Raw genomic sequence first — 109,680 nt, 5'->3', positions numbered from 1 at the left:
CTCTATGCCACAAATTGGCCACACTTCACTTTGTCATTATTGGAAGGTCTTGACTACAAATATATAGAAACAACTAAGGGAAAATGTTTCCCAACTGGGATTCGAAGCCCAGTCTCCCACACGACAGTCAGGTGAGTTAACCTCTACGCCACAAATTGGCCACACTTCATTTTGTCATTATTGGAAGGTCTTGACTACAAATATATAGAAACAACTAAGGGAAAATGTTTCCCAACTGGGATTCGAACCCAAGCCTCCCACACAGCAGGCAGGTGAGTTAACCTCTATGCCACGAATCGGCCACACTTAACTTTGTCATTATTGGAAGGACTTGACTACAAATATATAGAAACAACTAAGGGACAATGTTTTCCAACTGGGATTCGAACCCCAGTCTCCCAAACGACAGTCAGGTGAGTTAACCTCTACGCCACAAATTGGCCACACTTCAGTTTGTCATTATTGGAAGGTCTTGACTACAAATATATAGAAACAACTAAGGGAAAATGCTTCCCAACTGGGATTCGAACCCAGCCCCAGCCTCCCACACGGCAGTCAGGTGAGTTAACCTCTACGCCACGAATAGGCCACACTTAACTTTGTCATTATTGGAAGGTTTTGACTACAAATATATAGAAACAACTAAGGGAAAATGTTTCCCAACTGGGATTCGAACCCCTGTCTCCCCCACGACAGTCAGGTGAGTTAACCTCTACGCCACAAATTGGCCACACTTCAGTTTGTCATTATTGGAAGGTCTTGACTACAAATATATAGAAACAACTAAGGGAAAATGTTTCCCAACTGGGATTTGAACCCCAGCCTCCCACACGGCAGTCAGGTGAGTTAACCTCTACACCACAAATAGGCCACACTTAACTTTGTCATTATTGGAAGGTCTTGACTACAAATATATAGAAACAACTAAGGGAAAATGTTTCCCAACTGGGATTTGAACCCCAGTCTCCCACACGACAGTCAGGTGAGTTAACCTCTACGCCACAAATTGGCCACACTTCAGTTTGTCATTATTGGAAGGTCTTGACTACAAATATATAGAAACAACTAAGGGAAAATGTTTCCCAACTGGGATTCTAAGCCCAGCCTCCCACATGGGAGTCAGGTGAGTGAACCTCTACGCCACGAAATGGCCACACTTCACTTTGTCATTATTGGAAGGTCTTGACTACAAATATATAGAAACAACCAAGGGAAAATGTTTCCCAACTGGGATTCGAACCCCAGCCTCCCACATGACAGTCATGTGAGTTAACCTCTACACCACAAATGGGCCACAATTCAGTTTGTCATTATTGGAAGGTCTTGACCACAAATATATAGAAACAACTAAGGGAAAATGTTTCCCAACTGGGATTTGAACCCCAGCCTCCCACATGGGAGTCAGGTGAGTGAACCTCTACACCACAAATTGGCCACACTTCACTTTGTCATTATTGGAAGGTCTTGACTTCAAATATATAGAAACAACTAAGGGAAAATGTTTCCCAACTGGGATTCGAACCCCACCTGCCCACATGGCAATGAGGTGAACAAACCTCTATGCCATGAAGTGGCAACATTTTACTTTGTCATTATTGGAAAGTCTTGACTACACACGGTTGTTTTTATTTAAGGGAAAAATGATTACCAACTGGGATTTGAACTGTCTGCCTACATGGCAGGCAGGTGAGCGAACCTCTACAGTCTACACCATGAAGTAGACATACTTAACTTTGTCATTATTGGAAAGTCTTGACTACAAATATATATACGCCTGCAAGAAGGCAATGACGTATCCTTACGCCTGCGAGAAGGCCTTGGTGTCACCAAATCGAATTCTGATTGGTTAAAGCAACAGTCTTATCGACGCTTGTTTAATGCAGCAGAGCCTGCAGTACTGATTGTGAAGGCCTTGAGGCAGATTTCTGACCCTGGCAACAAATAATGGCTGAAATGTGATTGGTTAAATGCTTCAATATGAAAACACACATCTGGAAGCAGTGCAACCAGCGGGAAAGCAATGAAAGGAAGCTAACAGACCCTTTGGAATTATTTCATAAGTATTGATGGACAAAATATAATACATGATTCAGATATTTCTCAGGCCAGCAGAGAAGTCCTTGAAGGCCCTGACGGCACACCACTGGAATCTGACTCAGATTCTTCCAGACGGGCCAACAGGGGAAGCGTGGTTGCCGTCACCGTCTCTTAATTCAACTTGGTATTACAACGTTTTAGGGAGCCTGCTTGGCCTAAACAGGCTCTAGCGATACCCCTCTTGCCTAATGGCTTCATGTGGGTGGAATCCATATGAGTGAGAGCTCTCAATTCACGTGAAGCTCCTTTCATTGTTTCATCTGTAGATTTCCTGAATGAGTCATTAAGAGTCCTGCATTTTCCAGATTATAAGTAGTAATTTTATATCATCTTTTGACTGGGCCTGCGACTTATAGTAAGTATTAAAGAGCGACGTGTGTGTGCGTGTGCGTGTGTTTTTACACTTCCAGAGTTAGCAGAGTACAATTGTTCATCCTTGTTGTAATTTTCTGTTTTCATAAGTATATCTCCATTTATAATCTAATTCAATGTTAATTAAAAACTACATTTAAGAAATACAGACTGGTTACCATTCCTAGTAACAGCCTGTAACAATTCTGAAATCTCCTGACGTCTACATGACTACCTTAAAGAAAAACAGGTTCTAAGAGAACATCATAATAAAGATATCTCATTTTGCCATTTAATCACCATTAGAAAAATATGGAATGTTGAATGAGAAAAAAAACAAGCATGCTGAAACTGTTATCTAACACCTCTGATCAGGCTGGATTGTCGGTTAAATTTACCACCAGAGACGCGGGGCAAGGGTGAGATAGACGCATGACAGTGTGCTGGAGAGGGGAGGATTAAGCCGTGTCCCCCCGCCAGTGTACATATTGTGTCTTCATCAGGGAGCTGTAGTTAAGAACTGCAATCCAGATTTAGCCTATTCTCATCTCTCAGTGTGTGTATATGTGTGTGTGTGTGCGTGCATGTGTTGTGCTGATCAGAGCAGCTTGAACAAGTAAAGCAGATTTGGACCATGTGCTTGTTATTTCTGCAAAACATCTGGATGGTTCCAGCATGAAAGAGGAGGGAGTAGTTAACACAATAGTTCAGTGGGTATAAGTCTACACATCCTTGGTTTAAATGACAGGTTTATGGTTGTAAATAGTATTATATTAATATTTTCTGGGCTTTTTTACACCATTACTGTTGCCTTAAAACTAAGATAATGTGGTTGCATGGTTGCAAAACCATGCAAAGCCAGTTAAAACAACAGATAATAGATCATAAATTACCATTATAGATGGTGTATTTTCCAAAGATTTAAGGCATGTGGGGAAATTAATCGGATCAGATTTGAACAAAAGAGAAAACAATATTTTTTAAGAATTTTAATGTCGATAAATGGCATACAGTAACGCATTCTTTGGAATGAAACACTAGTGTATCTCCCACCAGCAGCAGTGGTCAAAGACGCCTAAGGAAGTGATGTGGAAGAGAAAATAGAAGTCATTTGCCTTGTGAAATTATTGAAATACCTGACATTACTGTAAAGAAAGAAACTTATTTGAATCCAGCACCACATGGGCCGACCTAGTAGGGGAAGCAGGTTAAATGTCATTGTTTCAAATAAAGGTGAACCAGAGGAAATCCAACTAACCTCAAGTGCTTATAGGAGATAGAAAACAAACACAAAAGACAACTCTCTTGGTTGCCACAGTCTCTCTCTCTGGGAAAGTGAGGGATGCTGGGACATTAAAGGTGATTAGACTGGGACAAGGGGGTCTTGTCGATCAAGGCATGGAGTCCCTAGCCTTTAGGAGCCGTGTACTGGCGCAGGAGGGAAGAAATGGCGCGGGAGTCTGTGACTTCCTCGGGGAGCGAGCCCTCCAGGTCTTTGATGGACGGGTCGGCACCGGCGCTCAGTAGGAGCTCCACGATGTCGCCGAACTCACACGCCGATGCTACACAAAGGAGAAAATGTTTCTTTATTATGAGTAAAAAAAATGAATACAATTAAAAATGAACATGAATTTAAAAAAAGTGAATATTTACAGGTTTTCCCTTTTTAAAATTAGAAATGAAGGATAATTGACAAAAATAAATGACAAGTTATAAATAGATTAAAAATGCATCTTGCCAACCATGAACTTATTCAATCGTGGTGCTGGAATGTGTTTTTTGAAGATATTTTTTCCTACACTTCCTACCAAAGTTTGTATGAATCATTGGCTGCCATTGACCACGTCACACGTCCAAATCAATTTTGACGTCCATTGCTAATCACAGGGTTTTTTTTCGGTATACATTTTACTGAGCAACAAAACATACATAATATACATATACTTGGGCTGGCAGTGAACGAGTTAAGGTAGTTAGCGGCTCACTAGCCACCTCTCTAGTTAACTCTTGAAGCCCCCCACCCACCTTCCCTCTAGCTATGGGAGTGCTCCTCCCTGTCGGTGTCCATCACTTTCTGCTTTTAAACAGCGGACTACGTGCCCGTCAACGATCGCTGATGTCAGCAGCGGCGGTGATTGACAGCCGAGCCTCTTAACCTCAAAGAGGGTATGCGAGATGTGATGATACATCGGAAAAAGCGTCTGTGTCCGTGCGCGTGTGCAAGCCAGCCAAGATGATTGTATCTTATTTTTTTGACGCGAGCTCTGCACCTGATGGGTGTTTTATTTAGGTGCGCATGGCATGCGGTGGACGGCGCACCCGCCCGGCCGGGCCTTGCGCTGGGAAAAAATAGAAAAAAGAAAAACTAGCTAGTGCTCTGGGGAGCCGTAGAGAAGGAGAACAATTTATGGTGAGCAGTAAACCCTCAATTAATCACTTGCCAGCCGTCATGGCGCTGTGCAAAGAGAGGTGGAAATGAATTTTCATTCTCTGCTATTTGTCTCGGAGTTCATTGCTTATGTTTATTTGTTGTCTTTTGACGTGCCACCCTTCCCCTTCACTGGACGCGGGTGCCAGCGGGTAACCCGACATGGCCGGAGCGGAAAAGGTAGGAAGGACAGATGGTGCGGTGGCGTACACTGGCTCAGAAGGACAAGAGAACCGCCCCTCAGGGACATGTGTGTTGGGGCACGAGAGGGTCAGGGGGAGTCTGAGGACCGCTACTGATTTCCTCAGGGAGGCCATGGCGATTACTACACACACACACACATTTGCACACATAGACAGAACAAAATCAGACTGGAATAGCCACACATGGGTCATGTCAGAGTTGGAGGACATTTGGGCCTTAAAACTATGGAAAAAAGAACTTTTAAGTTTTGATTTAGTGCCACATATTCAACAATTATAGCTTAATAAATGACTAAAGGCTTGACTAGCTCATCTCACAGAAAAACGGTGAGATTTAGATTTGATTTCAAATGATATATTTAGCAGATTTGTACCAATGTCAGTATTTTCTCAGGAGTAGAAGATAGCTGTTATACCTAACCAAGAGTGATTGATGTGAATCAGTAAAGAAAAAGTAGAAAAATAACTATTTTGCATCACTTTTTTTCTCCATTGTGGGTATCCTCTGCAAAGCTCCCTACATACATTCATATTTTTTTAAGTCATTCAGTCTGTTCATTAACCACTCCCAGTCAAAATGGATTGAACGTCTGTGCAATTAATGGCAACCAATGAGTTAACAAGGAAGTGACCCGAAAATAATCCAAAATTAATAGATTAATAGTAAGTTACCAAAACGATAAGGGAAGAAATTCACAAAGCAGGTTACATTTTCCAAGTTTCTTTTTAGATTTGGTCTCAGGATATGCAAATTTACTCAGATACTGGATACAAGCAGGGGGGCCCGGCTTCGCCAGTCCCACCTGCTTGTTTAGAACCAAAAGACAATTGTTGCGCTATTAAAAATGGGTGTTTAACAAATTAAAAAAAAATAGTTTACACAGAGAAGAAATGCAATCACTCGTCTATTGGGATCAGACAGCCATTTTTGGCCACCATGAAAAAAATTCAACTCTCTACGTTGCACGGTTTGGACAAACGTATCGAGAGAATCTTAACATACACACACTAACACATGCCTAAATATCGCTTTATACGGATTATAGATAAGTGTTTTGTATATGTATTTAAAATTTGAATGGTGTGGCGTAAAATGTCGCCCAATTCTGGAATAGATCACAAACGTTGACACAAATATACCAAAGGACAGGCACACAAGTAAGAGGATGGCTTCATTAAGATGGAGAAGGAGAACAAGAAGTGGCCAAAGACACATTTCAATTGTATTACAAAGTGAACACACACCCGCACGCAGCCGCCTTCTTACCATAATGTAGCGCCGTCTGTCCTTCATTATCCTGTGAAAGGCAAAGACAATGTTCAACTTGTGACAAGTGAAGAATAAATCACTGCAGAGTTATGATAATAGAAAAGAATTTGGAGCCACAACTGATGAGTGCAGATCCAAATGCAAGAGATTCACCTGTTAGCATACCAATCATTGACTACTTGTTGGTTTCATGTGTATTGCTTTAGCCGGATTTGTTTTTATTGGTCTTTGGGGGGATTATGAGCAGATGAGGTATTGATTTGGGAATCGCGTGATTTCAATCATTTGTTTGTCTTTGTGTGCATTCGTTATCTTGTAAAATAAGTGAATGCCAAGACTTTAAAATATGGGGAATTGCCATAAATGTGCCAATGATGTCAACACACTATACTTCACAAGAATCAGAGTATGTTTGTCCAAACTTTTTCAAAGATTAACTACCAGAATAAGAACGAGTTTGTATTTTGGCTCAAAAAAGGGCTTCAAAATCAGTTAAGATATCATATAAATATAAAAATTCTGGAATGCTGAAGAGGAATTTAATTGTTTTTTTTGTCACTGCACTAGGCAGAGTTAAATAGTTTTCCTACCTGGTGGGTATTCCTGACCTATGTTTTGCAAATATCTATATTTTCTCTTTTTAAGACATTTGGTCTTAGGACATGTAAATTGACCCAGATATATTGAGTGGGTATTTTAATGACTCAAAGGATTCTAATGTTGAAAAATATTGTCTAGTTATGGCAGGTTTTGATGTGGAGCTAGTATATTAACTGCAGTTTATTTTAATTATATACATTGAAGTTGAAAGTCACTACTGTAGTATATGGCCCTGACATACATCAGTCCAGGGACAACAGCGAGACGTGTATAAAGCATCTGTGTTGGTCTGTGTGTGTGTGTGTGTGTGTGTGTGTGTGTGTGTGAGCGGTACAAATGGTAGTTCAGGTTAAAAGGTCAATGATAGGGACATAATTCTTGTAGGAAATGTGGCTTGGGGACAGGGCTAGAGGTGTGTGTATAGGTATAATAAGAACCAATCTATGACAGGCATCATCAACAGAAGATTCAGTTCTTAATCACTGCTCCAGCCTGCCTTTGCGCCTCGTAATGATGATGAATGGCCAAAGTGCTGCCGGCGCCCTCAGAACAAAAGTCCAATGGGTTCACATGATTGGAGGCAGATTAAAAGGCTTGGTGACATTTCCTTCTCTACAGCGAACACACGTCCAAAAGATTAAAAGTAAGATGATGAAAGCCTGCATTAGTCTTTTCCAACTTTGGTATTTTAAAACGCAACCCTTCTTCCTACCTTGCTTAATTTTTTTTCTTTTTCCGTGCCCCTCTCTGCTGTCGTTACCACATCCACCTTTTTCTTCTTTCCCATTCACTCACCTCCTCTCTCTTAATCCTTCTCCTTTCATTCCCCCTGTTTCCTTACTTTCCCTCTTCTTCCATCCTTGCCATCTTCAGTGCACGGTGGTGCTATTGTTATCATCTATTTTTCCCCCCTACGCTCGCTTTCTCTCGCTGTTTCTGTCTTAGGGGCAGCACTTTGGGGACCTTCTTATTGGATTAGTGCTTTCTATTCCCTCTGGGGGGATCGCAAACACAGATGCAAATGTCTGCTAAACTAACACTTCACATACCATATTTTCCGGACTATAAATCGCACTTTTTTCATAGTTTGGCTTGCTGGGCCTACGATTAATACTAAAATATGACTTGTGATTTTTTCCTCTCTAACAACCGTAAGCCTTTTTTGTTGTTACTTTTAAGGCTATAGTTATCTGTAAACTTATGTTATCTTTTTCGCCTGTTGTTCTCCATTTTACTATTGAAACTTTAAGATATGTTTGTTCTTGGTTTCTGATAAAATAAAATAAATTCCTCCCTCAAAAAATGTGACTGGAAGTACAGTGCAACTTATATATTTTTCCTCTTCATTGTGTATTTTTTGGCTGCCACGACTTATACTCGGGTGCGACTTATACTCAGGTGCGACTTATACTCAGGTGCGACTTATAGTGCGAAAAAACACAAATTTGAAAAATTGGTTTCTGATAAAATTCAAATTGCCCTCCCCAAAAATGTGACTCAGAAGCAACTGCAACTTAAATATGTATTTTTCCTCTTCGTCGTGTATTTTTTGGCTACTGCGACTTATTCTCAGATGCGAATTAGTCCCAAAAAACACGAATTTGAAAATTTCTGACTAAATGTTAAATGCTAAAGTTGTGACTTGACAGTCAGAGAATGTCTCGTTGGCACTATATTTTGACAAAAAGTATTAAAGGTGACCACCATAGTTTCCCTCCGAGAACATCATGACTGATAACCCATATAAATATCGCCTTACATTACAAAGAAGAAAAAAAGAATGATAAGCGGTTGTGAAAATTGGAAGCCAGTGAAAACTTGGTTCAACATTTAAGGATTTTAAAAGAAATGTTAACAAAAATGCTTGCACCACCTCCGTGTGACTTATAAAATAACTTCCAGAAAGAAGCTGAATTATCCAAAATTCCAACCGCCAAAAAAGTAAGCAGATGTATAGTGCAGTGAACATAGATGGTGCAGCTGTGCGTGTGTATATACATGGGAGGGGGGTCAGTGCCCTGTCCTCTCAGCGTTCCCTAATGTCCCCGGATTCCGGGCCGAGGCTTGATGGAATCACGGGAAATTGGATTGTCTTCCATTTGCTTTGGAAGTAGCTTGGAAGAGACACCAGCCCCTTACTCCCACCAACCCCCCGCCACTGCTCGGGTGCACCCCTGTCCCGATCCCATTACAGAGGCATGTTGCACCAAACCTCCGCTTTCGCATGTCATCCAAAGTTTCCCCTTGCGGTGCAGAAACGTCAGGAGAGTGTTCAATAAAGCAGTTGCTTGCACAAAAGCCGTAGCACCGGCGCCGAGTAGTGGATCAACCTAATGGGCCGGGCCAATATGCTTAGGTGGAGCATGAATAGGGATTGACCTATTAGTATAATGGCAGTATTACTGGATCGCACCAATCTATCATTTTGACCAAACAAGCCAAGTAAAGTAAAAAAGTGACGCTTGAGAACAGTCAAAGTTTGATATTTGGTATTACAGGACATTTCCACTTAAAAACTCTTGAAAAATAAGCCTTTAGCCTTCTGATTGTCTCACAAAATCATCGATAATAGGTCTTATTTTTGTCAAAGGCTTGATTATCTCATCTTACATATCAATGGTAAAAAATGCTACATTTTACATGTCATGTTGTACTTGGTCACAGTAACAGAGCTCCAAGATACACATAGATATATAAAGATATAGCTAAAGAGTAGTCAATGGAGAGTACTTGTATATCGTTTTTACCCTGCCTAAACCGCTTAACATTAGCACCCATTCAGTTACCCATTTACACACAACCAATGCCTTTTAGTAATTTTTTTTTGTATGTGGGTTATTTAAAATCTAAAGAGTGCGATGCAAAATGTCCTCTAAATCTGGAATAACCTTACAGGACTGCAGCTGCAACAAAGTACTGGAGATAAATACACTATAATACATTCAACTATAAAATTCAACTAAACAATAAATGTGCGTAAACATAAAAAAGCGGAACATCCGTCATCTGCCTGATGAGAGTGGAGGAATGTCAGATGAATCCCTTACACGGGAAGTCATAAAACCCTCAGGTGTACTTGAACTTATTCAATACACAAACACAGAGAGACTGTCACAAATATCATTCATGGTAAGTGACAGAACCAGTTTTATGCATAGATCCACTCCCTCAAAGCTCTTGCAGTTCAGACAAGAATAGTTCAAATGTAGAGCTTAAACTGTTTACAGCATTAAGTGGCAGCTTCAAGGGCATAAAACATAACTGGGTTTGGGGATACAAATAGAGCGCAGATGTCCCTGGAGCCTACGATTCAGTCTAGCAGCGTTTCATTCTGATTGTGTGTCTGAACCTTGGATGAGATTTGTTCAGGTTGATGTTCAAACTTGTCCTGTCAAATCTAGCTGAGGATTTTGTACAAAAAGGTTTTCAGTTTTGTTTTCTCCACCTCTGCTCTTCTTTTTGATGCGTACATTGAAATATAAACTCATGAGCCACAGCTTTATGAACACAAGTTTTGCAAAAATTGGCACTTATGCAAATATTAATGCTCCGTTTTAAGCAACTCATTCAAATAAACAATTTCCCGAATGACTCTAGATTTTACAGAGTTGTGTGATGTTGTTTTGGCTGAGTGTGTCTTTAAACAATCAATTGCTGCGTATAATTTGAGACATAAGAGTGATTAGCTTTGACGCATGTAGCCAACATAATCAGAACCCTCCCAGACTGGACTTTGAGTGAAATATATACGTGTATAATTGTGTTTTTAAGGAAAACAGTTTGTATCTGTATTCAATACACAGTGATTTATACAGGTTCATACTACGTACACTCTTGGTCATTAAAAAAGTAGCACATGACAGCAAAAGTGAGACCACCTCTGAAGTTGAGCAATTACGAACTCTTTTTAAATTTTTGTTCCCTATTACTTATTTTAATTTGCCCTGGCATTTCCTGTATCCCCACTACCCCAGACAGAAACATTAAACACGTGGTAAAAAAAATGGAAAAGCAATTATGATTTATGATCAATGCATGCAGCATCTTCTGACTTTTATAATGACAGCGGCTGGGAGGGAGTGCGTGCTTGTGTTGGACGAATCGATCGACTGGAATCATTGGCATGCAGATTCCAACAGATCGCATTATGAAGAGCAGGTGCCATTAATCAAAAAGCGGCGAGATGGAGATGAAGATGCTGCTCACTTCACTGAGCCTCCCCCCCCATCTACAACCAGAACAGCTACTGTGGCCCCAAAAACCTGAAGCCCTTTTAAAGATTTTATGATGAATGGCCGCAAAGCGCAAGACATACCAAGAGAGTTTTTGTGAGTGGAATGGATTGCAAGGACCAGTGAGACACACAAGTAGGTACAAGTAATAAGCAATGACAGATCACTTGCACTTTTGTGTGATTAATGACTAAGCGGACCACATACACTACATCAGTATGTGTTTTAAACATCTTTTTTTGTCATGAAAACCTGTTGGAATGACCTAATACACCTCAGGCTTTGACAATGTAACTACAGAGTTTAAATTGCATCATTGAAAATAAATAAAGGCACAACATATGTTCAGTGATGAACCCGAGTACAGTTTATGGTCAGTATATGTATATACGATGTATGTCAGGATATGGCATCCCTCAGCAACCCTGTTTAGTGGTTTGGTCAAGTTAGTGAAGCCCTCTGGTGGTTGTCAAATTATTCTTCATTTATGTCTCTGTCTGTATCAAACGAACCCCAGGGGGGGGATCAGGAGCAGTACAATGTCAAATGAATTGAAGCAAAAAATGTGGCAAAGAATTGCTTTAAATTTAATTTTGTCATTACTGATGTCCTAATTTTCTTATTAAAAGCCTTTCTGAGCTTGATCGAAATACCCTTGAGCAAGGGACTAGAAATTCTCCATAAAATTGAGATATTTCTGAGTGTGTGCGACCTAGAACTAAAAGTGACATAGCAGATGTGTGTGTTTGCTGGGAATGCCCCAGTGTTAAAAGGATCTGCTTGTGGGGAGGGGGGGGTTCATACTTAATTGAATCTTTGTCTCTTCTGAGCGGCAAGTGGTAACCTTGCCACTCAGCGTGTGAGGACCGCCACCAGTGGCCAAATTAGCGTGAAGCCTAACTCGCTGCCCTTCACACTGCCTGGAGTGTCCTTCAGGTGCCCCCCACACCTTTCTCTATGCTTAATGTTAAAATCATAAACCAGATAAGATGGAACAGATTGTATTTTTGTTTGTTATGTTGAAAAATGTATTAAAAAGAGTTCAATTTAGCTGGTTGGAAAACAAAATAAGCTTTCCTTGTTCGTAAAAGCATAGTCTTCTACCCCCGTCCCCTTTTCGCGTCCCCATGCCTGTTTGTTCCCATGGGATGCTTTAACCTCCATTATGGCCATCAGAGAGGAGGATAGAGTTGAAGCCCAGGATTAACGTGCCTGGGCCCCCCCCACGGCTGTCCTCCTGCAGCTCATCGATGATGTTTAAAAAGAAATATATGAAATAAATAAATGCATAAAAGAGTGTAATATAAAAATCAATCGCGAGGCGAGCGGGGGCTGTGGCGGAGACAGCGGGAATGGGGGTACTGGTGGGTGGGGGCTCATAAAGCTGAGTACTGCGGGAGACTGATGGAAGGCAAAACACTTACTACTTTGTTTATTCTCTCTCCTTGCACACCCCCTTTCCCTCCACCACTGTTTCCAGCTCTTACCTCCCCTCTCTTCCCCCTTCTCTGTCTGAAGCGGTTGAGGACAGCTTTAATGCTCCTGACAATTTATGTGGATGGTTAAGAACGATGGAAATCAAATAGTAGGATGTAGGCGAGGCCCAGTGAGTGGCCAATAAGAAAGAAACAAGAGCTGATGAAGGCAAAGACGACTGCTACCTGCTGCAAGGCCACTTTAGACGGCGGCATTACTGTCAAGTCACAAGCTCGCCTTTGAGTGGACACATTATACATTCATAAGTGTGTGAGTGTCTGACTGGCTCTTTTGACACTGCGACAGCTCTCACATCATTAAGTCAAGTGGCATTGCAACGACTCCATATAAAGCACACCAACTTATGAATGCATTCATACACTATGAATGCAGTGAATGTGTGATGTATGCAATTAGATTTTCAAATTCATCAAATTACAATATACTAAAAAAAAAATGTTGCTGCACTTCCTTCTTTGAGTTCATAGTCAAATTCTCTAAAATGCTCTGCAAGTTAAAAGATACATGAGAATGGCTTTAATTGTAAATGATGTTGCTCATTTCTAGGGAAATTAAAGTGTAAAAATAACTATAAACTGTAGCATACATTAGTGGTGAAAAGATGACTTTAAAGGTCCTGTCAACTCTATCTGTCACAGTTTGACGTCACTGTCATAAATCTTGAGAGTAAAGCCCCTCTGTTGGATCCATAAACTACTAAAACAGCCCAATCCAGCACTGGTAGCATCATGTCGACTTTGTTGTTTTGTGTTCCTCAGCCAATTGCGGGTCATCCCTGCAGTCAGATATTTATGACTATTGATCTAGCTGGTCCCGGCTGAAGACTTTTGTTCTGTCGGCTCCCGGCTCTGACCTCAATTAAGTTATGAATTTCTATCTGATAGACTGGGAGCACTCGGGTCCTGCTGCGGCCGTGCTACCGCGCTGGATTAATTTGAATTAGCGGTGCTGGAAGTCGCCCTCCCTGCCTCATGGATCATGTTGTTTTAATACAAAGTGGTGGCGGAGAGAGCGAGACAGTGGAGAGCGAGCATGTGACACCTGCTCGGCCTCGTCTTCCGCTCACTTCCTCTCGGTGTGGCGTGAACAATGCGGCCTTCCTGGCATTGTGTTTGCTTGGTGTTAACCTGCACTTTGTCGGGTTAATCCCAACTTTCCCTTCACTCATTCGCACTAATCACGTTCCGGGTACCACATTGTGTAAATACACTTTGGGCTGTTGTCTACCTTTGTGGCTGTCTGCAGTGCTTCCAAAATATTTGACTAAAGTTATCATGAATAACTGCACATTTCCATGGCAACTCTCTGGTGGAGGTTCATCTGGATGGCTTGGATTTATTTACAAAGAAAAACTTGAAGACACTGTAATTTGCATACTGTTCCAGTGCAATGTGTACATATAAGATCCCTTGCCTAATCAAGAAATGAATTACATACCTGTCAACCTCGAACAATTGCTCCCCTTATTGAGCGATAATAAACCGTACAAATGAAACGAGGCACATATTTACTCACACAGGGCGGACTTTCTAAAATTTGCCCCAAAGTGGACGTAGTGCCCAATCGTCTTTTGTATGCACTAAATTCAAGATTCTGTCGCTGTATGAAGCTGACAGCTTGACTGTCCAGTTACATTGCTTGCGGACGTGCTGTGTGGAAGGGGAATGCGCATATCATGCTTAAAGCATGACAATATTAGCAGTCGACGATTACATTTTCGTCTGCTACCAGTGACCGAGACGATCCGGGTTAGAGCCAAAATGGGTAAAATGCAATTGGTTGTACAAAAAATGTACTAAAAAATCCCGTTCAAAAGTTGTTATACAGCATGCACAATTTGAAATGATCAAAAAACGTATAAGATACGAGAAAAAATTCTAAGTTGACAGGTATGCTATTGTCAATATTCGAAGTGGTTGAGAATTTGAGTTATGTGAATCTGCTGATCACACTGTGTGTCCAATTTATTGAGGAAGTGTGACCCAGTTTTTTATCATCTTGATACAATAGCCTCAGGTACTCGGACGTTTGGTCGTCCAAACGTCCGGGCGACCAAACGTCCGGGCGACCAAACGTCCGGGCGACCAAATGTCCGGCGACCAAACGTCCGGGCGACGAAAACGTCCGGCGACCAAACGCCCGGCGACCAAACGTCTGGTCACGGTTGCCTCATGTGTCACAATTTATGAATAAATGCCATATACTCTATTGTGCTTAGAAAACTTTTCACCATTGAAATCAAATGTTCACTAGATCTTCATAAACATTGCAACTGCAGAACACCTACTGAATTATAGGAGCTCTGTTTTGGTTTTTACAAACTTGCCTTCTCTAGTTTCCTGAAGATCTCATTGTTCCTATTCAAGAGCATATTTACCACCGCCACTCCAGTTGTGACATGAAGGAATGACTTAAATGCACCTATGCCTCTTTGTCACAGTGTTTAAGTCCAGCTGTTGAACTGTCATTTCTATTATTACATGAAGTGAGAGTCAACAACCCAATCCGTGTGCCTGTCCCACTTTCACGCAACAGTGCAAGGATGAGGTTTGACATACAGTTGGCAGGTGGCAGAGTCGTGATCTGTGTATTCAAATACACACACGTACCGACCGATCTATTGTAGTGCCCCACCCCCAGGCTTTATCCAGGATTAAGTATCAAACGAGCCTTTAATGCAGGTTACCAGGGTTTGGGAACAATTCACTAAAACAATCAGTTGATTAATTTCAAACGATTTCCCTCTTCAGCCAGGCAAATAATACTTTTTGTTTAACCCTAAAGCTACCCCTCCCACCTTTTTAATCAACAAATTAAGCATAAATCATGTTTGATCTTTATTTACTGGTTGTTCAGCATTTGGTGGAGGTCAAGAGAGATTACTCGTGGCTCCATTCAAACATTCCACTATTTCTCTTTTGAACGTTTTTTTTTTACCTGTCACAAACTTTGGCTACAAAGGACAGAGTCACATTACCTCTTCTTTGATTAAAAATAAAAGGACAAAATGGGGTTAAAACAAGTTCTAATAAGAAGGGCATTGTTCCACAAGCTTTAAATAATGAGGTAATTTGGCATTGTGAAGGAGTTGTATGATTTAGACAACTATATTGTTCCTCCAGCCACCTCATAAATCTGCTTTCAATAACACTGCTTGTCTAATTTCTGGAATATTTCTCTAATGAGATGTGATTGTGAGGTTGATCAGCACCCACATCAGCTAATTTTTCAGCCCTGCGCCACTGTTTCCTTTAAAAAAAAGCCAGATCCAATCGAGTCGGAAAAAATACTGACGATTTGGCTTAGTTTATTGAGGTTTCCAGTGAGATTTTCATGTTTTTATAAAAGACATGGCTAGTTGTGTTCATGTATGGTTAGGAGGAATATACAGTAGTCATTAGATAGCGTGAAGAAAACAATTTATAGAAGGTAGAGGAAAAAAAACTGTGACCAGTTTAAGGTTTTGCATCCAAACATTAGTTAAAACAGCTGTCAGAGTGAAAATAAATGAATTTACTTTTCAAATTTTTGCCCACTATAATTGAAGAATTTAGAAAACTGATTTAAATATCGAATTAAATTGTTTCCCCCCCTTCAGAGTACAGTAGAATTTTTCATACTGTAGAATTTAAATGAGAAACACAATTTTGTTGACTGATGTTCAAATAATTAACACGTAAATCGTTCAAATCACTATGTATGCTACTTTACTTTACCCTTTATCATTTGATATTGCGCTATATCATTATAGTTATCCCTCGGTTAAGTCCTTTATGAAGCATTCCCAGCAAATCCCCCATAACTACTCCCCGCGCTACTGGAAACAAAAAGGCCACGTATGACCACACAAAGTCATTTGTGAAATGTCCTGATTATGTGGCCTGTGCGACGTAAAACAATTTGCCTGATTACTTCCAATTGATTCGGCCTTACGGTTAAAGCTTGGGCGTGCAACCTGGTGGCTGTGTCGTGCTGTCTGGGCAGACAGAGGACTAATTTCTCCGATGTGCAGCTGAGCCAGCTTACGGTCCGAGCTAAAGCCTCCTGGATATTGCTAAACCTTAGGGAGGCGAAAGGCTACACTAGTGACTTGCCACCTTTTTTGATGAAGCTCTGGAGGATTTGTCTGTGCCTCAAAGTGAATTAAAGTTGACCTTCGGGGAGAAGAGGGGGGGAATGGGGATCTGAATATGACAGAATAAAACTCGTGTTTTGCTTGTGAGTATGTGTAAGTAGAAGTAGATCGAATAACATTTGCAAGGTTGTTGTTGTTGCGCTTTCCTTAGTTTCAGTGTTGCGAATGTAAATACAGAAACGCTGGTACAGTATGGTCAATGTAAAACCAGATTATTTTTAGAGCAACTTTGATTCATGTATTACCGTTAATGGCAGGTAATGGGTTACAAACTGACATATGATTTTGGGCAAAATGTCAAAAATGTGAAGTCTTGCTTTGGTGAAACTAGTTAGTAATATACTAGCTGAACTTCACAACAATTACCGTTAATTTAATGAAGGTTTTTAATTGTCACCCCTGCAAACTAACCTTACTTTTTACAAGGGCAGATAGATATTAATGACAATGTTGTTTGAATAAATGGAGTATTCACAACTGACGCTACTCTGAAAACGGATCAAATAAGATTTAGTTCTCGAATGACAATTTCCATTATAAAACAAAAAATAATTATCAACTAATTTTAATTGTATGTAGTTGTGTGAAGCTTGCCAACATTTTGTATATTGAAATCACTGAGGCATCTTTTTTTAAGATTGTCATTCAGTCTCTTAAACATATTTAAATGTACACCTACCTGGTTGTTGATATCAGCTTTGTGCTGTAGAAGAAACGAAACCAGCTCCTTGTGGCCTCTGTCGCAAGCCCAGTGCAACAGAGCTCGACCCTGAAATGCAAAACACCGTGTTAAAATTGAGCCCCAACACCACCATTAAAGAATCAGCTGATTCTAATTGAAGGGCTTTCTTATTGTGCCCATTGTTCGGAAAGTACGCACAAATAAATATACTGTATACTAAGATTTTGACCCATGGATGAAGTCAGTTTTAAAAAATATCCAGTTACATTCCTCAAAAGTGGCAAATGAGGCCTTCAGAACCAGAAGCAGAGTTGATTGATTGGGTTGTGAGCGTGTAAAAGCCCCCTACTCTATTGAAACACACACACACACACACAAGGTGCATGCACACACACACACCTCTCCTTTGGTCCGAGATCAAGTTCATCTTTCAGTGGGGGCAATTAGGTAAAACAAACTCTCCAAGTCCAATTTGGCTGCTTAAATCATATTGATCACCACAACTGCATGTTAGAATGAATACTTATGGAAGAGAGCAGAATACCAAACAGGCTGGCCCCTCCCTCACTCTCCATTCCTCTCTTTTCCCGCTGTCCTCAGGTGTGTGGCTACTGAATGATGCTTGCATCATCACTAAAGACCAGAGTTAAGTAGTAGGCCATTGTAAGTATTAAGTGGAGAGCTTTAGAAGGGCTGCAGTGGACTATCATGAATCAATCAGGTCATTGTGTTAAAACCAAAAAAAGTGAATTTACAAGCCAAGAATTCTGTACTCGGCCTGAAATTAGAATCCAGCATTATGGCTACTTGCAAACATGGAGGACACTTATGTATATACTGAAATATCCAGGTGTAGAAGTTCAATATTGAAATCATTGCCTGCCATTGATGGCCACTAGAGGTCCAATCCATTTTGACTGGGAGGCCTGGCAGCGAATGATCACTCCAAGTCAATGGATAAGACAGTTCCTGGAAAGATCTTCAAAAAGATTTTTCAAGACGTGTTTGAAAAGTTAAGTATTAAATTCAAATTAGCATGACATTAACTTTTTGTTTTGCATACCCCGCATAATGAGCATGTGAAAAATTAAATATGTATTACCACTATGGCAACCTCTTTGTCAAATGGCTATTTGTAATTATCGTAAAATAACCTTTGAGGCAAAAAAAGTAATTAAAGATTTATTTTAAAGATCGTTAATCTGATTTAAAGTTGGGTTCGGCATGATAATATTTCTCTCCCAATACTTTCATACAAATGGGTGAGAGTGCAAGACTTCAGACTTTTTCCTTAACCTACATATCAGGCTTTTGGCTTATATAAAACTTCACTACCGCCCTCTGCTGTTACACAGGTTGTACTAGCTACCTAGCTTTGAATTCAAACTCATCCTGAAAGCTGCAGTAATGAACAAGGAGATGATACCTCTTCATCTTTGGCGTTTATGTCCAAATTCTGGGAGCTGATGGCCTTGCTGATGTGCTCAATGTTGTTTTCTCGACAGTAGTCAAAGATATTTTTATCCTCTTCTCTGAAGAAATAGAGAAGAAGAAAAAAGAAGTCATGTGTTAAATGAGTTTCCATGAACCGGCATCGATAAAATCAATGATAGAGACACAGTAGATAAACAAAGATCTTTTTGAAATGGGAAACTGGACACTCTTGGAAGTCAGTTGAAAGTAATCGTAATTTCCGACGGTCGCCGTCAATCTAAACAACAACTCGTATGGACAGCAATATTTTTCAGTGTACACGGGCTTTAAAACAGAAGTGAAATAACATTTACGACAATACGGGAATGGTAGAACAATACATTCGTAAACTACTGAATCTTGAGCCTATGCTTGGTAAAGTATTGATGGCGAAATGTTACATCAAAACAAGCAAGCGGCAGGATTAGTTCTTTTCTCATTTTTCATGTAGGCTTTGTCCCGCCGCTTTAAGGATCACATCAAATGCACACAGACAGATAACACAACCTCTGTCTGCCTTGTGCTCGGGCAACAACCACATGCACCGTCCCTTGGGAACGCTGACGTACAACGCGTACACAAACACACGTAGAGGCGCCGTCCCACCTCTGATTATATCTCTGCATCTCTAATCACCTCCTGGCATTGGGGACAACCATGAGCGCTGGTGTGGTGGTAGTGATGTGCATGAGGGTGGGGGGAATCTCATTTAGAGCTTTACGCCTTCCCCTCCCTCCTACTCATGCTGCCCATTCAAATTAATTGAATTTAGTGCTCTATTGTGTGACAAACAGCCCATACACGCACTGCTGTACGGCTGCTGTATCCCCAAGGCCACAACCTCGCCAGCAAACTCACCCCCGCACCCCCAACTCGCCACAACACCCCAACAACACCCTTTCTGTGTGCTATGTTCATAAACCTGCGAATCGAACAGTCATCGCAGTCTTCTACGATAAAAACAGAGCGCTGTTTGGCTTATGGGTGAAGGTAAGTGACCATATTTACAAGGCTCATTCCGTTAAAAGAACCCCTGTTTTGCTTAATTACGATAACTAGATGCCTCAAGACACTAAAGTAGTGGACCGGCCCTGTGTAATACGATAAAATACAATACATTTCAAAATAAAAACCCTTTAAAGCCAATATACTAATAAATAATTGACAGCAAATGATAATTCTTTCAACTCTGAGCCTTAGATTTTCCCTCTGAACAAAAAGGCTACACCATTGCACAATTTAGTTTTATAAATGTAAAACATCAGTGCTGTAAAGTTTTTTCCCCAAGTATTTTATTTTATTCTCAAAGTTTTTCTTTACAATTACTTCCAGTTCTTTCCTTTCCAGAATAACCTTGCTTTGCCTTTAGAAAACAAATAGTATTAGGTATTATTTACGAGCGTTACCCACTAACCAAGTGCACCACTAATCAATATGCATCCAGAGCGAGGCAGCTAATCGTCCAGAAAACTTATTTGCACCGATCAGAAAATAAATGAGGCGTAAACCCCAAACAAAATATGAATGAAAACCTCAGTAGAAATCCAGTGCTTCTCCAACCTGATACTTCTCATCCGGCGCTCTAGTTACTGATTGCCTGAAAAAGTTATAACCTCAACCTAGTGATGTGTAGATAGTAAAAAAACAAAAATCTGCCATTAAAAATTCAGATTGACATTTACTCCCCGTCATTTTTTTTGTTGCATTTCTTTAGTTGTTTTATCAACATGTTCTCTCATGTCAGTCCCCTTCCTCCACTTTTTGCTCATCAGCCTGTGATGAATCATGAATAAGTCATTACAATTTTATCACCATAACGTTATGTATGAGCTCACCCATTTACATATTGCTGATTACTGCCGCAATGTATATTCATGCTTTTCCCGCACGGACACGCCCACTTCTTCCTGCTGCCCAATGGCCACTGTGACCCCGTGTGTCCCTTAAGTGTGGCCGTCATCCGTCTCCCCCCGCAGATAATCAATAGGCCAGATCATCAGTCTTTTGTTGATTCTCTTTTAGTTTATACTATTATGCCAAAGATAAAAAATAAATAAATAAAAGATTTCCATGAAAAATGTGTGCTATGTGCCTTTAAATGTGTGAAATGTCAGTCTGTGAAGGTATACACAAAGACTGAACAAACACATGATTAATGTGCCTCCTGTAAGAAGTGTGACATCAACAGTAAAGCAATGCATGATGGGAAGGTCACCCGCTACCTTGTCATCAAAAACGCTGCAGTGTGTGTGTGTGTGTCTCCTTCCCTTCATTAATCTGACAAAACTGGCCACATTGCAGGAATGAGCAGGCCCACAAATAGACAATAAAGAAGCAATAAGAAGCAAACTAATTCAGCGCCTGCTTCCGTCAGAGGGTCTAACATACAAAGCCTCCGGTGTTGATCGGCATGTTTTGTCGAGGGGATTACAAACACGGCGCTTAAAGCCCCCTCAATCACGCGCTGATCAGCTCAGTAACGTGGTTATATTGCAAATCAATGCCGCTTTTATCAATACGCACAAACGAGAGAGAGGCGAAGAGCGATCGATGCAATTAACTCTGACAGGTGCGTGTATGTTTAATATGGAAGGGTGTGTGTTCTGTGTTTCTGCGTAAAAATGAAATTGGAATGCAGCAGAGCGGTCAATGTGACAGTTCCGTCAAGTTCTGCATGGGTTCAAACGCAATGGGGGAGATCGGATAGTAGCGGCTCTTGTACGATCGAGGATGGGTGCATATCCGAAGGGGGTCAGAGTTCTGAGTATGCCCACCAAATCTCCATCACGCCCCCATTCCTTCAATCAGATTGTAATTAAAAGGGGAAACCTGGCTGCTGTCTCGAAAGACCGTGCATACTAATTTGAAAAGACGGAAATATGCAGGACTCTCACATCTCATTTCAACTGCTGAGAGATGCTCTTTTTTTTCCATTTGGAAGGAAGATGAGGTCTTTAAGCTTGAGTAAGTCTGCCAGGTAGCGGAAAATATTCCATTAACATAAATCAGTAGTGTATGTTCCGCTCTGTTGAATGTAATCAAACAGAATGAGGACCAGTGGTTAACAAAGACAGCTCAGGCGATGTGAGCACTGTAGGATCAGCCTACTCCGCAATCCTCCTGACTTTTAACATTCTTTCATCAAAGAATAGAGTTTCAGAAAGGCGAACAATACATTAGACAGGTTTTTTTTGTGCATTTGTAATTCTGCTACCTGATCGTCTCCTCTTGGTACAAAGAGCTGACCGCTGCCCCTCCGAAGCCCGTTCTCCTTTCGGCTCCTCTGCTCTCCTGTCACACAAATTTCAATGAGCAACAATGAAAAGTGTGAAGTCAATTGTGGTACTACAAGGAAATGGAAAAACCATACTTGTCCCACACGTTCTCGCTCGGAGACATGAATCCGGGCCATTGCTTTTCATACGTGTATGTTAATCTGATATTACGTAATTTAACTCTTTAGAGGTCAAGTGTCTATTTTTGGTCATTTATAAAAACACAACTCATAACTATGAAAACGTGGCGCCCACATTCTTCGACATCACATTTTCAGTCATGTAGGCCAAAATATGAAGATTTGATTTGGTTTAGCTTAAATGATCCAAAATATGATGCGCAGATTTTTATATGCAAAATTCAAAGTAGAAATTCATTTTAAAAAAAGGTTCTAATTATGAATCAGTATTTTATAGGAAAAATTGTAACTAGAAATTAAACATTTAATAAAGCTTGCATGTGGATAAAAGAAATATCAAAACAATCTGCCCTAATGCATTTTAAAATAATGCAGGCATCCTAACAACGGCACATGCATCTGAAGGGCACAAAGCATTTAACCCAACAGTTCAGCCTTGGGGAGGTCGGCGCTAAACTGAGTTATCTTCTTAACGGAATTCCTCATTAAATTTTTCCCTCCCCTTCCAATCGCAACCTATTCTGCAGTGACGAAACTTGGCTTCCAAAGAAGCCTACACAAATCCAATTTTATAAAAATGGGTAAAAAAGTGGGGGAGAAACATGACAAGTGAAACAACAGTGCATGCACTTTTGGGACAAAGTAATCCACTTGTGAAACAGAATATTCGCTGATGCGCCGTCCCTGCTTCCCAGTCGTATAATCTAATATAAAAACAGTACCTCCTCAACAATTGAAAAGGAACAAAGGTCGGCTTCTGGCTATTATTCTCTGCCCAGTTTCTCTGCCGATACACGACGTATTTAGCGGTGCTTCCAAAATAATGACTAGGCCGCGGTAATACAATAAATTTCTTTTCAAGTTTGTGCGTTTGCAAGAAGTGCTCTCTACTGCGTCTCTTTTGTTGTGTGGCGCTAAGACACGGTCAGCCATTTGATTCTCCTCTGAGAAAAAAAGAATGTGTCAAGATTGGTCATGTGCATCAGGGTCACGTCGTTAAAGTGACATAAATAGGGAAGAAGAGCAAACAATGAGTGTGTGTGTGTGTGTCGGGGGTAAAGAAGACAGGGGAAAGCACTGTAAACATTAGAAATATGAGTCTTACAAAGACTTGCTGGGTTGACATGATCTTGGTTATCATATTTCAGAGAATAACAATAAAATTCCTTGAAAGGGCTTTTAAGGCACAGACAAAAAGCATCTTTTTTGTACTCCCCTTGCTAATAATCTTTCAGGATATAAGGTATCCAATTTTACAATTCTTATATCTATCCTATTTATGTATTTACAAATACATACTGAATGTTAACCTTTTAAGAACATTTTAGACTGTAAGGTCAACATACTACTTGGCCAAATTCAGATTGGTTTAATTCTTTCTCAAAGAACAAATGCGGTTAAATTTCCACACAGTTTGCAAAGACTGTATTGCTTTAAAATATGCTGATGAATTCTGGAGTGATGAATACTTAATGTAAAATTTTCTCATCGATGCAAAACAATCTTTCAAAATAATGCAGCGAGGCTGACCTCTAACGGTAAGGACAGAGCATTGAAAAAGCAAATAAATAACATCAAATATATTTGTAATCCTACTGCATGTAGCTTTGCTTACTTTATACAGCTTCTCCAGTTTGGGGTTGAAACCTATTGTAGCAGTCATTTTCCTGGTCTTAAAAGATTATTTAATCTATTGTTATAGTTGTTAAAAAAGCCTTGAGATGCATATGTCAGATTCTTTGAGCGTCCTTTCGTCAAAGGTAATTTGCACTAAACATTGTCTTTTACTTTATTTATACAACCTTAGAAAAAGGCGTTGGACAAAAAATGGTGTCTTAGAGATTGTGTGTATGGTAATTTGATTATTAATATTATTGATATTTTTGTCATTATTATTATTGTTGTTTCATTAGTATTATAATAATTATTATTAGTATTAGTATTAGTAATATTATCATTATTATCATTATTGTCATTATCATCATTATTATTATTATCATTATTATTATTAACATTATTGTTATCATTGTCATCATTATTATCATCATCATCATTATTGTTATTATTATTATTCCGCTCTGCTGACCTCACTTGAACTACTTATGTATTCATTATTTATTCATCTGTTTGTTGTTATTTTTGTACTACCTACTGAAAGCTTTAAATCTCACTATAATAGTATAATGACAATAAAAGCATTCAATTCAATTCAATTGATTAGTAGTGATTATTATTACCCTCTGGCTTCCTTCGGGGTCTAACATGTTGACACAGGAAATGTACTCTTGCATTGCCTGCTCCGCCTCCATGTCCCCAAGCTGCTTCCATGCTTGCCTAAAAAAAAAAAAAATCATTCATCAGATGAAATGGTTACATGTAAAATCTGAAAACTGTTTGTGTTTTGTACAATTCTAACATTTTGTCCCTCAAATATTGAGAAGAGAAAACACAGCGAGAACAACAAATGAATTTGGGATAGCAATTTGATTTGTTAGATCTAACAATTCCACATTAGCAGTCTTTTAAGACATATATTGGAGGAAGATGAAACAGAACCAAAAGCATGAGTGTGGTTGAGAAAAACACTGGGATGGAGACATACATACCATTTCCTCTGTCCTTCAAAATCGAAGAACCCTGGCTTTTGTGTATTGCATTTTCCCACTTTGACCTAAAACAACAGTTAACATTGAATCACATGATCACTTCATATTATTATAATCATTCATTGTTGGTTTCTAGGGCTGCCGGCGGCTGAGTGGTTAGCGCCTCGGCCTCACAGTGGGGGTCCGGGATTCAAATCCAGGTCGGTCCACCTGTGTTGAGTTTGCCTGTTCTCCCCGAGCCTGCGTGGGTTTTTTTTTCCGGGTATTCCGCTTTCCTCCCACATTCCAAAGACATCCATGGTAGGCAGATTAGACACTCTAGATTGCCCCTAGGTATGAGTGTGAGCGTGAATGGTTAATTGTCTCCTTGTGCCCTGCGATTGGCTGGCCACCAATTCAGGGTGTCCCCCGCCTCTGACCCAGTCAGCTGGGATAGGCTCCAGCACCCCCCGTGACCCTAGTGATGATAAAGCGGTTCAGAAAATGAAAAAAGTTGGGTTTCTATGTGATACTGGGGATAATAATGGCGTCACAAACCAGAGTTCATAGTAGTCACCTGTTTGTACCGGGCATACAGGTAGAGTAGCTGGTCCCTGCTGGTACTTTGGACCAGACCTCCGACACGATCGGCGGCAGATTGGAACTCCTGTTCCAGTTCATCACCTTCCAGGCGTTCTCCCGCCTCCATAGCACCGTAGTCAAATTTACACATAGCCAGGTCCGAGTCTGAGTCCGATCCCGCTCCACCGAGAGGCTCCCCAGTGTCTGGCCGGGCCGGATCGGTACCTGAACCGGTCGCGGTGTCCGGAGAGGACGACGGCGACCTGGAAGCCATTGTTTTTCTTGTTGCTAGCTGACCTTCACCGACGACGGATGGCGTTGAATCGTAGTAAAAAATAAGATTTTACGACAAAGTAGCGATTCGATTAATGTTTGTTGGATGTGCCACTTTCTGTCGCGTTTAAACCCCGTTAGAGTTAGTAATGTTGACAGTCGGACACATTTCCGTGTTCGGTCCGTCATGGGTACGATTAAATATTAGCACTGACTAGAACAGGAACCAGCAAAATAGTTCCGTTTAAATTTGGCTTTGTTGTTTTTGCCTGGGTGTTTTCCAGTAAATAAGTTAGAAATAAGTACTATATAAATATACTTGTTTCCTTTTGGCTTTCAAAAATAGGCAATCAAAATACAGGTGACAACCTGCAGAAGCGTAAAATATCCACTAGGTGCTACTATTGTTGCAATCTTTTACTCGGCTCACTCAGCATTTCTTAATGTGTACCATTCATAAACAATTTTGCCCCATATATTCGGAAGATAGGCTAAGAGAGTAGAAATATAATAGTCATGAGTTGATCATTATTTTTTCGAAAAAAAATCCATTGTAAAAAGACATACAAATCCCTGAAAATTGAACATACAAGAGTCCACTGGATGTCGACTTTAAAGACTAAGAATTTCCTTATAGCGTTTTGCAATGTTCATATGTATAACTGTTGAAATGATTTTTTTTTTTTGCCATGCCGAATAAAGGTGATCTGCACCCTCCACAGGACAATCCAAAAATAGACGCAATCCAAAGTCCGCCAAACATTCAGTCGCAAACTGATTTTAATGTATTTTTTTAAAACTCCTGCATTTTTAAAATGAGTAAATACATTCTCAGAACAGCAAGTAGCATGTCAATCACTTCATCAAATTAAATCAAAGACGCCATATGTGTTTTAGTCACGCATTGCAAGACCGAATTCAGAGTCCAACCACAACATTACAAGAACACATTGTTTAACTTGCAAGACACCATTCAGAATTCAAATCACAACATTAAAACAACACACTGCTTAACCGCGCCCACCAGCCAAGACCGACAAACTTGTGTTATAACGGCTCAATAGCCCGAAAACCGGAAGTGAGAAGTGATGCGATGAAATACTAAGAATCAGTATTAAAACTAAACACAACCGCCTTGAAATAAAAATCCAAGCCGCAAACTAATACCCGACACACGAACGTCCTCAAAGGACAGACATTTGTGTTAGTAAAATAAAGTGCAAGAGACGGAAATGGCAGCGAGAGTTCCAAAACAAACCAGCTGACAGCTTGCGCTCTATGACGTAAACACGTCATTGATGGCGGACCGCACGCTGGTCCTGCAAGCGCGCACACACACACGCACATACACACACGCACTCGCCGAGGGACGGAGCAAAGTCACCCAGACGCACTCTCGAACTATACGCGACCCCCGCCGGGCGAGACGAGTACCAGAGTCTGGGTAGTGGTTTTAGTAGCATGTGGGACGGGACGACGAGGAGAAGTGGAGTGAAGCGGGCCGCCTTGGGCTTACTGCTCGCCGCATGTTGATCCAGCAAGTTGTCGGACATAAAAGTGGCGTCGCAGCGGAGTAGAAGAGCCGGCCTGGGATTTGCGATCACTTGGTGGAATCTTTTTTTCCTGCAAATATGAAATTTGCCGAGCACCTTTCGTCCCACATCACCCCAGAGTGGAGAAAACAGTACCTTCAATATGAGGTAACATTGCTCATATTATTGTTATATGTTGACATAGAAGACTTGGAAGCAATATTAACATAATATTTATGTTTTTTGTGATGTGAAGCTGTTGTAAACAGATTTTTTGTTGTTTTCAAATGTTATTACAGTGCTATAAAGATGGAAATTCATAATGGAAGATTAATTGGCCTATCATTAAGCTTTATTGCTGTTGGTTGAGAACGTTATTCATTCATTAACACTTAAAATTAACTGTCGAATTAACCACCAACAATGAGTGGTCTTTAGTTTAATGATTTATAAGCTTGCTCTGTGGAATATAAATAATTAATCAATTTTTGGGCTTTTTGTGTTATTGCAACAAAAAAGATGGGCACAAACATGTTTTTTTTAAATGAAATGTATTGACAATTAATCCTTTCTTTAATAAAGACTCTGAAATGCAACTTTTTATTTTCCTGAACACACCCTCTTGGAGAATATTGGTTTTTATCAAAAATCCACACACCCTAACCCTTTGTTATACTGGAGCAATATGAACACATTTTTCTTCAGTGACTGTGTCCATTTGCTCACACTGACTTTTCTATTTGCGCACATGATCTTTGTATGCTGTTGTATTTTTATTGAGAAATATTTTATTGTTCACATCTACACATTAAGAGCTGTGGCGCAAATGTGCAGTGACAGCTCCATTCCATTTAACTATGAATTATAGACAAAGACCCTGCTCACTCACCTCTGCCTCAATGGACAACAGGAGATGGCTTTTTGCACTTGTTTTATTTTGAAAACACCGCCCTATCACTCAATAGCATAAGTGTTAACAGCAAATAGCTGTATTCGAGTCTTCATGGCAAAATCATGTGGTGGTGACATGATTTCTTCGACAGGTGTGCAAATGTAAAATATTAAATATGTGTTAAACACTGGGATATATGGAAAAAAATAACATCTATATTGTTTGGGTAAATCTTTCATTCATTCTTGCCATTTTTATATTGTGTCACTGTAATAAATCATGCTCCAAGGGACAAATGTATGGTCAAACTGCCATTTTACACCTCCGCTCTCCATCTTGGCACGCGCTTGAGATGGATGCCATTGAGTAGATTGACACTCTTTTTTTGTGATTATCCAACAATTTAATCACGGAGAGTACCTTTCATATACCTAGTTATGACAACAGATTTTCAAATGCATTACAAGTACTATAACAACGTATCCATCGCTAATATGTAAGAATCAACTATGGCCGTTTATTACTGCATAGCAAGCTTCGCGTTTGTCCTCTAAAATCGAGTATATGTGTAATTCCTATTGCAAAGGTGTGGGCAGGATGATGACACACATGCAGCACCCCTAATTTTAATCCACATATCCAATAGTTTCTATTTTGGAAAAATAGAGACTTGTGCTGTTTATTGTCCCAGAACACACATTCTTTTTGTTTCACTGATTTTAGTGACTCATTATTCCACCAGCACAAGTCGTTTTAACCATAATTCTGGTCTTTGCATTTGAATATTCCCGTGCCTGTTCAGCACTTAGTATAAAAGCATGCTTCTGCGTTGGCATGGACAGATTTAAAGGCAGTTGTAAGTCTTCATTTATGAGCCGGTTAGATTAATTAACCCGTGACCTAGTTTTCAATCTCTTCACTATCGTGTCGATTCAGACTGACCGTGGGTTCCCAATGCAGATAAGGTTGTAATAGATTGACTGTTCCAATAAATATCACCATTTTAGTGTGTGAGACACCACATCTGAACTCAGAGCCACTGACAAGCCGATAGAGTGATGGCCTAATTAGCTGTGAGCTTGATCCTGTGGAATTAGGTAGGAACCTTTTTATTCTAAAGACTTGTTTGGTATGGAGGATGTGTAAATGAAGGCCTCTCAAGAGGCTTTTGCCCAAGAACACGGACTTTAGTTGCAGCTAGAATAGTTCCCAGAATTTAAGGTGGCTTAAAATGGATTGGATGTGTGTTAGTGTCAATGGCCGCTTTGTCCGCAAACAATTTGAATTTGAGGTACACTTTCTGTTGTTAAGTACACTGCTTATTAAATTTTATTAATGCCATATTCAAGCCCTGATTCATCAGCATGTTTGAACAATGTGAACATGATGTAGACAACAGGCATTGGCAAGGCAACTGCTGAGATCCTCCCTCTTCCCATCCTCACCTAGGCGTTCCTCCCCCACTGGGGGGACATCTGGTCCCAGACCTGCATTCCCCCCACCCCCCGACCCAACCCCACCCCACCCCATGCTCCATCCTCTCTGACTTCTTCTCAGGATGCACTCAGGTTTTGAATCACTTGCATGATTCTTTTGGAGTCCTGACCACAATCATCTGAGTGGATTTATTTAACCAATCCCCCCCTTAAAAATGTGTTACCTACTCACAAATCACAAAATATGAATAGCGTTGAGCACTTGCTCACGCAGTGTCCAGTAAGTATGCATTGCATTAATGCACGGTCATATAGATCTATGTCCCCCCATTAGGCTAGGATTAGTTATTGTCTACAGGTTTCAACACTGATTACCGGCAATTCCCCAAAGGACTAACCTCCCCCCCTGCTTCCTATCATTTCCATCTCCATGGCAATGCCTCATTCTTAATGAACACCTCTTTCGTCCTGACTGGATTTGAATATCTATTTTTACCTGATTAGTATTGGTCATGGGTTCGGTGTCATTGGGGAATTGTTCATCTGGTTTTCAGCCAAAGGTTCTGAGCAACAACTTAAAAAGACACTAACGCCATCTTCCTATAGTCCTTGTAATAAATAAACGAATAAAAGACTTGCAAATGTTTTTGCCAGAATATTATGGTTTAAAAAAATTACAAAAAAATAATATAATCTTCGTAAAAACGGTATAGTGCTTCAGTAACTTTAAGTTTGTAGGTTAGATTTTTGTAATTTGTAATTTTTTGGGTAGATCGCATATTTATCGGTATGGTGGTGAGATATTGATGCCAATGCCTTTTTGTTATTAAGAAATATGATCCGCTGCTGTCTTCTGATTGATTCTGATTGCTTCTGTTATGTTGAAACAAGCCAGAAGCAATTATATCCACTTTCATTCATCCATTATCTTTGCCGATCAGTCCTTCCTGCAAGGAACTACTACTTCATTCATCTGTGGAAGCAAATTGCTTGCTTGATTGTTTTGTGTCAGTGCATATCAAATATATTGAAAGACTTCATCTTAACCAGAGACATCACACCAGACAATTTATTTCAAAAGTCCACGTAGCTGAGCACTTATTGTTTAATTCCTATTCCAAGAATGTGGTATAATAATTTTTTTCCCAATGATCGCAATTACAATATATTATTGCTTTAAATCCTTAATTATTATTACTTACCTTCTTGAAATGTGTCATTTTGCAATGTAGTTGCACAGATCTCTATCAGAAAAAGTTGACATTTGAACAGGGGTGTATAAACTTATCTACATTCACAGTGCAATGGGTTAGTCAAAACTATAATGTGTGAGTTGGTATGTAATCTATTTTACTTTGACGCGTATCACATCAATGCAGAAAAAAATTGTCTGGTAAATGCATTTACAGGACTACTCAGAAAATTTGAATATCTTAAAAAAGGTTGTTGTTACTGTTGTTGTTGCTGTAATGAGATGAAAATATTAATCAGTGAAGTTACAGTATGTATGTATCTATTTCATGTAAAATTAGTTGGTTTCATCTTATAATTGCCAAAATAAAATCAACTTTTACATAGTATTATCATTTTTTGGGGTACATATATATATACACACTATACATAGTCAATGTACTATGGACAGTTCTTTATCTCCTGTATTTTTTTTAGTCTTAAGCATTAATTGACCCTAATTTTTCCATACTGTTAAAACTGTCTTTTAATGTATTTTTTTCTTCTTCATTAGGCTTTTAAGGACATGCTGTATGCAGCCCAGGACCAAGCCCCATCTACCGAAGGTAAGAGGATTCCATGTGGTAAACAAACCACACTCATACATACTTATCTACCAAGGGCCGGCTGTTGGAGGACAGTTTGGGGTCCCCCCAGAATAACCTCTTTCATTAAGCTAAATATAGTGCCGATCCCCACTAACATTCTGCAGCCTCAAGCACTCTGAAGCTCATTTTCTAATACATTCTAGGATTCCTTTTTTTCATTGGAAAATACCTTGTACTTGTTTGAAACTTGGTACAAACAACACCCAGCAAACTTTAGTGTATAATAAGAGTGCAAAAACGACCTATGCTTGTAAGATATAAGACAACTTTAATGAATTTATGCCACAAGGCTGCCAGAATGTAAATCATTTGCTTGAATGTTATATTTTTGTGTCAACAATGTTTTTTTAGTTTCAACCTGGAATTTTTTGGGTCGTTTCTGCTTGTATAAAAGTTGTTTTTTTGTTTTTTTATTTAAAAGCACCAGGCGGGGCCTGGAAATATTTGGGTGGTTTTGGATTTCATCTGAATGTTTGCTAGATTGTTCACATGGTTCTGGCAGGGAAGATAATATTTCTTCACTGAAACATGTAAAAAGCTCCCAACGATATCTTGCTTGCTTGTTTAATACATACATATTCATTTATGACTTTTTTCAGTTAACGGTATTGGATACCATTAGATTGTGTTTCTGTAGATATGAGAAATGGCTTCCTATCTTGGGTAAGCACTGCAATGCTCTGTTTTTTTGCTTTGTATTTGTCATCAGATAAGTGGTTGTATGTGGTTCAGATGGGTCAATCAATCAGTAGAATAACACACCCTGCCACCCATGCAGTGTTATTATGATGATATATTAATCTTTCACCCCAGTCAAAATATTTGCCCACGCAAAAAATACAAATGCCTGGTTATCAGTAAAGCCATTAACCGTGAAAGATATTTTTGTGAAGTATCTTTTGCTATATGTTTGTAAATAGAAAAGCTCTATCAGAAAGCCAGAAGCAGATCCTAACCAATGGATGTTGTTTTTGAAGAATAACATGATCAAGTATTGCAGCAAGATTTTCTGCTTTAGAGGCAAGACCCAATTTATCAAACGTGATTAAAGATAAATAACGGCAAACTGCATTGGGAAAGTATTGTATTGACCAGCAGCAACAATGACAGGATGATGTAGACAAATTCCAGTAATAGCATTTGAATGTAGATTTATTTACTACAAGTTTGGCTTTCTGTTTGTGCCAGATAAAATGTTCTCCTCTCAGAGCCCATTAATCACAATTAAGAGAGCTGGTTGCACATAGACACAGACAAACGCATGCACATTACTGCGTCTATGATCCTCCGTTTGACCCTCTCGCCCCTCATTATGATCATTTGTATCGTCCCTTTATTGGTACTAGCTTTGCTGTTATTAAAACACTGCTGTCCCACATGTTCAGTGGAAAGCAGGAACAGCTGGTTATATATCTGAATCCTCCTGTTGGAAAGCTTCACCCTGAGTTATGCCTCAGTCTAATTCAATTAGACACACTGACTGTATTATAGAGCCGAGAACACGCACCCTGCATAATTAAAACCCAGCTTTAACTGGAATCTGTGTGCGGGAACACTTGCCACACATCCCATCAATTCTTGTATTGATGGAACTTTTCTTAAGCTTATCTTTTTAAGGCAGCCCCCTGACTCATTCACTTTAGTCCCTCATTCATTGTGCTGCCTCGACCCAATGACACGTGATGATGTAGGCACGTAAACATCCACGTCTGAGAAAGGGATGCCGTGTCAAATGAATGAAAAGCTCCTGATTCTCAGAAAGCGAATGAGTCAGACCAAACAAAAGTGAGAGTAGTAAGTTCAAAATAAGAGTCAGAAACCTTTCTGTCTTTTTACTGCTCTCATGTGGCTCTTCTGCCAGCAATATTCCTTCAGGGCTTTTCAGGGTTTATGCAGTCAAATCAATAATGCTATAAAAAGAGTGGAGCCATCAGTAAAAATAGGATACTCTCGTATTGGTTTGTGTGTATGGTTTAAATTTTTTGCTTCATAATCTTTGTTCACAATGTCGAATAAAATCAATTTTCCTTCATCGGCTAGAGCCTTTTTGTCTGTGTATATATTTTCTGAACTTTGTAGCATACAGACAGAGATTTGTGGACAGTCAGGCCTTTGCAGTAAGAGAGATAACTAACTGGATTTCCACCAGGTAGAGAGACAGCATTATAGTACCAGGGCAGTAGAGGTCACACACTACTCTGCATTATTGATGGGATCCTTACTTCCAATGCTAACTGTGTTCTTCAGTACATTTCCTCAACATCCTGATGCCTGGTCTATCAACACGATTCACCAAAGAATATAAATGTCAAGTTTAAACTGTATACCTTATATAGAGCACAAGTGTCTAACTCAAAGACTGCCTGCCACATCATTTTGTGTGGCCCATGTAAGTTTTCCTTACCGTACTTACATTGACTTCATCGTTCTATTAAAAATAACATTTAACTCAAATTATGGTCCTCAATGAAAGCTCCACAAATTGCATATTTTCCTCCCACAAACTTTTTCAAGTTAAACTTAATGAACCATCTTTTTGTGCAACTGCCAAGCTTACCGAAACACGGTGGTTCAATCAAACTTGGTTAAGAATCACTGCTTTAAACCTACCTGCTTTAAACATGATAAATAAATACCTGTTCATGTAACATTTACAGTTTCTTTGGATAACTATTGCCTTAAAAACAGGTTTTCTGTAGTCAGAGAGAGAAAAAAATAGTTGCTCGACCGGCCAAATTATGAAAAAAAGTGTGATTTATAGTCCGGAAAATACAGATTATCTGTGTGTATATATGTGTATATATATATATATACCTGTTGTCTTATGAAGCTTGGATTTAGCTGTACCACAGCAGGTTTATTTGCCGTGGTGGATCCAAAATCAACTCAGGAGAGATGGCTCCTTATTTGATGCAGCTGTCTCTTTGATGAGGCTTCTAAGGTTATTTGGACAGGAGGCGAGCATGGGAGGGTCAGGGTCAACGCAAGCCTGGGATTACTCTCCCAAGGTCATCAACTAATCGAATTGAGGTAATGAACAATAAAAGGGGGATAGGTAATTGCTCAAAAAGCTGCCCGTTTCTATCTGATGTGACAATTAACGACACAACGAAGGCAGAAAATGTGAATGAAAACAATGCATCTCGTAAGTTGTCATTGGCCATTCAGGCAACGAAAGGAACAGGCCGATAAGAAGAGAGTGCGCGAGAGATGCTTCGAGCTTCAGACGGATAGAGTGAGTGGGAGGTCCCTGGGCTCATCTCCAATGCGTGTTGCCCTGCATTAGCACTACAGCCATCCTGCTTGAGGAGGGAGAACCTTCACGTCTTCCATCTATCCATCCAACAATCCATTATTCATCAGTGAATTAGATCTTGAAGGGATGAAGTACAGGAGGACAGAGTAAATCAGGTTGGGGGGTGGTTTGGAAAGATCCATAGTTGGGTTTAAAAGACCTTTGAACGTGCCGAAGACCTTAGGTGCTGATGTTGCTTTGTTGTTTGAAAGATAAAATCATTTTGTCAGGAATATGGTTTTTCAGTGGGTTCACAAAAAGGTATCATGCAGTTATGGTGGTGATGTGGTTGGAGATTATGTAGGAAAGAGGTTAAAGAGAGGTCTGGCTCAGAAGGTTAAGATTGCATTTTATGTTCCTGGAAGGTGATAAAGACTGTGAAGGCAATTGTATGATTATTAGGCATGGTCGATTTCTCAGCCTTGGTTATAACCTCATGGAATAATCTTGAACGTTTCACCTCATGTCTGATGACTGGGAAGCTCTTCAAAGATGAACTCTTAAGGCTGATGTTTGACCCAACACATTGTTTTGTGTGCACTGCAAAAGTACATCTTGTCGTTAAATAATTAATCACCTGTCTAAAATTCATACCTGTCGCCAAAATATTTAAATACATTTTCTGTAGACGACAAAAATCAATAATCTGTTTTTTCGCCTTTTTGCTATTTTTCTTAAATGAATAAATAAAAGGACAATATTTACTTTTTTGTTTTGTAATAAAAACACAAAAAAAGGATATTTACTTTTTCCCCCCTCTTTTCTTTTTATTAAAATAATCTATAGAAAATAGTAATAGATTGATCAACAATTAAAAAGAATGATAAATATTTATGGGTTTTCCCCTGCTTTTTTAATGAAAAACATAAATAGATGAAAAACATGAAGCATGAACTATAAATGAGAAAAATACATGGTATTAACAGGCTCACAAAGAGTATTTAGACAGTTTTTAGCTTCACAATGTCTACATGCCAGTCTGACTTTATGACCTACATTCAGGGCAGCCTGGAAACAACATAAACCACTGAAGGGTCGTTTCCCGTTTGTGTGTCAGTTGGTTTTAGATTCCATTTTAGGGGAGACGTGAATGTTTGGAAAGGTTATTACAAATTCTTTGGTCCTTAGAGACCAAAGGGCATATCCACAAGAAGCCATACTGCATTTTAAGCCTTTTAGCCTTCCTGTTATTGTCTTTACAACCTGCATCAGACAAAAAAATCACTGTCGAACAGCTACTTTGGACATAATCTACATTCACTGCAATAAAATGTGTGGAAAAACAACCAGGCAAAGTGGGAGAGGAAAAAAATATTCATAATTAAGCTCATATGACCTTCTCTGTCCTTTTGAAAAATATTCTCACATAAGAGCCGCGCACACAGGCGTTATAGTACCAAAGACGTGGGTGTGATAGTGTGATTGTATTTTATCGGTGACAGCAGCGCCATATGTTAAGATATAGCTGCTGTTTTTGGCTTCCCAATTAAAGCCAGGCAGTAAAGTAAAATCATCACACATTATTGCTCTCTGCTTTAATTTATGTAATTTGAAATGTGGTGGAAAATAAACCCCAAAAAATGACATTAAATTCAGCAAATGTGTTTACTTTGCCAAATTCTAATTCCTTTTAGTAGTCTTGGAAAACTACTCAGAAGCACAATAATGACGATGCATCAAGTTTTGTTTTTAGACAAAAGTATGATACAGGTTGTAATAACTGGAAAAAAACAATATTCAGATTCACTTTTGCTTTTATTAACAATGTTAATTGTTTTTCCTTGTTTACTATTATTTTTCTTCATTTTAATGTATAGAATTACACTTATTTAAAGCCACTACGCTGTCTTGCCTCTGAATTTAGCTCTTGAAATGAGTCTGACCGATCAATTCCCTTATTTCGTCTCTGCGAGTAAGTATATCTTTTTGTCATTGGTAGTGTCCTTCACTGCGACATTCCTGGTAGGCTGCCAGAACCTTCTTCAATTTGGCCGGCATGCAGCAAAAAACTGTGAAAATGCACCCATCACATGGAACATGTGACTATACTACATCATTTTAAAAAGTATAGTAAATTGGGGACTGTGAGATTATAATGATGGTAGTTTTTGATGCATTTAGTGGCGGTGGATGTCTAATGATGACAAGCACAGGGTAAAAAGGAAGGTGAGATTGGTGGTAATTGGAGGGCAGGAGACAAAAGCCTCCGGGAGGTCTCCTTCGCAAATCTGACACATACATCACTGCAATAAGGAGTGAAAATAGAAAGGAGAAAAAAAAAACTGTAAAGAGTGTATGACTAAAGGCTGCACGTTTGCCTTAGTGCAGGTCTTACCAATTTCCCAAAATAGATGGAATGCCATTCTCTAAATTAATTGAAAATACTCTCTAGAGAGAGGAAAAATATCAAGAAGAGTCGCTGTCTTCTTATCCGAGGACAAAATTAGAGAGACAAATCAATAATTCACTGCTGTTGTTCTGCTTCAGATTGCCTCGCTGGTTCATATATTAAATGTTGAATTATTAACAGTGTATAAAATCGGCAATATGGCTGAACATTTATTTCAGATCACCTCTCACAACCTGTCCTGGAATCACACGCGCATATTTCCCGTCATTGTTCCGAGAGATTTGAGTTAGGCGAGTGTGTTGCCTTCCGGTAAAGTTCTCTTTCATCCCAGCTGCTGTGTGTCGCCTCAGAGAATATACATATTTCATCTTCCACTCAACATGGATTTATTATTTGTAGCCAAGACAAAATAATGACTTCAAGGGGTTTCACCTTTTATTGGGCTTGGGGAAACATTTCGAAAAGAACTAATTAGAAGTAAAGATCTATATATATAGTATTTTTTACATTAATTTTGTTTGACTAAATCTACATTTCTCAATTATTAATATAGAAATCAAAAGATTTGTTCGTTGGTTTTCCTAACAAGGGTCACGGGGGTGCTGGAGCGTATCCCAGCACGGGCAGCAGGAGGGGGGCACCCTGAATTGCGAAACGAGACTACCCAGAAAAAAGTCCACACAGGCCTGGGAGAACATATGAACTTAAAGCAATATTAATGAAATTAAAATGATTAAAAAAGAACTATGATTCTCAAAATCACTATTGTTGGAAGTTTTTCCATTATTTTATTGATTCTTTCCATTTTTGCAGTTGAACTGCATAAATTTAAAAAAAATTAATATACATATTCTGTAGATTTTTAACATTTTCTTATTAATTAACTTATTGAACCATTGACAGTAGTAAGAGTGAAGACTGACTGTAAATACTCCTGTTCAGGGTGCCAATGACGGCTCTAGATGTCCAATCACCCAGCCAATGAGGTAAAAGAGGGGTCATGAGGTGTTAATTGCTTTCAGGGTGAAATCTCATAGGTTTATGCTACATATTTACCTGTCATCCGGTATTTCTGCATCATGGAAAAAGTGAAAGTCCTGAGAGTCTTTTGAATAGAACAACAGTTGTCTCAGTTTTGCATATTTTCCTGGGGGCAAACCGCACAGCTTCCCCTTGACAAGTGCTATCTGATAATTAGCTCTCATAATCACCCTATTAGTATGCAGCTCAATTGAGCGGAGAACTGCCTATTGTCCCCCCGGCAAAGAACAGCAGCCTTTTATAAGAGGCTTATTGTCAATACCTTGTATGGGATTTCTGAACTATGTGCTTCACATTTTCAATCTCCAAATCTTTTATTTGAGATGTCACACAAAATTCATCCAAACGGTCTCCATCACAGTCACCATGGCACCAAAGAAAGAAAATGGAGTCATTTGAGCCTTGTTTGGTCTCCGTGGTAGTCTGGAACCAAATACAATTCTTGCAAGAATGGCTGGTGTGCAAAAGGGTATTTTAATGGCTCCTGTTGAAAACATGATGTTACATTTTGGATCGAACGTATTCAATAGCAAAAAGAAAAAAAAGGGTTTTATTTGAGCATACAATACAATTCCTTTGCAAAGGTATACGTTCTGATTGAAAGTTCTGAAAAGGTATTCTCATCAAAAAATAATGCAACCATACGATAACCATGTTGTAATAATGACTGTATTTTCCGCACTATAGAGTGCACCGGATTATAAAGTGCAGTAATAGTAGTGGTAGTAGGTGGTGCTATTAGTAGTAGGGGAATGTGTTATACATCCACTAGATGGGGAAAAGTGTGTTTTCAATTGGTAAATATGTTTTTTTTTTCATATATCATTTATTTTATAGTTAGTTCTAGTTAATTCTAGTATTACATTCAATGATTGTGCAGGTGTAGTGAGTGAACACAGAAGAAATCCATATTTATACAATAAAAGATTATTATGATTGATTGCTTTGTCTAATATCAAAAGAAAAAATACATTGATCGGTGTCAACGATTTCTACCCGTCCACGGCCTCAATTGTCTTCTAACATTTTCAATCACCTGGTGAGATTGGCCGTTTATTGTTGTTGCTCGCAATCAATTTTGTCATAAAGCACCCTAGAGGTTACTGCACATAATATTCTATGTTCATAAATCATATTCCAGATGTTTCCTTACTGTATTTAAGAGAAATACTTGGGCAATAAGTGAAAACCTCTAACAATGATAATGTGTAGTTTTGCTGTAGTTTTTATATGAATGAAAATATCCAAAATTAATACTTTGCCGGATTTGTTAGATGAATCACTGTGCCAAAGTACTTTTTGAAGGGTGAGTTATTTTAGTTTATCTGTTCAGTGTCTCTCTCTCTCTCACACAAACACACACACATACACACAAACATCTCTTTTTTTCCTGTGTTTGTACCAAGACTGGATCCAGAAGATGAATGGGACTTAGTTGCTTTACTGCCGGCTGGAGGTTGATAGTCTTTTGTTTCTCCTCACTGCATGCTTCCCTTGAAGCTGTGTCTGTTGTCTACCACACTGCTGAGGGACACAAACTCACCCTGCATGTCTCATAACTTTTTTTTTCCTTGTAGCTGCTTGCCAAATTTTGTTTTCAGCCCTCTGTATTCTGATGATTTCACAGTGAACAACACTCTAATCAGAAATGACATAATGGCATTAGTAACTAATTGAACAGTTCTCTGATGATGTTTGAACATTGTATTGTTAAAAATAGTACTTCCTGCTCATGTAAATCATTGCAATAATATAATTCTAAAGCAGCACAGGGTCAGTATGCGCGTAATCGGATTGGGCGAGGAAATTGTTCCTGATCTAATAATGTCACTCACGTATTGGATTGCCTCCTCCATCGCCTCAATGATAAAGGTAGAATGGACAGTCAGTCCATTATGTATATATGTATGAAATATATATATATATTTTTTTTTTTTGTTTACTCGGATAATCTGCAGTGTTACTGTAATTACTGTAATTGAGAAGTGTTCTTAACGGCAAGACAACGTTCAGAATTCTTCCTCTCCCTCCCTGAGGAAAATGTCTTGTTTCATCTCTGCTAATCCGCAAGATTCTAAAGAAATGCTAAGTCAGACAAATGTGTGTCACCATGTTTCCTTCAACGTTTGTCCTCCGATTTCACTTCATTTTTCTTGAGAGAAAAGTTGTTTAGTTCAAGTCTTATCAAGAGGCTGCAGCTGCTGAAGGCTGTCTTCACACATGTTAATAATTTCACACGACTGGGTTTTACTGCAGTTTACACAACACTACGCATTCATAGGAGTCACGTGAAAGACGGTTGCTCAAAGGATTTAAGTATGCAAATTTCTTATTTCTTAAACCTCTGATAATGCAGAAAATCATTTTTAAACACAAAAATGGACATTCTCATAGACAGAAACAGGTGCATGTGATATGGGGGGGTTTAATGATATCACGAGGGAGGGCAGCCAATGTGGAATCTTGGTTGAAATAGCACTAGCATTACTAGTTAAAAAATTATGACCCCATGTTGGATGTTTTCTCGAAATCCATGATTTTATTTTGGTTTTTCTTTAGTATTACATATCAGAAAAATGAACCTATGTGTTATTTTAATTTATTGCACAACATGTTTTTCTTTTGGGATGCACATGACACAATTGATTGATGTCTGTCCCTTTAAAATCCAGCGCACTGCTTCTCTATGATGATGTTCCGACCAGTACGTGAGTTAATGGATGCGCTGGATTTCCTCTACCTCAACAATACATCTTGGTTGTATCGTGTGTACTTACAGGAACCCGGCATGGAAGCTCATTCCTCTCAGATTAATGGCCTGAGTTTGGGCTATTGACACAAACACTTAACTCGTTTTTATGAGTCCGTCAGCGGCTTCCATCTGTCACCAATAACGCACTGGACCTTGACTTACAATGAAAGATATTTTAGTATCACAGATACAGTTTGTAAAAAAAATGTGCTAGATTTAACTCAATCCCAATGGTTTAAGGTGGAGGCAATAAAAAGTGATTGACAGTACGTTGGGCTGGGTTTATTCAATAATCATTTCTGCAATATGTATGGTGTATTGCTTCAGTATATTGTATTGTCAAAACAATATAGGAATATACAATATAATTCAAAATGTTTTTTTTGTCATTGCAGGGTAAAATTATTTAACATTTTAGGGTGAAGTGCATTTTTTTTACTATTTTTGAAAAAGAGAAGTTAGGGGTGACTTATTTAGTATTAATTCAGAGAAACTAAAAAAAAACAATTTCAAATCAATTAAATCTTTCTGTCATATCATATTAATATACTGTTATTTTTATTTTAAGTTAAACAAAAAAAAATGACTCTTTTTGACATTGGGGAAACGTCCCTATGTTTAAAAGTCACATTCAATTATTGCTGTAAAGATTTTGCAGTTGACAGTCACAACAGTTTTGCATGTGATAGCAGGGGAGAAATCCCAGTTGGATTTGCTTCCCGCGTACCTGCAGGATCATACGCTTTATAAAATGGGAACACCACAGGAGCTGCCAGACATGCTTAGGCTTACAGATTGCCCAGCCAAATATTCAACATGTGCTTTTATATGCGTATATGTGAGATACTTTGCATGACCACCCAGCCGATTCCCACAGGATCTGAATGGAAATATTGTAATATCTTGCTGTGCTGTTTTTATTTTGGGGCTATTTCACACCTCACAGCTCTGAGACAGCCTTATTTTTATTATTTTTCCACAGGGACAGGTCATTTAAATGGCATCTGTCGCAGTCTTAGAGAAGGGTGTTGAAGAGGACATAAAATTTGCGGAATTAAATTTAATGGTTCAGAAATAAGCACCCGGCATTTATCACAACATCAGAAATGACCAAGTTGAGGAAATTTGTTTTGGAAGTTGTGATTTTTTTTGGATAGTTGCCCATTATAATGTTTAAACACGTAATGTGGCTGTGTGAGGTAGTCGATGCTTTTGATTGGCTAATGGGCGTTTGAAAGAGATGCCGATACTAGTCAGTTGCCGTGGATACTGCCATCTCTCAGTGGCCTTGGCAAAGTGACGGACGGCATAAGTGCTTTGCTTGTTCTCAGTTTTTTTTCCCAATGACTGCATTTGCATTGTAAAATATGGAGACACAACCAAGTTAGATTATAGTGATTAAAACTAAAGTGTTCAGGAACCTTTGAGTGTCTTGCGTATTCTGTCATTTATTTTCACTTCTATTTTGTACAGACCTGACCCTAGTTTCTAATAATAATAGATGGAAACCTTTTGTTTGGCTTGAGGCCGTAAATTCCACAATGCCATGATAGCCAAGCCGATGACTTTAGCACAGCCTTTGTAGAGTGAAGTCAAGTGAATTGACCTGTCCTTAAATCTGCACCTTACTAAAGATTTCCCATCAGCCCTTTCACTCCACCTCCACATCCTCCGCCCATTCGTCATATCGTGATTGTCTCTCGAGGCCGGTGATACTCAACCACTGTGTTCCCTTGACAACTGGCTTTTCTTTCCGTAGGTGTGGCATTCTGTTTCCCTATAATGGCTTGATAAGTACTGCAATTATGTAAATCCTCTGTAATAATTTCACAGAATCTATATCTCTATTTCTCCAAATTCTATGGAGATGGCATCATCCAATGATCGCTGCTAGACCTCCAAATCAAAATGGATTGGACGTCTAGCACGGAAATGATTCTTTTCAACAAAGTGTAACCCGATTCAAAGCTTGTACTATCGTCCGGTTTTATCATCCTTATCTTTTCACACCTAGCTGGTGCCTGTGTAATAAACCAAGGTCCTTTCCTTGCAGTCACCTAATTTGCTGGACTTTTGCCTTCCGTTTGCAGGCTGAAAAAATATACAAATAAGGCTTCATGAATGACCACACTCATTAGCTCAACATTCCTACAATGTTCATTTTTATTTAAAAAGAGTACATCCATGGTGTAATATAGTGGTCATTCACAAGTTGATGTAATATCCAGTAGCACGTCTAGTAGTGCACGTATGTCATCTTAATATTGCTATCTGACCTTCTTTTTCACAAGTTTGGTCATGAGTGTGAGCTGTGTGCAATGATGGATGGATGGAATTGAACTGAATATTGCATAAAGCTACATCTTCAATTATGGATTTTACACAAACAGTTGTGAGGAAGACCTGTGTGTGTGTGTGCACTGTATCTTTTGTCTGTAATATTGAGGGAATATTCATAATTTAGTGACTGGCTCTTCAATTGAAGCTCAGTCCCAACGGAATTACTGCTGTACTTGATGTAGTTTAGAAAACAGTATTGTCCAGCGGTGAAGACCATTCTGACCTCATCTTTGACCCGCACCATTCACTGAGACAAGACTTCACATATTCTTCAAATTCTACTGAATTGAAATGTTGAAGCTTTCTTTTTTTCCCTCTACATGTAATTAGAGACTTTGCCCGTTAGTAATGCACAGACATGAACCATAAAATCATGCACACACACCTGCAGAGAACAAGTAGGAATTGTTAAAGAAATTCTAGTGTACTCCTTGCTCATAAGTAAATCACTGAATAACTGGTTACTACATTTAGGCCTTTTATGTTCAGTTTCATTTTAAATGTGTGTCGAGCATTCAGTCAGAAGATGACCAATGGGTTTGTTTCTTTTTTCAATGTATTAAATAATATTCTACCACAACTACATTCAGCTCTCATCATTCTTCCTAAACCAACACAGGAACTTTGCCCTATCACGGTTCCGTTTGCTTAGCCAGATGAGTTTAAAAGGCATTTGGTTATTCACCGGCAGACTGAATGAAGCGGCTTAGCTTCTTCCCTAAAGTGTGAGTGCTTAACTAGATTCCGACCACAATATTGGGCTTTAGAGGATGAAAAAGCTTGTATCCTAACATGTTTATATGCTATGAATCGGTGGAGGATTTACGTAGAGGTTCACAAATACAATGCTGCCCCGCCAGTGACCCTGTGTAAGTTCATGGTGGCTTTCCTCTGTGAAACATTGACAGAGCTGAGCCCTAAGGCTACTATTAGATCTGCCAATGGCCAGACAAGGACAACAGAATTCAGTTTGTCATGACAATCAAGAAGAGATAAAGATGACCACCAGGGAAAGTTGGTTCACTTGGATTTGCGTCAAATGTAGATTGTAAAAACAAAGTTTAAGCATGAAAAACAGGATTAGGAACTAGGTTTTATTTCTCACAGACCCCACGTAAAATACGTACTTTTCCATAAATGACAACAAACTTGCCTAGGTTTACAATTTTAGAGATGGTAATCAGAGTGATGAGTCAGAGGATTTGACACGTTGATATGGTAGCCACAAACATAACCTTCTATGTCAGCCTAGGTTGAGCTTGTAATTCTTGCTTCCAAGGACGAAATACGACCATGGCGGTCTGCTAGCCAAAAATGTTGTTCACCTTAGAATGTTGTTTTGCCTGGTCAAGATAAGTTTTCTCACAGTCAATTTGAGATACGCAAGTCATACTCTGTAGTATTCAGTAGAAAAACGAAACAATCATGTGAAAAAAAAATCCCAATCTGTGTACTAGACATCGCCCAAAAAAATAGACATATCATTTGTTCATACATGTATACAAATAGTCTTTATGATGCTTTTAGTCACAAAGCCGCGCTCACTGCCACACAACTCCCCCCTGAGGCTCATACCTGTTGACGAGCAGCACCGCTGTTGCCCTATCCATCACAATAAAGTCATTTTTGTGGCCCTCAGCTCTGGGACAATTTAGAGTCCTTAAAGGGCATTTCTAGCCTGTTGTAATGAATAACACATCAGCTACGCAGAGGTTAGACAACCCGCCAGGAAAGGCCCTCTTTGTCAAATCCATCATCTGCTGCTCGGCCTCAAAGTGCCCCCCGATCCCAAATGGCGTGGGGGACGGGTGACAGAGAGTTGACGGGGCTCATCATGTCTAACCATATGTAAATTGTGTGGATTCTGCTCATATCTGTGACAGAACAGGGGATTAGAGCAATGTTTACCTGTTAATGACTGATGAGATACAATATGGATGAGGGGGTGAAGGGACAGGAGGGAGGTTGGGACAGTTTCTCCTTATTCGTGGGCTATGAGGGGCGCAACTCCCATGGGACACTTCTGCTTCAGCCCACTATGCTTTTATTATAGATCTGTTCGAATTCACCCACTATCTATAATGTAGCTATTTTACACAATCGCACACACACACACACACACACACACACACTTGAATCCATATGCACATAATCATGAAGTAGAAGCACAGGCAAAGCCTTATTCGAATAATTGAGGTTTCACACTAAGTGCTGTTTATCTGCCTCCATACACACCTGCAGCAGTCGATTGCCTCCACAGGTCACAATTCATCTCCAAAAATGGAGTCCATGTGATTTGTGAAAATGTTATTATATTAATGAAAATATTAAACACAAAAGCAAACAGAACGTAAGCATTTAAGCAGGATTTAAATGACATATATTCCCCTTCTTTGCACAAGGAAGTGTTTGTTTTTGCAATGCTGGCTGAAATGTCAAAGGTCGCGGCAAGGATTATGACGGAGCCTCTAAATCTTTTGATGGTGTTACGGACCATAGAAGATGAAATCCCGTGAATTCATATTTTCCAATTTTATGTTGATTTTTTGGTTTTAAGCTGTTGATTTTTGGTGCTCACGCAGTTGTTCACAAATTGGTGAACCTCATCCTTTAATTGTGATCCACTAAGCATTTTGGGAAAACATGTAATTTGGTAGTAATAATAGGGGTCATCCTACTTAGCGGTTTTTCGATTATCGCAGCTATGTCTGGTATAAAATATCTGCAACATTCGAGGGATTACTGTAAATACATTGTATTTTAAGAGTGCCTGCTAGATTAATGCAAATATACAATAGTGGACCACATTGCATAAAAACGTACAGTTAAAATTACAACAAAATAGAAAAACTAGTTTAAACATGTAAATTTGAAACGGCAATAAAAGTGAGAATGGTAGTAGCAAATTTTTCTCAATTAGTTTCCACTTTCCTAGTGAGCTTTCGTGATTCAATTGCTGTTGACCGATCATTCCTTTCACTTCTTTGTGATCCGCACATTCAATCAAAAAGCTGAATATTGATTTGCAGGCACAGAAAAGCACGGCCGCCTGCCATGCAATACATTGAGCAAGCTTAATCAACGCGTATTGATTCCTCTTCTATAGTGACCGCTTTCTTCCGCCCTGCAGTTTTGTGTTCAGCGTATCATGTTACACGCTGTTGTTTTGTGACTGACGCGATATGATTTAATCTCACAACCTATATCAGCGAGGCTGTATCTGATGCAGTCATAACCAAAAATACGTTCCAATCACATTTTTATCAAAGTGTTGTGTCCAGACGCGGGAACACCTGCTCATTGCCATGCGAGCGAGCAGCCACGGCTTGTCGTGGCTGCGATTGGCTGCCGCAGTGGCCAGGCCAACTCCCGTAGTGGGTTGCTAATGGCTACGGTCGACGAGGGGGGCGGCGGGTGTCGATAATGACAATGTCACTCCCGGCCAACAGGCCCGCTAAAAAGAGGACGGGCCACTCACACTCACACACGTTCATTCAAGCGTACATGTTTTCAGTGCGCACTCACACTTGCACAATCGTTTTTGCAGAAACTGGAGCGGAGCAATTTAGTTCCTACCAGGTGGTTGTCTGTTATTATAGCTGTCAAAAAGCAGCAAGGCGCATTTGTGATTGTCTCTTTTTTTTTAAGGAATCAATTTTCTTTTGCAGTCGGTGAACTGTGTTCATATTTTTTTTAAATATTCATTTTCATTCCCAAGGTCAATGAGGACAGGCTTTTCTTAAGATATTTGACATACTGCTCAATTGTTATTGGGTTTTTATCTCTATCGTCCAGTGTTCAATGGAAACCTATTATTTGAAAATACTTAATATCCTTTTTCCATTCATCATGTTTGTCAAATTGGTTCAAAAATGCAATATTATTTTTTTGTGATCTAAAAATATGGGTATTGAATTACTTGGGCAAATGTACCTTGCAAAAAATCGGTTTGGAAGTTAAAAAAAAATCTGCATCCCTACTCACGAGATTGGATTCTTGTATGTTCTCTTCAGTTTCTTCCTCAGTTGTGATATCATCATGTCACACATTATAGAAAAGGTGCATCTTATACTATAAATGCAGTGAATGTTAAACTTTTTCCCTCTCAAGCGAGTCAGTCCTCCCTCCTTGCATTTTCTTCCCATGTCTCCATTAATTGAGTAATTTGATTTCCTTTCCCGTAAGCGTCATTTTTCCAGCTCGGTGAACCAGTGCATAATTAGCTGAGAACAACCTGCCATGTGGCCTCTTGAGGTCTCTTTCACCATATTGTCGCATACAGTCGTATAGCAGAAACGCTGATATACTCTATAGATAGACTCAATGGAGTAAACAGTGTTTGTGCAGTTTGGAGATTAATTAGTATGAAGAATGGGATGAATACCCATAAAAATGTCGGGCCTCTGAATTTCTTATATATTCTGACTTCATCCACTGTGACTTTAAAGTTTATCTACTTCACTTCTGTTATTTTTTTGGCCAGCATTACAGGGATTTGCTCCCTTTAATACATTTTACCCAAATAGCTCTGTGAAGGAATGTGATCTAAATATTCCATGAAAAGTCGTAGTTGTAGTGGAAAAAGAAATATTAGTTCTGAAACAATGTCCGGCAAAGGGTTAACCTTTTAGTAAACCTGCTGACTTACCACTCATCGATTGCACGTCCCGCAGCCTCATCTATCTTGTTCATGTGGGATTATGGTATGTAGGCAAAAAAAAAATGCTTTGTTAGAATTTACATCCGAAAAAAGGAGAAAGAAAAATCTATCAAAACAAAACCAAGTTCACTCTTTATTTGGTTTTGATAACATAATTTCATCAATACAACCTTCAGGCTATCAAATTACAGTTTGACCGTTCATATTTGGGACCTGCTGACCTTGCAGTCTGTTGCTATAAAAAGTAAACGATAAGAAAACCCGGGTACTCGACTACCGAGCTCGCCTGCGGTCGAGCCTGACTGCCTACCAGTGAGTGTGCATTCCCCTGGCCTGCGTCACAAACATGATTGGGAGATTTAATTGTGGCCGCAGGGCACAATGGGAATACGTGGTTAAGAAGAAGAAAAAAAAAACATGAGAGGGAAAAATAAAGGTGTGGGTGTATGCGGTGGGTTTTGTGCCGTGTTTGTTTCTTTCTTATGTTGGAAGCTAAGTTAAATATATTTTCATATATTATGCAGTCAGTAAGTTAATATTAGACTAGTGATAAGAGAGTCCTACTTTTGTTATAGAACTGTTTTATATTTTGGCTGTGTGTTTGCAGCGAGGATAGAGATTAGCCATGGCAATGATACTGGAATGGCTTCCTTTGCTACAGTCCATGATTTAAAGAGACGTTGTAAAATGCACTAAATAGAGGTCAAATGTATGCTGCACTTTATGTGTGTGTGTCTTTTATAATGTATTTTTTAGATTGAGATAGAATGAATGCAATTGCTGAATGAAAAATGGCGTCGCATTTAAGAGCCAGGGATAAAAAAAAAAAAATTCCTTTTGTATTGAATGCCAGTGAATCTCAGTCAATGATCATCAAAAATATTTAAATGTAAAAAAAAAAAACATAGTGCTTCTGAATAACAAATAATGGCAAGGAAGAAATACATTTTAATTTAAATGCAAATGTGTTTATCTTCCAAATTGTTCCCAATGTCCCTCAAAGTGAATGTGTGACTAAATCATCTCACAAATATGAGATTAGTATCTCCATGAAAGGATTTATTTGCTGGCGAGTTGGGGTCATATGGCAGAATTCCTGTATGGAAATATAAGAACCTGAGGATAAAGTGTGTATATGTATGTGTGTTTTTGACGGAGGAGTGGGGGGAAGTTTGGTTCAGGGTAGGCTGTCTCATCATTTATTTATACAATCTACAGAAGATGGGGTGAACGGCCAAGGGGGGGTGGAGTATGGCCGATGCCGTCTACAACTGCTCCGCTTTGGGAATACTGTAGGTCAAGTCAAGAGTTGTTTTTTTCTGGCTGCTTGCACAATTCTTTGTGTCCATGTGCTGCACCAGCCTGCAAATTCAATTACAAGAATTTTGTGTTATATTAATACATTTATTTCAAAATGACTTGAATGCTAAATGCAGTGCCTCTATTATTTTTTCCATCACAAAAATACACTCCAAGTAGCATAGTAGACCAAGTATTCATGGAAAAAAACACTCAAACCCCACACAGGAAGGGACCTGGCGTCAAACCTTCGATCTCTGAACTGTGAGGCCGACGCGCTAACCACTAACCCACCGGGCTTCGTGGCACAAGCAGGCTGAGGCATATGTCATAATGAAGACTTTGAGGGACATAACCATGATGGATTCACTCAGGCACATTGAGACCCCCCACCCCCACGAATAAAAAATAAATATTAATAACGTTTTAAAAATGACATCTTTTAAACAGTGGAAAATGTGTTTGCAGGATCAAAGCTTCAGTTTATGAGAAAATTGTGAAAAACCTAATATACACCAGTAGTTCAATTCAAAAGTTAAACTATTGTAAAAATATCAAATTATTTTATTTGTCTTTTTTTTCTATTTATCCTTTCGATAACTTCATAATTAATCCGATTTTTACCTTTTAAAATGAGCTTCAGCTCCCTTGTGAGGATAAGCGCTATGGAAAATGAATCAATAATGACTACCGAAACGAATGGACTTTTATATAACGTATCATAATTTATAGAAACACACCTATCTCTTCTTATTAGATAAGAGTTATTTGAGAGTTCTTATTACATTTTGTTCCATTCTATCCAGAAGGAATGTAGGAGTCTCCAAACTGTCTGTCTCCCTCAGGTGTAAGATCTTGAAATAAATCTCTCACCAAGCCAGCCGAGCACTAATAAGGAGCCGTGTTCTGTACAAATAGAAGATGTGACATTTACACAATACACTCAATTGATTCAATGAAAGATGCGCCGTAATCACTGCTTGAATTTTAAAACTTTCGGTGGTTGGATTTCAGTGGATTTACCGGAGCCGAGAAGACGTAATGAAGTGATGTTGATGCGTGCTCATGCGGCTGGCGGGGAGATGATAGCCAGACCAGAACCCAGGCAGATGAATTCAAAGAGCAAAGTCGCCTTTGTTCTTCAATATCATGTGACCGTGACACTGTAGTGAAACACACTCACACACATTTGCACCGTGTTTCCTGGGTCAGCAGGAGATCCGGCAGCTGAAGCTTTCATCCACTCATTTCATCACTCCAGTTTTTCAACATTCAAGTGGGAATGTAGTTATAAATGTAGACATTTCCTCCAAAATATTCTGTTAAATGCATTATGGGAATCTGGTTATTTCCCCTGGATACACAATAGATTGTATCAAGACGGTAACAGTCTTCTTTTTAATGTCAGGTGATGATTTGTTATTATTCAGTAAACGCCATTTTCTTAGAAAACCATTAAGCAGTTTTGGTCCTTCCATCTTCGACATCTAATAGTGCATTATTAACACTGAAATAATGATGATATCGCTTCACTTAAAAATTGACTTATTTAAACACTGCATACAGTATCTAAATATATTTATCTACACTGTATAAGGTTGTTGTAGTAGTAAATATACCTAAAAGTGCCAAGGTTAACGTCCTAATACCAATTGTTATACTGACTTTAACATAGGTTTTGTGTAGTTTTGATTTTTTTTTGTCCTGCAAATGTTGTTAAAAAAATGATTCCATTTTAGTATTCTTGGTGATTAAATTGAATGAAACTCAGATCAAATTTTATGGCTAATTATGGAGAAATTTAGGATACACGCGTCCACATACTACCTTTGTAGCTACATCTTAGTTTGAATTTCCTGATTTTATTAGAGACGCGCTGCTTTTTCTTTCTGAAAAAGCAGCCAATCTGTCGTGAAAGGTTAATTTGTATTACAGCTGCTGTGTGAATTTGCCTTTCCCTTCCCTATTAGATTTGGCCTTCTGGGATGGAGTGTTTGCTCCTGCACACTGTAGTTTATTTTACAGGATTGAAGGCGGGATTTTTTTTCTCTCTTGTAAATCTGTTGGACTTTCAGGACGTTGTTGAATTTTTTTTTTATGTTTTCATCAGCCTCGGTGGGTGTGAGACGTGTTCATGAAGGGATGTTGACAGAGCGCCTGGGGCACGTCTTTCTTATTACTTTGCAGAATAGAAAAGCGTTGCTTTCTAGCAGTTTTTTCTATTATAGCCGATGTTTATGAGAGTGGTGTTTATGAGGTGACATTACCATCCGATATGATGCGGCTACTTTATACTGACATAATCTTCGCCTCCTTGTAGACATCTTTTCGCTTCTGCTTCAATTTTTTATGCACCTTGAAGGAGCTTCTTATGAATTGGATGAGTTGATAAAAATGATTAGAGAAAAAATAAGTTTTTTTGTTATTATTCAACCTTTTCTTTTAAAAGAGAGGGAAAAAATATTATCACTGTTTTGGGGAAACCCATGCGTCAATATGGAGTAAACACTTAGTTTGATTGTGTACACAGCGAAACTGACATTTTTCTGTTTCTCTTTACCTTGCAGTCACAGATGAAGACACTGTAAAGCGATACTACGCTAAATTTGAAGAGAGGTTTTTCCAGACCTGTGAGAAGGAGCTGTTGAAAATCAATACCTTTTATTCAGGTAATTATCATAAACCTTCTGTCTACCCTTTCCTCAAATGTACCTTTTCCTCTACTCATTTCGTCCCAGTGGCATAATTCATCACTAGTTGCATCATCCACTTGAATTCTTAGATGCAAGAGTTCAATACTCGTTTCTCCTCTTCTAACTGAACCGCTATTGCTTCACGGTGGCATTAGTAATGGGCCCTGGAAATAATGGCTTGCCTGATCTGTTTTTTTTATTGTTTTTTTTATCGTGGCCACCATGCATTTGTAAAATCAACTCTGCGGGTAAACAGGAGGACAAGGTTGATTACCTCATCAAGCTCCTCATCATCATAAGCATGCAAGTTTATTCCCAGGTGAATGACTACATCTATAAGGTCATGGCAGACCATAATAACCACCAAAGCACTTTCCAAAAAAACTTGAAAGTTTTTTCAAGATCAGATGTCTAATACATTTTCCATTTGCATCTGTAAACACTTTGATCAACCATCTTTCACATTTCACATTTGTACTAGATGTTGTCTGTCCTTTCAATGTATTCACTGATATCTTGCTTCAATACATTCGTCATCTGCTGGAGGATTCCAGATCGTATCATAAATGTGGACCTTAGGTAGATTTAGTTGATTATATCTTGTCTATTTGTGATGGAATGCCAACTTTTCGATTTTACAAGGGAAATCTTAAGTACAGTTTGTCCATCTTCCAGCAGGGCTTCAGTACAGAGAGGTTAAATTACAAAGTCAGCTAGGCTTTATCTGTTGCCAGGTAGGTGGGTGTGAGCCTGAGCAGTGGAGCCATGTAGAAACATTGTGTGCTGACTTCACAGAACATTTTCGCCTCTGCACAGCTCCTTGTGAAAGGGGTGGCGACCTCTCTTAAGCGCCTGTTCTGCACTGCGCTCTAATCCACGTTCAGGTGGCTGGAAAAAGCTGCAAAGGAAGTCCCTGCGAAGTCATCCTGGCAGTTTGGAGATCATATTTCTTATTGTATATTTACATGGGATACAGTGGAAAGCCAAAACCACCTCCTCCCGTCTGTTTTGGTTGATTAACTCTTCCCTGCCTGGTCAGCTATTGTAAATTCCACCTTCCCACAGCACGGCATGAGAGCCTTGACTTTCTCACGCTTCTTACAACCGTCACATGTTTGTGCTGAGTCCGCCTCTCCAATAATATTAGTGTCCAACAGCGCATAAACAGGTAACGTGACATGTTGAAGTGGATCAGATAATATACAGTGAGAGGATTTTACGGCACACATTCGCAACACATTTAGTTCATCAGTGAGAATTCGGCTTGATTTACGACATTTGACAAGATCTGCAATTCAAGTCCTGATTCTTCATTAAAGTCTGAAATGAGCCTTTTCATCAGGAGAAATGGTGATTCATTTCCATTTATTATGGATTCTTCTCATTTATCTTCCCGTCCCGGAGTTGTAACCTAGCTTTGACCCACATAATGATTTTCTCACATATCGCTCAGAGTAGAGTAACATTATCTCTGATGAATGCCGACAGGAAGTACAAAATGATTTTTCTCTGGTTGCTTTATTGTAAAAGTGAATTCAAAACCAACTTGATTTGTCTTTCGTCCCCGCAGAAAAGCTTGCCGAAGCCCAAAGACGTTTTGCCACTCTGCAGAACGAGCTGCAGTCTTCGCTGGACGCCCAACGTGAGAGCAACGCTCCACCCGGCCTGCGCCGGCGCAAGACCGTATTCCACCTGTCGCAGGAGGAACGTTGCAAGCACCATAACATCAAGGATCTTAAACTAGCCTTCAGTGAGTTCTACCTGAGCCTCATCCTGCTGCAGAACTACCAGGTATGAGCATAGAAACACACTCTTTTTCTCAATTTACACTTCGACTCACCACATTATCGTGCAAAGAAGATTTAAAAAACTAGGAATTTGATTAGAAACCACAAAGAAACATTATATACTACAGCAACTACAATAAAATGGAAAACAAAGGATGAATGAGCATATGTTATGTAAAATATTAACAGTTATTCAGATTACTCTATCCTAAATGATATTGATTTACCAAACTCACAAGCTATTTAAGTTTGGATCCTCAGTGTTACTTCTAAACTACTATGCCAACTCTGGAAGGAAACAGTACATCTAGAGCGCCGTTCTTCTGGTTCTTAATTTGGAGTAAAAAAAATAAAAAATAAAAAAAACACAAGTTGCACCGGATTATCAGTCGCAAGCCCCTTCAAATTACGAAAACAAGTAGAGTGTGCTACAGCACATTACTGTCTGAAAGCTGTGCGTAAACGCCCTCTACTGGCGAAAGCGTAACTTACAGCCAACAAAGGCACCAAAAAGTTTAAAAATCAGGCTGTGTGGAATCGATATATACTGGTCAATGCTACAGAGCAACCAAGTTTCAATAAGATCAGTTCACAAATGGAGGAGAAAGACTTCTACGTTAGTGTCCACAAGAAGAACAAAAACAGCAACTACTACTACTTAAGTAGCAACTTGACAGACCTTCAGTCTGTAAAAAGGGCATCTTATAGTCCATAAAATATATCTGTTGTGATGTTCTGATCTCAGCTATTATAAACTATATGTCCAGTAACCCCTTCTGGAGCAAATAAATACTGATAATACTTCAAGCATTCAATATCCGATCAAATTAAAGGTTAAAAAGCCTCGTGATATTGATTAAGATTGATTTGAAAGAATCCACTGAATATTTAACAGCTTCTCTTTTGTCGTCCACAGAATCTAAACTTCACCGGTTTCCGTAAGATCTTGAAGAAACATGACAAGATCCTGGACACTGTGCGCGGGGCCGACTGGCGCGTTGCTCACGTGGAGGTGGCGCCGTTCTACACCTGCAAGAAGATCATGCAGCTCATCACGGAGACGGAGGTGCGCACATTCGCACTGTCTGACGGGCTATAAAACATGTGTCAAATCTTTCACGTGTGTGTGTGTAAATGCAGACGCTGGTGACCACCGAGCTGGAGGGGGGAGATCGTCAGCGGGCCATGAAGAGGTTACGGGTTCCTCCGCTGGGGGCCGCTCAGGTCAGAATCAATCAAGACCTTTTAAACATGCGTGATCATGAATGGAGATTGTGAATCCTGCTGCGATGCTTTGAACTCCTGCACAGTGTGTCTCACTGGACATCTTCTGAGACATTAACTGTCAATTATTTTGGGATGTGTGCGAATGAAAATATAATAACAATCCTGTTTCATCATTTTCTAAATAAATGAATCTATTCGCATTGAAATTCTTATTATTTCATTTAACCAATGGTCTAAGCCTTTTTAGAGATAAATTTAAATCATTCATTTTATTTACCATAACCTGCAAACACACATTAGATAGCATAGTTTTGTCAATAAAACTGGGTAAAGGGATTTTTTTTCATTTAAGGTCCAGCACATGTTTTTATCTCATTTTTAGCTGTGACATTCAGTTCTGTCACATCATTTTTTAAACTAAATGATCTTTTTATTCTTAAAAAAAAGAAAATAATTATAAACTGTCCTTAACATATGTGCTTATTTTACAAAAATATTCAATTTAAAGAAACTGATATGACTGCAATACCTATTTAATGCTATTATGTTTTATAATGTTTATGGCTAATTGTTTGCATGTAGTCACATAGTAAATAAATTTGTTAATTATCTGGCTGTTAGGCCTTAAACAAGTGCATTTTTTTTAGATTTCGGTTTTCTCTGATTTCCCCCAATTTTTGATAATGTTTTTTTTTTTGTATCAGCCCGCTTTGGCCTGGACGACCTTCCGCGTGGGTCTTTACTGTGGCATCTTCATCATCCTTGCCATCGCCTTTGTCCTGACAGGTAGCCCCCGTTTCCATAGGAATCAATCTGATTTTCTTATTTAGTTTTTCACTGTAAAATTCCAAAAACATTCAATCTTTGTTCCTCCAAATGTTGTTTTGTTTGTTCTTCCAGGCGCCGTGTTCTTCCGCTATGAGAATGTTTGGCCTCTAGTGCGGATCTACCGCGGCGGTTTTCTCTTGATCCAGTTCCTGTTCCTGTTGGGCATCAACACATACGGTTGGAGACAGGCGGGAGTCAACCACGTTCTCATCTTCGAGATCAATCCCCGCAACAACCTCTCGCACCAGCACCTGTTTGAGGTCCAAATGAGGCAGTATTTTGAACTACTGATGATGACTGTTATGTGCTCACGCTGCTTCTTTCCTGTGCTGCAGATCGCAGGGTTCCTCGGTGTGTTATGGTGTCTCAGCATCCTGTCGTGTCTCTACTCGGAGTACCTGTACCTCCCCATGCAAATCAACCCCCTGGTCCTCTACGGTTTCATGCTAGTCTTTCTCCTCAACCCCTTCAAGACGTGCTACTACAAGTCACGTTTCTGGCTGCTCAAACTGCTGGTCAGTGAGTGGACGTTCATCTCCACTTTGATTGCATTCGGGCTTTCGTCTCAGGCAAACAATTAACTTCTTGATAGATTTCATGATGCCCTCACTACTGTTGGTTGATTGTACCTCAATTTAATAGATTTTAGTTTACTTATAATGTATTTAACAAATGGGAGCACCAAAAGCAGATATTTTTCATTTTGTGTTATCATGAGAGACGACACCCCTAGATGCAATGTGCGTATTTATTGAAAGAATATATAATGTCAAACTCTCACCTCAGAAACTTTCACTTATAGCTTTCAAGGTTTGTTACACTTTATTTTGAATTTCCTACAATGAATGAGAAAATAATTGTGTTTACTTTGCCATTTTTTTATTGAATTTCAATTTTTTACATAATTTTAAAAAACTTGTCGGACGCTCAACAATGGAAGATGAATATCTAATGTTTCGTTTTAACCAAAAGTCTGATATTCTATTGAAATTAGTGGGGGGGGAAACAATACTGGTTCCATTATTATTATTATTTTCACTAATACTTCAATTTATTTGATAAAAGTCTGCCATATGGCAGCTTTTAATGAATGTGGACTATTTTTGTTGATACAAAATCTGACTTTTGCCTTTAAAAAAAGGTCCCATTTAGCAGACAACAATTCACTTGTTGACAATGTTGGGTCATTTTTAAGGTTTGTAGTCCACTGTTGGCAATTTAGATATTTTTTCAGTATTGTGTAGTCGACACTCTTATAATGTGTGAATGTGTATCTGTGTGTGTGGTGCATCTGTTGTCTGCAAGATGAATACTGTGCACAATTCAGATGTGTATTTTTTTTGTAACAAAACCCTTCTGTCTTGCTTTGCTCTTTGTCTGAGCTGTGCTACATAGCCACTGTGTGCACGCGTGTGTGCGTGTGTTGAGTCCGTATGTGTCTGTATGTCAAGGGATAATAGAATGCATTCTCATCCCAGGGGAGGTGAAGGCTGTGACTGTGCAATCATTACCAGCATAGATCCATCAGTATGCTGAAGCCTTGAGCTCCTCCCCTTTGTTTCACCCCCTGCAGCAGCCCCCCTCTCACTTCTTTATATCCTCGTCCTTTGCTGTGGTATTCCTTTGTGGTTAGAGCTCACTAATTATCTGCAGTGTCTACTTGTTACATATGATTAGAATAAGTCACACATCATTTTGCGGCTATTTGATCCATTGCGATGGAGTGTTATTAAGAGTTACAAGTGCAAAAGGAGGATAAAAAAGATGTTTATCTAAGCTAAGGGTGAACCCATATGACAACAAGAGGAGGCAGAGGACCAAGATTTTATTAACGGACAAACTGCGGCTAGGTTATTATTGTTTGTCAAAGGAATGAACGGCCAGCCTTGAGATTGGCGCACACAGTAGATGAGTTCGATCGATATGTACTGTGATTGACAGGTTATATTGCTTATGTATGCTTTGACATTTTCAGTGTGTGGCTGTTTGTGTGCCAATTGTGTTTGCATTGTGTTCGTAGCAAGTGTTGAGTTAGGACTAAATGTCACATGTGGCCTGAGGGTGAAATGAAATAAAGGTTGCTAATGGTTTAAGAACTCTTTTCAGGTTCAAGTCATGTGGTAAAAACAACATTGGGAAAATATGACTCACATTAAATTTGGATTCAGTGCAAGATCTGCCTTGAAAAGCTCAGTTAAAAAGATAGACGCTCTTACTGTATTGTGTCATTTGAAAGTTTGTGGTGTGCAGATTAGCCATTCACAATCATCAAGTGCGGTTGTTCATTGCAACGAACACTTTAAGACAATTTCGGGCCAATTCACGGTTAATGGTGCATTCCTGTACAATCAGAAGTCTCCTAAGTAGTAAAAATTGCAATAATGTATAGTGCTAAATGCCTAAGGAAAACTATACCATCAGTATTTGTGGTGTGTTTCCAGTTCCGAGTGTTCACCGCACCGTTTCACCGAGTGGAGTTTGCAGACTTCTGGCTGGCCGACCAGCTCAATTCGCTGGTGGTGGTTCTGATGGACCTGGAATACCTCATCTGCTTCTACATCTTCGAGCTCAAGTGGGGCAACACCAAGGGCTTATTGCCTAATATGAACGGTGCGTCATTCATTTATTCTGTCTAACTGTATTACTTGTTGATGGCTACTTTGTCACATGAAGGCTATAGATTGAGGCTTGAAGTATTGAGGCTTGAAGTATTGCGACTATTTTGAACTCATTCGTGACATCATCGCTGCTGACATCCATCGCCGTCAAAGGCAGTGAATGAGTTAAAAAGTGAACCGTCATCAACCCTGTTTATTAAATGGTATATTAATTACATTTAATGTCATACCTTGTCATTCAAATCTCCAATCATGCATTAGGGGAATTGCAATCATTAATAAGGGGAGCAATTGGCCGAGGTTGACAGGTATGCATAAGCCAGGACCCACAGCGGCCCCTGACGACCAGTTTGCAGACCCTTGGGTGAAAAGTACACCGCAACATGAATGTAGAATGCCAATTCCATGGCAAAAAAAGGAGCTAATTGCGTGTGTTTTCCCCACAGACCCCAGTACTACCTTCGTGTGCCACAGCTATTCATATGGCCTACGAGCTATCATCCAATGTTTGCCCGCCTGGCTGCGTTTCATCCAATGCCTCAGGCGTTACCGAGACACTAAGAGGGCCTTCCCCCACCTGGTGAACGCTGGCAAATATTCCACCACCTTCTTCGTGGTCACCTTCGCCGCGCTCTACGCCACACATAGAGGTAATACACACATTTTCAGCCTTTTTTTGCATGAAAATAAGGACAGGGTCCATGATCTCAAGCAGCAATATTAGCCCTAATTAAGCGTGCAAACACAGTCTTTGTTTGGAAGTGTGTGTGGTGGAAGAAAAGGTGACCTTGAGCACAGAAATGCCAGAAGTTGGTCTTTGTTCGGGTGCTGCAGCTTTATATAACAGTAAAGGGAAAGGTTTCTCTCTAAGGCAAAGTCTTGAACTGCATTCAGTGTGAAGGTCACAGAGTCCCAAGAGACAAAACGACACCTGACTGGAAAGAAAGCAAAAAAAATGGAGTGTTTATGGTACATTAAAAGTCAAGTCACTCTCCGTCTGACAGCCTCGCAATTAGCCTGCAATTCTTCTTTTCGAGTAAACCAATTGCAAAGGAGCTGACGCTCAAAAAGCGTAAAAGCTTTTTTTCAGCTCCAAGTGTTGAGATAGTCCGTCAGTTTATAGATTTATTCCAGTCCGCTCAGCCTATTTCAAAGCACCCCCGTTTCCTCTTCTTCTGCTCAGATGTCAGTTTATAGATTTATTTTTTCCAACGGAGAGTCCAGCTCTTCCCCTTTTGCACAAATGTTTTTCCCCCACTTTATTTTCCAATGTACGCACAGATGTTAAAACAGGTTGTCTCCGCCGAAGAGGAATTTTTTTTTGATAATGTAAAAAAAAGCTTAGCCTAAACATGATCAATTATCGTATTTGTATAAGCATCATTTTAGATTTTAGTTCATATATAATTTAAAAAAAAATAATTGTACAGAAAGTCATCAATATGAAAACAAATACAAACACAAAAATCCGCTGTGATTAGGGGCCCCAAATAATATTTTTTGATTATTTTTTTCACACTTCACACGGCAAGTCGCATATGTTTGTTTGCCCAGTCTGACAAATATCAGAATTAACAAAAAATCAAAACGGAGCATCACGTTCTTTAGTGATAACATAGCCTACCTGGCCTTAAAACTTAAAAGTCTTAAATTTCACTTGATGAAACATAGTAAGAATCACAACTGTTTGGGCATTTAAACACCAAGTTGACGCACACCGTTTGTGTTTACGGGCCACACAAAATGTGTTATATGTGTAAATACTCTGCATGATACATACTGTATCATTATGAAACCACACATTTGACCTTATTTCCAATAATGATTTAACATATTGCGAGTTAGTTGTAATATTTTACCCGAATTCCTCCTACGTCGGATGCCACTCAAAGCAAAGTAGGAAGACAGACACCGAGGCAGGGCACTCGGTAGCAAACGCGTCCATTAAGGCACATCCTCCTTCTTCCTCTGGTCTGAAGCCTGTCCACTAATGGCCTCACTGCATGTCTTATTCTCTGTGAAGCTGCCTTTCATCCCCCATAATAACAGAGGCATGGACCTCTGGGTGGTTCATGGATGGAAGATGATGGGAAATTGAACACTCGCACACGTGTTGGGGATATTTGTTTTAATCGGCTGCACAGAGGGGAAAAAAAACTTAATACTTCAGGTGTAAACATTCTTTCACGTCTAATGATAGAAAAACACATTGTCTCAAAGCTGCCTGTTTTATTAGGGTCACATGATTAAGTAACATGTGCGTACAAGGATCAGATTGCATACAATGAGCCGAAATAACAATCTTTTTTTTATTATTTATTGTTATTATTTATTGATTATTTGTTTGTTTGTCATTGTTATCTCTGCACTTACTGGTGAAGCTTTAAATGACATTAAAAAGCATTCAATTCCATTGAAAAGCTAAAGGCAACATTAAGGATGACACAGCATGAATGAGATAATAAGTTAAACACAATAACTTGTAGTCATACGCAGTATTTGCAAGTATACACTAGCTGGTCTTATAATGCTATTTTGTTTCTGATCTACTTAAACATGATTGCCTCATTTATATAGAAAGAATGATTATATGCAATGTTAGTCTATTGATGTGTAAATCGGATCTTTCATTATCAGATCGTGTCAGTATCTTTGCTAACCACATCACGGATGGTGTTGGTGTGATCTCACTCCTTCCTGGAATGGATGGCTCATGGTTGTGTCCGGGAAAGCGTTAAACGAAAGATACAATAAATTATCGCGTCTTAAATGGATTCAATACCACCTCTGAGATAAATGTTCAAGTCATTGGACCTCCTTTGATTAACGCTCAAAAGATGTCCTTAAGGTTTGTACCAGACAGAAGTTGAAAACATTTAAAGTAGTTTAAATTTAAAGTGAAAATAAAATAGTCTTGTGTATATTTAATTCATGTAAAGACGGTAATATTTGCTAAATGCTGCCGAGTCCCTTTGTTTTTTCTTGTTTAAGTCCGCTTAAATTGAACTAGTAAGAAAAAAAATGCAGAAGTGGTTGCCAATGTGGCAGGAATATCAAACACTCATCTGTGTGTCATTTCTGCCAAGATGGAAAGCAAACTTCCCAAAATGAAGAATGCTAAAATGAGAGAAGGAAATATGTACAGAGGAGGAAAAAACAAATCTCATTTGTTCCATGACTTAGTTTGTCACTCAGTTTATTTCGCTGCCATTGGCGGTGATAGATGCCCAATGTATTTGGACTGGGAGGTTTGGCAGTCAATGAGTCAACGCTTAAAAAAATACATTTTTAAAAGCGTATCTTTTTTTTTAAACGTTTTTCTGATTTTGTGTATTTTGACTCAATTCAATTATCTCAATGACTGCCATGCACATTAACTAAGGATGAGATGATAACTGGTCCGGGGGTTGACCACAACTCCGAATATTTATGAACTAACAGCTTTTACAAGTTCATTTAATGCTCCCAGGCTTCGTTAGCGATGAGGCAAGAACGTGTAACAGCTCACTCAAGCGCTTGGAAATGAATAAAGATGAGACCGAGCACTGTTGAGATGCAGTCAAGAATGCAGATCCACACTTGGATATGCAACATTATGTTGTGTTGTATGTAAGTCTCAGCAGCTGCAGTTTAGCCCCAACTGGACCTCCAATCATGGTCCATTGGAGCTCATGTGACCTTTTATCGTCCCACCACAGAGTCGCAAAAGCGAAGGGTGAAATGGCAGGAAAAAGCAAATCGGCCGTGCTTCTCCAGGGGCTGGAAAATGTCAACATGTCCACAATGGCGCAAAAATGTGATGTTTTTTTGGTAGCAACTCTGCATTAAAGTCAGCAGTATGCCTGACCACAATGTGGGTGTGCAGCCAGTGCAAATGTCAATGTCCTGCTGCTTATTTGGCAACACAATTGACAAGTGATAACCAGGGGTGGGATTCGACCTCCTCTGTGTTTGCCACATCAATCATGGTAAAAAAAAAAGAAGGAAAAAAAGTGTCAGGTGGTTACTTAACTGTGATTCAAATGTTAAAAGAAATCTACAATCTATAACTAAAACAGTACATTAGATCATTATCTCTGAAATCAAACTGCTGATGATACATTTCAACTGATGACAAATTTGATCAGCAATATGTTGTAAACCCATATCATGGTAAATTTGCAGATAGAAAGGTTTCAAATGTTCAATTTTAAGGTCCTTTGACCATTTAGGCCAGCTGTGGCCTAACCCTCCACCAACACACCTGAATCAAATAATCAGGCTTCTGGACAGCTTGCTGATTTGATCATTTAATTCAGGTGTGGTGGAGGAGGGTGATACTGAAAACAGACTGTCTAAATTCCAAGTGTATTCATAATATGATGGCGCCATCTGTTGGTGACATGTTGCTTTTGGTTTAAGAGATGGAACAACACTACTCCAAAAATCATGATCTCATTAATACAGCCAATTAAGGGTTATTAGACCAGACTCGTTTTCTGTCCTAACACAAGTGCAAATTGTCCCAAAGTCACACATGTGCATCTTTGTGTTCCAGAGCAAGGCCACACCGACGCTGACATGTTCTTGTACCTGCTGATCTTCTTCTCCTCCATAAGCTCCTTGTACACGTTGATCTGGGATTTGCGCATGGACTGGGGTCTGTTTGACCGGGGGGCTGGAGAAAACACCTTCCTCAGAGAGGAGATTGTTTACCCACATAAGGTCAACTCCAGCTCTCTCAAGCAAATGGTTGGAATGAGTGCCATCTCATCTTGTCATTTTTCGTGCAGGCCTACTACTATTGCGCCATCTTAGAAGATGTGATCCTGCGTTTTGCCTGGACAATTTCTCTCTCTTTGACCACCATGACCAAGATTCACTCCGTGGGCGACATCGTGGCCACTGTGCTGGCACCTCTGGAGGTCTTCAGGTATGCTCACCCCTCACGCGGGCGCTCAGGTGGTATCTCTCCACATTCTGCCTGGGTTTCCATAGACGTTTCGTGTGGAATTTCTTCCGCCTGGAGAACGAGCACCTGAACAACTGTGGCGAGTTCCGGGCCGTGCGAGATATTTCCGTGGCGCCTCTCAATGCCGACGATCAGACGCTGTTGGAGCAGATGATGGACCAGGAGGACGGCGTCCGCAACCGCTCGGGCAAGAAGACCTGGAAGAGGTCTTACAGCCTCACGCTGCGGCGTCCTCTGCTGTCCGCTCAGTAAGAAGGAAGATTATCAGGTAAGTTAAAACTATATTTACTTTTGTTTTTTGTTTTTCAGATCCAAAAAGGACACGAAAGTTCTAATTGAAGATACGGACGATGAGGCCTTTAGCTAAATTTTCAACAAGTATCAGTGTGTGTACATGCACACACACACACACACACACACACACACACATCCCAATGTGACAATAGCCACAACCTGATGAAGCACAAATATATTCATGTCAAACGCTACCCCTAACAAAACCGAGATATAGGTTACACCGGTGAACAATTAAAAAAAAATTTAAAACTAAAATTGGCGCACAGATTCCAAAATTAAACTCATTTCTTTTTCTAACACGTCAAACATTTTCTCAACAACTTACCATGTTATCGATATCTGCATCCAACTAGCCATTTCATTTCCCGAACCGCTTATCCTCACAGGGGATGCGGAGGGTGCTGGAGCCTATCCCTGCTAACTAGCATAATAATGTTTGCCTATTTTTTTCCATGTGTAATAGTATGTCAATATTTATATTTATAAATACATGGACATATGTTAAATACAGTATTTTTCACATTGATGGGGCTCCTATAGTTTAAAAAAAACTTGACATGATAGAGAAACATTCACATTCATTCTGCACTCAAAAATTAGACTAAAACAACCAGTGCTGTATTCTTTTTGTTTTTCTTACGTTTTTCTCTGTTTTTCTACCATGCAACAAAAAAAAACAAGTATCTCCAAATTTAATGAGTATATTTTTATGGAAAACACCACTTTTTCCTTGTGTTTGTCATAAAAATGAAAAATAATTGGAGACGCATGTTTATTTTGCGGCACGGTGACGTGCTTTATTTCTGAGCAAACTGACTGTTTACATGCCGTTTTGGCCTACTTACAGGATCAACAGGGACTGCAAAAAAAAGGTAAAAAGACTCCATTCAAAACAATTCAATTAAAATCCGGGACGGACTTTTAACACAAAGCATATCACAACTAATCAACGGGTTTGACCTCAACGATGATTCTTTTCTACTTTTCCTCGATATTGTTTGTTTGTTTTGAGTTGTTGTGAGAAATTTCAAAAGTGCTGTTGCCACATGCTGGAGGCACTTGCAGGAAAAGTGCGTTTATGACAAAAACGACTTGTACACGAGGGATTTTGCTTTGTAATTCAATACTTTGTTGTGCATTAATACTGTACGGTCCTAGTGTTGTTTCTATTAGTGAAGTAAGTTTCCAATCTACAATGTCTTTTCTAAACTTTGGACTTTTTGGTCACACCTTTCTATACGAGTCAACTCTTTGTCCTCGCTTGTTGACATCTACGCGTTAGTACTACTAATCGCCAAAGGCCAGGATTTGTGCAATGTGCTTCATTGGATGCCAACGATGGCGATCGACGTTCAACTCATCGCAACTGGCCCGGTTCCAATGAGTTGAGGGTCTATCGCCATGGAAATCACGTTTGTCCTTTTTATTTGGATACACGACTATGTTTTGTACAGCGTTGCCTTGTCTGCATGCTGCTTTTGTTGTTCAACAATGTACATATACGTTAATTTATTGTTCCCGATGTGGATATTTATATTAGCAGCCTTGATTGATGTTGCCATTTTGGACAAGCAGTATTTTGTAGCTTTGTTTCAATCATTTTGTGTGTACCGTATTTTCCGTACTATAGGTCGCTTTTTTTTCATAGTTTGACTGGTCCTGGAGTGATTTATGTGATATGATATATAGAAATGTACATCGTCTGAAATGATCTTTAACACCAGAGTAAAGATTAGCCATGAGCAGACGGTTTGGGGCGGTCTCGGCTTGTGATTTAGAAGCACCCACAAAGACTTAGATCACCTATTTATACAGTATTCCCCCGTTTTTCACGCTTTTTGGGGTACACATGAAAAAACCCGGGACTACTGTACATAGTATATTTATTGATAAAAGGGTTATTTAGAGTTATTTAATTTGTTCATTAAGAATGGATGATACGTTTCATTTCCATTCAATGGTTTGAATGTCTCAGCTTAATTTTTACTATTCGTCAGTAGTAGTTTTGTTTTTTAATATGCACAAGTAGCAACAGAAATCTTAAATGGTCTCCAAAGCCAGAGGTAGAGAAAAGAAGACGCAGGAATGCTTTGGAGGCAAGCTGGATGACAGCTTGGTCTCGGGAAACTCGTTAAATAGAAGTGAAAATGCTGAGCTACTACAGCTAAACTGACGGGACAGTCGGTAACCAGATTATTGACGAAAAAACTTTGAGTTAAAGATATGCTGTTGAAAAATGTGCCTTTAAAGGGGCCATTGTTGAGTTCAAGTACTGTTATCCGTCGCTCATCCAAAAGATTTTTACTTGAGCATTAGCAAGTGTGACTGTACAACATTTCTTAAAGTGGCTTTGGCTCTATTTAAGTCAGTTGTTCAATTTTCTGAAAATAAAACCACTGACCGCGTCAAAGCGCCTTTGCAAAGTACATACTTTCCCTCCCCAATGGTGCGACTTATAGTCCAGTGCGACCAATATACGATACCGTCACGAGGCATTTTTTGTGACTAGATCAACTATGGAGCCACTTAGTCCGGAAAATACGGTAAATAATTGTAATTTTGAAAAAAAATCTTTCCCCTCCTTAAGTGTACATTTGTAATGTGCATGAAGCGATCGTGGCTGTGGCATGACTTGTTGTAGACGGACGCACTTTGACCTACCGGAGCGAAGAGTTCAAATTATTTGGATATGGTGTTTTCAATTTTTGCTTGACCAATGACGTTCAAGTGCTTTATAGCTGTGCATTGTCCCACCTGTCAATGTTCTACGTAGTTGTTCCCATGTAGACTAGCTGATTGTGACGTTTAGATGGAAGTACTACTTTGGTAAGAAACCTAGATTGTGGCTAATGTGATTTTAAAGTGACATGAAAAAGAGACTTGTCTCCTTTAAATGAGTAGTTTGTACATGTTGATTGTATAACACTGTTCTCTCTATGATGTCTTTGTATTTCTGTACACACTTTGGTGATCCTGTCATATCTGGGTTTTATAAACCGATGTTATTTTTAAATCTCGCCCTGCCTCGCTTCTCCTTTTTTAATGTGGGGTTAAGTGGTCGTTTATTAAAGTTAAGATTTGATTTCAACAAGAACATTTTCCATACCATGTGATTACATTTTGTGAAGTTAAATCAAATTTAAACATAAAAAGCATAGCAAAATAATATTCTGTAAATAATTGAAAATATACAACTATAAATTTTGATGGGCTTTAATAGTTTTGTGAAGTCATGAAAATGATTTATATATATATATATATATATATATATATATATATATATATATATATATATATATATATATATATAACATAACATAACATATATATAACAACAACCAAAAAACAGGCTTTGGTATGCAACGAAAATATAAAAAACATTGTAGATTTTTATGGTACTATATATTTTTCTTATGTACTTATGTAAAACAGAGAACATTTTTTTCAAAAAATTCGAAAAATGTAAAAAACATTGTAGATTTTTATGGTACTATATATTTTTCTTATGTACTTATGTAAAACAGAGAACATTTTTTTCAAAACATTCGAAAAATGTAAAAAACATTGTAGATTTTTATGGTACTATATATTTTTCTTATGTACTTATGTAAAACAGAGAACATTTTTTCAAAACATTCGAAAAATGTAAAAAACATTGTAGATTTTTATGGTACTATATATTTTTTTTATGTACTTATGTAAAACAGAGAACATTTTTTCAAAAAATTCGAAAAATAAAAAACATTGTAGATTTTTATGGTACTATATATTTTTCTTATGTACTTATGTAAAACAGAGAACATTTTTTTCAAAAAGAGAAAGTACAAAAACATATATATATATATATATATATATATATAATAACAACCAAAAAACAGGCTTTGGTATGCAACGAAAATGTAAAAAACATTTTAGATTTTTATGGTACTATATATTTTTCTTATGTACTTATGTAAAACAGAGAACATTTTTTCAAAAAGAGAAAGTACAAAAACATATACATATATATATATACATATATATATATATATATATATATATATATATATATATATATATATATATATATATATATATATACACATATATATATACATATATATATATATATATATATATATATATATATAATAACAACCCAAAAACAGGCTTTGGTATGCAACGAAAATGTAAAAAACATTGTAGATTTTTATGGTACTATATATTTTTCTTATGTACTTATGTAAAACAGAACATTTTTTCAAAAAGAGAAAGTACAAAAAAACCACTTTAAACATCAATGGGAGGTGGCAAGGTAACTCTTTCCCCCCTCCCCTAATTTTCCAGCAGTGAAGGCAAAAGCCACATCCAGTGATGGTCACAGCAGGCGCCGATAACCTCCTTATTATGCTCATGATAGCAGACAGTTTCCTGTCAGCATTCTGGTTATTTATTGCAACGTCTATGCCAAGAATCAGGCCACACACGCACACACACACATCCTCATTCTTGTAAGCACAATAATTGGCTTCATGCTGTTGCAGTGCCAAAACAGATGAATACACTTTCCTAAAGAATCCTCCTCAGTGGACATGCATGGTATTAACCAATGGGAATGTTAATGTAAGCCTTTGTCTGACATTGACGGCAATAAACGTCCAATTCGTTTTGAACTGGCATCGAATGATCGAAATGCGTTAACTCTTGTCTGCTTTAAATGTTTTGACTTGGAGGGTTGCCAGCAATTATTCATACAATAATCCTGAAGTTGCACTTTAAATGCAAATATATGAATAAAAAATAGAAAACACTGGTTATGGCCCCTCATTAACACTCTTAAATTTTTTTTGTATTTTCTTCAGGCAATTAACTGAGTGCCCGATAAAAGCTGGTGTTTTCATTTGAGGTGGTCCTTGAAAAAAAATGCCACAAATTCGGAGAACGCCCTTCCTCGTTAAAAAGATAAAGAGCCATGGTGATATTTGTGTTCCGAACAAGGGGCCACAAAAGAGGGGCCCCACTGCACACTCTGCTGCCCACTGCGTTGGCACAAGCACAACACGCTGACAGACACTCGGATTGTTTCTGACCATTGACCTGCGCTCAAAGAGCTTTTCCTTCATAATCTCGTCTTGTGGCCTTCAAGCATTGTGAAGTAGTCTGCAGTGGAAGCGTCATAGCGTAGCCATTTGAGTGTCCCCCTTAGGAGGTGAAGTAAGAGTCCCGCATGGAGTTGAGGCAGTCGATGGGGCTGAGGAGGTAAGAGGTGTCGCCAAATGGGGTGCACTCCATGTCTAGCACGGATCCGTAAGGAGCCTCCAAACCTAAATGAAAGCAGATGAAAATGTTTTCAATTCATCTCAGGACAAATGCTAACAAATGAGTAATGTTACAGATTAAGCTTTAAAGTTTGAATTGTCAGAATTAAAAATTTCATGTATAAACATCTGGAATAGACTGTATAAATGTTTTTTTTTCACAGTACTAATATTAGGGGTGTAATGGTACATCGATCGGGATCAATATATCAAACGAAATTGAGCAAAATGCAAAACGTTTCTTCTTTTGGATAGGCTATTTTTTTAAAATGTTTTTCAGTCTAGTGTCTGAAGTCTTTCAACAACAAACTACAAACATGTCAAAATTGCTTAGTATTGCTTTGGGTGAAATTTCGGGGTTACATGTGTAAATATCGTATTAAATTTATTAAAAATAATAGACGTAACAAAAGAATTATCGTAACGCACTGACCTAAAGGAATTCAAACAATGTTTCTTTTATGAAACATTTTACACATAGGTATATATTTTGGAATTTGTATCAAAGAACAGCAGGTTAATAGTGTTTTTGCTCATCTGTGGTCAAATTGACAGAGGAAACCGTTTGTGAAAAACTTAAAAATGAATAAGCACACCAAAGATTATCAAAATAAAACTTAAGGAATATCACTTTTCAGCTATCTGATTGTCACTGATTCGTAAAAACGACAACATTCCAAGTTGTTAAAGCATGTATAGTGATGTTTACCGTAGGGCTGCATGTGATCTCCTGGGATCTGAGGAGGGGTCAAGCCTAGCCCAAAGGGGTCCATGCCAAAGTCTTGTTGCTTCACTCTAGTCAATGCCATATTATGCTGATGCTGATGCAGATGCTGATGCTGATGCTGAGGCTGAGGCTGAGGCTGGACGTAAGAGCAGGACGACCCCGGAAGCTCCATTTGAGCATGAGGCACATCGTTGGAGGGCGCTGTGGAGCAAGTAGATCACCAAAATGAAGGCTCAAAAATGTCTTCATTATTGTCTTCATTTCCAATACATTCATTCATTCATTCACTTCATGAACCGCTTTATCCTTACTAGGGTTGTGGGGGGTGCTGGAGCCTCTCCCAGCTTCCATCAGGCACAAGGCAGGGGACACCCTGAATTGGTGGCCAGCCAATCACAGACTGTCCAATCAGCGTACCATGCATGTGTTTGTAATGTGGGAGGAAAGCGGAATACCCGGAGAAAACCCACACAGGTCCAGTGAGAACATGCAAACTCCACACAGGTGGATCGACCTGGATTTGAACCCAGGTCCCCCCACTGTGAGGCCGATGCCCTAACCACTCATCCGCCCATCCATTCCAATACAATATGGATATATACTATGACATATATGGAATATTGATGATACCTTGGAGAGGTAATGGCTGTTCCTGCTGCTCCTGAGTTGGCTGCTCTTGTTCCTGCTCCGGTTGACACCTAGCTCGTCTTTTCCTCTAAAAGAACAACAAAAAAGAGTGTGGTTCTTCGAGAGTGAAGTATCAGGTGAAGGACATCTTTCAGTGTGCTTGGAGGAAAGTGCGCCGACTTTGTGAGGAAATATGAGGTTTCATGCGTGCTGAGATGTCATCAGTTTCAGATCAACGGGCTGATTTCAGGGATGGTGACGAGAGAGTTTTTTTCTTAAAGTGAGCGTGTGTTACCTTGGCTCTTTGGTTCTGGAACCAGACCTCCACGACTCGAAACTCAAGGCCGGTGTCTGCTGCCAAGGCCTCCAGTACCTGGGATTAAGATGCGGGAGGTAAAAGATCAGAGGTCCAGTCAAGGTTATACGAAGGTGGAGCAACTGTCTTCATAATCCAGTCATTACGACACTAATGGAGAATACTTTCAAATGATAAGTGATGTGATAATAATAGTTGGTTTTTTTGCAAAGAAGAAAATTCCTTTGAGTATTGTTGTTTTGTCTGTTTAGATGTTTTGAAAGAATATTATTACATTGGCATTAAAGGTGCTTAATTAGGAAGTCAGTTCTTAGTTCCCCGTAACTAGAGCGGTCATATTTTAATTTTCAAATCGCAAAAAATGAAAAAATCACACTGATAGTTATATCTCACCTGCACCCAGTATTGGTGACATCAAGTTGCCAAGGATCTTTGGTGAAATGAATGAGAAGTAATAGTGCTTTTTTTGGGGTGACGTCATTAATTTGTAAATTTGTGATTACGAGGTCCGGTCAAAACCTTTTTTTTTTTTAAAGGCCAAAATCAATCAAATAACTCTTTAAAAAGTTTTTCAGTAAAAATATAAACTTTAGATGATGTTTGAAAAAGTGTGTGCTGTGGATCTGGCATCTTTCATTCACACACATACCATAGGACAATTTAGAGTGGTCAACCAACCTACACTGCATGGTTTTAAAATGTGGGAGGAAATTGGAGTACCTGGAGAAAACCCATGCAGGCACGGGGTAAAACATGCAAACTCCACACAGGAATGTCCAAACCTGGGATTAAACCCAGGATCTCAGAACTGTGGGGCGGCTGTGCCAATCACCCTCTCACCATGTCACCCCAGACTCAAGCAATTACATTCAAATATAAGACCTTTATGAACGATTTCAAGTATTGAAAGCATCGAGTCAAAAATTCACCGGGCGAAACGGCTTGGATGAAACCTCAAAGGAGGCTTGGAAGGCGCGTATTTGCTCGGTGGTCAAAATGGTGCGAGCTCTTTTGGGACGTTTGCCCTCCTGCTCGTCCTTTTTCTTCGGCCTCCTCGGAGGCCTGCCCTCCGTTTTCTTATCATTGACATCAACATCGTCACTTTTACCTACAACAAACATGAAATCATGGAAAATAGCGAGGTCAAAGACTTAGTCATGTTCACTTGATGAATGGATTGGACTTGATGGCGTACATGTGTCGGATGAAGTCGGGTTAGCCGCAAAACAGTTCCTTTCCTCGCTGACGCACATGAGCCGACCCTCCCTGAAGACGCAACGGTCTCCGGCTCTCAAGAGGGTGCCGCACACGTTGCAGGTGAAGCAGCGCTCGTGAAAAATGGAAGAACCGGCACGCTGAATCATCTCCGAAGGGGAGATGCTCTCGGAGCAGCCCCCGCAACGCACTGAAAACAGTCTGATAGGAGGAAAGAAGACGCAAAAAATGCTTCTTACTCAAAGTATGAATTGTTTTCTTACTTGAAATGAAAATGCAATTATTCCGTGCTCGTCGCAGGCAAAATAGAATATTTAAATCCACCGAGCCAATGTGAAGCTGTGTGTAGTGTTTGTCCTCATCAATGGATACACTTTTCTCAGTTCATCGGAATGGCACAAATATACCGCAAGTTGTTCTTTGCAGAGGATAAATATGATTCAAGCCATTCTATTGAAACCAGACCTTGGGTCAAGTATGAAATGCCATTTTTAACTCTCAAAGATATTAGAATCTAAATAGTTTGTTTTTACCTTCTAATTTCAGGAAATTCAAGATCACAAAACAGGAAAAATGACCAAAACCAAAACCAATGAAGCATGTTTGCCTTTCAAAAATTCTGTGCAACACTGCACATTTTAAAGGTGAGTTTACTTGATTGCATGCAGAGTGCATCATATCGCATTTTAGATTTGCTACATATAAATTACACAGATCAATCTGGGCAAAATCCAATTGGAACGTTTTTCATGGGAGGAATTATCAAAAAACATAGTTTCTGATTGGATGTGGCCTCTTGCCACATTGGTCAAAGAAGAGCGCGTAAATTTTGTTTCCTGTCACAAATCTTTCGGAGACAACTTCTGTTTTCGTGAGGAAATGAAGCGACAACATTTAGCAAATTGACCAAGGACTCTCAATTTTAGGGATGAATTTAGTCTGAGATTATAATTCATCCCCAAATCTGCCAGGGTGAACATTTTCAAAGAGTGTGGGAGTGGTGACAAATGTTTTCTGAATGCTCTATATTGTGGATTTCCAGCTATTGTGGTTAGCATCCCATCTTTTAACCCTCTCCTCCTCCCACAGCAGCCGCTCAGACACATACCCTCAGCATGGCGGGTGTGCGTCTTAGCGCCTGGCAACCGGGAGCAAGCGCACTTAGCCACACCGCCACACGGTTGCCTTGGCTGCGGCTGCCGTGCCCCCCCGGGGGGGGCGTCCAGAAAAGGCTCACGGCGTGCCGTGGCTCCAGACAGAGGGGGGGAATCAGATATCTCGGCGGGGATGGCTGGGCCGCCGGTCCTAGGAATTATCCGTGGAATTATCCTGAAGTCTGCTCAGCCAGAGACAAAGACAGAGTCGCCCCCCCCGCCAGCGTCAAGCAGCGGGACTATTGTACGTGGGCTGGCACCGACCCATCTTGGGACTGTTACGTCCGATGATGCGTCATCATTCTGGAGCTGGTTTCTGTCCGCGGGCGCGACTGGTGGATCACTGGACCACTCGTCGCACTGGCAGGAGAAAGCCAGTACTTGTTTAAACTCATTTGTGTACACGATCATAGTATCTATCAGTTGTATTTAACTTTAAAAAGGTCCAGTTTAAGACCTTTTCTTGGAGAAAATTTATCATGTGGATCCAATGTTTGGCTGTGGCGACCCTTATTTAAACTTTTATTCATAACCTGACTATGCTTTTGTTAAAATGTACAAAACATTTTACTTGACTTTTTATCTAAAACTTGTAAATCAATCCAATTCTCAATAAGAATGAATAATCACATCATAAACACAAATAGTTCATTTCAGTAAAACAACTTTTTTTAATACAAATAAGGCTATATTAATGCAACAAAAACAATTATATTTTTAATTTTCTGGAATAATTCATGCTATTTTGTTAATGTATTTGTTATGAATGGAATCGTAAATGATTTTAAAGCTAAAACTTTTTTATATTGAAATAGTGTACAAAATATATTAATATATTAATTACTATAACTAAGTTAACATAATTTTAAAGGGGTAACACTGTAAAACACTGCAGTAATGATCAATTGTTAGAGTTTACGTTGATTAAAACTAAAACACGTTTTTTTTATCGAAAGCTTACAATGTTGTTACCATTTGCACATTATTGTTATGGAAGAATACAATATTTTCACCCTTTTTTAAAAACTGAAACCGCATACTAAAGCTGAGCAATTTTTAAATGACAAGACTGAACAAATAGGCCTTCAAAAATGGAGGTGAAGTAGCCACTGAGTCTGTACTATTAACAAGCAAAGGTTCTGCTACATCCTTGTCGAAAGGTCCACATCCTACCGCATTCCTCTGACTCTAGCTGTGTGGTTGCCGGGGGAAACCACCGAGCCTGAGCGGCCCAGCCAGGGTCAGGTGGTGGGGTCTGCTTGACCCATGCGGGTCGTCTGCCCCGCGGCCTCGCTGGTATGCGCCCTAAAACGCCCGATGCGTCGCACGTTTGCATTCCTGAAGGCGTGAATCAATCACGTTGTGAAGTCCGAGAAATTCTTGGAATATTTGCATCTTTCTGTGCCACAAAGGTGGGCTCATATCCCGCTCGGGATCATTTACTTGATAGTGACTTTGTGAGTATGGGTTACTTGGGGTTAAATCCCACAACGTTCCCCATGCGGAAAACACGAGCCTAGACTGGTGCGGTCTAGTGGACACGTTCAGAGGTGGGTCCGGTTTCGAGATCAGGTGAAGCGAGATCCCGCGTGTGTCTGGTAAAGATCTGGAGGGTCAAGGACACGCTCGGTCACGAGACCTATACGGCCCACGTGCTCAATCTCAAAACGGTCTTCTTTCCGCGCAGCTCATGTAAACATGCCGTTGATGTTCGGGAACCCGAGAATGCTTTCATCGCACACCTGGGCATCAATGAATCATTATCAAGTCCAATAATTGATTCCAAGTGGCCATATTTGTATTGTTGATTAGGCCTGTCAAGTGATTGCTTTTACTATGAATTAGCATTATTTATTGGGTTTTACACTTTTGTACAAAACAGATAGGTCATTTTTTTCCTATATATACACACATACAAGTCTAAGAAATTGACTGTGTATTTTCATTTATTAATTTTCTCGCGCAGCCCAGCCCTTTCCATTTAAAAAGAAAAAATAATGTGAAAAATGCATTAAGTTTTTGAAAACATGACTTATTTATTTATTAATTTATTCATATATTCATTATTTTGGTGGATTTTTTAAAAATCAAAATACGAATATCAAAATGGATTGGACGTCTATCACCATTAAAGTGAAGTAAAGATGATTTAGATAAATGTTACTTTTGAATGATGACAAAGAAATTAAGTAAAAAGGTTCAGAGAAAACTACATTGAAATATGCCAAGAGCCACGAGGAGCTGAGTGTCAGTACCAATCATTCCAGTGTTGAGGTGTAAATCTCAGAGGCGGAGCCTGGGCATCAGGCCTCCTGCTAATTGGTCAGGTCGAATAATTCACGGTTGGTCAGTTGTCGCTGCCTCTCGACGCAGTTTCCAGATGCTGCCGCTATTTAATCCTTGTTTGCCAAAATACATTCACGCCTTTGTGTCCCTCGAAGGGAAGCGCCAGATCGTCCCATGCATGACATATTTGGACAACGATTCATTTATCATATTACTTTAGGGTGATGATTGCATGCATATAGCGTTAAGACACAGCTGACGGAACACTTTAAAACTTTCGTGAACAAATGGTTACAAAATAAACCAATGGACCCTCACGCTCACTTTTATGTATATATGAATGAACAAATAGATCCTTTGATTTGGCAGATTTTTCGTCAATATTATCATTGTTTGTGGTAGTTTTTGTTTGGTATTTCTATTGTGCACCGAGTAAATCGAGAATTCTTGGTGACTTTAATCGAGGAATACATTTTAACAGTTATAGTTTAGTAGATACGAGCATATTTAGGTGCAAGGTGATTAGGAGGGAGTTCATGATGCAAAGGTGAAGAAGTAGGGGGTTACCTCATGGCCATATGTTGGCCCCCAGCTTGTGATTACCAGGCGAATGGACGTTGCGATTTTAACACATTTTGACAACGTGCCTTGTTTGGCGTGTGTTTGTGCATGTGTGTGATGTATCACACCTCGCACCCACAGTCACCTCGTTCTTTCGTGAGAGGATTATGCCAAGTTTCCTGGAAGTCAACTGTCTAAAGCAGGGGTCTCAAACTCAATTTACCTGGGGGCCGCTAGAGGCCGAGTCTGGCTGAGACTGGGCCGCATCAGGATTTCCACAAGAAAGGCGCTGATAAAACATTCCAACGTTATCAAATATCTTTATTTTTTAACAAAAAATAATGAATTAAATAAATTAACTTAAAGATGAATAAAAAATCAATCAATCAGTAATACAAAAATAAAATAATAATAATGAGCATACAGTAGATCAGGGGTGGCCAACCAGTCAGAGACTAAGAGCCACTTTTTTTACTGTGTTACTGCAAAGAGCCACATCATACATGGGCACACACAGACCTCTGCTCAGCCAGATTTATTGAAAATGACCCACAGCAAGATAATGACAGTTATTTTTTTCAACAGTTAACATTGTGTGCACTGTCTCACACACACACACACAAGCTCTCAGTTAAAGCAAGTCCACAAACAAAAATATAACAATTTTCAATGACATTTTTCTCTTACTATGCTGCTTAGTGGGACTTCTGGCATTCCTTGTCCTGAACAATCCTCCTCAAATCTGGCTTGTATTCCGTTGTTGCCACTCGAAGCAACTCTTTCACATGAGTGTCAGTCAAAACAGATCGATGCTTTGATTTCACATGTTTCAGGGTGGAAAACACAGACTCGCAGACGTACGTTGACCCAAACATCGACAGGATCTTTAGCGCAGCTCGTTTGATGTTGGGGTATTTTTCCATCGGAATACGTTTCCAGAACTCAATGATCCCTTCCCTGAAAACAGCTTTCAGTTGATCCTCCTCACAAAGATCAATCATCTCCAACGATGTTCCAAGCCAGTTGATATGAAGCAAGAGTTATGGTTTTTGAGTGTTTTGTTAATTTTTTGAAAAACTGCATCTGCTTTTCTGCCTGACTTTTCAAAGTGACCAACCTCTGCTTGCGAGGTTCAGTCCCTTTTGGAAATTCCTCGTCGATGTAAGGATGGATTGAGTTAAAGTGACGCTGAAGATTTGAAGCTTTGAAATGCGCCAATGATGCCTGACATATAAGGCAGAATGGCTTGCCATTACGTTCAACAAAAAAATATAAATTCTCCCACTCTGTTAAAAATGTCCTGTTCTCTTCTTCATATTTTCGTTTGGCTGTGCATTTTTTTCCTGCCATTTTGAGAGCGCTTGAAACAAATTATTTACAACTCAAATAATCTCGCGCGTTTGACATCACATCAGACGTTATTCTTCTTCTTTTCAATTCAAACTGGCTCACCTGGTCAGTGCGCCACCTAGTGTAAATGAATGGCAGCGCCAGCCAAGCATTTTTTAAGCTTGTCATGTGAAAGCCCCTGAAGCCCCGACGAGTGGATCCCCGAGTGCAGGTAACAGGCTAAACTAGCAGCTGTTTGACGGCTCGGACTACGTGCTGGGACCCTGTGTGTACTATTGATGAAGTTTGGTGCAATTCTGAGCATTATTTGTGGCTAATAGTGGCGTTTGCGGTCGGACAGTGGCTCCGTACAGCGCCGTATGTGGCGATAGTGCGGTATTTGCTGAAGTTGGTGGATCTCGTGAATCTAGCGGTCGGGTAAATTAATCTCTTGAATGGGGTTGTTACGGTGTGTTTGACCATGGTTTACACTTACGCCTTACGCCAGAATATCGCTTAAAGAGCCGCATGAAATCAGCCAAAGAGCCGCATCCGGCTCTAGAGCCGCGGGTTGGCCACCCCTGTACTAGAGTGTTTGATCTATTAGTGTGACATACTAGTGTTTGATTTATTAATGATTGAATGTTGAGAATGCACAACGAGTTTGGATTGAATGTGTGTATCGGTGTTCGATTGTTGATCCTTTGATCCACATGGCAAGTGTGGGGCATGTTAAAGAAGATCGGTATTCGATTATTGAGGTCTTAGCAAATAGCTTGAGGCACGGGAGGTGTGTTGAATCATTACAGTAAAAGTTGGATTGAAGTAACAACAACATCTCACTGTTCTGATTATTTCCCCCTGTGTGTCAAGATTAAATGCAGGGTGTAACACTCATTATTATTATTTTATATTTGTATTACTGATTGATTTTTTATTCATCTTTAAGTTAATTTATTTAATTCATTATTTCTTGTTAAAAAATAAAGATATTTGATAACGTTGGAATGTTTTATCAGCGCTTTTCTTGTGGAAATCCTGATGCGGCCCAGTCTCACCCAGACTCGGCCTCTAGCGGCCCCCAGGTAAATTGAGTTTGAGACCCCTGGTCTAAAGCAAACTAAACTCAACTAAATCGCATGAGGTCAAAATACATGATGGCCTATAGCAGGGGTGTCAAACTCATTTGGCATCGTGGGCCACATACGGCCTAGGGAGATGTCAAGTGGGGCCGGACCATTAAAATTATACCATGCTCTGCTATAAATAACCAAAATATCATGTCTTTCCTTTGCTTTGGTGTAAAGAAGCACAAGAACATTAGGAAAATATTGAAATTGAATGAACTATCCTTTTACAAAACATTTCATGAAACACCTCATATTTCCTTAGACAAATGTGCAATTGACTTTTATCATTCACAAATAGGCATTGCAACTGATCCCACTGATTGTACAAAGGCACAAAACTTTAATTGGTACTGAAAAATATAGTAATGCACTTTAAGATTAAAAGAGACTTTTAATGAAAGGAATTTTTAAACCACTTGCACATACGCATATAAAATCTAAATGTAATCTTTGCGTGCACCTTACAAACTAAGGAGAGTGATTTGAAATGTGTAATGAAGAAAGTTTCTGTCTCAGTGATGCGGCTTCTCTTCTACTCTGATGGAAATAGTGCGCCCCTTAGCGGCTAATCCATGAATTGCAGCGAATTAAAAATATTAATTCCATGTCTTTTATGCATTTTTTCCACTTTCAAATTATCCTGCGGGCCTGATCGAACCTCCTTGGGGGCCAGTTCCGGCCCGCGGGCCGTATGTTTGACATCCCTGGCCTATAGTATCAATCTTTACAGTTGCAATTTCCAATACAAGAAGTGTATCAAAATTATGGATTCATACATCGTGTTGTGATGATGGATATTTGACTTGAGTTTTAATGAACTCGACTGCCATTAACACGGATAGATGACCAATCCATCTTTTGTTCATTCGCCATCTGGATTGGACGCCCCGCACTGTCGATGGCAGCCAATGAGTTAGTGTGATTTCAATGTGGAAAATTACCTCATTACAATATTATACTGGTGTGTCTGCCTCATACACCTGTTCATTGAGACTTTTCAACTTGTCTATGCTGATCACCACGACATTTCAATCAGCGGTTTGCAGAAGATAAAGCAAATAAGACTATTTTGGTATTGACTCACATGTTTTTGCTTTGTACTGAAACATCGCTTGTAGCTAGCAAGCAGGTAAAACAAGAGTTACCTCGTGGGCTAGAAATGGCGTCGATAAACGTCCAATTCTTTGAACTGGAAGAGGTTTATCAGTGCAAGATTGATCAAAAATGGTGCAGAAAATCATGATTATGTGTTGCTGCAATGTTTTTGTATTACACTGCAATTTAGATCATGTTACCGTTTTAGTGGCATGTACATGTCAAATGTATAAGCAGGTTTGTAAAAGTGGCCACTCACTCAGCATAGTCCCGCTTGCAGTAGAGTCGCTGCTCACGCTCGAAGCAAGAACCCTTCAGCGTTTGCCCGCAAGCCGAGCAGCGTGCGCACCCTTGGTGCCGGAGGCCACCCGACACCCGCACCAGGTACTTGTCGGTGATCGGGCAGTGGCAGCCCACGCACATCTGCTTGTGCTGCTGCATGGCTGAAAAGAAAGTCACGTTAAAATAGTGACACTAACAATACGAGTGCTCCATGGGGAACACGTGACACAAAAAAAAGTTGGACCTGACTAATTATCACGTGTCAAAGGGATCACCGAACTTTGGGAGAAAATGACAAATCTCATATTATATCTTCAATGCGGACAGATTGCTTTAAAAAATGATAAGTATTTGCTGTTATAGACATTTAATATCTGCATACGTACATTAAACTATTGTATATAAAAATCACAAAAAGGCAATGTCACACCCCCCCCATATCTAGTGGCACTTTCTCTTCCATTGTCACCAACATCACAATTTCTACAAAATATAAGAACATAAAAAGCATACCTTTTTCAATGTGAACCTGGAAAAACATTTCGGCATCCTATTTCTCAGCGCATCTCCAAGTGTGTGGAAGAGGTGACGCTTAACTGTGAAGTGGCTGTAATGTACTCCTCCTTGGACCTTTATCCTTCTCATCTTGTTCATAAATAAACTGACGGGACTTTCTAGCAATGGGACAGGGGAGAGAAGGGGGTGGGGGGGGGGGGGGGGGGGGCAAGTAAGAGGGAGACAGAGAGCGACCCCAAAACACCCCCACCAATAACACATTCATGCAATGTAGTATCCCAAATGTAATAGAGCAGGGGTCACCAAACTACGGCCCGCGGGCCGGATACGGCCCGCCGGCACATTTGGACCGGCCCTCTGAACAATACCAGAGACGCTATCGGATTTATTTTTTTTATTTTTTATTTTATTTTTTTTATTTTTATTTTTTATTTTTTTTTGGGGATGCGGCCCGCCGGCACATTTGGACCGGCCCTCTGAACAATACCAGAGACGCTATCGGATTTTTTTTCCTATTTGGCCTTGAAGACTGGGACATTTTAATCTTGTGTTTGGTTCATTGCACCCCTGCTGAGCCCACAAATCATCCCAGTGAAGCGGGGCTTTGCATTGCTTCTTTGGTGACACGCGCGGGGAGAGTGTTTCCCTTTGATGCATGCGGGCACGTCCACCGTTGCATGCACGAGCAGTGTTACCGAGACATCTGGACGATCGCAGGTGAGGGCGGAGCCCTGGGACCATCGCGGACTATTCAAGCATATTAAAACTGCAACCTGTTTGAGAACGGAATAATGGCGAAAAAGTTAGGTGAGAGAAAAATTGATTCAGAATGCAGGATATTTAACCTGGAGTGGACAAACGATTATTTTTTTGTTTAATGCAAAGAAAAGGCTGTTTGTCTCATTTGTCAAGAGACGGTGGCGGTATTCAAAGAATACAATCTTTGCCGACACTATGAATCCCGTCACAAAGACAAGTACGATAGATTGCAAGGCCAAATACGAGCAGACAAACTCTCAAAGCGAAAAAAGTGGACTACTATCTCAGCAGAACCAGGCATCCGTTCGGGCCAGCTTTTGGGTTGCTAAATTGATAGCAAGCAGCGGTAAGCCTTTCACTGACGGAGAGTTTGTTAAGAAATGTATGGATACTGTCGCGGAGGAGGTGTGTCCCGAGAAGAAAGATGCATTTAATGCCGTAAGTCTGTCGGTGAGTACAATGACCAGACGCGTTGAAGAAATCGGGAGTAATGTATATGCCCAGCTGCAGCAGAAGACGAAATAATTTGACTTTTTTTCATTAGCACTGGATGAAAGCACGGACGTGCAAGACACAGCGCAACTGCTCATTTTTATTCGTGGAGTTAGCGCAAACTTTGAGATTTGCGAGGATCTGGCAGCCCTCCAAAGTCTCAAAGGGACTACAACGGGAGAGGATATTTTTGACAAAGTGTGCCAAACCATGGAGAAGTTGGACCTTGACTGGTCAAAGCTAGCTAGCATCACGACTGACGGGGCTCCTAGCATGGTGGCCGAAACTCGCGGTCTAATAATGGGACGCATGAACCGGGAGTTGGAAAAAAGGGGTCTCACCGCCCCGCTACGAGTCCACTGCCAAATTCACCACCAAGCACTGTGCTGCAAAATGTTGACGTGGGATTCTGTAATGACGGTTGTGGTGTCGTGCATAAACTTCAGAGCAAAGGGAGAAGATTGTGCATGGCACAACAGAAAGTTAATGTTCCATGGCTTTTTCTGTTACAAACTGACACCGGCCCCCCATCAGAGAAGGGAAAAGTTATGTGGCCCTCACAAGAAAAAGTTTGGGGACCCCTGTAATAGAGTAACAATACTTGGGCTTGTGAGCTTATCCTCACAAGGGTTGCAATTTATGAAAATATATAATGGATTGTAGCGCTCATAAGAACCTTAAATACAACCTCCAATTTGTTGTACTTCTCTTTAACACTAGAGGGAGTTATGCACTTAAACAGTGCCACTTGGTTATTTCCAATCAATGTAGGAAACTGTAGAATTTGCAGAATGTGATCAACTGTTTTATCCTGGTGGTGATTTTATTTGCCGCTGTTGGACATTTAGACTTTGTTCTGCAAAGTTTGTTTCATTAGTGTGGTTATAAATAGATGTATTGCAATATCCTTAAACCTCTGGATTTTTGTTTGTTACGATCACGCTGCGTCGCTGGCCAAGCCCCCTGCCCTTAACAGACACCAGAAACTTAGAACGGTCGTCGGGCACCTTACCCTGGCTGCTCAGGGGGCCGCCTGCCCCCTCGGCCGAGAGGGCCGGAGAGTCGCTCTCGCCGCCGCCAACTCCCTCATCCGGGAGTGCCGGAGAGTTACTCTCGCTGTCGCCAACCCCCTCATCCGGGGGCGCCGGCGAGTCGCTCTCGCCACCGTCGCCGGCCCACTCGTCCAGGGGCGCCGAGAGTCGCTCTCGCCGCCGTCGGCCCCCTCGTCCAGGGGCACCGCAGGGTCGCTGCTGCCTTCGCCGGCCCCCTCGTCCAGGGGCGCCGAAGGGTCGCTGCCACCGTCCCCGGGCCCCTCGTCCAGGGGCGCCGGAGAGTCACTCTGGCCATCGCCGGCCCCCTCGTCCAGGGGCCCCGGCGCGTCACCGCCGCTTCCGGGCGGGCAAGAGCTGGGCGGGCAAGGGCTGGGCGGGCAAGGGCAGGGCAAACCGGAACCGGGCGGCCAGGAACCGGGCGGCCAGGAACCGGGCGGCCAGGAACCGGGCGGCCAGGAACCGGGCGGCCAGGAACCGGGCGGCCAGGAACCGGGCGGCCAGGAACCGGGCGGCCAGGAACCGGGCGGCCAGGAACCGGGCGGCCAGGAACCGGGCGGCCAGGAACCGGGCGGCCAGGAACCGGGCGGCCAGGAACCGGGCGGCCAGGAACCGGGCGGCCAGGAACCGGGCGGCCAGGAACCGGGCGGCCAGGAACCGGGCGGCCAGGAACCGGGCGGCCAGGAACCAAGCGACCAGGAACCAAGCGACCAGGAACCAAGCGACCAGGAACCAAGCGACCAGGAACCAAGCGACCAGGAACCAAGCGACCAGGAACCAAGCGACCAGGAACCAAGCGACCAGGAACCAAGCGACCAGGAACCAAGCGACCAGGAACCAAGCGACCAGGAACCGGGCGAACAGGAACCAAGTGACCAGGAACTGGGCGAACAGGAACTGGACGGACCAGCCGGCACCGGAAGCCTGGTTCGTGGCTTTGGCACGGGTGCGACTGGCGGCCCAGGTGGCAAAGGGAGTAACTTGCGTGGCTTGGGCACGGGTAATTGAGGAGCTTGGAGCGGCGTGGTCGGGCGAGGAGCTTGGAGCGGCGTGGTCGGGCGAGGAGCTTGGAGCGGCGTGGTCGGGCGAGGAGCTTGGAGCGGCGTGGTCGGGCGAGGAGCTTGGAGCGGCGTGGTCGGGCGAGGAGCTTGGAGCGAGCGTGGGTAGCCTCCCGCTGGGTATCATTATGGCCGGATCGTTCTGTTACGATCACGCTGCGTCGCTGCATCGACACGACGCGATCGGGAATATCTTAGGGGGCCCATGCGCAGGAGACGTGAGTTGACTCGAGCCAGTTCACCTCAAACTTCATTCTTTAATGAATAAACAAAGGTCTACAAATCCACGCGCACGCACAAAGAAAGGGGCGATCCGGCAATGGTCCTGTGACACATTGCTCCTTAAATAATAAAGCCAGGAAGCAATCAGCAGATTGACTGCAGCTGCTTCCCTGACGGCACGTCAGGAGGGACAAAACAGGCCACTCCTGACATTGTTGCTTGTAGCCCTTAACTGATTGGCTGCCTGATGTTAGAGCAGAAGTTCATTAAACACAATAACTGCAATAATAGACATGAAATTAATTTTTACTGGAAATACAGTGGTCATCTTCATTGCCATTGACGGCAATAGACATAAAAATTAATTTGTCTTGGGCCCTCCCAGTCAAAGTAGATTGGTCCTTCATCGCCATCAATGGCAGCCATTATGAATACTTAAATCAATAAAATTACAAAAAAATGACAAATAGTTTTGCACGTATTTCTTACCTTTATTCAGTGAAAAGAATACTCCAATGTGTTTAAGAAATGCTGTGGTTTTGTTATTTGTTTTTTTACGTAAACTTTTATACAATGGCTCTATGAATAAAATCTGATTCTTTCTAAAATACTTTCAAAATGGACGCCTGCAACGAGCTATATACAAAAAAACTCTTGAACATGAGGCTTGAACTCAGTCCTCCCCGCGGCCTTGAAATAGCGTTTGGGATGTCATTAAATGTTGTGGTGTGTATTCTTTTATAAATTGTTATAAAATACTCAACTTTACAATTTCCATCTTCGCGTCGCTGGCAAGGGCTATTTACAAGAGGGGGCTGTTTGACAGGGGTCATGTGATCTGATGCGGCGTCTCCAGCATTTCCATGAGGAAGGTGTCTATGGGCGTGTCTCCGATGAGCTTGAAGAAGAAAAGGTGTTCCAAGCACTTGAGGCCGATGGAGCGCAGAGCGGGCAGACGAAGCAGCAGCTTGGCGAACCTGGGCGGGAACGGTAGGAATTCCAATCAAATCGGGAGAAAAATACATTGCTGGGGGACGAGTTACAAAAGTGTGGAATTGTGGAAAGCACACCTGCCCGGCTGGTCGGGGTATTTGTGTTTGGTGTAGGACTCTAGTGAGGCGTACACTTTTTCCCTCAGTGCCTCTACCTCCGTCGGGTTGGACAATCCTTTTGCATCTGAGTGGGAACGCATCAAAGTAGTCGTTTGAAATTTGCCACCTCCGAAAATATTTAACTTTCCGAGTACTACTCGAATGACCAACATTGAACTATAGTTCTATACTACCATAATACTCTTAAATGTGAGTATAGGAAAAGAAATAAAACATTGTTAAATGATGAGTCCAATACACCTTTTATTTCAATAGGTTGTCTATTGTAAGTGGTTAAGTGCACATTTATTTTAGGTCAAAGTTAAATATAACATAAATGTAATTGGATGCCATTGACAATGATGGACATACAATTCATTTCTGGACTGGCAGTGAATGCTGTTCCATCAGCACCATTGACAGCGGCAACCGTCAAGCCCACTTTGCCAAGATGGGGTGAATAAAATGGCCCCTCCCACTCATAATGACAACCAACGAGGTTTACAAATGCACTCTCACACTCAGGTCACATCACTGTCTTACTCAAAGTTAGGGACATCCTCTACCGGTAGATAAAAGAATTAATCTGCATTTTAAAATGACATTGGAAAGAAAAAAAATGGTACCCATAGTTGGCTGGGATAGGCTCCAGCTCCCCCGCGAACCTTGTGAAGGCAAGCGATATGTAAAATAAATGAATTAATAATAAATTAACAAATAAATGTTTCTAACAATAAAATACTTTTTCATATAGAAAATACAGTACTAATTGGAAGGTTTTATTTGCTGATTTTATATGTTTTGTGGGATTTAAAATATTTGTATTTAAAATAATGCCAAATATTTTAGGGGCTGCCTTATTACAAAATACATAACTTTTCTTAGGACATCGAGTGTCTCCATCCATTCTACCGTACTGAGAAGAACAGAGGTGAAAGGTCATCGTGAAGCACTGACCTGGGTTGAAAAGGACGATAGCTCGCAAGCAGCCCAGCTCGGTTTTATCCATCTGCATATCCTTCATTTTGGACACCAGCTCCGTCAGAACTCTGCAGGGACATCAGATACATTGCATTGTCAACACCATATGGCACCAATACGAGGCAAAGAACACAGTCGAATTATGTGCTCTTTCCAAACGTTCTACGCTTTTCGACCTGTCAAAGATGGAGCCCACCCCGGCGCTGTGGGCGCTGCTTCTGTGGACGTGTAGGCCCGTGGCCAGCAGGATGCCGTCTTTCACCGTCACCGATCGGTGAGAGAAAGACGCGATGAGCAGCTCGTTCCAGCCTGGAGGAGGAGAAAACAAAAAAACAGATGTCATTCTTAGGAAAAAAAATCTAGAAAATTGAATAAATAAATAAACGGGTTGTCTTGGGAATGACATTTTTTGTTGGATTGTATTTTTTTTAATTTAGGGGAAATGTATATAGTCTGCAAAAATGTGAAGCTTTCCTTTTAATTGTTATAGGTATTTTTGATAGCAGTAGACATCAAAATAATTCTAACTTGGATGGCTACTTTTGAATGATGATGTTTTAGTGCCATTGATGGCCAAAAACAACCAGTCGTTTTTCACTGGGAGGATCTTGGCAGCCAATTTATTCATTTGCTCTTTTTTTTCAACAGCTAATCCTCACAAGTTAATTTATTAAACAACACTTTTAGTTAGTTAGGAGCCCTGAATTTCACCAGCAGAGGTCAGTGGTGACTAAATTGCAAACACACAGCAGAGACTTCAGGGTTATATTTGGTTTTACTGCTCCATTTAGCTAAATAGTAAATATGTCAAGTGAATGGTAAGAGACCTAAATAGATTGCCTGCCTGAGGATAAATGACAAGCACCATGAGCAGTCTGACAGCTCACACACTATGTGTATTTTCAGTGCCATTCACAATAAATCAGGGGTTCTGAATCTCTGGAAAGATAACAAAATAAAAATATATTACCTGCTCGTAAAAGGATGACCTGGTCATCAAGGGGTAGTTCCGAGAAGTGCGGGATTCTCTTAGCCCACTCCACTAAAGTGAAAAGCTGTTTGTCCGCCGCCTGGCAGATGTTGGTGACGGGGTCGTTGGTCTGCCACGGGCATACCGGAGCAAAAGTCAGACAACACATAATCTGAGCTGCAACCTTTAATATCAGGGTGACTTGCACAACATCCACATGCAAGTTTTTGGCAAGTGGATTGAATATCGCAAGAAGTCTTGCTTCACCGTGAAGTAATGATTCCTTCAAAATTGCCGTGTAATAAAAAAGTAATAGAGTGTGGTCATTCCTTTGCAAAACCCTTACCGAGTTGCCAGGACTGCCGTCAGAGTACGTCTCCGTTTTGGGCTCTACGGCCAGCTCGGCGTCCAGGATCTTGTCCACGGGCATTTCCTCATTGAAACTGCTGGTGGACTCCACTTCGTTCTCACCGCGCTCTTTCCCACGCTGCCTTTCTTCCTGTACCGCTGCGACAAATAGGCACAATTTTTATGAATTTAGATAGTAAGAGTTTCACTTCATGAATGGAACCAATACATATACAAAATTAAAGCATAATACCACACAACTTGATTTTCTTGTGTTGAATTGTTTGCTACCAGCATCCTTGTTGCCTTGATTATGCCAAGTATTGTAAACTCCCCAAAAAATGAATGAATGAAAAAATTATATTACCATTGCACTGTAAATTAAGCTAATCAAGCCTTTGATAGTTAATGATCTATTATTGATGAACCTGTAGCAGAAAATCAGATACGTAAAGCTTTTTTTTCCCAAAAATTTGAAGACCAAATGTCTTCTACTTCTGGAAAAGATCTCAATTTGTTGCCTTGACTAAAAGTACCTTCTCTCTTCATGCCCATCGCCAGGCACTTTTGGTAGCGACAGTACTGGCAGCGGTTGCGCTGGCGCTTGTCAATCAGGCATTCCTTGCTGTCTCGACAAGTGTAGGTGAGATCTTTACGCACGGTCCTTTTGAAAAAGCCTTTACATCCCTCGCAGCTGTACACGCCATAATGTTTCCCTGCACGCATGTCAGACGATACATGTCATCTTTAGCTTGAGGGATCATCGGGTCGAGAATCTGCCCTGTGTTACCTGAGGAGCGGTCTCCGCATATGGCGCAGATGTGCTTTGACATCCCCCCCGGACTGGGGCACTGGTAGTTGATGCTCCCCAGGTTCTGCAGGCCCGGCGGAGGTTTGATGTCTTCTGTGCTGCTAACATTGTTCATAGAGTTCATCTGCGGATCACAAATGAACAAGGAACAAGGTCGGGGTGACCAGTCAACTAAAGTGAACTAGCGAAGAACAGGAAGTGTAGGGGAAGTAAGAGTGAATGCTGTTAGGTGGTCCTGTGACATGTTTCTGTTTTTCTTCCCCTATGCTTTTTTTGTCTTCTGCTCACTATTGTCATTTTACCCGTCCACCCACAGTGTGATTGTGAAACTGTGTCACTTGCCCACGTGGTGGGAGGGCAGACTTTTCTCTCGGTGGCTTGTCGTGCAGGTTTCTAAATGTTTAGAAGTCTGGGAGAGGCACGAGGGTGGTCACGTGGTTGCCGGAGTGTGTAGTGCTCAAGAAACAACGAGAGGGGTGCTAATGTGAATTGATGTCCCGTTGTGAGGATCTGGTGAGAATTACATATTGTGTCATGCTTTGATTTTTGCACACACATTAGCTAACTTTAACGCTTTCAAGTCATTGGCGGAGAGACGTCCAATTCATTTTGGCTTGCAGAGGGGCGAAAGAAAGTTCGTTCCTTCGCTACATCTAATGCATGTGAAGTGAAAAGCAAGCTATAGGTCCCTTTAAACTCTCTTTAGTTAGATATAAGTTGTCTTGTACATTGAGGTATACCAAAAGGAAGTACAACTACTGAATGTGATTTTCTATAGCCAATCAGCAAAGACAAATAAAAATAATAGAAAACACAAAGACGAACAGGTGTTTCATAAAGAGATTTAGAATAATGCATAGGATTATGAAGAAGAAAAAAACATCCATGTCAGATTAATCAAAGACTGTAAATTGTTCGCGAGTGTGAATGCGAGCATGAAGGGCTGGTCGAAGATATGTGTGCTATGCCTTTTATTTCCATTGTTTTCATGATCATGATCCCCTTCCTCTGGCCCCCCTTTCGCTGACAAGAGTCAACCAGCAATGTTGTTGCTGTTTCTGTTCAAACATCTGCATCACAGCTGGAAACACTGACCTACAAATGCCCTTCTGTCTTATATATTTGATGCAGTGTGACATAAAGGGCCACGGTCCCAGTCACCGCAGGCTTTTCCTATCACTTATTTACAATGAGCACTCTCCTCCTCCGACGCTCGCCTAATGGTGAACTCATCCCGGGCCTCCGCGCTGGTGACCTTCGGGCAAAGAACACGCCTGGCCGGGATGCCTTCCGTGGGCATGCTGGCCTTCCGCACGTGCCCTGAAGGCAGGCACTTGTACTTAAATGAGCATCCGACCAGCCCCTCCTTTCAGGCAGCTCGTCATTCCATAATTCATTTTGTGTGTTCACAATACGACGACAAACGACTGCTCGGTTATCCATTCAACTCTCAGACATATAACAACATGCTTCTAACAGAGACATGCAAGGCATATTGGATTATTGATGCGGTGAATACATTCTTTATACCTACAGCGACATGAGCGAAAACTTGAATACATATTTGCTTTCCAACTGTTGAAGTTGCTTAGATTCATGAATGAATGAGTACAATTGTGATCTTTAAGACAGCTCCTACAAAGTAAAAAAATAATTCTCCCTATGACCTCACTAACCTGTCAAAATCCATAAACCATGAATCTTGCGGTTTATAGGCCATTAAGGAATATTTATGAATTTTTACATGTAAAGCTGCATGTCTTTTTGTGTAAAATGTTCTATACAATGTGAACACCTGCAGTTTAACAGCAGGTGTGGGGGGGGAAGCAAATGTGATGTAACTGTGATGCTTCTGGGATTTGGGTTATTAGTTTTATATCAACAGGGTTCTAGTTCAGTGATTCATTCAGTAGTATATAAAGCAAGGTTTTTGCCCATTTTCTGTGAGTGAGGCTTATAGTCCAAAATTTACATATAAACCTCACTTCAAGTCATAGACTGATCATCTGATTGGACATTATTGGTTGCCATGGAACCGGGAAATAGAATTTTACAAAAATAAGGAATAAAAATGTATGTTACTTTGCATCTTATATCATGCCTATGATGAAAAAGTGCCATTGTTTATAACAGGCATAAGTGTTTTTGTGGTAACCAATCACCTGCATGAATCCTGTTACTATGGTAACCAGACACACTATAATACATTCATTCCGCTGAGATCTCAAGGATCTTACCCACGTATGCTATCATGAGGTTTTAATACACTGTTCATGAAAAAAACTATTGTTATCATATTCAATGCTTTTGGGATGATGACCCCTTAGGATATACTTGCATTATTTCTACTACAAGCACGTGTACAAGTGTGTACTTTCACAACAAGAACGTGTATTTGTGTGTGTTAGTTTACCGACCACCACAGCAAAGCTCCCCACACAATATCTGTGGAAATTGAGTTTTCTAGTTCTTTTCTAGTGTACTTATGTGATAACTATACAAAACACTTAAAGCATGAACATCCAAGCCGTACATAAAAAAAGAAAGTCCAAGGATATCTGTGAATAAATTCTATTACAGCTCTAAATTACTTGAAACTTAAAGTACATGCATGTACTTCTACAACAAGTATCTGTCGTTGCATGTACTTGAAAAACAAGCAAGTGTACTTGCATGGACTTGTACTACAAGTTTACCGGCCATCACAAAAAAAGCTCTACGTGCAATTTCTTTTAGATAATGGCATTTTTCCGATCTTATTGCACTCATATGACCACTAACTATACAAAACTGTTATGGCACAAATAAATAGAAATGTCCAACAACATCTCTGAACGGATTGTGTTACAATTCCGAGAATCTGCTGTATATTAGTTGGCATTTCTTGTTTATTAGGCCAACATGTAATAACAAGGCCTGGACTCGTTGGGAGCCGAACACCCCCACAATAAACTAGGAACAATATTGTACTTGGTGTGTGTGTTCATAAGCGTGAACACAAAGTCTGATCCAGAGCATTCTACTGTATAAGGCCAGCTACTGCAAATCATTTGATATTAATCCCAAGTGCTAAAACTACACACTACTGTAGTTGTCCATGCAAATGAATAGAAATGCAATTGACTTTTTCAATGTAAGCTATTTTCAGAAGAGAACCTCTAATGTAACAGCTGATTTTGACTGAAAAAATATTCAAATCACTTGCATCTCAAGGCACGACTGTATAGCACAAGTCCGGGATTTTTTCTGAGACAACTCATACAAACTGGACACTATATGAATTGAAAAGAGCTTCGTTCATTGAAAAGGACCATAAATAATACAGCTCCAGCAAGATACAGACTGGACCCACAGATATAATAAGAACATAAGAAAATACACAAAACACAACATAAAGGCTGCTGATTTTTCTCTTGCAGTCATCTCTCTCACACACACACACACGCTCCCTTCTCTCATTTAGTATTTTATTAAAGAGCTAATAGTAGGACTGCACTATAAGTCTGCTCACATGACACCAGACACAGGGTGCCAAAGGTCAGAAAACGGCGAGAACGAGCTAGAGGTAGACCAAGGTATGCAAGTCCAACACATTGGAGACAGCTTCGACCTTAAAGCCAAATTCCAGAAGTATAAAGACTATGTTATACTGCTTAATGCAGATCGAAACATTATAAAGATGTTGGAGATGCTTATACACTGCATACACGTATGAAATTCCATTGCACTATTTATATACTTATACATGAACATACATAAATATATTATAAAATAATACTTTTTTTAAATTAGCAACTAAGTCTGGAGTACCCCCTAAAATGTTTTTTTTCTTACCCTACCCAAACAATCACTAGACGGTTTACCAAAAGAATAGGCCAAGCATATTTATCCATGCTTCTTCTGTTTATATTTTCATAAACTAATGAGCCTTTAATGAATGACTTACCCTATCAAAGAAACATATGATAAGAATATTTTTTTCTTTAATTGTTTATATGAATAAGTTTGTCTTCTTGAGACGGAGTAACAGATAGCTCAAGAGTTAGCTTCTACTCCTGAGAAAAAAAGCCAACATTAAATGGATTTGCAATCCTATTATTTGTAACCCTCTTCTTGTGATTATGCCAAATGTTGTAAATCTCAAATTATTCATGTGATATATTTTTGCCATTGGTTTCTTAGCTGAACTTTAACAGTTTACTATCTATTATTAATGAAGATATTGTAGATAAGCAGATAAGTGAAAGCTTATTTCTTTAAAGCGAATTGCCCTGCAATTCTGAAATGAGCCATAACCTTTGCAACAATGACATGAAAGTCCATTCATTCTGCATATTGAGATAAGACGAGCATTTAATCGCAAGCGCTTTCCCCTCACCTGCGGACTTCCGAGCGGTCCGAAGTTCAAGTTGGGCGTGGACGGCAGCGATACAGCAGGCGAACCCAGAGACGACGTGATGACGGAGTAAGGAGAGGCCAGGCCATTCATGGGCGAACCCATGGTGGACATGGGCGATGGCAAGTGCCTGCTGCTGATGACTGACGGGTGACCCACCATGCCGCCCATCGGTGGGCCGTGTGGATGGGAATGGGTCGTGCTCATTAGCCCGCTAGAGTCTGCGAAAAGAAGGGGCGTTGCATTAGAGAATGATATTATCAAAGGCGAATGCGATAATGCAATAATAAAAACATGAATGAGCGTGAATATATGAATGGATTACATGACAGTCAAGAGGTATTCAGAAAAAAACTTATCTAATAGAAAATGAGTAGCATTTGGTTGTTTAAGCAATAAGAAAAATAAGTGTAGATATTTTTATCATATATTTGAAAAAGTAAGAATAATATTTTTTTAAACCTTTGTCAGGGCAAGCAAAATAAAGTATTTAATAGAAATTAATGCATTTGACGCCACTGCATTAAAAACTGTGCATATATATATAAGTATATATGTATATATATGTATATGTATATATATATATATATGTATATATGTATGTATATATATATATATATATATATATATATATATATATATATATATATATATATATATACATACACACACACACAGAGTCAGCTCAGTTCTTGCTTTATCTTCATCTTCTGTATTTCCCTCGCTCAATGGTCACTTATATTATTCCAAGAGCATGTTTTCCCTGTCCTTTGTCCAAAAATCAAAGCATTAAATAATATTTTTAAACAACAGTAAACAGAGTTAGGTCTGATTTTGGTCCCACAGTGCTGACCTTGCTTTGAATCTATTGATGTGAACTGACGGGCTGGCATTTCCATAGATGACCTACTTAGAAAATCTGTCCGTCAACTGAGTAACGGGTTACACTGTCTGTAATGTCATGCATGTTCGTGTTCTATAGCTGTGAGGCCATTCGTTTGTCGCCAAGCTGAATTGCGGCAAATGCAGACGGGCGTGTTCATTGGGTGCCGCCGTAGATGGTGAGCGCTCGCATATGAGGGGCTTCGTGTGGGACGCACAGATAAAATCATCGAACGGAGGGGGTGAAATGTCTGCAATGGAAATGCATGTGACACAAATGTCATGAGTGTGTGACAGTATGCAGTAAGGTCAAATGACAGTACAGTCATTGAATTCTGACAGGTGATTTGAAGCAATCACTAATACTGCGCTTTGGTGAGTAATAAAAGCATAAAAAATTCACTTTATGACAGTCATTCACTAATCTTTGGAGCTAGTGAAATTTTGATTAGGTGATAAATGATATTTTGCATATATTGACATGGAAAACTTGAATAACACAAAAGCTGTTTGCTTAAATATCTTAAAGCACACGTTTATCAATCTGTTTTCAAGTTTGCAACACAGAGTAGAGTTTTTTTTTCTTAAATAGACCTTTTTGTTATCAAATTCTAAAAGTGCAAGATTTTCTCAGGCTCCACAGCATGTAAATAAATAAATACATTAATAAAAAAATAAAAGCTGTCTATCATTTTAACGCAACTAAAACATTAATGCCACTATTTTTGTCGAAAAAAGTGAAGTTCTCTATAGTCAACTTTAAACTAACACATCATTGGCAACAGTAAATCTGAACATGCACACCAGATGACTATGATTTATAGCAGTTCCGTAAAAGACAGCTGACATCTGCGTGAAACTTTAACAAAGTACTCTTGCACAATTTCAATCTCCCCGTGAAACGGCCACTTAAGTCATCGCACGAAATCAATGCACCACCAGCAATCAATTGGCAAAACGTGAATGAGCCAAGCACAAATTCATCCAAGTGGCCATTGGCTGCCTTTCTGTATGCAAAAGGACAGATGTTGTGCAATTTCCTGTTTAGGACAGAAGCCAGTGTTTCCACCCCCTCACTGACCAGCTCCCACATTCTACAAGTATGTCATAAGTGATCCCCGCAAGGCAAATATGTATTGGGACTTCCCGGTTTTTTTTCTCTGACACAAAAGAATCCCTCCAATGCTCATACAAAGGCAAAATGTAATTTGATAAGCGCAATGGGCACTGAATTGTCCTTGTTTCATTTTCCGCCATGAAACTTTAATTTCCATTTTTTATTAAATACAAAAAGTCACTTGAGAAAGAAAGAATTTAAAACCTACTAGCTGTTCCTTACTGCTTCCGAACTGTAATTTTGCTGTAATTCTTTCATCAGCAGCTTATTCTCTTGTTATTTAGAAAGCTTAGAGTCCAAAAGGGACTTCACATAAAAATGGGTGCTCAAAGTATTAATGTATGTAAATAGATTTTTAAAACCTGTGATTATGGGAAAAATAATGTTTAAACACAACTTATACACAGCTTATACCCACGCACATGAACAAGGATAAACTCAAATCCAGGTGCATGTGATATTGATTATTAATGACGTCGTGAGGAATTAAAAAACTGCAAAAAGGGTAACTTTTATTCCAGTGCAACATTTTTTTTCTATTATTTCATTGTGCATTGTTAGGGTAGAGCAACTTATACTCAGGTGTGACTTATAGTCCGAAAAATCTGGTCGTAGTTAAGAAGGTAATTAGATATGCAGCGAAAAAAACTTAAAAATTGTAGGCATTTTGGCTCATTTTGCCTGAGGCACCTAAAATCCTGATTACGAATATTATACAATGGATTGTAAATCCCCATTTTTTCTTCTTTTTTGATCTAGAGAATGTATTGGGCCATTTCTAAGTCAGACCTGAGTCAAACAATTAAGGTCAATGATCAACAGTGACATCTTAAAGAACAAATCTGAGACCATTTTCCCACGAGCTCATCTGACGTACACTTCAACCAGGTTCAAGTTCAGTGAAAATAGCATAAATCGGTTATATCATTAAATGAAACCATTGCAATTCCCTTCCATACAAAGAAGCATCTGTCTCTCCAGTTATCATCCATCACAGTTAACAAAAGATCATTATCAAACACTGAGGACATGCGCAAATCTTATGAAATAATCGTTTCACGATCCGTTCCATTGACTCTTGTCTGATGTCTGATTGACTGAGTCCAAACCAATACGGCGTGTGCACACGTAAGCATCTATTTGAGAGTAAACAGACGAGAAGAGTGAAGGACACCCATTGATCGCCAACCAAAGGTTAACTGTTGCCAAACTTCTGTCCCATGTTCAAAAAAGAGGTCCTATTTGCAGGCCTCACTTGCATGGATCATTCCCAGAATTACCAAATGCCTGGAATCATGGTACCAATAAGTAAATGACACACAAATGAATAACAGTTACACTTAAACAAGAAGAACATTAACATGAAGGAAGTTTCCCAAAAATCTATTTCGTTTATGGTAAAAAGCATGTGCCCACCGCCTGATGGTGGTGTGGTTCACTCGCTTGACTTGCCCTATGGCTGAGTGGCGACTAGTCTAGGGTTTAGTCTGCCTCTGGGGATAGGCCATGGCAACCCTTACGAGGATGCGCGGTACGGGAGATGAATGAATGGAAAAACATGCTTATAATAGGACGTTTCACAAATCTAATGTAATCACTACTGATGCCTGCACTAGCCCATATAATGGCATTTTCTCTTGTCCTGCCCCACAATGGGCAAATGAAATATCAAATAAATAGTTTGATTACAATTAACATGTAAATGCAACATAGTGAAATGTAAATGTCTGTTTCACTGCTGTCTCTTTTGTTTAGATCAAGGGTTTCAGACTCGGGTTGGTTCGCGGGCTGCATTAACGTCAACTCGGTTTCACGTGGGCCGGACCATTTTAGATATAATATTTAGATTTTTTTTATAAATGGATTAAAAGAACTGGATTAAAAGCCCTGAATATTCAGTTTTTTATAGATTTAAAACAATATTTATTTGAGCTTTTTTAATATATTTTTAGATTTTACAAAATGATTTTTGAACTAAAAACACAGAAAAAAATGATTAAAAAATTACAATTATTGATTTAAAAGGGGGAAAATCAGGAAATGTAATATACATCTATACTCTTTGTTTTAATTTGATCCTAAAACAGAAAGTCGGCACTCATGATTTACTTTCCCGGGCCACACAAAATGTTGCGGCGGGCCAGATTTGGCCCCCAGGCCGCCACTTTGACACATGTGGTTTAGATAAACACATTATTTCAAATACTAATTATTACAATACCGTTACCATAACCATTTTATCATGGTGGAAGAAGAAAAAAACAGTGAATCACATGGCTGGATTTGACATCATCAGACCGATTTCTAAATACAAATGTATGTCCTTACTTATATTTTCCATAGTTTTACAAAATATGTTAGCCTCATGAAAGCCTAATATGTATATAATCAGAATATTTTCTTTCATATTCTTTAATTACAGGGGTAAGTTTGCTAATTTTTCAAGAATTGGAAACCCACAAAGTCCCCTAATTCTTAAATCACCCAGAAATGGATAGAGTAAAATTGCCACTCAAGTGTGAACTTTAACACCAAGGACTCGCCGTCTGCGGTCCTTTGTTCAAAAGTAATTGTAGCCGTCTTCTGATGTCATCACTTGTCTAATTATTTCAAGACGACAAGAAACATCTGTGTGAAGGACGCACTTCTTCAGTTGCATAGCACAGACACATGTTGACTACTAACGTCTCTGATGTGTCAATTTGCTCTGAAGCCCGTGTGAAAAGAGCTCGAGTCAACATCCAGGGTTTGGTATGGATTCCATAGTAAGGAGGGCACTGAATGCTGGCAAGAATATGCGAAAAAGTATTGCGCTGATTTGGTGATCAACAGGTTTAACAAAACATTCCTGGTCAAAAACCCCACTAAATCCCTTACTGTTAATTACACTGGTAGCTGGATGGAGATCTCCACCGTGGTGTAATTCAATAAGCTCGCGGCCCACTAACTAATAATATCTCATCTCAAGAGAACGGTGTGGGAGTGGGTTCAGCGACGGGGATGATAACAACAGAACGACTCCAAAACAACCCGCGCTTTAAGAAATACCCGATTAGCTCTTACCGAGACGGATCTTAAACTTCCATCTGTTCGATACCGGGTGACTCCGTGAGTCCCTTTATACTCGTCTGGGTGTGCTCGCTCACGTGAGCGCATATCTGTCATCGACCAAAGGACGGAGAGCAGAACGAAGACTAAAGCAATCAGGCGGACAGTCTGCAGAGCTCGTTACTGCGAGCGTACATGTCATTAACAAGTCTCCTAACTGTGAGCCCTGCGCTACATCAAAGAGAGAAATACACAGATGACACGGGCGCGCAACCGCTGCCCCTGATAAACATTCATTTCTTTGCTAAATGAGGTTGATGCCTGATCAATTGTGTCACTAAATCCTCTTATCCCCGGGTAAGTATGTGCAGCTCAGCAGGCCAGCTGTCAAGAAGGTGGGAGGCCGAAGAGGAGCGGGGAGGAGGCGGGGGAGGTAGACAGCAAGAGAGGGATGGACAGATTGATGGATGGCGGGGGAGACGTCCCGTGCGGATTCAGATTTTTTTTTCCCTCCAAAAATCTAACATGATCCTACTAGCACACATATCTAAATCTGTCAGTCTGGAAAAGAACCGGCAATCACTCCTCGAGTGAGGTGGGGCGAGTGGTTAGCGCGTTGGCCTCACACCTCTAGGGTCTTTGGTTCAAGTCCAGGTCAGTCCACCTGTGTGGAGTTTCCATGTTCTTCTGAGTGGGTTTCCCCCGGGTACTCCGGCTTCCTCCCAAATTTCAAAAACATGGTATGAGTGTGAGCGTGAATGGTTGTTTGTCTCCTTGTGCCCTGCGATTGGCTGGCCACCGATTCAGTGTGTCCCCCGCCTCTGGTCCGGAGACAACTGGGATTGGCTCCAGCACCCCCCCCCCACAACCCTAATGAGGATAGAGCGGTTCAGAAGATGAGATAAGAATTTCTTCCTTAGTTTTTCTTCAAAGCAGAGGCAAAAAGTGCCGTAATTAAGATCTGAAGCTCAAACACATTAAGACAGCACTAGTTAAAAAGATTGACAACACCTAGCAGAAATGGCGGAAATATTTAAATTGACCAGAAATGACCACCTTTTTTCCAACTGGATTAAAAAACACACACAACATTCACTATTTTCAGGGTTTTTTTTGTCTGTTGCTTCCTGCCATGTCAGCAATGCAAATGAAATCCAGAGTAAATAAATAAATAAACACCCTTACTATTATGGTTGAGTTCCCTGCAGTGAAAGATATATTTTTCAGTAGCCTCAATAGAATAATTCTGTTAAAAATGAAGGAATATGTTACAGTCTGAAATACTGCGTATAAGAAAAGCCTTTCTCCTCCAACCATACGGCTGTAATAATATAAATAACCTGCATTAGTGAACTCCTTCAACCCCCAAATTCTGCCCCATGGTGAACTTTCGAGTGAACACACAAACTTTCTCTGAAACAAGAGAAACGACCTCTGCTCCATTTTCTACCACAGCCAACTTTTTTGGTGCAATATTTAACAAAATCAGCAGATGCCTTCATATAAAAAGTACCTTCATATAAAAAGTAAAATGTTGCATGTACAGGCTCCTTTTCTAGATATGACAAAGACGGTAGAACAAAACTTTTTACCCAGAGGCAATTGATGTAGAGGCTGAAGTTCAGGTTGAAAAATGTTAAAAACATAAACAGATATGCCGAAGCAGTCTTTGAGGCTATGAAATTTGATTTGGGGGGCTATTTTTGCCATTTTTACGGTTCTGTAACAGTGTTTACTATCTGACAATCAAACCATTTTAACATGATATTTTTTTGGTAATGTATAAGGATTTTCATATTGGATATCCAAATAAAGAATGCATATGATACATAGAAACACAAACAAACACACTCCTGGTGACCTGACCTCTGGACCTTGTGACCAAAACACCCCCCACTTAGAAACGGCTTTTGCATTTGTTCTTCATATATAAAGCGAAAAAAAAAGTTGCAAATGAACTCAAAGCTGCTGAAAATTAAAAAATAAACTTCAATCATGGACCAGACTAACTATGTTGTGGATTTGTGGCCTTAAATTGTGGTACATGACAGGAAATGAGTCTAATTGTCATTTGTTAGAACAAGCTAATGACACGGCTTTTTAAAAGATGATGTGCATGTGAGTCTTTCAAATGCTTGAGCAGATTATGGATAGAATATTAAAAATTTCACAAAAGCAGTTTTTTTTTAATCTATCTATAATCTTATTATGACATTTATGCTATATGCTGCCTCTTAAAACCTATATATATTTATTTGTTTATTTAGTTATGTATTTATTTATATATATATATATATATATATATATATATATATATATATATATATATATATATATTTTTTTTTTTTTAAGAGGCAGCATATAGCACAAATGTCATAATAAGATTATAGATAAATAACAATAAATATTACAGCTACAATTCTGAGAACATTCTAAAAAGGGTCCACACATGGGACAATACAAATCAAAATGACCATAGCAAAAAAAAAAGAAGAAAAGAATAGAGCCCTTGCAGCAGACCATCTTAAATTTCATGTTGCGTTTTCCTCAATATTCATAGCCTAAAAAACCTCCAAACTTTCTTGAGGTAAAATCATGCAGCTTTATGACTATATTTAGCTAACAGAAAAATATTTTTCAACTGTTCCATTACCAAGTGTTATTTACTTTGCTGTACAACTCATTAGCAGCAGATTACGACAAATGGGAAGAAGCTCGAGACACCAAAATCCATGTAAGAGCTAGTAACAAATTAACAGTAACATTTTCCAGTTACGTGGGGGAGGTAACAAAGAGAGCAGTCGTGCTGAAGTTGTCCATCAATATTGTTGAGACTAACGTACAACCTCCAAGGCTATTTTGTTTTAAATCACATAAAGTTGTAAAACGTTCCACAGTGGAAAAGAGCAACACAATAGCTTTTTTCAAGGACAAAATTCACAGATGTCTGAGTGTTGGTGGAATACAGTATGTGTTCAAGCGAGCTCACATCAACACATCACTTAAAAGACAGGAAGGAAGAAAGCAGAAAACCAGAGCAAGCGCTGATGGAAGGATGCTAGGTGACAGACAGCAGATGCGAATGGCCAGGGAAAGCAGGATGGGGAGGGCCAATAGGAAGGGAAGAGTGTTGAGAGGCAATCAGATAGTGAAGGACGAGGCAACACGTGTTGGCTGAACGGGGGTTCCCTTTTAAAAGGAGGCTTCGCCATAATGGAGAACACAAGCAAGCGTTTGACTCAGAATTACATTTTTTTTTCCATTACAGATGGGAAAATCCCTGAAATTGTTGCCTGAAAATTGCATGTAACATAGAGACAAAGAAGCATTCATGTCCCACAAAATATAGAGATGGACTTTAGCAGCTAATAAATCAATTGTTAAAAATATGAATGCAAGCGGAAGTATGAAAATTAAGTTGAAGTGCAAAGACAATTTAGGAATGCATGTCAAAAAGAACCACAAATCCAAGTAAATATCCCCTAAATTGCAGGAAGATTAGAAGTTTTTAATTTTGGGAGCAAGCAATGAAAAAAATGAAATGTTGGTAAAACTTATTACAAATTGAATGTATTTGAATAAACAAAAAATGGCATATTTGGTGGATGCCCCATATTATGATTTTTAAATTATTAAAATTAAAAATATTGAAAAATTAAAAATTATACTGTTTTCATGCATTATGAATTGGTCTGAAAACAATTAATCAATTTACATCGATATAATAAATTGTTAATCACAGTTGAATTGAAATTAATGAAAACAGAAAAAACATTTTACATAAGATTTTAAAGCATGGTTTTCATTCAAGTCGTAAATGTTTCAGCAACAAAACTGTCAAAAACATTAAAATGGCTTTATTATTTTTAATTGCTTTAGGTGAAATGGAACTGGTTAAGTTAAATATGTATGTATTGTAATTACTGTATACATTGTAATATCGAGTTGAATGGAATTGTGACATACTGTAATATCACGTATCAGTATAGTATGTTTGGCTATTGGATATTGTACACTTACTGTACATAATTTAATGTTTTCCAATTGTGACTACGATTGTTCAATTTTAATTCAATACAATCATTATGATGATTTTTATTTAAATCACATTTTCATATTGCCCACTAATTATCCAGGGGGGGGAAAATCCCCAAATCCAACTGCGTATCATCATCCGCAAATTACCAAATATGGTTCTCCCTCAATAAAAAGCAAACATCCTCTGGGTATCATTTTGATCCACAATGGAAAACCAAATGCAAATAAGTGATATTAATATTAGCGCAGGGAATTTCTACCCTGGGAAGATCAGTTTTATAAAGAATACCCAGGGATTAGAGGTATTACCATACATAATGCATCCGTTAGCTCATCTAACATTGCGTGGGAAGCCCGCAAAGCAAAAGAATAAATAAAACACACAAGTCTCCCCTATCTACGTCCCAATATTCCCCATAAGGAACCAGGAGAAGAATACTCACAGTGGCAATAACCCAGCTCCCTCCCGGCGCCAACTCCAGCTGCAGGTGATGCCGCAGGTTGCCACATGGCTTCGAGTGCGAGCGTGGCACTGGCAGGACGCCAGTCGCCTTCCGCGACGTCGGACTCGAGCGACACTGCGTCGTCAAACTGAGGCGGAAACTCCGGATCCGTGGACTTTTTAGGAATGGGAGGAGAAAAGGGGTATCGGCGGAGAGCAAAAAGAGGCGGAGTACATCAAGGCCAGTTATAAGATTAGCCAGATTATCCTTCCTGAGAGATCAATCCCTTCGGAACTGTTTGCTGTCCGACTGATGACACAAATCAGCTCTTGAGCCGCCTACTCAATTTGTGTCTTTCCATACCTCAGGCTGTGCCTAAAACTGTGCAGGGACACCTGTTATAGTGCAGGGTGTCTGGCGTAGCATTAAATAGGGATGATGGGGTAAAGGGGGGCAGGGCATTAAATCTGTCAGGAGTGGGGATGGAAGGGATCACACTTACAGTATAACCGGTAGCTTCCAATTACAGCTTCTTAAAAGGGATCAGACATTAGTACATTGAGTTAGTTTCTGTAGCCAAAGGCTGTTAAGGTGTCCCCCCAAAAAATCTGATTCCTATGCTTGGTTTTCAACTAGCAGAGTTAGTTCTAGAAATAAAAATCATCTTGTCTTCCTCTTCATTATGATCTCAAATATCTTTTGTGCACAAAACCTATTTTTTTTGGTTGAGAGAATCTCTCTCACCTTTTTGACATTATAAATGAGAATTTTTTGAACAAAAAAAATGACATTATAAATTATAAGCAGTCAGTTCTTTTTGCTATGGACGCATGTATTTAATTCAATATTCAATATATTGCACTATAAACTGATGAGGCTCAAAGTAAAATGCTTATGGTATGAAAATTACGCTACGTTTGTTAATGAAGTTGATCGGCTAGAGAGAAGTAAAGTTCACCGTGATGGAAATCTTCAGTGGTTGTGTAGTCGAGGACATTTTTTCATCAATTTGTAAGATGATTTTGTCAGCTTCAAAGAAGCGAAAATAAAAACTAAGTATATACAGAAACCATTATGTGCTACTTAATGTAACAAGGTCGAAACCACTGGCCAATGGCTTCCTCAAATGCATGAAATGAGAATGTGCTGTGAATGTTGAAAAAGAAAGTGACAAGAAGAGGCCCTAGGCTGAAGAATTTTCACTTCAGCATTCTGCTTCCCTCAAAACATCTGTAATTCTCTTTGATGTCATGAAGAAAAATGGGCCAGTTGTGACATGGTCGACTGCCCATGTGCTCGTGGTTATTAATATGCACATGTCCTTAACTGTAGCACAAGTATTTCTCATGTATAACATTCCAGGAAGTCAGGAATTGTCTTGTTAGAATACTGGACGGTGGTCAAGTAAACAGACAGCAAAGTGAAAAGCCAGATGCATACGGGCCCAAAATATACCTTAAAGGCGATGGCAAACAATGCACGGCAGAGCCTCAGGGAACTTAAATAAACCGCTAAAGCAAAGAATGCAAGCTTAACCTGACTGAGGCTTGGGTTGAGAAGCCAAGAATAAAAAACAGGACTATAAAAAAGATTACAGTTTGGGTGTCCAAACCAGTCCTCAAGGGCCGCAGCGGGTGCAGGATTTCATTCCAATCAATGAAGGGGATACATTTTCACACAATATGGTTTCTTAATAGTGGAATCAATTGATTGCCGTTAGATGCTGCTGATTTTGGAAGAAACCTCATTGGTTGAACCGTGCTGGATCATTGGGAACAAAAACCTGATCCCACTGTGGCCCTTTCTGGAAAACTTTGGACACCTCTTTGGATTCTAAATTGTTTCCCAGTAACTGTTACACTTAAGCAAGCGACCTTCATGCTATTATTAAGTCAAGCGTGTAATTAAGTTTCTTGACTGTAAAAACTGATCAACCTGATATTTTGACATTAACGTATATCGGTATCGGCCGATACGAAGAAATCAATATAAAACTGGGTTATTTCGGCTCAGATGCAGCCTCGCTTTTCCTCTCTTGTGCCTGCTCATAAACGACTAGCTGCTTGTTAAGTCGAGAGCCTTGATGTTGATGCGACTGCTATACTTACATTCGCTGCACTTGCCACTATGCAAATAAAGTTGAACAATTACATACATCAACAAGAGTTCTAAGAATCCTCAATATATTTCTTAATATAGGGGTAGAATAGATCATTTTCCAAATCCATATTTGTTGATTACTAGCAAAAACTCAACTTGGAGTGCCAATATAAATAACTCGGAGCATTTCGCTATTTAACTATCTGAGTTGGGTTCAGGACACCATGCAGGTCGGTCGATGCCAAAAAAAAAAGAACCTTACCAACAGCTCATGTCTAATTGAGAATTGACTAAGAATGATTTTGGATGCAAAATGTAGTTTGTAAATATGCAGGATACTTGGAAAGTCCAATGTCAAGAAAACACAAACTGACCCCAACTGAAGTGTACAGCTGCTTCTTTAATGCCCTTTGCCACCATATCAAAAAATTCACTAGCCTTATAAATAAACATTACAATCGGATGGGAGTGAGCAGCAAAAGCCAGTATGTGCACTCCTTGAAGCAGACATAACTCAACAGACTGTCTTATGTGCTGTGCACCTGTGTGAGGCTGCATCAAATGTCCATACAGCGCTTGGATGAGGGCCACCAGCAGTAATCAGATCCTCTGGAGGATGACAGCCATGCAAGAGAGACTCAACAAACCCAACGCAAGACAAGAGGAGGAGACGCACAAGCTACCATTCCAAGACTTAACAAATCCCAGCGGGAGAATCCGAAATACTCCTTAAATGCTTTCTGTGTTACAATAGAATGTCATGGCCTACATAAAACCCAGTGAATTAACCCTAAGAGCTAAATTTAGTGCACACTTAACACCTTCAACAAAAGCTTTAAGTCACCCATACCTAAAATTAGTATTGTAATATAATAGTTCATTCCTTTCGAAACATTATATTGGATACATAACTGTATTACTAGTATTTATTCCAACTGTATTTATATATTTTATATATTATATATCAAATCATTTGCTTAAACCGTAACATTTGAGCTGTGTCTCTGCATTTTCACTCAGCATTTCCTAACACAATTACCTCTCAGAACATTTTTGAATATTCCCAAGTCGCGTGGTTCACAGGAAGTTGCATCAGTCACATCCGCTACAGGCCATGGGAATGCCAAAATCTAGTTCACTCTTTTTATTTGTTTGTTTGATATTTCATTTATGACGGTACGGTCGTGTCAACTAAATTCTGTGTTTTCTACATCTTTTATATAGTGTACATTTTTTTGTTTATAATTGTTCTAATGTGCTTCATGTCATCATTGGATTAGGGTAAATTCCCTGTGGCTATCTTTAGTGATGCATTTCCTCTTTCTATTTACACCTTTTAATTTCACTCCTACAAAATAAAATTGCCAAATTTTCAAATTCATCTTTATTGTCTGTATATATGTGTATCAGTTAGACCCTGAAATCCATATTTCTACTTCCAGAATAAAAACAATAGTTTGAAAATGCACCAAAAAAATATGAGGCAACATCAAGCAACCACAGAGTATGGTACTAGTGTAAGTTTGCATGGATTGATTGCAGTTATTGCATTATTATTTCAAAATACACCTCACAAGCAAACACCACTGCAGCCTTTCCAAGGTCCTCCGCTTGATTAAATTTGGAATTAAATCAAGGGTTTGACCTTCTTCACTAATGACTAATTACCGCCAATTAGCCCTGAGAATGGCCTCCGTGCACCCCCTTCTTCTCCCTCAACTCTGTTCTCACAATAAGCACATGCGCCCACACACACACACACACACACACACACAATTCCGTCAAACAGCCACTGAGTCAAAAATGCACACACTCACTACTACTACTACATATATTGTGTGCTAATCCGTGAAGGCTCAAGTAGAAAGAATCCTTAAGTAAACCTGCAAGGGGCCACACCCTTTACCTGTGTGGTTTGTTTATCTCTGTGGGAATGGGTGGGGATTGGCGAACTTGTGTGCAGGGCTCGGCAGTCAGCGAGCAGGTTTTTTTTTTAAAGCCGCCACGGCTTCTCAACCTCAAGACCACATTCTTTCAGTCATATGACGGTGTGGTCGAGGTCGGGCCCCAGACAATGAGCTATATGTTGGGAATGTGAGCTGACAGAAAGTTGTACAGTATATTAACGTGTGGCAGCAAGCAAGTATTAAGTCTGAGCTTGAACCCTCATGGGTGTTCACATCTAAAAGGCCAATTATATTCCGGGTTCTTCCTCTTTTCTAGTTCTTTCACTCGGCGTCCTTGTCATGACTTTTTAAAAGAAGTTCTCAGCATCAAAGAGAGTTGGGGGGTGGGGGGAGTTAATTCACGATCACTTCAGTGGATGGGAAATTCTGAAGAAAAAAGTGAAAGTGCTGAGAAAGAAGAAATTGTGATTTTGCTGCATTGCAAAGGGAACGCCTGCATTAAGCACATGTCAGGGAAAAGACGAGTGGTGCTCCAAAAAAAATCAGAACATAAGACGGTTTCATTTCACTGTGATAGGTTTAGGTTTCAATTTCCAATTCAATCATCTATTCAATAAATAAATCCTGTTAATAACCCCAGAATGAAATGATTTGTTTATCATGTAAGATTTAAGAAACCTATTTTGAGGCCTTTTATTGATTTTACCACTGTGCTTAATGTAATAAAAAGGAAATATCTCAATCAAAGGATAAGAAAATGTGATTATAAATGGCAAATTTAAGATAATTCCCTAATTGGAGAAAAACAAACAAAGACTGAATGAGAAGAGACTCATTGTAGATCGAAGATGGTGGAGAAGGTCTAAAAATAAAACTTTGGGTGATAATAACATGGCGATCAGTTGATCGGAAATGGGGCCAGGTCCAATAATTTTCTAAGGATAAGATCTGGGGGAAAAGATTGTGTTTTTGACATTTATTTAGTTGTTTTCATTTTGGAAGTTAAGTTAAGCACTTCAATTTTACTTGCACTGAGATTGAGGGTTCAATCCAAGGTGGGTTCTGAATTTCCTGTGTGGAGTTTGCATGTTCTCCCCTAGCTTGTGTGGGTTTTCTTGGGGTACTCTGGTTTCCTCCCACATCCTAAAAATCATGCATGTTAGGCTGGTTGAACACTCTAAATTCAGGGTGTCTCCCGCCTGGCACCTACAGTTGGCTGGGATAGATTCCAGCACCCCCCACGACCCTTGTGAGAAGCGGTACGGAAAACGAGTGAATTAATGAATGTGTTAAAGTATTTTTTGGAGCTTTTAAGTTGACTTCGGGCACCATGCGGGGGACGGCATGAATCAGTGAGCAGCCAATCAGGGCACAAGGAGCCACGGACAGCCATTCACGCTCACACTCATACCTAGGGGCAATGTAGACTTTTCACCCAGCCTTCATGCATGTTTATTACATGTGGGAGGAAACCAGAGTACCCATAGAAAACCCACGCAAGCCTTGGGAGAACATACAAACTCCACACAGGTGGACCAACCTGAGCCCAAGACAGATATAGTATATTATTTACCATCCAATCTCACAGGGGGTGCTGGAGCCATTCCCAGCTAACTTCAGGCACCAGGCAGGGGACACCCTGAATTGGTGGCCAGCCAATCACAGGGCACAAGGAGGCGGATAGCCATTCATGCTCACACTTATGCCTAGAGGCAATTTAGAGTTTTCACCCAGCCTACATGCATGTTTATTGCATGTGGTAGGAAACCAGAGTACCCGTAGAAAACCCATGCAAGCCTTGGGAGAACATACAAACTCCATACAGTGAGGATCTGTGATCGAACCCTCAACCCCACAACTGCAAAGCCGACGCACTAACCACTAGTACACCGGGCTGCCCTTTTCCCGAGACAATGTGTGCAAAAAAAAAGAGCACATGCAAGACTTTAAAAATCGCTCCTTCATCAAATGTTCTAGTTCTGCATCACATGATGACCGCATAAACCTACTTTTGTCTAAGTCAAGGCAATAATATAGTTTAGTGAGCGCACAAACATCATCTCCTTTGGCTCACAGCGATCCATCCACGTGTTGGCTAACTCCACGGGCTGTAAAGCTGTCACATAAACAATTCTGCTAATAGAAGGGCAAAGGGGGGGAAAAAGAGCCATCAGCTGGTTCAAGGACAAAGTCGTCGAGTCACACAAGGAGTGAAGCTTTACTTAGCAAAATGACATCACGCTGTCCGGGGGATGGATGCCCTCCAAACTGACCTGCCTTGTGCAGAGGGGAGCTGCAAGGGGGGCCTGCCACAAGTTTTGTTGCTGGACGTTTTTGCTGCCTGTTTTCACGGAACTTCTCTCGACGTTGCGCGCACTAAATTAACTTTAAGTCTCAAACTGTTTAGAAGAGGTCATAAATTAGATCAGCGCAATTAAAATGCCAACCTTTGACCTTGCCTGACCGCTGCGACCACCTGACTTTATTTACAGGGTAAAATAATCGCCGCGCGACACGTGAGAACCGCAGCACTAGGAGCGGGAATGCGTGCGGTGAGAGCCCGGAAAGAGGACGCCATGGCCGGGGAACACTCCTCCAGCAATGCGCCCCCCCCACTCCCTTCCTATCTGGATTTGCCACTCTCTCAAAAACGAAATCGGCGACGTGTACTTACTTAAATGCACATATGGGTTATGGCTGTCCATTACGGTGGTGGTTTTGTGGCTGTCCTAGAGTCGGCGGTGATCGGCATCCCAGCGCATTCCTCTCCCGGGCCGAAGTGAAGTGTGAGGCGGCTCGAGAGCCCGGGGGGCCCGACAAGGGAGGAGGAGGAGGGGCCGTTCAAAAACAGCACTTCTCCCAATGACAACAGTGATCCGGGGCAATCAAGCTCCAACACGAGCGCCTATGCTGTTGTTGTGGTGGATCGGAGTGTGTTTTCCTTTCCTTTTTTTCTTTTTTTAAATCACGTAACATTTTCCGCTTGAATAAAGAACGGGGAAAATTGCCGAGTAAGATACCAAGGCTGTCAGATGAGAAACCGGGAAGGAGGAAGGAAATGTTTGCGAGAGGTCTTCACACGAACAGCACATGATTTATTTATTTATTAAACAAGAAAAGCATTTGAGGAAAAACATGTTTGAGCTATATACGTGTGTGTATATATATATATATATATATATATATATATATATATATATATATATATATATATATATATATATATATATATATATATATATATATATATATATATATATATGACATACATAAACTGTAATTTTCAGACTATAGGGTGCTACATTTCCTATTCCTGCAGTTTATAGTACACTTCAGCTAATTCATGGATTTTTACAGACTAATGGACTGCATGTCTATTCCATTTAAATATTCCATGATACAATGATACCACTTATTTAAAGATGAACAAATACAGTTATCTGATCAAATTTGGTGGGTGCAGCTTATAGTCGGGTGCGCTTTGCGTATTTTTCGGACAAAGAATGCACAATGAAATGGAAACAAATGTGTCCAGCTCTGATATTTGGCTCATACTTTTTGATTTTCTCTTGATACATAGCAAAGAACTAAAGCATTTCAGGTCTACCAAACATATTCCATCTGGGATCTGATTATTCAAAAGTATCATTCAGTAGAAGAACATAAAAGTGTGTCCAAGGTATTCAACCAGCTATGTAACAAAGTGAATACAATCTTCATCAGGTTTATGAATTACCTGTCATTTTGTAATTATCTTGACATATGTAAACACAA

General features: G+C 39.9%; 4 protein-coding genes across 5 annotated transcripts; 1 reads left to right on the top strand and 3 right to left on the bottom strand.

Moving 5' to 3' along the window:
* Positions 1-3,422: 3,422 nt before the first annotated feature.
* On the bottom strand, positions 3,423-27,221 carry acbd6 (acyl-CoA binding domain containing 6). Its single transcript, XM_077607158.1, has 8 exons — positions 25,546-27,221; positions 24,990-25,054; positions 24,621-24,717; positions 22,183-22,259; positions 18,922-19,027; positions 17,493-17,582; positions 6,347-6,377; positions 3,423-4,010 (listed from the first exon to the last, which is right to left on the bottom strand). Exons 1-8 carry the CDS (start codon positions 25,822-25,824, stop codon positions 3,856-3,858), a joined length of 900 nt encoding a protein of 299 aa, XP_077463284.1. The 5' UTR covers positions 25,825-27,221; the 3' UTR covers positions 3,423-3,855.
* Positions 27,119-66,676, top strand: xpr1a (xenotropic and polytropic retrovirus receptor 1a). 2 transcript variants are annotated; one of them, XM_077607157.1, is made up of 15 exons: positions 27,119-27,523; positions 31,428-31,479; positions 51,826-51,927; positions 53,522-53,742; positions 54,655-54,804; positions 54,879-54,962; positions 55,670-55,751; positions 55,866-56,053; positions 56,129-56,308; positions 58,235-58,403; positions 58,858-59,061; positions 62,949-63,115; positions 63,184-63,323; positions 63,389-63,568; positions 63,672-66,676. In XM_077607157.1, exons 1-15 carry the CDS (start codon positions 27,455-27,457, stop codon positions 63,727-63,729), a joined length of 2,046 nt encoding a protein of 681 aa, XP_077463283.1. In that variant the 5' UTR covers positions 27,119-27,454; the 3' UTR covers positions 63,730-66,676. The 2 variants fall into 2 exon arrangements, with proteins under 2 accessions (XP_077463283.1, XP_077463282.1); XM_077607156.1 differs by having other exon boundaries at positions 27,120-27,523; positions 63,389-63,610.
* A 1,150-nt stretch (positions 66,677-67,826) lies between these two features.
* LOC144078596 (LIM/homeobox protein LMX-1.2-like) lies at positions 67,827-82,819 on the bottom strand. Its single transcript, XM_077606804.1, has 9 exons — positions 82,458-82,819; positions 80,192-80,352; positions 79,656-79,839; positions 71,822-72,042; positions 71,556-71,734; positions 70,606-70,683; positions 70,314-70,398; positions 69,666-69,884; positions 67,827-68,962 (listed from the first exon to the last, which is right to left on the bottom strand). Exons 2-9 carry the CDS (start codon positions 80,217-80,219, stop codon positions 68,841-68,843), a joined length of 1,116 nt encoding a protein of 371 aa, XP_077462930.1. The 5' UTR covers positions 80,220-80,352; positions 82,458-82,819; the 3' UTR covers positions 67,827-68,840.
* A 1,425-nt stretch (positions 82,820-84,244) lies between these two features.
* Positions 84,245-108,942, bottom strand: rxrgb (retinoid X receptor, gamma b). The gene is made up of 11 exons (XM_077606803.1): positions 108,581-108,942; positions 101,900-102,074; positions 92,354-92,592; positions 87,955-88,099; positions 87,701-87,880; positions 87,163-87,323; positions 86,817-86,946; positions 86,023-86,155; positions 85,823-85,914; positions 84,845-84,950; positions 84,245-84,751 (listed from the first exon to the last, which is right to left on the bottom strand). Exons 2-11 carry the CDS (start codon positions 101,964-101,966, stop codon positions 84,604-84,606), a joined length of 1,401 nt encoding a protein of 466 aa, XP_077462929.1. The 5' UTR covers positions 101,967-102,074; positions 108,581-108,942; the 3' UTR covers positions 84,245-84,603.
* Positions 108,943-109,680: the final 738 nt, after the last annotated feature.

The sequence above is a fragment of the Stigmatopora argus genome, chromosome 8 (genome assembly GCF_051989625.1).
Source record: "Stigmatopora argus isolate UIUO_Sarg chromosome 8, RoL_Sarg_1.0, whole genome shotgun sequence".
NCBI classification, from domain to species: Eukaryota; Metazoa; Chordata; class Actinopteri; order Syngnathiformes; family Syngnathidae; genus Stigmatopora; species Stigmatopora argus.
Note: the sequence above shows the minus strand (reverse complement) of the source record. Positions and strands in the feature narration are given on the sequence as shown.

Bases quoted from the DNA above. Each gene is read 5' to 3' on its own strand.
- acbd6 (XM_077607158.1), bottom strand. From the start codon at position 25,824: ATGGCTTCCAGGTCGCCGTCGTCCTCTCCGGACACCGCGACCGGTTCA. The intron at 22,260-24,620 runs GTAATAATAATC...TTTGTGTGACAG, and splicing joins ACCCCGAAGGAAGCCAGAGG to GAGAGCAGAGGAGCCGAAAG. The intron at 19,028-22,182 runs GTAGCAGAATTA...CTATTTCTTCAG, and splicing joins TACCAAGAGGAGACGATCAG to AGAAGAGGATAAAAATATCT.
- xpr1a (XM_077607156.1), top strand. From the start codon at position 27,455: ATGAAATTTGCCGAGCACCTTTCGTCCCACATCACCCCAGAGTGGAGA. The intron at 56,309-58,234 runs GTCAGTGAGTGG...GTGTGTTTCCAG, and splicing joins TCTGGCTGCTCAAACTGCTG to TTCCGAGTGTTCACCGCACC. The intron at 63,116-63,183 runs GTCAACTCCAGC...TTTTTCGTGCAG, and splicing joins AGATTGTTTACCCACATAAG to GCCTACTACTATTGCGCCAT.
- LOC144078596 (XM_077606804.1), bottom strand. From the start codon at position 80,219: ATGTTTTTCCAGGTTCACATTGAAAAAG. The intron at 79,840-80,191 runs GTATGCTTTTTA...CTTTCTTTTCAG, and splicing joins CCAGGTTCACATTGAAAAAG to CCATGCAGCAGCACAAGCAG. The intron at 72,043-79,655 runs GTGAGTGGCCAC...TCCTCCTATCAG, and splicing joins TGCAAGCGGGACTATGCTGA to ACTGTTTTCAGTGCGTTGCG.
- rxrgb (XM_077606803.1), bottom strand. From the start codon at position 101,966: ATGTGGCAACCTGCGGCATCACCTGCAGCTGGAGTTGGCGCCGGGAGG. The intron at 84,951-85,822 runs GTCAGTGCTTCA...GTTCCCACTCAG, and splicing joins TATCGTCCTTTTCAACCCAG to ATGCAAAAGGATTGTCCAAC. The intron at 84,752-84,844 runs GTGTGCTTTCCA...GTTCCCGCCCAG, and splicing joins TACCCCGACCAGCCGGGCAG to GTTCGCCAAGCTGCTGCTTC.